Source organism: Bos mutus, chromosome 6 (genome assembly GCF_027580195.1).
Source record: "Bos mutus isolate GX-2022 chromosome 6, NWIPB_WYAK_1.1, whole genome shotgun sequence".
Taxonomy (NCBI): Eukaryota; Metazoa; Chordata; class Mammalia; order Artiodactyla; family Bovidae; genus Bos; species Bos mutus.
Window position 1 is genome coordinate 17,070,571 of NC_091622.1, and position 121,896 is coordinate 17,192,466.

General features: G+C 41.7%; 1 protein-coding gene across 6 annotated transcripts; it reads left to right on the forward strand.

Moving 5' to 3' along the window:
* Positions 1-4,628: 4,628 nt before the first annotated feature.
* LEF1 (lymphoid enhancer binding factor 1) lies at positions 4,629-121,141 on the forward strand. 6 transcript variants are annotated; one of them, XM_005896241.3, is made up of 12 exons: positions 4,629-5,909; positions 8,271-8,337; positions 9,790-9,923; positions 82,699-82,831; positions 88,848-88,938; positions 90,553-90,636; positions 92,699-92,821; positions 93,832-93,994; positions 102,591-102,698; positions 107,789-107,837; positions 108,506-108,546; positions 120,510-121,141. In XM_005896241.3, exons 1-11 carry the CDS (start codon positions 5,697-5,699, stop codon positions 108,538-108,540), a joined length of 1,200 nt encoding a protein of 399 aa, XP_005896303.1. In that variant the 5' UTR covers positions 4,629-5,696; the 3' UTR covers positions 108,541-108,546; positions 120,510-121,141. The 6 variants fall into 6 exon arrangements, with proteins under 6 accessions (XP_005896303.1, XP_070228126.1, XP_005896305.1 ...); XM_070372027.1 differs by lacking the exon at positions 4,629-5,909 and adding an exon at positions 6,781-7,126; XM_070372025.1 differs by lacking the exon at positions 108,506-108,546.
* Positions 121,142-121,896: the final 755 nt, after the last annotated feature.

Here is a 121,896-nt window from a genome sequence, read left to right on the forward strand (position 1 = left end):
CGGCCTTTCTGCGCGGCGGCTCCGCGCGCGTCCCCGGCCCGAGGGCGGGTGGACTGGGGACCCGGCGGCTGAGGGAGGGGCCGGAGGGCGGGCCGAGACAGGTCCTCACACCAAGTGAAAGACGCCTGAGAAAAGTTTTCAGAAAGGAGGGAAAAGACTTTCACGTCCAGCCCAGGAGGCGAGCCGTCCCGGCGGCCCAATTGTATTCCAGCTCCCACACCCGTGCCATCCCTTCCTGGGGATCCCCTTCCAGACTTTCATGCCGACTCCTTTGCGCCGGAGGCCGGGTCCCCGCGGGGGGTTGTCGAGGGTTCCGGACGCGAAGCCGAGCCGCGAGGGCGCGTGGCCGGCCTCTTCCCGGGCCTCCGCAGCTTCTCTGAGCTTATCGCGGGCTCCCCTTGTCCTAGTCCGCGAACACCCCGACTTGCCTCTTCTCGCTGCGCGTGGGCAGAGGGTCGGCCGGCCGAGCCCACAGGTCGTGGGGTGGGATGCGGCCCTCCCTCGCGGGCAGTGGGAGGACCCGGCCCGCACGATCCCAGGAGACGCCAACGGAGGACTCCAGGGGCGCGCGGGCTCCTGCAGCCGACGCCGCGGGGCTGCGTTAGGCTGCGGGCGCCCAAGAGCGTCGGCCCCGCGGGAGCCGGGCGTCCGCAGGCGGCCGGATTGGGGAAGGACGTTTTCACGGTCCCCAGAGTTCTCGGTTACCCCGGAGGGTGGGGGGAGGCTGAGGGGCTGAGTTTGCATTCGGAGGAGGCGAGAAGAGGCGGAAGAACCCCTGGGACACAAACTGCCATTTCCCGCCCCAGCTTTCCGAAAAGTCCGTTAAACTGAAGATGCCCACAGTTTTAGTCCCCTGGTGACGCCGGGGTGGGAAATGGAGGGGTGTTGGTGTTCCGTCCCTGGAATCACATTATTCGTTTTTCTAGTCCTTCACGCTCGCGTCTCTCTCTTCCAGCATCCTTTTCCGTACCCCCTCCTCCGGCCACCTCCTTCCTCTGGGATCCCACCAAAGTTGTCGCTGGGAGAGAGTCCAGGCCACACAAAGGGGGAGACCCGGAGCCCGGGCGGGGACTTAGGGCTGAGGAGGCGGAGAGGGCTCTGAAGGGCACCGCGCTTTTCTCTCTTCCCTGTAATTAAGTACTCATTGGCGTGTCTGCAGCTGACTTGACTTGGCAGCGACCCCTTCCCCCCACAGGTAGGAGGGGTCTCTGGTGTGGGTGGGGGTCAGTCTAGTCCCCCTGTCCGCACCCGCGGGGGGCTGGGCTGTATGCACCCTGCCGACTTCGAGAACCGTCTTTGCAGCCCCCCTCTCTCCCTGTTCCGGCGCAGGGTGGGCGCTTCGCCCCCCACGCACAGCGCGGGCGTCGGCGCCCGGCTTAGAAGGAAGTGTTGCTATAAAACAAGTCACAGTTCGCTCCCAATGTAAACCCCAACCAACCAAAGCCACCAAAAGGGGAAAAACCAACAGCAATCCAGTCCTTAGCAATTGTTTCACGGTCGGAATTAAATCACATCAAAACGCCCCCTGAAACCCACATCCTGAAGGAGTGAGCCTGCAACAGCTAACCTTCAGTCGTTCGCTCGAGTTCACACGAACAACCTGCCTCTACATCCGAGAGAAGGGGGCGGCGGTGTCTCTCGCTCGCAACACCCACCAGGTCCCGGACCTTGCGCCCCAAAAGGCGGCTGTGTATGTTACTAGCAGCCCCACACGAATTAGAAGAGACCTCTCCGCGACACAAATACCTTTGCCAGGAACTTCACTGAACCTGTAAAGGAGGGAAGGAACGCCTTCCCCGGGGTTGCCTCGCCCGTCCAGTGTCTCCCAGCTTTTCTCCCTGAAGAGACAGACTTCGCGTGGAAATGTCCATCTCCCTCCCAGACAAAGCTTTAAAAAAAAAAAAACTTGAATGAATGCTTTCTAGAAAAGCCCCTTTTAAATGCACCTTGTCAGAAGACTTGCAACAATGCTAAGGACAATCAGCGAACGAAACACCCCGCACGCCACGGGGAGGGAAAACAGTCACGCAAATAGAGTAAGACGCTGGGTGATTTCGTTAGAAACAGTGTTTCCAAAGGTGAGGTTTGCCGCAAAATGCAAAACGCAGCCACCTACCCTCAGCCCTTATAGCAAACAGTTCCCACTAGTTACTGTTCCCCCAATTCCCATCTTCTCGAGCTCTTAATCTCCAGGACACCTGGAGCTGAGCTCCAAATGACTCAGGGAGTCCAGATAATTAACATGAAGGAGTAAATGGGATTCGAATTAGTTGCGACACTTTAACGGGGAGGGGGGCAGATGTAGGAGCCGTCATTTAATCTCTTTGGCTTCCAGAAAATCCCCCCCACCCCCACCCCTTGACAGTCTGATGAAAAGGAATCTCTACTCTGGCTGTTTTGGTGAAACTGCATTTTCCAGTTCTTTTCCTGTCCGTCGAATTGGCGCATTTATGGGAGGACTTTTTACTTTGTTTTCCCATATTTCTTTTAGAACAGAGGGTATGTGTGCTCAGTCACTAAGTCGTGTCTGACTCTGAGACCCCATTGACTGTAGCCTTCCAGGCTCCTCTGTCCATGGGATTTCCCAGGCAAGAATACTGGAGTGAGTTGCCATTTCCTTCTCCAAAACAGAGGGAATAAATGTCTGACATAGCTACATGTTCACATCTCTGAGACATCACACTCACCGGTGCCTAGTGAAGTTGCATGTTACCAACCAAAAAGTAAAATTGGGTTTCCCCCCATCTTTTTAGTATTGCCTTACACATTGTAGAAAATATTCTTTAAGGCATAGCATTCTCACCTATTTGCAGAGGATTTAATGCTTTACTCTCTCTGGCTCCCATCACCAGCCCTTTAATGTTACCCTAACCTGAGACACAAGGAGTGGGACACGACTGAGCGACTGAACTGAACAGAACCTGAGACAGAAATTTTCCCTGTGACTACTGGCCATGCTCTATGAGACCAACTGAATGCTTTAAATGATAGTTTTAAAAATTGTTTCCTAGTGGATTCCCATCTCAAGTAATTACCAATAAGCGATATTTTGAGTGCTCGTTTAGAGCATTGTTAACATCTTTACTTATACGATGTCTAGCAGCATGCAATTTCTCCCTTACACAAAAGAAGAGGGATCTTTACATGCCTATTCCTATATAACAGAGCTAAAGTCTGATTCTGTAATGTTTTCCCCATTTTCAATTTAAGGGAGATGGAGACACATTTCTTCCTGTCTCTTGTTTACTGTTCTGAGGTTTTACAGATGGCTACTGTATTGGGTATAATAATTTTGCCTGGATTTTTAACTGAGGGAGTTTGAGAGCCAAGGAACAAAATGTGATGTTTTCAAACTTCAGCTTCGTTTATACTGTAACTTTCACAAAGCATCTCCTTAAAAGTCCTGTCCTTGTACAAAATGCATCAAAGAGACAGTGGAGGCTGGGAAATTTTTGAGGTTGAATTTGGATTTGCATCTTCAAGGGTCTCTTTGAGCCCAAAGTCTGAGGTGCCAGAGACTGCCTTGTCCTCCCTCCTTCTACCGGCTTCACTCTCCTGGGTCCTTTTGCCTCCCCCCCCCCCAACTTGGGTGGTTTTTTTCGTTCTTTATGAGGTTCCCACACATTGTGGCATGTATCTTCGAAAATACACGAGCGACCTAGTGTAACTGTGTGTGAGCATCCTATGGTGAGGATGTAATGAAAAAGATCTTGCTTAAAAAGCGATAATTACGATTCAGTCTTCGGTTTTTTCTTCCTCCTATTTTTCTCGTTAAGTCTGGAGGTTTTATTTTTGTTAGCATGTGTTCCCTTGTCCTTTTACATGTATTTAGGAAAGCCACAACTCTTTCTTGTTCTTCTTGCTTCCGTTCTCTCATTAGTTGAGCAATGTGTTATGTTTCCCCTTTCCCTTCTCTGTGTCCCCGATTCCCGCCTCATCCCCTCTGTCAGAGCATCTATCACTGTGGTGTCGATCACAGCTGCGGCGGCTTCTCTTTCATCTTCTTCCCACTGCCAGAGCAAGGGAGGGAGAGGGAGAGGCGGAAAAGAGGTGGGGGAGAGACTGGCGGAGGAAAGAGGAGGGTGGGTGGGAAGGGAACAAGAGAAGAGACACTTAGATGATGAAGTTAAACCGCTGGGGCAGAGTTTCTTGTCAATTTCACGCGGGCAAAGCGTGCCTTTCGTGGGTTACAAGAAACGCCGGGTCCTTCCATCCCTAGCCAAGTTGCCTGAATCTTCCCCCTAGGCGCGCGCGTACACACACACACACACACACACACACACACACCCCCCCCCCCCCCCCCCGCCCCAAACCTAGGACTCGTCCTACAGGCTCTGGGAAAAGAAAAATAAAAAAGTCCTCAATCACCACCTCCTTCTCGCCGTCCCCCTCCCCCCCGCCTTTCTCCCCCCCACCACCCCCACCCCAGCGGGCAGCCAAGGAAAGCTGGAGGCGGGGGAGGGGAAGGGGAGGAGAAGCGACGCAAGTGGGCAGCTTTTCAGCGCCGGCGAGGCGCGGGAGGAGGAGAGGCGGCGGGGAGGCGCAGCCGCTCACCTGCGGGGCAGGGCGCGGAGGAGGGACCAGGCTGTGCGCTCTGCGGCGGCGGAGGAGCTGGGACGCATCCGCAGCTCCGCACGCGGCCAAGCTCCAGGCGTCTCCCACCCCCTGGCCGGGGGAACCGGAGGGGTACAGCTCTTTGACAAGCGGCCCGGCGGAGGCGTGGAGAGCGGCGAGCAAAAGAGCGAGCGAGCCAGACTGAAGAAACTCGAGCCGGGAACAAAGAGGAGTCGGGTTGTGTGTGTGTGAGTGTGTGTGTGCCGGCTCCAGCTCCCGGCAGAATCTTTTGGGTCCGAGGTCCCTGCTGTGACGCCCAGAGACCCAGTAGTGCCCTCCACTGCCGACTCCCTGCGCTCGCCGGCACAAAGTTTATTGTTGGCAAACTTCTACTCTTTCTCTTCCCCTCCTCCTCCGCCCCCCACCTTCTCCTCCGGCAGATTGAATGCGCCTGGAGAAGGAAAACCGAAGCGAAAGGGAAGGAAATAAGAAGCTTTGAAACGGACATCTCCAACCCGGGTGGCTTTTTTTTTTTTTTTTTAGTCCTCCAGGAAGTGGACATTTCATTATCTTCTGATTCTCCTTACACCGTCTCTACTGGGGTAAACGGGGCCGTTTTGCCCAGCTCGCTCCTTCTCTCGGGAAACAAACTCCTGGACCGTCATCCAGGGAAGCTAAGGTGGAGAGATTTGCGAAGAGTCGCGCCGACAGACCCTCCCCTGCACTTTGGAGAGTCGAAATCTCCTCCAGAACCGGCGTCCTCCGCGCGCAGACCCCGGAGACGCCGGGGCCGTGGGGCGGCCGCCCTGACAGCCTAGCCTAGCGCGCGGCACAGACGCCCCCAGAGGCGCCGGCCGCGGCGGTCCTCGCCGCCCTGTGTTGTTCGGCCTCGGGGACGGGCGCCGGCGTCGGTCTCCGCCGAGTGGGAAGGCGCGGGCGGCCACCGGGGCTCGGGTGCCGCTGCAGCAGCTCCGGCCGCCGGCTGCCAGCCCAGCGCTCTCCAGCCCGGCTTCCGCCCTCTCTACTCCCTGACGCATCCTTCCAATTCTCCTTTTCCTCTCCCCCTTTTCGTTGATCCCTTCTCTTTTCTGCTGTTGCCTGGGGTGCTCCCCCCGCGGAGCGGAGATTACACAGTGGTCGGGATGCCCCAACTCTCCGGGGCAGGCGGCGGCGGTGGGGGGGACCCGGAACTCTGCGCCACGGACGAGATGATCCCCTTCAAGGACGAGGGCGATCCTCAGAAGGAGAAGATCTTCGCCGAGATCAGTCACCCTGAAGAGGAAGGTGACTTAGCCGACATCAAGTCTTCCTTGGTCAACGAATCCGAAATCATCCCGGCGAGCAACGGACACGAGGTGAGCCGGCCGCTGCCCCATCCCTGAGAGGCGTGCCGGGTCCCGGGGAAGAGCCGAGGGAGGAAGGGAGGGAAGGCGCCGGGCAGCCCGGGTCCCCGGTAGGTCTGCTGGGAGCGGGATGGGGGGTGGCTGGGCTTCTGGTCTGCGTTCTTCCTGTGTGTGGGGTGGAGGGGAGTGCAGGGAAGCGTCCAAGTGTATCAGTTTTGGCGTTCGGTGACTAAACCGTTGGTTTGCGGCCAGGAGAACCTGCGCTTAACCCACTGACGTTTCGCCTTCGGCCTTTTTGGTGGGGTTCAGAGGGTGCAGTGCATTAAGGCGAGGATGTCTGAACAGCGGTCCTGAGAAGTTCTCCCGTAGGACGGAAAACAAAGTGCACCCGCTATCTCTCGGTAGATGTCTCTGCAAAAGTGCGTACACCACCAAAGGCTTAGGTACAGACGAGCAGAGCCGCAGGGAGAGAGGAAGGGGTGGCGGGCCCAACCGCCGCCGAGCGGGGCTAGCGCTGGGCCGGCCCGCGGAGGGGGCGCGCGCCCGGGCGGCGGGGGCGGTGCGGAGCCGGGTCCTCTCCGCCGCCGCGCCTGCTGCCGGAGCCGTGGGCGCGCCGAGCTGAGCCACCCCAGGAGGGCTCTCTCACTACCGGCTGGTTTTCCCCATCCATCGCCACTTAAAGGGGAAAAAAAGCACGCTTATGTTTGGGCCCGAATCAGGCCTTAAATCTATGCAGAAGAAGGGCGAGTCAGAGAGAGGCAGCGGAAGCCAGGGCACCCACTCAGGGGAGGGTGGAAAGCGCTTATCTGATCTCTTGGCCCGCTGCGGGCGATAGCGTTGGTAACCCGAGTAGAGTAAATAGAGACACGTGGGTGCTGGCGAGAGCAAGCCGCGAGCGGGACCTCGCGGAAGGGCTATTTCAGGCCTCGCGGAGAGCTTCAGAGGTGGGGGAGGCGGATGGACCCTGATACCCGACACTCCACTGGCCACCGTTGTTCAACAACTGGAGACGCTTTGGAGGAAATCCGGTAGAAAAGTCCTGACACTCAAATGGTTTCACCAACGCTTTTTGCCTCCAAAGAAATCTGGAGGGTATATTCTTTTTCCTTAAATGGCATCCTTCTGCCCCCAAAAAGAAAGCCTGTGGTTTTGGGGGCGGAGACATTTTGTGTTTTAAACAGCAAGTTTAAGAGCACCTCAGAATTACCTTCTTTATCCCAATGGCAGGGGTGAGTAACGCGTTTTGGAAGGCCCAGGGCCTGGGTCCTAAGGAAAACATTGGGGTGTTGTCTCTCCCCTGAATCTTTCATCTCAACATGCCAACTTAGGGGGGAAACTGGGGTTGCCCAGAGCATACCTAATTCCACTTAAAAGATTTGTGACTGTGTATTGGGCGGGGAGAGGAGGTCACTGGGAGGACACATGTCCAAGGAACCAAATAGCCTCCGAAACACTTGAGGCCAAACTCGTATTTGTAGAATAGCCTTTTCAAATTTCTGCCCTTTTCCCTTGCCCTTCCTTTTTCTATAAATAAATTTTCCACCCACTTCACATTTTCTACATGTTTTTGCCTGGGGAGAAGGGAGCTGTGTTTGAAGCCCCAGAACTCAGGTATTAGGGCTCTGTTAATCTTTGCTGGTGATAAGTGGGCATGGGGCAGACCCAAGGAAGATGCTGAAGGGGTAATACCACCGATTTGCACGTGGTTGAATCTGGGTGGATGGTGGTTACCAGAACTGATATTAGCTGGGCTACCTTTTAGATGTCTGTAGCTCGACTCTCAAGTTTTCCTCCCTTTAACCACAGAATAGTTCACTTTTCTCTTGTAAGCTCGCACTGACAGCCATGGTAGCTTAGGAATAGGGGAGCTCCTGCTGTAATTGGTTTGGGACAATGGCCTAAGACCCCCACTTGGGAGTCATGGGCTTGTTTTTATTTAAAATGTCATTTTTGGTTGCAAAATGATATTTCAGCCTGCTTTTAATCATCTCTGACTGAAGTAAATAGTGGTTGAAGAAACTATCAAAATGATCAACCCCCATAACTGAAATTTCTATCATATTAGGTATCCACGTAGTCTTGATGTATTTTAGTAAACAGTGGTCAGAACAGCATGTGGATTGTTGACAGGTTCATTTCAGTTGTTATTGTCATTTGTAGTTTCTAGTACCGTAGAGGTAGTTCTCAGGAACACATTGAAAAGATTTCCCAGGACTCAGTCCTAGCCTGTCCTCTTAGATTAATAAAACAGGTAGATTGAGTTGCATCTAATCCCCCTTTTTTGAGTTACCAGTGGATATGCACTTATATCATCATTGTCACAAACTCTAAAGCAATTTTCTTTCTTTTGGGGGTGGGGATTTGTGCTGGTAGGTGGCCAGACAAGCACAAACCTCTCAGGAGTCCTACCATGACAAGGCCAGAGAACATCCTGATGATGGTAAGATGCTAATTCTACTTCTCCCAACTTTATTATTTAACATGTACAATTTGTGAATATTGGTACATTTGCTATTTTTATTTGCATCCAAAAAACTCGAAGCATATGTAATAAGATTGTGCCCATTGTTTGACCAAAATGGTAAAGAAAATCCAGAAAACTTATTGCTTACCTCTAATACATATTTCCGTAATTATAAAACTGAATGAGTTAAGGGCTTTTGAATTTCCTTTGGCTTCCAGATTCTTTATGGAAGAGAAATGTCTATAATGAGTATTTCTCTTTTCCTCATTTTCCCTAATATTCTAATTGTCATACATCTTTAGTATTTTTTTTTTCATGCATTTTTACAAACAGTGACAGTCTACACCGATTTATTTTCCAACAGGAATAGTTTCAAGTGGGTCTTCATTTGTTTGCAGTTTCTTGTTTTAGTGAGAAGCCAGGCACTATATGCACAGACTAAATACAGCTCACTAAAGAAGAATCTAATATGTAAAAATATAACACTTTAATCTTAAAATTAAGAACTATGCCTATGAAACATGATGGATTTTCTCCCCATTTCTGATTCTTGCTCAAAACTGTAAAAATCCTGCGTGTTTTTTTTTGAGACTTAAGGAGAACTCCCTGTGACTTTAAAAGAATCTGTGATCTCTAGGGTTCCCTTGTTGAACAGCCTGCATTTCTGTTCTCCTTTAATTACTTACAATTGGCCTGACCAGAATGAAGGGTTCGCACATACATGTCAGCCAGGGGAAGAAAGGAAGAGAACTATAATATCAAGCTTCCTTCTGAGCTACAAAGTAGATACACAGATAAAAGGGAAGAAATGTATACACTGAACACACACACGCAAACGCACTTTTCTTTGGCAGTGTGATATAAATGTAGCACATAAAATTAAGTCTCCTGGAGTTAATCCTTCATAAATTTGGGTAGTTTCCCATATGCTAGACACAACTTGCTCCGTCAGTAAAATCTAGAAAATTTCCAGAAATCCAGAAGTACAGGTAGAATTTTTTGTTTGCCTGTAAAGTGGAGTGTAACTTTAGGTGTATAAATATATATGTGTGTGTATAGCTGAATAGCCTAGTGTATTTATATTATAGCTTTGTAGGCCTTTTTTCATGTGTCTGTATTTCTTAGTCCAGTTTGTTAGTATTAGAGCAAATTAAGTTAGATGGATAACACTTATTTTTGTAAAAACACCAGTCAGTACTGGAAGTAAATTGAACCACATGTTTTTAAAACATCTGGTTCACTGCTAAGCCATTTAAGAGAGTAAATACTGTCAATATAAAATAGAGCATAATAACCCAGTTATAATATTTTGTAAACAATCTGTTATGTAAAGTCTAATTTATAGTAGAACTATTAACTTTTCAATGAAAAATACAGTGATATAAAAGGAAGTCAAAGCATCATTGATTGTTCTTTGCCTTCTCTTAGGAAAGCATCCAGATGGAGGTCTCTACAATAAGGGACCCTCTTACTCGAGTTATTCTGGATACATAATGATGCCAAATATGAATAATGACCCATACATGTCAAATGGATCTCTTTCTCCACCCATCCCAAGAACAGTGAGTAACATGCTGATGTTGCAAATTATTTTCAGAAGTGCAAATTAATTTGTATTTTTGGCAAAATGTTTGTTTTTTTAAACTTACTGGAAATGCTTTCATTATATATGACCAGCTGTTGCTAAATAAGACATGTTATAAGGAATGGCTGCCTTAAAATGGTGCTACTTTTTGATATTTTGACCTTCGGATATTAGCTTTTGGTTTATTGGTTAAGATGAATAAAAAAACAGATCATGAGCTATCATGATATCAAGTGAATTTAAATCAACAAACTCATGATTTTATGAGTATTATGCTTTCTACTCTGATGAGAGAGAGAAATTGATTTAATCTTTCAACTAACTAAGTGGTCTATGGCTTTCACTGCTGGTAAGCTATGTAGAATCAGAATTCCTTTGGCTCACTTGAAACTGAACATTGGGAATGTTACTTCAGCTTTTAAAACAGTGTCTCATTTTGTTGTGTTAGCTAATGTTTCTTTAAAATCAGTTTAGGTGTGGGGGAGCAATGAGCTATTTTTACTTTATTGTCAGTTGCTAAGAAGTATCGCTTGAAAATAACTCTTAATGAAAAAAAATTTTCTTTTAAGTGGTGGCTCAGTTAACTTTTAAGTTCTGAAAATGTGGAGGCATTAAAACTGCCTTATACATTACGGTTAACATGGAAACCTCAATTTATACAGTAAGAAAACATCCAAAGGGTAACTTGTGTGGTACCTGAGTGTGAAATGGAGTCCTCCCTGAGGTTCATCTCTTTGGAGGTAGTGGTGGATTTTTACTGATCCATCAATATGTTTACCTTCTTTCTGGCCTCACTCTCCCTGTGCTACCCAAAGCCCAATGAAAAACATGTATGTTTGGGTCTTGGGGATGATGTTTCAGTCTAACTGGCCTTCCTGCGAGTCAAATCTAGGATCATAAAATGGAACCTGTATCTTTGCCTTATTAGCCCAGTGCTTTCACCAAGTGAAAAGAAAAAAAAAAAAATCAGTGGAAGACATCTGGGGCAAGTACTGTCGTTGATATCTCAGTGGACAGAATCTGGGAACCATGAGATACTCCAAAGTAGAAAAGAGAAATATTTCCTAATCAGTCATGAACAAATAAAGAGTATTTGTGCTTATCTTGATTATCTGTGGCCCTCAGCTGTTGAAGAGATCGATCTAGGAAATATAACCACTTTTTGCGGGGCACTGTGATTTAAAAGTTATTTTTTCCCATGAATTTCAAAAAGATATTTGACCTCTTAAGTAGGGAATAAGATTTTTCCAATTTTCACATAGAAGCTAAAATGGAGATCTAGGAAATCTTATGATGGTTGTTATAGGAAATAGTGATTTCACATTTTAAAAGGCTTTTCAAATATTTAATGATAGAAATGTGTGTGCGGTACATATGAATCTCTTACCTAAAAAGTGAATGAACTAATAAAAGCAAACAGTTTTTAACATTTAGCGACCACCCATATAAATGCTTATGAGTTTTAAAATTTGTAGGAGACTTTGTTTCTGTTGAATTAAATATGCATACATATCAGATAATTTAAAGTTGGGCTATTTTTTTCTTGTTGATGTTTTGAAGGGGTGGGGGAAGGAGACTATATTTTAGATAAGAAATAACTGAAGATTTCTGCTGAAGCCTTTTTAGAATAACAAATAATCTTTCCAACAAATCAAACTATAGTCTCTGACTTGGTAACAATAGAAAATAGCCACTAAAATAATCTTACACTTTTAGGCTGTGAACACAGTTAATAAGTATTAAGTAATACTTATAAGTAATAAGTATGCTTAATAAGTATTTGTGGAATTTGTTCTTCAGCCAGTTCTTCTTTCAAGGCAATAATTTTTTAAAAGTCAATATAATAAAAATCTATTGTTATTTATATTGTTATTCCCAACAATATTGAAAATTAAGCTGCTCTTCCTCTTTAAACCAGCCTTTTCCCCTAGCCCCTCAGTATACTAATCATTTTAAATTGATAGAATGGAAAGTATTTATTGTTAGTGTATATATTAAAATTTTGAGGTCAGTGAATTGAACAGTCATTCATTGTTTAGGAAAGATTTGTGGCCAGAATAAATGTTGGTGGGGGTAGAGTGGAGGAAAGGGGTGTGGTTAGGAAACAGTTACCTTACCCTCCTATCTGCTGCTTTGCTTTTATTCTGTTCCATTTTAGAACACATTTATTTTAGGCACCTTTTCTTGCCAGTATTCTGCAGTTCGCCCAATTCCAGAAGCTTTGCAGTTTTAACCACAAGACTATGTTCAATTTTTCTCTTTTAGGGTCCAGCCGAAGTGGGTCGCAGTCTTTGGTTTTTAATGGGTAACAGCTGTTTTTAATGCTAAGTCCCAAAGCACTTTAACCGGAAGGCAACCCCTCCCCTTCACCCCAACCACACTTCTGCCTCTTGCTCTTTAACTCTGTTCTTAGCAGGACTGAGTGTTTGCCTAGCGGACATCCACAGTGATAGGTTTGTATCCAGGGTATCAGGAGCAGGGTGACCATTTGTGTTTGGACTTGGGGTGGGAGCTGTCCCTAGTCAGCCCTGCTGCTTGGATTTGCATTACAAACAACCCCTTGTTTACTGTATCTGCTGCCCTCAGGTGTTAGGATTAGAAAAACATGGAGGGGGGGTGGTGAGGGAAAACCCAACTGCCCCTTCCCCACACAGAATCTTCTGTTTGCTTGTAACCTTAGATAATCCAGAGAATACCAGCCAAGGCCAACTGGCATGCACAGGAGTGTTTCTGCTGGTAGCTCATTTTAACAATTCTATATGCATTTGCTCTTTTTAAGACAAACACTGACATATATTTGCTCACACAGCCCTTACTCATGACCTAAATATATAGAGTTACCTGCACAGAAGAACCACTTTTGCCATTCAAGCTTTTTTTTTCCCCCCATCTGAAGGAAAATTTTAATTGGCTAATTACATCCTTCCAGAACTGGAATTCTTAGAGGTGTGTCTGTACTAGAAATCTTGTGAATGGGTGTCTCATAGAATTTTAAATAGAAATTCTTGTTCAGATAAATGAGGCAGGCCTAGCAAGAAAGCACCTATAATAATAACATGTTTGGTGTCAGTGTGAGTTCTTAAAGCACAGTAAACCTTGGCTTGGGATGGTCATTTTCACTGAGTGTGAGAAGATGTAGCAGCTTCTTAAATATTTCAGAGCAGGGGCTCTGGAGAGTTTATTAAAAGCATACTCCCAAGACCTTCTTTCTCTGAGTCTCATTTATGAAAATCCTTGGAGGCCAATGGCGATGTCTTAAAAAGGACTACATAGTTGGTTGCCTCCTGTGCTGGGTCCTGGCCCTTGTGTGCCTGAAAGCCGTGAGACAGTGAGCTTGGCTGCCTTTACATAGTGAAAGTTCCCATTGGCTTCATGCACTGTGGTTATTCGTCTTAGGTGTCAAACTTCCATTTGTCCCTCAAGCAACCCAAATGTTTAACACCTCTGAAGAGAAACGACTGGGTTCTCTTCAGCTGCTCAGGGAAGGAACAGTAGCAGACTCAGTGCAGGAAGCAACAGCAAGCGTCGCTGCTCAGCTCACACCAACCGCAGCGACACCTGGTCAGGACAGTGTTGCTGACTGCATTGCTGGCTTCTTTGTGATCTTTCTCAGGATGGATTTTCAGGTGGGAAAGGAAGATGTCTGTGTTTGAATTTCATCATCTTTTCTTATTTTTAGTAGATTCATTTTTCTTATTTTTGCTCTTAAAATGCTTCAGGGTTCTTTTATAATTATTTTGAGCAGTTCACTTCTGTGGTATGGTTTTTACCTGGAGGGGGTCAACATTTTGACATCTAATGAGCAGAATTATTCCTCTTAGAACTTTGTCTTAACCTGCCCCCACCAGCCTCCGCCCATGTTTGTGTTTGCTTACAGTTAAAATTAGATTTTTGTCATCGTTCACATCTGGAATTAAGGAACTAAGTGAACATGTCTGATCACTAAGGCAACGCTTACCCATCTGTCTCTCACACTACTGCATAGCTTTGAAAACAATCACAGAAATAGTCATCGATAGGAAGACAATGAGTTATTAACAGTTCAGAGAGACTCTGGCTCTTATTTTCAGCAGAATTTTTAAGTGTCTTTTCACTTTCCTTGAGGAGCTACCTCATGTGACTTACCGATTAATGATTTAAAATTTTCTCCTATAAGTTGTCTACTTTTTGAAGCTAAGTACATGGAATTTTCCTCTTAAGTTCAGGAAAAGTTAAGTTTTAGAAAGTGTATTCTATCTCAGATTTGAATGTGATCTCAAGAGAATATGTGGGAAAGCTCCTCAGAGCCCCAAACTCTTCTGTTTGATTCATCTTAATTGTACTGCTACAGAGTAGGGAAAGGATCACAGTCAGAATAATTGGAAGTGATTGCCATTCCCCCTTCAGATAATTCAGGTATCTTATGACTGACTGGCATGCTAATTCAAGTGTCCCAGGTGCCGTGCTGACGTGACCTTTCAGGAGCTGATGTTGCCTTGCATGACTGGTGCGGCAGAAGTGTGATCGTTAGTCAGATAGGTTTTTTCGAAATGACCCTTGAAATTTCTTGTTCATTCATAAAGGCATGAGAACAACCTAGTTTCACTAAAACAAGACTATTAAGCCAACTTGCAGAAAATCTTGCTCTTTGAAGTTCCCCTCCCCCTGCCCACATGCAGGTCCTCAACTTGGTCTCATCAATCCCATTATTTTGATCCATTTCTTTCTTGCAGACAGACTTCTGTAATTCTAACAGGACAGAGTAAGGACCTCATAACTGGCTCTATCTGGACTTCAACTTGTTACCTCACATGTATTTTTCATAATACCAACTGAGAAATTTTTTACAACTTTTGAGTCTTGTTTTTAACTAATCCTGTTAGTTATTTAGGCAGAACTGTTTTTGGTGTATGTGACTGACATTTTTTTAAGCAATGGGATCATTCCATTCGTCTCTAACTCCCCTTGCTCCTCATTTACATATTATAGATAGGATTTTATAAAACTGGTTTCCCTTTGATTTCAAGATAAACTTGAAATTTAAAGAGAAAATATGCCAGCACTGTCCTTGGGCCAACAGAAAAGCACATATATTTGATTCTAAGGCAAAAGTAGAACTCAGCATTATGTAGGTGCTGCTGTTGTGGAACTGAATGTTTTTTTAAAGAAGATAGTCATTTCAAACTTGTATCTTAAAGTTATCACTTCAGTGATCATGCCACACTGATCCAGTATGTAGAAAGCTAATATTGTAGCATTTGAGAGACTTGGTAATGCTTTGTACTGTCCCAGCAGGTCCTTACTCAATTTTTTTTTTAAACTCTCAGCTTTATAACCAAAGATACACACTCAGACACTTCATTTAGGCCTCAATTCTTATGAAATTTTAGCTATATGTATGGTACCAGCCATTGGACTTTATTTAAATAATTTTTAAAATATATTTTAGATTGATGATCACTTTTTAAACATTAATTGTGACCTTGTGAAGTTCCTGTAGGAACTGTCGACTTTGCTGTAAAAGAAGGTGCTATAATTTAAAAAGAGGAGTGGCTCTAGCGTAGTTTTAATTTTCTTTTATTATTGTCAGATTCTGTATGAAATAGTTACCAAAACTGTTAAAAGCTGACATACAAAGGTATTTTTGTAAGTCCTTTTTTTTTAAAAAAAAAAATTCTGAACATTTTTGCAATAAAGCCTATCCAACTGCAAATGATAATTGATCAGTTAATCAGAGATTACTGATGAACTTTGAGATAGTTATGTGTTAGGAAAGCACAGAATAGACACTTCAGTAGATTTGCTGAATAAATAATGTACTAGAAAATTTTCATGTATGGTTTTCGGATATGTCCAAAGGATCTGTCTTTATTCAACCAAATCCTATATGAAAATCTGAAGGTGTCTACTAAATAATCCTTAGTGTTTTATTATATTACTTTTTTTGATTTGTTGCATCAGTGAAAAAAAAAAACACATTTAGACCATGTCTTTAATGAAGAAGTCAGAGTCATTGCTTGCAGAATGTCAAGTTTCCAAGTAATAGCTGAAAACAGTCAGCTGGAGAGCTCCCTGCTAGAGTGAAAAAGAATGGGACTGGGTCCTCATTTGAGGACTGATCCTGAGAAGTACTTATCTTTACTTAGGTCCTGGAAACCTAATTGAACAAGAAGAGATGATGGAAATGCTTTTTTTCAGAAGGGTACTTGAGACAGAAATGAAGTCATAATAAAAAGAAAACTATCTTCAATTATGTTGCAGTATCATATGGTTAATGCTTCTCAATTCATTTTTATTCTTTCCCAGATAGAAAGGATATTTCTTTTTTCAATAACACGTGACGTATTTTGAGACACTAAAAAATTCTGCGTGTATTTTCTAAATACGTGTAGTAGCATCAGTGCTGAGTTTTCTAGACCAGTATGTGTTGTAAATTGATTATATCCTTTGGCAATATGGAGAGCAAAATTTTTGAGTCTTTATTAGGTGGAGGTAGGCAGTCTCTTGTGAAGGCTGAGCCTGTGGAGGAGGAAAGTCCTGGGCAAGATGTCAGTAGATTTGGGGTGTAGTCCCATGTCCATCACTCTCCATGACTCTCCATCAAGAGCCTTGGGCCTCCGTCAGCCTTTGTTTCCCTGTTGATCTTGAGGCATATTAATGTCTGGCTTGCTTACCTTATGTGATTGACGTGCAATTCAGATGGCACAGACCCTGCGAAAGCACTCTTGTTTTCTAGCTAAGGAAGCAAAGCACAAGTCTCATCCCAGCCTGGTGGAATCCTGCCACAGAAGGTGCTTGACTGTATTTAGGAAGCTCCTGAGAAAGGGGAGAAATTGTTGTTTCTTACCGTGTCACTGTGCTGATCTGGAATCTGGATGACTGGGTAAAGGCCTTACAATAACCTTAAGAAAATATCTGTGTAAATAAAAGTTTTGGGGAGGCAGCTTTCTTCTCTTGGGCTCTTTTTTTCTCTCCTAGTTGTTAGGAGAGCACCATTTCTTCTACTAAGGGAATGAGATGCATGAGGGAACAGATTTCTAAATTAAAGATTTGTTAAAATTCTTATATCCTTCTGATATTTGGTATGAAATTGCCAGATGACTCTTAAGTCCTTGGATTGGGGTAATAATTGATTTTTATTTAGGAGATTTTTTTTCCTTCATCCTTTGAGAGCTGGGTTTCTTCTCCCCACTGCAAACAATCTATAGAGAAGAGATTTAAGAACCTCTTGTGAATGTAGAGGACGACAGGCGAGTTATTTTTCTTTCCCCTTGGAATTTTCTTCTGACTTAAGTCTTTCTTGCTTTCCTGGCACCTAAAAAAATCAGGTCCAAGGGGATAGGCTGGCCGGGCAGCAAGGAGAAATCAGTGCTTTTCTAGTCTCATTGGAAAATTCCAGCTTCCACCCTTTCAAGACTTTTCTTTTTCTCTCAGTAAAAGTCAATGAATGTTAAATATATATATCAATGTAGAGTTAGCGTTCTCCAATTTTAAACAGTATATATTCTACCTTGTAATAATTATGAACACACAGCATCTTGGCACTCTAGTTCATATGACTTGGACCCCGGAAAAAATGTATTGTGATCTTATCTCCAGTGTGTCAAACTTTGTCTTAGACTCCAAAACTTGGATTTTTTTTTTTTTTAAGTCTGAAAACCAGCAGTACCAAAGTAAAAATTTTTACCAAAGTAAAAAATGTTTACTGTTTACTATAACTGGGCTAACCAGCTAAGTAGCTGACAGGGTTAGGAAAAGAATCAAGTCTCCAAGATGTTGCTTGAATTGGTTTTTACTCAATTTTTTGGTATAAGTAAAAAGTTTAAAATTAAAACTCAAATTCTTTGGAAAGGGAGAACAATTAACTTTTTTTTTTTTTTTTTTAAAACTATTACCATGTGTCAGGTACTGAGCTAGGCAATTTATACAAATGAAAACTGGCTGGGTGTAGTAATCTCCATGCTAAAGATAACAGCCTATCCTCAGGGGCAGTAGGAACCTGCTTTGGTTTTAGTAAGCAATGGAATCATGGCTCTTCCCTTTTTAAGGTCTGAAGACTTGTTAATTGTCATTTAAAATAACCAACCATTACTGCCTTCTGGAACATAAAACACTGATTAAATGAATCATATGTTGATTAAAATATAAAACCCCAAATTATTACTTTGACGATTTTGTTGGCAGTTTCTTTTCAGTAATGCTTAGCTATTTTTTATGAAAATAAAAAGAAAATACTTTCATTTAAAAAAGCAGTACACTAGAAAACTCAGATGACCAAAAGGAATAAAAAATATGAAATTCCTAGGATCCTGCTGTCAGAGATGGTCATCAAAGCTCACCATGCAGCCTTTTAGACCTCTTCCTGTGCACGTTTAGAAATACATGTAAACATACATAAATATATATGTTATATACTCATGGCCATGGGAGCATAATATACCATTTTTTTCCTGTTTTCCCACCCGTATACAGTGGATATCTTTTTTACTCTTCTGTAACAACATTTTTAATGATGGCTAATGTATTGCCTAATTTATTTAATCTGTCCTTTGTTGGTAAAACATTTAGATATAGTATCACTTTTTTTACCTCTAAAGCAAGATTTGATGGAATGCATATTTTCTAAGTATATCTTAGCACACATTCTGTTTCTTTGAAATGAATTACTAGAAGTGGAATTGTAGAGTCAAAGGCAATACACCTTTTTAAGCGAGGGATGGGGGTAACCCAACAATGTGATTTAACCCTAAAAAATTTTGAAGTCAGTATTTAAAAGTATTATTAGATTACATTCACATTTGGTTATGGTTGATGTTTTGAGGCCCTCTTCCAGTCAAGAATCAGTCCAGCAGGAGACAAGGAGCTGGACAGATGGGGAGCAGAATATGAGCTTCATTATTAATCAGGCTGGAGAAAGTGGCCTGAAGCATGACACAAGTTTGGACTTCCTTTGACCTCCCCACGTGGAGCACCAGTAAGTCACAGACGTCCCCAGCAGGGGCAGGGAGTTTACGTCCAGTGGAGCTGGGGACAAGAGCAAACTCGTGTTGGGGCAAGCTGGCCCAAGAGAGAACAAAGGGTCAGTCTGTCCTTGCTCGGTTCTTCCTCCAAATCCCCAGATATGAGTCGCTCTCCATGGGGAAAGTGAATGAGGGCGCGGGAGAGACGGAGGCTACAGCTGCTGCCGAGGAGCAGAGGTTACTACTCGATGCGCCAAGCTTCAGAAGGAGGGGACAATGAGAGCGTGGTTGTCCCCTGAGTCACGATCACGGATCAGACCGATGGCCACGGCCAGTAGTGGTGACATACGTGCGTACGCACGATGGGAGCTGCAGCAGAGCACTGCTGCTGCAGTCAGAAAAATTGAGATCTCGGTGTCTGCTCCTGACCCGTGACCAGAAGATCTAGATCTCGGTGTCTGCTGCTTACTCTCTGAACCTTGGTTTCTTAACCTGTAACATAGGCTGCCACTTCTTCTACTGATCCTGACAAAAGTACAATATAGGGTACTCTGCATTAGTAATAGTGTTTATGGAAGGCAGAACAACTGCATCCGAGTTTACTAGTGTTCTTATTAAAAAAGCAAATCTGTAGGCCCCTCTGCAAATGTCCTGAACCAGAGGCTGCAGACGGGTCATTCGTGTACACTTTAACTCAGGTACTTCAGTGATTCTTACCTAAAGTAAGGTTTAGAAAAATAATGACCAGGTAGACTTTCAGTAATTTAACTGAGGTTCAGATATCCTCAGTGATTCATGCAAGGTCTTATACCTAGGCAGCAGTCAGGCGCTATGGCCCCAAAGCTCACTCACTACCACTCAGCCCTGTCCCTCACGGAGACCGCTGGCACTGTTCGTGGAGACCTCAGGGGGGTTGTATCCTTCCTCCACGGACCCACGTTCTTTAGCGTTCTTTTCAAAGCTTTCTGCAGTCTGAGCTCATCTGCCTTTCGAGCCTTGCCTCCTTACCCTGCAGCTTACAGTTAAGCTACATTTCCACACCCGCATCCTATTGCTTTCCCAAATTCCTGTCTTTGGGTTGTTATAGCTTGCTCTCCCTGGAATGCCCTGTTTTTTCTTCCTGCTGGCATAGTCTTGTTCATCCCTGAAGATCTGGGCTACACAGTATCTCCTCCAGAACGCTCCTCCTGACTTCACCACCAGGTAAGAGACTCTGCTCTCTCCTGGCTCCCACAGAACCTTCTTCAAACCTGTTATCACTGCTTACAATCGTTGTTGTCTCTGTGTCTGTCTGTCTCACTCACTGTTAGTTCCTTTAGATAGGGAGCTTCTCTTACTCATCTCTGTGCTCACAACCAGTTATACTACTTGGCATTAGAGCAAGTTACTCTGCAGATATTTGTGGAATATATAGAGCAAAACTTGTTAAAATGTATTAATGTAGAGCAGTAACAGCAGATATCAATCTATATTTAAATGGAGAGCCTTTAACAAAATACAGACTAATACAGAATCACAAACCTGAAATTGAGCTTAGAAATGATCTGAACATGAAGTATATAGTCCATGGACTAGACATTAGCTGTTAGTTTTGAGTCTTGAGTAAGTGCCAGGACCTGTTCTGAGCACTTAATGTATATTAGATGATTTAGTCTTCACAGGAACCCTGTGATATCCTGAATAGCCCTATTTTACAGATGAGGAGATTGAGGCATAGGGATCATACAGGTGGTTAAAGGACTGCTGTAAAACTAGACCAAAAAATGCTCGGTCAGATAAAGTAGGTAATTTGGCAGGATCACACAGCTAGTAAGTAGTGGTCCCATGCTTGGATCAGACTTTGACCCTCACTGCAGGGTGCTTTGGAGAAGGAAATGGCAACCCACTCCAGTGTTCTTGCCTGGAGAATCCCAGAGATGGAGGGGCCTGGTGGACTTCGTCTATGGGGTCGCACAGAGTCGGACACGACTGAAGCGACTTAGCAGCAGCAGCAGCAGGGTGTTTTCTGCAACTTCAGCTATCACTGCCGTCACTGGCACTCAGAAGATGCTAAATGATTGTTGAATCCATGTATTTCTCATCAGGAAGATGTTAAAGATTTTTAACGTATTTGTGGTTCAGTAGCTTAGTTGTGTCCAATTCTTTGTGACCCTGTGGACTGTAGCATGCCAGGCTTTCCTATCCTTCACCATCTCCCAGAGCTTGTTCAAACTCATGTACATTGGGTCAGTGATGCCATCCAACCATCTCATCCTCTGTCATCCCCTTCTCCTCCTACCTTCTAGCTTTCCCAGCATCAGATTTTCCCCATGAGTCGACTCTTCCATCGGGTGGCCAAAGTATTGGAACTTCAGCATCAGTCCTTCTGATGAATATTCAGGGTTGATTTCCTTTAGGATTGACTGGTTTGATCTCCTTGCTGTCCAAGGAACTCTTCAACAGTCTTCTCCAGCACCACAGTTTGAAGGCATCAATTCTTTGGCACTCAGCCCTTTTTATTGTCCAGCTCTCACATTCTACATGACTACTGGAAAAACTATAGCTTTCACTATACGGACCTTTGTAGGCAGAATAATGTCTCTGCTTTTTAATGTGCTGTCTAGGTTTGTCATTGCTTTTTTTTCAAGGAGTAAGCATCTTTTAATTCCATGGTGGCAGTCACCATCTGCAGTGATTTTGGAGCCCAGGAAAACAAAGTCTCTTACTGTTTCCATTATTTCCCTATCTATTTGCCATGAAGTTATGGGGCTGGATGCCATGATCTTAGTTTTCTGAATGTTGAGTTTTAAGCCAGCTTTTTCATCTCCTCTTTCACCTTCATCAAGAGACTCTTTAATTCCTCTTCGCTTTCTACCATAAGGCTGGTGTCATCTGCATATATGAGGTTATCGATATTTCTCCCGGTAATCTTGATTCCCGCTTGTGCTTCATCCAGCCCGGCATTTCATATGATGTACTCTGCATAGAAGTTAAATAAGCAGGGTGGCAATATACAGCCTTGATTACTCCTTTCCCAATTTTGATGTCCATTGTCCCATGTCAGGTTCTAACTGTTGTTTCTTGATCTGCATACAGGTTTCTCAGGAGGCAGGTAAGGTAGTCTGGTATTCCCATATCTTTAAGAATTTTCCACAGTTTGTTGTGATCTACACAGTCAAAGGCTTTAGAGTAGTCAATGAAGCAGAAGTAGATGTTTTTCTGGAATTCTCTAGCTTTTTCTATTATCCAGTGGATGTTGGCAATTTGATATCTGGTTCCTCTGCCTTTTCTAAATCCAGCTTGAACATCTGGAAGTTCTTGATTCATGTACTGTTGAAGCCTAGCTTGGAGGATTTTGAGCATTACCTTGCTAGCATGTGAAATGAGTGCAATTGTGCAGTAGTTTGAGCATTCTTTGGCATTTCCCTTCTTTGGGATTGGAATGAAAACTGACCTTTTCCAGTCCTGTGCCCACGATGATTTTTCCAGATTTGCTGCATATTGCAGCGCTTTAACCTGTAGAGGGTTTGTGAACAGAAAAAATGTATGAAATTATAAATGTCTTTAACATTGTTTTTGGTAGTAATAACTATGGTGCTAGTAAAAAGTGCTAGAGTTTAAGGCAACAAGTTAGATGCAGTGAAGAGAGGAGAAACTGGAGGAGATACAAAACAGATGGAGAAAGTTCTAGCCTGATGATGGAGGGGCAGTGTTAGTGGAAACAATAAATTTAGAAAGAGGAGCAAGTTTTAGGACAGACGTACATGAGTTTGACTTAAGGACTATTTTATGTTTTCTATGTTAAGAAAACAAAAAATTAACCCATATCTGCAACCCAGCATTTTACATTATGGACATCATTTTGGTCTATAATTTATCTAAGTCAGCAATGCCTCACAAGTATCACTTCACTTCCCTCTAATGCTGCCTGAACCTTGTGTAGAAGCCTCTGTGTGATAAAAAATAGAAGTGCATACTGACCACAGGTGAGGGAGGAATAGTATTAATATACTACTGTATAATATCTAATGAATTCACTTTACTTGCATTTTTCTTATTAAATACTCACTATATCACTGTGGAAGGAACACTACCAGTTTTCCCGTCTTTTCATTCAAGATAGTGACACACACAGAGGTTTCATTGTTCACTGTAGTCTCAGAGTTTAGTAAGTGGTAGAACTTGGATTCAAAGCCACATAGCCCTGATTTAGAAGCTGGGACCCATTTTATAAACTAGTTCCTCCCTCTAAAGAATAATCCTGAGTTAGTGTCAATAAATTATATTGAAGATTAAAAGCGTCTGTTATGTTTGTGCTTTATTAAACAATGTAAGTGGTTTGGCTCTAGTGGTGGCTTAAATAAGTTCTCAGAATACTTGAAAATTGTCTTCTGGTTTATTCAACACATAATCATGTAATTGCTCAATGTGTTCTTGAAAAGTCCCAGGAAATATTTGTTTCTGGGGTGTATCAGCCACATTTTGATAAATGCTTAATTTTTATGGGAATTCCTATTGCTTAATTCTAGGGTCCCAGTGTCCACATATCTTAAGGACTCAATAGATTAATCAAATAGCAGTGTGGCCAGAGGTTTTTGTCATTTTTGGAATCTCCTTGGTGAATGATGTTGCCACTTTATTCCATAAGAACTGAGTTTTATAGGCAAAAATCTGCTGCCAAAGAGTCTTCTTTGCACAATAAGCAATTAAAATGTGGTAGGTGCTTTGTTTCTAGGAGCTGTTTGTAGTGATTTTTGTGGTATCACGATATTAGGTTAAGTAAGAGAAATTAGCTTAGAATTAACTGGAATTGTGATCATTCCTGAGAAGTTATAACAGTGGGTTTCCTTAAAAAAAAAAAAAAGAAATCTTTTTTGGTAAGAAGATAATTATTAGAAACAATCTTCTTTCTCTCAAAAGAAAATGTCTCTGTTGTTGTTTTAAGGTAATATATATATTTTTAAAGTTAGGGGAAAATTCATTAAAGAACAGAAAAAAATGCAAGTGCCTTCTGTCACTTATATAATGGTTTCATTTATGTTTTCCTTAAAATTTTCTTTCTCCAACTCTACGTATAATACAAGTTTTTTTTAATAAGACGGCTCATAAGGTTACTGTTAAAATTTTTCATCAAAAATATGTTGTTGCTCATCTTCCCATATGAATAAGTAAAGATCTATATCATCATCTGTTGCCATGGCTGGATACTACCCAGGTATATGAGTATTTTAGTTTATTGATTTTATCCTCAATTATGGGTGCTTTTTGTTTTTCTTATTTTAAACAATGCTAAAATGAAAGCTTGTTAAAAATACATATTTATAATCTATTTTTATAAGTTATACAGAATTAAATAGATTATAGAAATAAGTCTATTTAAATAGACTTCAGATAAATGTGTTTTTTGTATTTATGTTTATCTGAATCACTGGATCATATCTTTCTTGATTTATGCAAGCTTTTTATATATAAATATATATATATGGCTCAGCAGGTAAAGAATCTGCCTGCAGTGCAGGAGACAGAGGAGACATGGGTTCAGATCCCTGGGTCAAGAAGTTCCCCTGGAGAAGGAAATGGTGACCACTCCGTTATTCTTGTCTGAAAAATCCCATGGACAGAGAAGTCTGGTGGGCTATAGGCCGGTGGGTCGCAAAAAGTCAGACGTAACTAAGCAAATAACACGTGTTTATATATAAAGCATATTAACCATTTTGATAACAAGAAAATGCTTTCCAGCACTAGCTTGGCTCATTTCATGTAATTTATTTCAGAAGGAAGACCCTCTTTTGACTCTTGTAGGATGGTACAGTAACCAGAGAAAACATGTTATTTCCTTTCACTATCAGAAGAAGTTACCTGTTGTAGCAGTCTCTGAATTAGCCCTCAAGTCTAGGGTTAAACGAGTTTCCTGGTAGGATGAAGACAAACACCAAAGAATGTTTATTTGAGGAATGATTTCTCATTCATCTCATAAATATTCACTGAAGGTACTTATTTTGAAAGTCATTGTGCTGAGCCCTATTGTTAGTATATGACAGCAGTTTCTGAAGACAGTAGTTTTTGTATGTGCCAGCCTTTCTTGACTTGCGGACCATCTGAAATATGATAGAGAGTATTTGATTTACTTGTTTTAAAGTGGTTATGGAGATAGTTCTGTTTGGGTTGGGCCAGGAAAGTTGCTTTAATAAACACTTTTTTAAATTAAAAGGTTATGCATAGTAAGTAGTCTAAGACTTACTTAAGAAATCAATAATTTATAGAGCATTTTGTTTTATTTATATTTAATGTAAAATAAGTTAGGACATCCATCATAAAGCATTTTAAATTGGCAAGTTTATCAACATGGCTGCCAAGTTAACTGATGGTTGGTAAGAAGAAAGGCTAGGAGTCAGATCTCCTCTGTGTAGTTCTTGGTACTGTGTCTCTTTCATTAGCACCATCACCAGGAACCTTTACATTGACTCTGCTTACTCTCTAACCACATTTTAAAGAGTTATTTTTGGACTTAACCACAATTAGAATTAGGGAAACAGGATCTCAGGAAGGTAGACAAGTTTACATTTGCTTATATCACGTAGGGCTGAGAACACATGCCCTGGATCTTGAATGCCTGAATCCAAATCCAGGATCAGCTACTTGGCGCTGTCCAGTGGGCAAATTACTTTTACCTCTCTGTTTCCATTTCTTTACTTACAGTTTGAAGATTTTCCTAATAGTTGGAAACACAGCAGGAAACTATTGCCTTGAAAATGATGTTAGTTATCACAGATAGGAAATATTTGGTCAAAATCCATGGCAGGGAATCACTACCTGCTAGGAATAGGTATCAGGATAGATCTGTGAATTAAAGGCCTGGGCATGTTTGTTTTCATGTCTTCCATACTATTTATTAAATAATTCTAAACTAAAACCACATGTAATAATGTAAGTTCTTATTAACTAGATTTTTGAGGCAGTCTCATGTATCTAATTGGGGAAATTAGAGATTAAAACTTTCAAAAGGAAATGTTTGCTCCCAAGATGGAAAGAGCAAGAAAAATGTGACATTTAGCCTACAACTGAGAAACTGGTTCATAATTCAGGGACATGTGAGGTGTGTATGTAATGTTTATTCAGAAACTATTCAGATAACCAATAAATTCAGTAATGTGTATGCAATGAGAAATTTGAAAATAGTTGGCTACTTGTGGAAAAATAAATTTTAAAAGGCTTTTAGTTTTTTCTTTAAGTTCTGTTGCTAATTTCATGGGAACTGGGTGGGAGTAGTATTGACAAGAAGTTAGGCAAGGCATTTACTGGCTATTGGTCTTTGAAGGAGCTCCTAACACTTTGGACTCTTGGTTTTCTTGTCTAGAAGTGGTAACAAGTGGGGATGGCATGGACTGAGCGAGGCACAGTCACATCCATGTGCTTTCTTTGTCTGAAAGCCCCTGGGCTTCTGGGTGCCAGACCCCTGAGCTCCATCATATTTGCATCTCTCTCTTGCATTGCTTTATCAATATTGAAACCATCAGAACTGACATTAGTGCTTTGGCAAAGGAGTTTTTCTGCTCTAGGAGTACAGTAAGGTCTGATGGTATGAGAATTGGGGAGAACTGACCCAGGACTGCTTTTGCCTGGCTCTGGGAAGGCATCCTGTTGTCCATTAGTAAGTTCTGGGGGCACCTGCAGTGCAGACTAACCATACAAATGAGATCTGGGCATCTAGTTTGGATGGTTCCATGCAGTTGAGTTGCTGATTGTTAAAGGTCTGCCTTCAGAGAACCAACTCATACCTCTTTCTGCTTTTCCTTTTTTCACAGCCCAGTATATTCCTAGAATTCCTTGCCCACAGTTATCACCCAGACACTGCACTTCACAAGCAAGCATCTTGTCATTTTAAAGTCACAGTTTAGCCCTGTGGACAAGGATTAAGCCACATAGCACTTTGACGCAGGGAGAACATGTCTGGGAGGGTTTTATCCTCTACCTTTTTTTTTTTTTTAATTGGGAAGGAGGAATTTACTCATGTATTTAGCATTTATTCAATGATTATATATTCTAAATAGCTTTACTGAGATGTAATTCACGTGCAGTACAATTCAGCCATTTGAGGGGTACAGTTAATGGTTTTTAACATGTTCACAGATGTGTGTGACCATCACCACAGTCAGTTTTAGAGCATTCTCATCACCACGGAAAGTAATCCCACACCCTTCAGCTGTCACACCCATCTCCCTATTCCCTTACCCCACCACCCCAGGTCTGAGCAACCAGTTAATCTTGTTTTTTTTGTCTCAATAGATTTCTCTGTTTGGGACATTTTATAAGAATGGAATCGTAATAGGCAGTCCTTTGTCACTTGCTCCTTTGATTTAGCAGAGTATTTTTAAGGTTCATTCATGTTGTAGCATGTTATCACTACTTCATTCCTTTTACCCTCTGGCTCTTCATGGCTGAATCTCACCTTACAGAGGTTGGATACTTTCCCTGACACAGGTATGAGCATCGGTACAGAGAGAAGATGAATTAGGTTAGTCTGTCTGGGGAAGGGGAAAAGGTAAAGTCAGTTGATATTACAGATATATATAAATATAATATATATATAAATATAAATCAGATACATATATATAAATCAGTGATGAGAGAATATTTTTGATTGCAGTTCCCAATCAGTTAAAACATTTGACCACTGTAATTATTTATGAATTACCTACATAAATTACACATTTATCTAATAACTCAGAGTATACACTTAGGGTACTGTTTATAGTCATTGATGGAAGCTGCAGATTCTTCTTTCAAATAAAATAATCTCTAGTTATTTTGGTTAGCTTCTTGTTAGATCTCATCATAGATTTTAGCACTAAGGCAGGCTCTTAAAGAGTTGTTACTAGAAGTCAGGTAACTGTCAGCTTTGCCATTTTCTTGAGTCTCGTGCTTTTGTTATTAGCATCTTCAGTGCACTTGGTACTCTTGCCCATCTGACATACAGAGCAAATGCAGGCCTTTTCTGAGATGGTCTGTATATTAAAAATATTTTGTAAAGCTTAAATGTTTTATTATAAATGTGAGTGTCGATATTGTGATGTTTTCTTCCTGCACCTCAGTGGCTGATGCTGTGTGCTCTTCCTGTGCTACATTGTAGCCCACTGTTCTAGACTGGTGGGAAAAGTAAAGGGAAGCTATATTCCTGTTTGAGCCAATGAGATATTTCTGACAAGCTGGCTGCTGTGTTTCCTGTGAAGGTTTTTTTTATGAGACAGGCACATTCTGCACACATGTGAAAAAAAAAAAAAAAAAAAGTCTTCCTCTTTTTGGCCTGTTAGGGAGGTTCTTTTCTGTGTAGGTCACGTGCAGATGGTTCAGAATCCCCTGGGCTTTCTGCACCCTGGGTTGGGGGCTGAGGCTGTGTGCAACTCTGCCGTAGCCCTGCTAAGTTACCTCACTGGTGGTTGTGCTTTGTGCCAACGGTGCAGGATCTCCTGCTTGTCCCTGTGGCCCTGCCCTCTAGCAGCAGCCCTGTGGGAATCCTGCTGCCTTCCCAGAGATTAGATGTCTGTGCTGGGCTGTTTGCTATTTTAAACCAAAAATGTACAGTGTGTGCAAGTGATGAAACTGCTTGAAAAGAAAGCCCTCTGCTGTCTGAGACAGTCCTCAGTCATCCTGAGCACATTGGAAACCGGGCAGCATCCAAACCTTGACATATTGATGTGGCTCTCAATGGTAGATCTCTCTGCTAGTCCCCAGAGGACATGCTCGATAAGAAGCTGGTCATTTGACTTGGACAAGGCAGGGAGGCCGCTTGAAAGCATCTCTGGGTATAAGACTGTTTCTTCAAAACAAGTTTGTGACCAGCTTTGTTCTTCACTGAAGAAATATCCAAAGAAAATGGGCTTAAACTTTTGAAAGAATTTAGGTTGGAAGAATTACTTCAGAGGGAGGGATTAATAAACACTGGAATGGTTTATCAAAGGAAAAGCATAGAATCTGATTATTGAAAGGTTTTAAGAATAAATGTTTGTATGAAACGATTTAAATGCCTCACCTGGAGGGATCCAGACGGTGGGCTGTGCCTCTTCCTCCTGGGCCTCACCCACCTTGCCTCCCCCACTCTTCACCTCTGAGGCAGTTGTATTTTCTTTTCTGTCAGCAGCATGCAAACCCTCCAGGTCCTCCAAGAGATTATAGTCCTTCCTGAAGGGAAAAATAAATAGGCCAGCATATAGATTATGCTATATAACGAGTCTCCTGTGTATTATTATAGTGTTGCCACCCCAACTCTCAATTATGGCAATTTTTGCTGAGGGGCAGTCTTAGGAGTGTGTGAGCCCCCGGCTCCTGAGATTTCCTTGCTCTCAGTGTGTCTCTGCTTAGCCACGGAGGTGTTGCTCTGAAGGCTGCTGGCTGAGCAAATCGTGCTAGCTCATCTCACATCCTGTTCAGGTGACTGAAATTCTGAAATTCAAGATTTCTCTGAAGAGAGCCTTGAAGAATATTGGACTCACTAGAAAAAGTCTAGGAAACGTAGGCTGCTCGGTCGTGAGCAAGGTCCTGGGTTCAGTTAGCCGGCAGTGACTGTCCCTCAGGTATGAATGAGAAGCGGGGGATGCTTCCAGTGGCTATTCGGCTTGATCGTTTGCTGGAGAAGGCCAATCATAAAGAAGCATAAAAGAAATGCTTTTTCTTGGTAATTGGAAATTAGACTGGGGCCTTGGGGTCTAGAAAATGTGATAAGCTTATTAGGAATGCAACATAGAAAAAATAACTGGAACTTACGTCTGGCAATTTCTGAAAATGGTAAAATTCAGGAAAGATAGCATTTTTCCAAGAGAAAAAGGTCTGTATTTTGAAATGTCATTATTCGTGTTTTCTTGCTGAACTTCGTTGTTGCAATTCTAAGTTGATTTAGTTTGTACCCCTTTCCCAAGCACAAAACCAAACAAAAAATAAACTCCAAATAAAACAAGCATCAAAACTGTAACCCAGTAAACTGAGGTAGAATTTTCCAGTTCAACAAAGTTTGATACAATTTTTTCAGAGAAGATTTACAGTTGGGGACCTTACAGCCATGCCTGTTGATTCAAAATCCTGTCAAACACACAGAGGCAGCTTTTGTTCATCAATTACTTGGTGTTTCAGAACTGAGAAATATCGTACAGAATGAAAGGACACAGTTATTTGATGATCATTTCTTCAGTGTCAGTGTGTTTTAGAACTTCACAGACTTGAAAAAGCAAAAAACTCATGGTTCATGACTAATAGCTACATAAACTATATTAAATCTTTTTGAGAAGGGGGCTTTAATAAAGGAGATGAATTCATTTTTGTAAGGTTTGTAAAAGTTCTGCTTTTCCATTTTCTCTATCCTAAAGTCTCATCCTGTATTACGTTTGGAGCTTCTTTATAGATATAAATGGGGGCAGATATTTTCAAAAGCAGAAATTTAAGTATTGGAAGACAAGGGGGTTTTTTGGTAGCCAATGAGGAGAGATTACTGGACATGCATAACACTGTGTGTAACTCTGGAGATATAGTATAATGATTTATAGTTGAGTTGCTTGTTTTCTGTGTTGATTTTAAATGTGGTAATGGATATTCCCACAGTGTGCTTAATAAGTTTCCAAAATGCCTTAGTTTAAAAAAAAAAATCAGAAATACCTTCACTCTTATTTGCCAGCATAAGAAAGCTTAGAATATTAGTGTTGATACGTTTTGGTTGCTATATCCTTAAGAATTTTTCTGCCGTTTGGTGGCTTCAGGTTTTGATTGAAATGTCAAGGTGTAATCATGGCAGACTAATGTGTGTTTTTGTATCTGGAGCCAGAACTGAAAAACTTCCTCTGACTTTCTGTTTTTCTTCTCTTAGTAGTAAAGAATTACGCATTTACAGTTTCCCAGATGAACGTGTAATTTATCACTGATGCAAATTTTAGCTCTCCTGGATATAAACGGGAGTGGGGAGGAGGCAGTTCTTAAGCTGCAAGGTTCACCTTGCTTGCATCAGGTGTCTGCAAAGTCTTTAGACCCAATGCACGTTAGGGTCCCTTTCCCAATTGGAATCACTTACCCCATCATTTTCATTTTACTCTTTAGGCTGGAAGAAGTGTGTATTTAGCCATCAGTTCATTTTGTGTGGTCTGAGTTATAAAAATGCCCCTGCTGGTTTTTCCATATGAAAAACATGTTTTTCATTTGTGGAAACTTATATAAATTTTTTTTTTTTTGGGCTGGGCTTTCTTTTGTGCTGCTTTAAATTAAAAGCAAATGTACTTCCCTCCCCTTCATTCTTGATTCCCCACCCCCATCTTTGCATGTTCCAATTACAGAGTTGTGAAAATAAGTCATCTTTCGGCTTTTGTTACTTTAAAACAGCTCTCGGTGATGTCAGAGTCAATACTAAAAGCATTAAGAATGCTGGCAGACTGCAATGCAGCTGCAATCCAACATGGTGCTGGAAATGGGGTTGAGAGCATAAAGGCTTTCCATATTCCCAGGGCGCACAACTGCTTGCGGCCTTGGCTTTGATCTCTTCAAAGGCTGCTGCCTCCTCCTAGATGGAGAGACTTGGCTGCCACTCGCTTGCATTGAAAAAAGGCAGAGGTCTCTATTCAGGCAGAAATCAATCACTGTGCAGAAACAATTATGTGTAATTCAACCATCATGAAAACAGGACGAGATTACGGGTTTGTTACCTGAGTGACTGTGTGGAGACAGGGAGCAGAGAACACTGGAGTCCTGCTGACATGCCACATCTCTATGACAATTACAGACATATGAATGATGTGGCAGGCGGGGGAGGCACGATGACAAATGCTGGTCACGCTGTCCAGCAGAGCAGAAAATGAGGTTACAATTGGGAGATAATGTTTGCATATGTAACCATATTTTAGCAAGCCGAACAACTTCAGGGAACAGACCCTCAGAAACTCTTGTGGGTATTTATATGAATGTATACTGGCATGTGAATGTGATATTAGCTGAATTAAGACAAAAGTCATCCTAATAATTTGAGAATTAGGCTGGAAAAGAGAAAGTAAACTTTGGGTTATTACATTTGCTAATTTGGAATTTATACTGCTGACACCAAACTCTGAAAACACAACTAAGTTCCTAACCTAGTATATGTGAGCCTGACTTTAAACATGTTCTAGTTTGAGGAACATTTTTGTTTTGAATTTGGTAATCTGCCTCAAAAAAAGCCTTTTGTTTTTTTCGTCTTAATTTAAACCCTTTGGGAAAATGATTTTGTCAGTTGTTCTGTCTTCCCTTGTTTTCACATGTTATTTTTCTAAAGCAGGCTTCTGAAATGTGTTGGAAGTTTCCTTTCATTGTGAGTAAAAACAGGGCCTTTTTTCTAGGTAGGAAATAGCTTTCTGCTTTAAGTAGAAGTATATTTAATCTCAGAGCCCTGACATGCAAAGCTGTCGAGGCATTTATTTTTATTTTAACTTGCTCTTGTCACCTAACAAAAGCTTAGGACTAACTTCACACTTTGCCAGCTAGCCCAGCTAAAGGGCGGGAAAAGGCAAAAAATAAGACGAAAACCTAGATGGCTGATTATAAAACGGTATTGCTGCTGCTCAGCTTGCTACCCAGGCCTGGGTTTACCTTTCATGCTGCTCCAGCTTAGACATCAGAGGCGTGAGAGCTGCTTTGAGTTACAGATCTTCAAACAATAAGTCAAAACAAAAAATCAATCCCCTCTGGTCCCTGGGTGCAGTTATCAAAAGATAAAAGAGAAAAATAAAGTTATGCTAAAGCAGATAGAGGAAAGGAGTAGATATGCCAAGGAAACTCAGAGGACAAGTGCAGAGTTGAAGTGGGCCTCGTGTGAGCCAACATCAATGAATTTTTATCTTATCAAAAAGTTTTAGGGTTGCCAGTTCTTTTCAAACTGGATCCAGTCTGCTTGCTCCAGGGCTGCCTGGAGCATTGGCTTTTATATGGTTGTTTCCCACCCTCTCCCCCTTTAAATATAACCACATAGGAATTAGACTGCTTTTCACTCAAGGTATAAAACTTGCCACAGACTTCAACAGCAAATTAGGGGTTTCAATAATCCCTTGATATTTTGAATATAAATTGAGAAGGTTTTTTTTTTTTTTAATGTTTATTGAAAGCTGTAGATTTACATGAAAAGTAAGGCAGATCTCTACAGTGTGTATTCTTTCTTCAAGCCAAATTACTAAGGAGAGCTGGAAAGCCCCCATGAATTCTTTTTGAGGTAAGAAATCTGTGTTTTCCCTCTGTTTTTTGTGGGTAATGTCAGATATTTTTGGAGATTAACTTTAACTATCTTTCTGAAGCCATTTGGCCAGCATTTTGATATATGAGCCAGTACGTATTTTTATGAACCCAAGTTAGAGTCTAAAAGGCTTATATTTTTAGGTATTATAGAAAACTGAACCTATTTGCTCACCAATTTTATAGCTGTAAACATTTCTGAAACCAGTTCCTTCATTAACTTCCCTAAAGGTCTTTAATAAATGGCAGCTCAGATTCTCTTTTTACCTTCCCCTTGGCTTCCCTTTACTTCCTCAGTGATAGTGCCCCTGAGCTTCTGCCCAGGGAGCCACCAGGCTCAGCGCCTTAACCACTGTAGAGCCTGACCTGTCCCTTGCAGGGCAGTAAGTCTCTATATCTCAAGAGAGAAAAAGATAGTTTGGCTTTATAGAACTGGATGCCCTGCTATTTAAAGAAACATGTTCTATATATAAACTGTAATCACTTGAGTACAATCATCATAGCTTTCATTTGCATAGTTCAGATGACTCACTGTTGTGAAAATTAAATAAACTCAAATGGAAAACAGCCACACACTGCGGGTTGCAACTTTTATTTCCTAGTATAGAGTTAATGAGCAGAAAAATGGCAGAGCCATTTCCACACATCTAAGGCTTACAATTTTCTTGAACTATTTAATGAATGTACTTTATTATAAACGTTGAAACTAGCGAGTATGTGCTGTAGGCCCTGAGAGGAAAAAGTGAAGTTTCTTTTTAGTCTCTTATAATTAAGCTATCGTCGAGAATTGCAGTCTATATTTTTAGGCCTTTGTCCTCTGACTCTCCTTCAGGCTAGATTTGGCTTACATTTCTACTCTAGTCTCTCTCTTCCATTTCCTATCCTTAATCCCATCTTGTCATCCTTCCAGACTACTTAGCAGATGTTGTTGTAAGTGTCTTCACGTTTACATGCGAGGAAAGAAAGAAGACTGGAGGAAAATGGGTCAGGATGTATGTACATGCAACGCATGCGTACTGTGCTCTAGCAAAGTCTGGTCTGTCCCAGCTGGGAGAACCTCTAAATTCCTGACATCCCAGCCCTAAATACTGAGCTCAGAGCTTTTACTCTCACACTGGCAGTAGCAGCTCCAAGGGATTAGGAGGGGCAAGGGTGTAGGGGTGGACTGTACCCGCTAATCTCCAGCGATATCCTCAGCCTCCCCAGATAAACACCTATGCTAAGTAAAAGCATTCTTCAAGCTAGAACCTCTCATCCCTTCTTCCAACTAGATTGCTGTCCCTAAGCCCCTTTTATGTAGAAATGTACATGCTAGGTAAATTGTCAGGCATCTTCCCCTGTGTGTGTGTATACACACACATACAAATACATGTACATGTAGTGCAGTGTTTCAAGCTGATGAGTTAGATTGCCTGCACTTGAATCCCAGCTCCACCATATCATGGTTGAGACCTTAAGCAAGCTACTTGAAATGTTTTAGCCCTTCTTTTCCTTATCTGTATAATGGGAGTAATAGTAGTAACTGCTGTGGGGACTCTGTAAAGGTAATGCAGATGCAAAGCATTGGTGACATTTAGGTACTATGTTAGTGGTTCTTGAGTTCCTCACTCAGTCAAAACATTCTTTGCAGTTTGCTGCTCATTGTTGAGATGTTTTTATCATTTATGCACTTTTGATATTTGAATTTCTTTATGACCTACTCCCAGAGTAGACCCCCGGCTGTGGAGGGAAGTGTGGAGTCCAGCATGTTTCATCTAAGCTTGAATGTCTATTGAAGATGCAATAATGAGGGGTTTTGTTGTAATGATCCTAAGAACTGCATAATCATGGGAGAAAATATATGGTTAATATTTTGTTTAACTCTTAGGTTTCATAATTTGGAGTTGAGGAAACAATCGTAATTCACATTTTCCTAGCCTTTTTAGTATACTAAAGGAAATAGCTTATCTCTTTCAAAGGAAAAAAATTTAACCACATGAATGTTATATTTTCACATCCTATATTTGTTAGTTGGATATATTCCATAGGATGGTGTTAAGTTCTTCTACAGAGTCTATGCATATAGCATTCACTTGCATTTAGAGTGGTGAAAAGGAGAGCCATATTCAAATATTTTGAGATACAAGTGAAAAATGGGTTAAAGATGTAAAGTTTATAATATTTAGGGATTTGGTGGATGAAACAAATAGGATTCCGGTGACTGGATGACTGTAAATCCTCCCGGCTACAAGCAGAGTCTGGGCAGCACAGAAACGACTATCTGTCCTTCCTCCGTTCAGCCTGCTCCTTGCCTGCCGGCACTCGCGGCCTCCCACCATCAAGCCAGCCATCATCACGAGGCTTCACCTTCCTCCTTTCAGGTCTTTGAGGGCAGCTTTATCACAGACAAACTCCAGAATTTTAAATCTCAGTTGCAGTGTGAAGATACCCATATGATATTTAAAACATTACTTGGACACTCTGTTTTAATAGGAAATCTCCATTTTCGGTGATTTGTGTTGTTTTCGTAAAAACCATTGAAGTTAACTTATGTAACAATTTGACTCCTTTTAGCTTCAAAATTCTGTGCTGTTAGAAGAATAATGATTCAGGAGAAGGGCACCAAAGTGTATTTTAATTAATGTTAATTAACATAAGTTTTAAAATATTTGAAATAAAACCTCTGAAATTTTGACAAGTCAAACAAACTTAGTGTGTGAGTAAATAGCTTTATCCTTAGCAGAAAGGAACAATCTCTCAATTTTTTTTCCAATTTGTTTGAGGTATAATTGACAAATTAAAATTGTATATACTAAAGGTGTACAAAAGATGTTTTAGTCAACTCAGAATTTTAAAGGAACACTCAGAGCTCTTAATTGCATTCATTTAATTTTCAGTGATTATGTACTTATGTAGTGACTTCACAAAAGTTATTGGCCAGTATCTCCTGTTTTACTCTTGGCTATTCGGAGTTAGAACATTCTTTCAAAATCTTACAAGCATAGCAGGGTAAACAATCACAAACATTTATGCTTTTGAAAGAAAACTACAAATCTTACTGGAGGGCACATGACCCTAAATGATTTTATATGACTGCTTCAGGCTTGCTAAGAATTAAAAAGCGAGTTTTGTGAAACATGTAAATCTTGCCTCTAGCTTTGCTGTTATAAGACTTCTAAAAGGCAGACTTTTGCATTTGACCCTGTGTGTTGCTTTCCAGATTTGAGTGGGTTTTCCAGAGTTGGAATGTTACTATGCAACATAGGCACCTAAAGTTTAAAAAAAATAAATAAAAAAGGAAGTTAAGGAGATGTGCGTTATTTCATTAGAAGTATTGAACTGGCAGTTTAGCATACGTATTTCTATCGAGATTAATGCTTTGATTTTGGAATATTTGGTTGAATAGCCAGTGCAACTGAAGTATTGAAAGTTTGGGGGGATATATATAGTAGAAGGACGAAGCAGACATAATAGAAAGATAATTTATAAATTGTAGAAAATGCTCAGTCCACATGACGTTGAAATTTAAAAGGTAAGAGTTCTTCAAAGAGCTTGGGCACATAGTGTTTTCCTGTGCGTCTTAGAAAAGATAAACTATGCCTTATAATTTTAGAGTTTTTAATGCCATCTTCTGGAAATCATTTTGCATTTAAATTCAGAGGTGTTTCTTTTTTTCTTGTCTGCCGTGTTTTGTTCTGTTTTCCTACCTGAATTTTAACCTTTGAAAGATTTGCTTTTCACTCCACATCATCACCTTCCTATGAGTGGCTACTGCTTTCAGGTAAAATGAGACGGGTTTTTGTTCAGTTGGCCTATTAGTCTAATAACTTAGTAATTGATTTTCTTTATGAATGGTAAGGAGGAAGTCAACCTAAGGAATTTTAAAAGGATGTACTTAATCGCACATACCATTTGATGTACATTTGGGTAGCGGGGTGGAGGGCAGTGATGAAGCCAAAAAGAAGAGATTTTTTTGGAGCCAGCCTGTGGTGTGAGTGGGAGGCTCCAAGTGGGGTTAGCCCCTGAAGGATTCAGAGTGGATAATTACCTACACTATAGGGCTTGAGGAGGCCTACAAGTCTCTGCTTGCCTAAAAATCTCTCCCCTGCTGGCAGCCCATTGAAGTGTCACTCAGCTGACCTACTTGCTCCCAATTCCCACTGTTAGAGGTTCTTTACAGACAAAGCAGGGGTGCTGCTGCCTCAGGCCCCTAATCTGTGCCTTAACCCAGACGCCGGGGATGGGGGCACCTTAGAGGTAGGATGGTCTAACGTTCTGGCTGGTAGACGAGTTTTATGCCTCTCCCCCGGTGAGGCCAGCCCTCTGCAAGAGTAACTCCATCATCTCTCACTATCCCGCCATCTCTCACCCCCACAGGGAGAGGCACCTACCTTTTAGGGCCATCACTGAAGATAAATGAAATCACTCTTGCGTGTGTATTTGAGACCACTGTCATTTGCCTTCCTCTCACTCTTTTCCCCATTTTCAGGCTGAACATTCTCTGTTCCTCTAAGCCTCTGCTTTTAGAACTATTGCTGTTCTGGCCCCCCTCCTTGTTACATGCTTTGTTCTGGTTCAATAAAGGCTTGAGGTTTTAATGCCTCAGTGCTTCAGATTGGGTCTGACCACTGCAGCATAGAGCTGGTATGTGGGGTTCTTCATTCTAGGCATTAGAGTTCTATTAATGCAGCCATTAATTTGGAAAACTCAGCAGTAGCCACAGGATTAGAAAAGTTTTCATTACAGTCCCAAAGAAAGGCAATGCCAAAGAATGTTCAAACTACTGTACAATTGTACTCATTTCACATGCTAGCAATACTCAAAATCCTTCAAGCTAGGCTTCAGCAGTACGTGAACCAAGAACTTCCAGATGTACAAACTGAATTTAGAAGGGGCAGAAGGACCAGAGATCAAATTGCCAACATCTGTGGGATCATAGAAAAAGCAAGAGAATTCCAGGAAAATAATCTACTTCTGTGTCATTGGCTATGCTAAAACCTTTTAACTGTGTGGATCACAACAAACTGTAGAAAATTCTTAAAGAGGTGGAAATACTAGACCACCTCAACTGCCTCCTGAGAAACCTGAATGCCGTCAAGAAGCAACAGAACTGGCATGGAACAACGGACTGGTTCAGAACTGGGAAAGGAATACATCAAGGCTGTATGTTGTCACCCTGCTTATTTAACTTATATTCATAGTACATTATGCAAAATTCTGGGCCAGATGAATCAAAAGCTGGAATCACGCTGGTAGAAATATCAGCAACCTCAAATATGCAAATGATACCACTCTAATGGCCGAAAGCAAAGAGGAACTGAAGAGCCTCTTGATGAGGGTGAAAGAGGAGAGTGAAAAAGTTGGCTTGAAACTCAGCATTCAAAAAACTTAAGTTCATGGCATCTAGTCCCATCACTTCATGGCAAATAGATGGGGGAAAAGTGGAAACAGTGACAGATTTTATTTTCTTGGGCTCCAAAATCACTGCAGATGGTGATTGCACCCTTGGAATTAAAAGACACTTGCTCCTTGGAAGAAAAGCTGTGACAAACCTTTACAGCAATATTAAAAAGCAGAGACATCACTTTACCAACAAAGTTCCGTATAGTGAAAGCTATGGTTTTTCCAGTAGTCATGTACGTATATAAGAGTTGGCCCATAAAGAAGGCTGAGCACTGAAGAATTGATGATTTTGAACTGTGATGCTGGGGAAGACTCTTGAAGAGTCCCCTAGGCAGCAGGGAGATCAAACCAGTCAATCCTAAAGGAAATCAACCCTGAAATATTCACTGGAAGGACTAATGCTGAAGCTCCAATAGTTTGGCCACCTGTTGCAAAGAGCCAGCTCATTGGAAAAACCCTGATGCTGGAAAAGATTGAAAGCAGGAAGGGAAGAGGGCGACAGAGAATGAGATGGTTGGGTGACATCACCCATTCAATGGATGTGAGTTTGAGCAAACTCTGGGAGATAGTGAAGGACAGGGAAGCCTGATGTGCTGCAGTCCCTGGACATGACTTAGCAACTGAACAGTGAACAGCAATGCAACCATAGGTTTTAGTCATTTCTTGACATCTGGACTCAAAGTTAATTTGGGGCAACTAAAATTACTCTCTTCTTCCAACATGTTGGTATAGGGACCCATCATATTAATCCATATTAAAGCCTCTCTTTTCAGTGTTACTTAGTCATTTCTAGCCGTTCGGGGTCATTTTGGATACAGTGATAGTGTTTTTTACATTTGCTATTTTCTTGTCCTATTGGAATTTGAAAGGCAAGCATCTTCTTTTTCTTTAAGTCATTGATTAAAATTGTGTATGGAGACAGGGCTAAGAACAGACATACCAAGCCATCCATCAGTACCCTTTGGGTATTTTGGAAGGATCTTGCTTGGACTTAGGAATCAGGTAAGAATCCTAGTTTTAGTTTTGGCTTGCTGTGTGACCTTGAGCAGTTAACTTCTCAAGATGTTAATTTCCTTATATGTAAAGTGATGATACCACTTGATAGAACAGTTGTGAAGACTGGAGATCATGTATGTCAACTATCAAACACAGCGCTTGGCACATAATAGTGGTCAGCAAAGATTAGTTCTCTTTTTTTCCTGTGCATTGGAATCATAAAGTTTTTCTTTTTAATTAATTTAATTGGAGGCTAATTACTTTACAATACTGTGGTGGTTTTTGCCATACATTGACATGAATCAGCCACGGGTGTACATGTGTCCCCCATCCTGAACCCTCCCCACACCTCCCTTCTCATCCGATCCCTCTGGGTTGTCCCAGTGCACCAGCTTTGAGTGCCCTGCTTCATGCATCGAACCTGGGCTGGTCATCTGTTTCACATATGGTAATATACGTGTTTCAATGCTGTTCTCTCAGATCATCCCACTGTCACCTTATCCCACAGAGTCCAAAAGTCTGTTCTTTATATCTGTGTCTCTTTTGCTAGCTTGCATATAGGGTTGTTGTTAACATCTTTCTAAATTCCATATATATGCGTTAATATACTGTATTGATATTTTTCTTTCCGACTTACTTCACTCTGTATAATAGGCTCCAGGTTTATCTGCCTCAAATGTGTTCTTTTTTAAATAGCTGAGTAATACTCCAGTGTGTATATGTACCACAGCTTTCTTATCCATTCATCTGCTGATGGACATCTGGTTGCTTCCATGTCCTGGCTATTATAAACAGTCCTGCGATGAACATTGGAGTACACGTGTCTCTTTCAATTCTGGTTTCCTCCGTGTTTCCTGGTCAGCAGTGGGATTGATGGGTTGTATGGCAGTTCTATTTCCAGTTTTTTAAGGAATCTCCACACTGTTCTCCATAGTGGCTGTACTAGTTTGCATTCCCACCAACAGTGTTAGAGGGTTCCCTTTTCTCCACACCCTCTCCAGCATTTATTTGTAGACTTTTTGATGCCAGCCATTCTGACTGGCGTGAGATGGTACCTCATTGTGGTTTTGATTTGCATTTCTCTGAGAATGAGTGATGCTGAGCATCTTTTCATGTTTGTTAGCCATCTGTAAATCTTCTTTGGAGAAATGTCTGTTTAGTTCTTCGGCCCATTTTTTGATTGGGTCTTTTTCTTCCCCTGGTATTGAGCTGCATGAACTGCTTGTTTATATTTTGAAGGTTAATTCTTCAGTTATTTCATTTGCTATTATTTTCTTCCATTCTGAAGGCTGTCTTTTCACCTTGCTTATAGTTTCCTTCATTGTGCAAAAGCTTTTAAGTTTAATTAGGTCCCATTTGTTTATTTTTGCTTTTATTTCCATTCCTCTGGGAGGTGGGTCATAGAGGATCTTGCTGTGATTTGTGTCAGAGTGTTCTGCCTCTATTTTCCTCTAGGAGTTTTATAGTTTCTGGTCTTAATTTAGATCTTTAATCCATTTTGAGTTTATTTTTGTGTATGGTGTTAGAAAGTGTTCTTGTTTCATTCTTTTACAGGCGGTTGATCAGTTTTCCCAGCATCACTTGTTAAAGAGATTGTCTTTTCTCTGTATATTCTTTTCTTATGTCTTTTCTCTTGTATATTTTTGCCTCCTTTGTCAAAGGTAAGATGTTCATAGGTGTGGATTTATCTCTGGGCTTTCTATTTTGTTCCATTGATCTATATTTCTGTCTTTGTGCCAGTACCACACTGTCTTGATGACTATAGCTTTGTAGTATAGTCTGAAGTCAGGCAGGTTGATTCCTCCAGTTCCTTTCTTCTTTCTCAAGATTGCTTTGGCTATGGAATCATAAAGTTTAATCCTCCATCCTTATGTCTTGGATTAACTGATTCATTGTCTCCCCATCAGTTTCACAAGTCTTCTCTTTTCTAGGATTGAGGGCTGCTTTTGACTGTTCCTCTGGTGCTCTGTATTACTGCACATTTGAACCTTAAATAAAGAACTTTGGATGAGTGGGTGACTTGTTACCTAGGCCTCTTTCATTACACTGGATTAATTTATCAGTTGATAATTTGGAAGAAAGGTGGCATAGGAGGAGATACAGTGGGTAGGAAGGAGCGGTGTGATAGCAGTCTTCAGGTAGTTGAGGAATATGGAAAAGGAAGTAGACTTACCTTGTGTAATTATAAAGGACAAAATTATACAAGTCCACAGTCCTTTATTCATAAATTTGGAATTGAAAAATACCTACAAATTGAGTGTTTTGGTAAATTTGGTAAATCTGACTGTTAATTGATATGAAGTTATTTATAATCTTTATTCTACTGAGTGTGAATATTCATATGCCTCACTGCACAAATAAAAACATGTTTGATTATAGAGCATTGCCCTGGACCCCACTGAGGACGTACATGATATGTAGTGTGTGTCCCATTTTACTTTTCTAAAATCAGAAAAATTGAGTTATAAAACATATGATCCCAAGGGTTTTAGATAGATTGTGGACCTGTACCAAAGGGTAAATAGAAATTTTAGAAGAATACCAGTCTAGCTTAGGGAAGACTTTCTCATATACTTGGCAGTAAACTGGGATTATTTTCCAGCATGATGACATCTCTAGCACTGAGGTCATTCATGGCAGCAGTGGGGAGGGGCTGTGCAACCATGTCTTAAAAATGTTGTCAAGGGAGTTTTATGAGTAGGAAACTGGACCTATAAAGTCTTCCAACCCTGCATGCCAGAGTGCCAGCACCTAATGACAGAGAAGCTCATAATTGCTTTACATTTATTACTTATGTCTCATGATTACTCAGAATGTGATAGTCATTGTAAAGTTTAAATTCTAAATAAAAGTTATATGATAAACTACTGTTTCATGACGTTGATCTGACCCAGACGTTCTCACAGTGGGGTCTGGGGATCAGCAGCATCACCATCCCCTGGGAGTTTCTTAGAAAAAAGCAAATTTCCATTCCCGTCTCAGGTCTGCTGAGAACTCTATAATAAGATGGGGTCCCGAACCCCATGTTTTATTAAGCCCTCCAGGTGATTCTGGTGCATGCTAATTCAGTAGGCAGCACTGAATTGCCATGACAAAAACACCTGGGGGGCCCATGGTGCCTGCAGTCTAGGCCCAGGTTATTCTCTGGGGAGTAGCTATTTCAAAGGGGCTATAAATGAAACTCAAATACAGAAGGGAGAGTATGGGGGGAGTAAAGGAATTGTAACTGGGACACGGAGAAGAGGCTCATTGGGAAGAGTGTGCTTTTAGGACAGGTAGGACTTTGGGGTACAGATGGGCTAGTATTCCTGGCTCGGAGGAAGGAACAGTTATCTGCCCACTGGGAAAGCAGTTGTCTCTAGATTGTCAGTGGGGATATAGCACTGACAAGAGAGAACCAAGGCAATATATGAGCCAGAATACTATACTACATGTTTCACATGCTTTTGGATGTGAAATCAATGTTGGACCCAAGTGCCTTAACATAATTATCCATGTTAAATTTCATCTTGCTCAAATAGGCATGTCAGTTGAGTCCTGCAATATTTTGGATTCCTGACTTTCTCAACCCCATTGCCTAATTAGATCCTCATCCAGGTAATCAATAGAAACTTTGAACTTGTATTTGCAATCTCCCTCCAAGTTGACCTAAATCCTAACATTGTGTTAGTTGCACTTGCCGAACTACAAAGAAATAGTCTTGATTTCTTGTGTGATTTGCAAAAAAAAAAAAAAATCCCTTTGTTTAATCAGCGTACCCTAAACAACACACCACTAAACGTTTTACTGAGAACTTTTTACATTTTAAGCTTTTTATTATAAAATATGCTTTACACTATATGGTCAGCTGCCCAAGGGCAGAATTTTGTCTGATTTTCAGCCTGTCAGAAACTCTGAATTTTTATTTTATGTTCTCAAAGAGCCCATGCCTCACAAAAGCCATACTACTGACAAATAGCATGAATTGGCTTGTGCCAGAAAGCTACGGAAAATAGGGGCTCACGAGTAGGTTTTCCATAACCTCCTCTTAGATCATTCAGGCAGTTTGTGGAGACTGACTTTGATATTGTTGCTCAAGAGTTGACAGTGCTTCCAGATGCCTTTCTTTTGGCTGAAATTATGTCTAGTGATATATGGAAGTGTGTTTTTGTGATGCCTCTTGCATAATCATGTAGGCATTGCCTACGTACTTTTGAGTGGTTTAAGTTAGAAAAAACTTTCTATACAGCACCTTCCACCACCATGTAATAGTTTCATCCTGTTTAACACACAAAAATGTGTACCTTACTCATTTTTTTTTCTTTGTTGGTTAAGGACGAGCCTAAGCTCCAGGAAGCAACTTGGGAAGTAGGGAAGAGAACATGTTATTTTCACTTCATAGCAAATTAACTAGAAAGCCTTTTGATGAGCTGTAAACAGTTAATAATGTAATCATAGGCTAATAACACTGCATCATAGGACTGTCAACATAGAGAGCCTTCTTGTGCCTTTAAGGATCTCATCAACGTTATCCAGGTAGATAGTTATCTGTCAAGCTCTTAATGGCTTCTTTTAAAGAGAATCATATAAGCGTTCTTAATCATTGGTTCTGGTCACCTGTGTTACAGGCTGTCATTCCTCTTTTTTTAAACTAAATTCCAGCTGCTGATCTAAAAGTTCTTGTATGAAGGGAGGGATTTGAAGGGCTATTTCAACTCATCCTGGAATGCAAAGAGAAGTGAAGGAAGTATTTTAAAGTGATCTTGGTAGTGATGATGTTATGGAAAAAAGAAATGAAAAATAGAGTCACTATTGACTACCTCAGTGACTATTCACTTTGAATAGCACTGCTACCCATTACATGGTTTAAGAGGACAGTGTTTCTTTCCTAAGTTGTTACCATTTATTATTGGTACTTCAGTCAGGCTAAGAAAATTGTTCAAAGAATACACAAGGTGATTCCTAGGATTATACCCTAGTAATATTGATATCGGGGCTTCCCAGGTGGCTCAGAAGATAAAGAGTCTTCCTGCAATGCAGATCCCCGGGTTCAATCCCTGGGTTGGGAATATCCCCTGGAGAAGGAACTGGCAACCCACTCCCGTATTGTTGCCTGGAGAATCCCATGGACAGTGGAGCCTGGTGGCTAGAGTCCCTGGGGTCACAAAGAGTCAGACACGAATGAACAACAACAATATTGATATAACGTTCTTTATCTAGGATATTTGCAACTAGCTTTTGATAATATAAGATAAAATAGTGTATTTCTAACTTCATTAAAAAAATTCAGATACCAAGATATGACCCTGAATTAACTGGAAACATTTTGTTGTCGGATAGACTTATGAAGAGTGAGAAGAACTGCCAAAGATAGCTTTGTCATTTGTTTTTTAAATGAAATACCCAGGGCAGGATTTTTGTTCTATATCTGAAATTTCCTCGGAATCTGAGAAGAGTTATTTCACTTGGGTTGTTCTCTCTTCTTCTGCCTCTCCTTTATCCTTGAATGACCATGTTTTTGAGAACAAAGCATTCAACATTCATGCAGTCTATACATGGTTTGAGTTTCTAACCTACTCCTTACCAAAAACAAAAAAAAATTATGACTCTGAAGCTTAGAGAAACTATGATTCAGAGATACTCTTTCCTCCAAAATTATAATTTTCTTTGGAATTCCAGTGTTCTTATAATGCTGGAGGCAAAGGGAACGTTCTAACTGACCACTGGTTCTTGGGAATGGAAAGATTTAGTATTCTTCTGTCCCTGGTGAGCTGGTTGGAACTGACCAAAGTTATATAAAGGTCAGAAAGACTGTTCAGTGGCCCAAATCCTGCAGGGTGTTCAGGGAAACTGGATTTTCTGTATTCCTTTCTTCTGCCCTTGAGAGCAGCAGGTTTGATGATGTCAGGAATTGGAGAAAGGACAGAAACAGAAGATGGGACAGAGAGAGTGGTGAAGATGGTGCCCAGCGGATGCTCTTTGGGGTTTTCCCTGGCCTTCTTTTCTGAAGTAAAAGTGATGCCTGTGATTTCGTAGTGTGGGAAGGTTTCATTTACTTTATCTGTGATATTTATTTGATTGCTACAAACAACCATTTATGATAGATGTTTTTTTATGCGTTCTTTTCCTCTTTTATTTTTAATATATCTTAAAGCAACAGCAAAGGAAATCAAATGAACTGATTCATACATAGCCTTACTATCCTAATAAATAGCTCTTTCATTATTTATGATCTTTTCTATTTTCTAGTCCTTGCCCACATACACAAAAGTATTTTTTTTTGACATTTTTGTGATCATATCTGTTTAGATGTTTATCCCTGATGGCTCAGACAGTAAAGAATCTGCCTGCAATGCAAAGGCTGGGGTTCAATCCCCCGGTTAGGAAAATTCCCTGGAGAGGGGGAAACTACCCACTCCAGTATTCTTGCCTGGAGAATCCCATGGACAGAGGAGCCTGGCCAGCTATGGTCCATGGGGTTGCAAAGAGTCGGACATGACTGAGTGACTAATGTACACACACACAGCCTTTCAATAAGAACGGGTGTTATATATTTAAAACTGTATAGTTATTTTCTAGTTAAAAATATTTCACAATTTAGAAAAGGACAGTTTAAAGTCAACTTTAAAATAAGTTATTTTAGACAATTTATGGTTACTAAAGGGGATGAATTAGGAATACAGAATCAAACTACTATACATAAAATAGATGAGCTATAAGGATTTGTTGTATAACAGAGAATTATGCTCAGTATCTTTTAATAACCCATGATGGAATATAATCTGCAAAAGAACAGAATCTTTATGCTATACACCTAAAGCTGACATTATATTGTAAATCAGCTATACTTCAATTAAAAAGATAGGTAATGTCTTTCCAAAGGCCAAAAAATGTTCCAACTCCTTACTTTCAGTCACATCAATTTATCCTTAAAGAAAAATACATCCTCTTTTTTTTCCCTTGATATTTGAATCCTACCTTGCTTTTCTATGAGTGACAGATTTCTTGTCAAGCTTTTGTGATTACAGTTTTTTTTCCCATGACAATGAAATAATTTTGCTTATATTGTTAATATTGACGTTTAGGAGCTCTTGTTCCAGTTTTATCTTCTTTGTCGTTTTTATTGAACCTCTAACTTGTCTTTGAAGGGCAAAACTAAAGATCTTTGTGAAAGTCCTGACTGCTGGACTCTCCATTAGTAAGAGGTCCTTTTGTGGGAACTCCACAACCGTTGAATATTGTCACTTTTATACTGAGGTTTGCATGTATATTTCTTTCTGAGACTACTGCCCCTCTTGAGAACTGTATGTAATTCACTTGCTGTTTTTCCCCCAACAGTCATATTTTATGAAAACATACTCTGCATGTGTTACATTAGCAGACCTTCAGTATCTGGAGAGAGAAAGAAATAGGACTTGTGGGATTGAAATGTCTAGCCCTGGACCCTGCAGAGGAGATTCGGGGCCATGGTCTAAAGCGCCAGAAAAGGGGATGCAAGGACAGGCACCCAGCCTTGACCTCATTCTCTCTGCCTGGCCTCAAACATTTGAAATTTTAAATTTCCATTTTCCACTGTTCATCCTTTACTGTCTTGACAAGTTATACTCCATACATCCATAAGCTGTCTGTGACTTCCTTTTTCCCTCTATGTATTTATATTCCTAAAATCTCTGATTCCTTACAGTGGCAGAAATACTCCAGTACATTTTCTGCTTAAATGAGACGTGGCTACAATACATGCTCTGTTCTAGTACGTGAAGTATACTGTAAGACCAGTTCGGGAGACTGCTCCTTGTCCCTGAGGTAGATTGGTGGGTGGTTTTCAGTTGCATGGAGAAGAAACCAGAAAATGTATGCCAGTACAATGGCAATTGTAAATAATGAACCTCTGTGCTGGCTTCTCTCTACCCTGACTTCTCCATCCCTCTTCAGCCCCTCTCTCTGGAGGTTCACAAGATTTGACCTCAGCAATTTATATAGCCAGCTTCCTGTGGTCAGCATTTCCTTAGGTATACAACTTTATAAATGAAGTAGGTAGTTTTTAGATGTCTTTCATTCCCTTACTAGTCCCCCAGATTTGGAGGACTCTGAAATAACCTCAGGAGCCCTGCTGAAATGTAATCCAGAGAATCAACCTGTCAAATGGGAAGTGTCCAAAGTGCAGTGGCGGGTCTAACCCAGGTTTCCATTTGTTATTCTTTCTGCTAAAGTGCCCCCTCCCACACAGGGAAAACTCCTACCAGCTCACACATCATCTCTCCTCAGGGGCCCTTCTTGGGCCCTAGTTGGCCTTAATCACTCCTGTAGAATTTTTTTTTTTTTTTTTTTAATTCATGCCTCACAGCATTGTACACGTTGTATTGAAAGTTGTTAGTTTACATCTCCTTGCTTCCTCTTGTTAGATAGACTGTGCACAGATTCTTCAGGACAGGGGCCACCTTTATATGATTAGCCTCTAAAATAGAGCCACATGTACACAAATCAGCAAATGATGAAGTAAATGAATGGCACTGTCCATCTCATTTTTTGCCCCTAAGTATAAAAATTAAGGAGATGAATATGTTCAGAAACTGTTAAATTACAGTTTCGATTACTTCCGTTGTCATTTATCCTAACTTCTGCACGAGACAAAAGCAAAGACAAATTCTGTCTGGAAGCCCTACCTTTAAAATAGGTCTCAAAGAATTTCCATAAATAAACAAAAGAAATAGGCACTAAGAGTAAAGAAAGAAAAGCATAACACACAATAAAACATGGCACCATAGTTAGTAGATTCAGTGGAATCAGACACCACGGTCTTTAAATCAGCATTATTATATGTATTATCCAGTATGGTGGTAGTCCTTACATCTATGTGACTCTTTTTTTTTTTTTTTTTAATTTCCCTGGGCTGTCAGATCCAAGGTTGCGCTCACGTGGCTCGTGCCCAGCCCCACCTGTCGCATCTATGTGACTCTTGAGCACTTAACTGAGAAACTGAATTTTTAATTTAATGTAGGTAGCCATATAGTTAGTGACTTCTATAATATATGGAACAGTACAGCTTTAGAAAATAGTATTATACGCTTAGTTTAATATGTTTAAGAAATTAAAAAGGAATTGAAAAACATGAGCAAAGATCAGGAGACTGTAGAAATATGATGACAGCTCTGAAAAAGAAACAGTTTTTAGAAAGGAAAAAGTTGAATGTTTAAAGCTGAAAATTAAAATGGATGAGTTTAAGAGCAGATTGGACTTAGCTGAAGGGAGAATTAATGAAATGGAAGAGAAATTTAAAGAGATTTTCCAGAATACATAGGAAGAGACCAAAAAAAAGGAAAATTATGAAAGTTAATGTAGAAGTTATTACATGTAAAGGCCACCCCGGAATAAGCTGATAGAATATGATAATATCAGACAAAGGATGATAAATTCTAAACTATCATGCTTTTAATAATATAACTCCAAAATCTATAAAGAAAAAATTGATAGAAACACAGGGAAATATGGACAAATCTACCTTTCAATAAAGGATTTCAACATATCTCAATAATTGATAAAATCACCAGATGTTCCTCCTCCTCAAAATAATTAAACTATAAAATATTTGAACAACACAATTAACAAACTTGACTGAATTATGTGGGTTGTTGTATCCAGCTGCTTTGTGATATACAATAATAGGCCAGGAATCATTTCAAAGGGTTAGTTGTCATACAGCTGTATTCTTTCACCAAAAAGTTATTGGGTTGGCCAAAATGCTCATTTGCATTTCTCCATAATGGTGTGACAGGAAAACCTGAATGAACTTTTTGGCCAATCCAATATTAATTTAGAAGAAAACTAGAAAAACTTTCTAGTCTTCTATCGATAAGGAGAACTCTTCCAAATGCCTCAAAGGTCAAAGAAGATACTTAGGACTGAATGGTAATTAAAAGTTGGCATATGAAAACCAGTAACATGCAGCCAAAGAGATTCTTAGAAGTTTATAGCCTTAAATGCTCCTAACAGCAAAACAAGAAAGAGTAAATAAAGGTGTGGTAATATGTGATGAATCAAAGAGAATGACTGAGACGTGAGGAGTGATTGCAGCACAGTGCAGGTGAGGGGATAACCTCCATTTGCCACTAGCGGTCATTCATGACTCTGTGAGAGATTAGTCTTTCAAAATCTTGACTGGAAGATGTTGTCCAGGTTACTGGGAACAGCTGGTCCAGAGGGTGAGAAAAGGAAAGTGTTTACTCTGTAATACTCAAAATACTAGGACATGCTTCGTTTGTGCTTTGGTATCTCTATTTGTTCACTCAGAGCAAAAATGAAACCAACTTAGTTGAGTGGATTTGTATTAGCAGGTTTGGTAGATAGGTTCTCAAAGTTTAGTCTCTGAACCCCTGGGTCCCTGAGACACATTTGAGGGAGTCTATGAGAATGAGATCAGAATAGTTTTCATGATAATATTGTCCTTTTTTTTTTTTCTTTTTTGCTGCTTCACTTAACTGTTAACATTTGCACACCAGTGTTATGAAAGTAACAATGAATAAGACTGGTGGCAGCACAGATCAAGGCAGTAGCACACCAACTCTATTGATAGTGATTATATTCTTTACTATAATGAATTCAGTTAAAAAATGTTGGTGTCCCTTGATAAATTAGTAAAAGTTATTTTATTATTAATAAAATAATACTTGTTTTCTTTTCTCAAGAGAATGCCTGTGTGATTTTTTACTTTACAGAATGATTAATGATCAAATATGGCTATTTAGACTTGACTTTTGGTAGACTTTTTATCAGAACTAAGTGAAGTGAGCCTGTCACTTTCTAAGGAAAATATACATTTATTACCAATAATAAAATTCAGACTTTCAAGAAAAAATTAGAATTTTGAAAGTCTTGTATCCTTCTCCATAAGCTTGAAGCCTGAATCCATAGAGACTTTTCTAATGAGATCATTAGTGATATTGAAAAATGTGATTTTGATATTGTATAATGAAATATGTTAATATGTGGAAGATCTGCAATAACAAAGTAAACCAATGTTCTCAAAATGATCAGTACTTACCATACATAGATGAAAAATCTATTCAATGTGCAAGATAGACTAATGGATTTTCATTTGACAGAGTAGGGAAAGTTCACTCATATGGTTTCGAATTTCATTTTGCAGCTAACCCTTAAGTGAAACCATCATTTGTCCAATGTAGTATAATACCTACATTAGCCTACAAGTATAAGAAGAATATTCAAAATTATCTAAAAAGGCTATTAAAATAATTCTGTTTTCACTACACATCTGTGTGAGGCCAGGTTTTCTACGTTTATTTTAATCAAAACAAGATACCATCATGCATTTTATGCTGAAGCAGATATGAAAATGCAGCTGTTTCCTATTAAGCCATATGTTAAAAGGATTTTCGAAAAGGTAAAACACTAGCACTTATTTTCCATACTAATATTATTTAAAGTCACATGTAATAAATTCATTGCTGTTGTTTTTATAAACAAGTAAATACTTTTAATTTCTGTAGGGTAATTATTAATAGATATAATCTATATAAACAAAAGCCCTTTGAGGTCCTCAATAATTTTTAAGAGTAGAAGTCTCCTGAAACAAGAAAATTTGAGAACTGCTAGTTTAGTAAGTCAGACTTTTAAGCCCTTTCATGGGAAAGACTGTATGCTACCAAAAGCATAGGTACATACTTGGGGTTTTTTTGTTTTTTGTTTTTTTAATGCTATTAAGTTACCTTACTTAATAATATTAGGTTATGTACCACACCATTCAGAATAATCCCAAATAGGCCACACTGGCAAGATGTAAGACATTTTATTGAATGCTTTGAGCTTTTCTTTTTTTTTTTGTATGTTTAAGTGTGGGTAATTTTTCTTATCATTTTATACATGACTGTAGTTTAAATAACATTTTGAAGCCTGTAAATCTGAACCCTATCATATATTTGAAGTAGACTTGGAAATTTCTTAAGTGAAAATTTATGATGAGAATCCATCATGTCCTTTTCTAATTAAAATAAAATTTCAATGTGTTGATTCAAAGATCAAAAATAGAATGATCTTTTCTAAATGAAAGTAGAAAAGAAAATGTTCTCATTTAATAAAAACAAAGGATTTAGAACCCAAAGACTTGCTCTTTTCCTCAGTATGTGATTTTTGGTAACCTGATGTTTGCGCTTTCATCCTGAATGTGGGTGTTGGCCTTCACCTCTACAGATGGGGCGCTGATCACTACCTTTTCTCTTGGCCTCTCAGAATTCCACAGGCACAATCAGGAGATGGGAGTGAGAAAGAGGAAACAGTCATTTTACCGTGTTACTCATATGATATTCCAGAAAGTGAAAAAATTAATTAAGACTAGGAAGCCCAGCTTCCTGCAGAATTTGCATCTATAATCTACATAGTTGATCTGGTGAGAAGGCAAAAGAAATTGAGTAAAGTCCTCCTTTTTAAATTTTATTTTTATGTTTCTTTCCTTAGTGTGAGTTACTTGAGTGTATTTGGTCACAAAGCATGCACAGCGAAGGGCAGCTCCCTCAGAAGGATGCAGAGCTGTCATCTACACACACCAAAATACATGTTTGGAAAAAAATAGTTATAAAGTTTTTGCTGCAACCAACAAGAAGCTCAAGAACAGAGTTGACCAGAACAACCAGTGTATGTGAAACAAAACCCAGAGAACAGGTTGGGTGAACGTTGTGTTACAGTGTCTCATTAAAGTAAATGAGTCAAGATTGATCTAATTAACTGACACAGATTCAGCACATTTACCCACTAAAGCAGGCAGCAGTGGCCATCTCCTGCCACAGCGTTTGCTTAAGTTACTCACGATGAGTCATTCTGCGAAGAGACTCTGCCTTTAAAAAAATAAAATAAGTAAACAAACTATTTGAAATCTTTGTCTTGTACCTGATAATCATCTAAAAGAACAGGGTAATTCTGTACTTGGGAGAGTCCCTGGCCTGAGGCCTTTCCAATCCTGAAGTGGCCTAGGAGGAAATTAGAAGAAATGTGTTTGTATTTGCCGTTCATAGGAGACACCGTTTTATCAACCTCACCTTCCTTGCTAGTTCATCTATAGCATTGTAGTTGGTATCACATTTAGCCTAAACTTCACAGTCGAGCTGTTCAGAGCCAGTATATGAAAAATATGGAGGTTGACTGCCAACAGATCTGTTGAGTATTCTTATGTCATTGTTTAACCAATGAAGAAATGTGGATTTGAAAAATGATGATGAGAGAGATGAATAAGCTCATCTTTGAAACAAACAGTGCAGCAGAAATAATCATCGCTCCTCCCATATGCTTGGAGGGAGCCTGTCCAGTGGTGTCAGATATGAATCTCACTCCTACCTCTATCGTGTACCAGCTCTGGAATCTTAGGGAACTCATTTCGCCTTTCCGAGACTCACCATTCCCCTCTCCTAAAATGGGGATAATTATAGCAATCTCAAAGGGCTGTCATTGGGATTAAACATTTGTTTAGCACAGTACTTGGTGCAGAGTTAATGCTCCAAATGGTAGTAATAGTAATTGTCACTGTTATCTTTGCTAATATTAAGTTGTATTTCCCAAGTACTAATTAAGTCCTGTTATCTTCTAGAGCCTTGGTTCTCTTATCTCTACAATGTGGGGTTGGTGGGTGAGCTCCAAGGAACTCTTCCCGCTGGACATTCTGAGCCTGGTTTAGGAGGTTGGCAAGCTGCCCAGTGGAGGGTCCATGACACTCCCAGCATCCTTGCCTCCTCTTCCTCCCCACCCCCACCCCCCAGCAGCCCTGGCCAGTGAGCTCCCAGCGGGAGGCTGCTAGATCAAAGCCCTGGGAAAGGTCAGGCATTCCTGGCACAGCGACACTCAGCTGGCTAATAGCTGCCCTTCCCTGGTCTGTCCCTGGTCTGGTCCTGCCGAGCACCAACCCCTACAAACAGAGGCTTTTCTGGAAGCTGCTTTCTGAGTACTGGGGCCCACCTGAGCTGGGGAGAAACTTAAGGGAGAATTCTTGTGTGGAGGTCACCATCAAAAAGCTTTAACTATGCTTTTGCTTTCTTCTGGGATATATAAGATATATAAGGTGAGAATAGGATGGTGGAGGTCAAGTCTTGTCAAAGATGTTAATGAGTGGTTAATGATGGCACAAGAGGTGCCACCATTAAAAATGGTGTCCTAAAACATACTAAGGGATTCTGTTTACAATATACTGAGTAAAAGACTAGATTGCAAAACATCCATCACAGTCCTGGTTTTTACATGTATGTGTGTGAAACCAATAGAGAAAAGGGAGGGGAAGAGCTTTATCTCTGTGTCAAAGTGTTTTTCTGGGTGGCAGTGTCAGGTAGTTTTTATTTGACTTTTACTTGGATTTTCTAAATGTTTTACATACGCAGAGAATTCTAGTAAGGAGAAACAAAAGCTGTTCTTTTTTTTTTTTTAAAGAAAGAAACCAAATTGTCTTTCAGACGAAAAAGTTTTAACCTTTCAAAGAAAAGAGGATGTGTGCATGTGAATTGTGTGCAGCAAGGCCTGGAAGCGACCTGTTGCCACTCTGGGAGGCTTGTGAGCTTGAAGCTCTGACAGGAGCAGGCTCCTTTATGAGTGCACAGCGCGTGCCCAGCACTGTTCTCAGTGCTCTGGGTCTGTTACCTTCATGGAAGTTCTGTGTGTGTGTGTGTGTGTGTGTGTGTGTGTGTGTGTGTGTGTATGTAAGAGAGAATGCCATGGAGAGGTGAACTGGGGTGCTGTAGCCAAATGCAGTTAATAGTGGATGTAAAGGGCTCTCTGGATCCTTTTCTCTGACCTGTTGATTCTCTGTCTTGTTAGCTGAGTCCAGCCCATGTCCTCCCACTCTCTTTACTGGATCCCAGCCCTCACTGCACACAGCAACCTTGGTTTTCAGGGTCTACTGTTCATTTTACTTGAAGCTCAAAATCTTACGTGGGTGTGAGCACATCAATGAGTCTGTGGCTTCACTCAGAATTGAAACCACCATTTCTTTCCTTTTTGTCGTAATGGCTTCACTTCTGTCTACAAAAATAACTCTTCCATAACTGCTCCTCATGGACGGAGAGAAAGCAAGGTAACAAGGAAGGGGTACCCTTGGCCTGAGGGCTTCAACCCACAGACGTACCTGAGCCGTCTCTGTGTGTTACGGGCAGGCCTCTTAACTCTCTGGGCCTCAGTTTCCTCATTGGAAAAATTCAAGGACAGAATTGAATGAATTTCAAGGTCTCTCATGCCCAGGCCTGCTGCTTGGGGTAGTACAGTCCTGGGTGGCTCAGGGCCACGTTCACTGAGAAGGCGGATAGTCCCACTGATGAGGATAACCAATGTGTCACACAGGATGTGTGCCACTGACCATGGTCCCAACTGCCCTCTGTAAACCCTTTTCCAGGCACAGGGTGTTTTCCTTGCCCCTTTGGCTGCTGCTCACTGCTCTTCAGTGTCATCAGCTCATGGAGTCTGTCTGCTCGTATGCATCAGAATTGTCTTCAGTTTCCTAGAGAACATTTGTTTCCATATCACTTTGGGCTATTTCCCCCAATTGTATACCTTTTCACTTCTGTGCTTTTGGTGCTTTCCTCATTTTCACCTTTCTCCTTTAACCCAGGACCCTTGGAGTGGTTGTTGGGTGTTCAGTCACTCAGTCGTGTCTGATTCTTTGCCACTGCATCGACTGCAGCATGCCAGGCTTCCCTGTCCTTCACTATCTGCTGAAAGTCACTCAAACTCATGTCCATTGAGTCAGTGATGCCATCCAACCATGTCATCCTCTGTCACCTCCTTCTCCTCTTGCCCTCGATCTTTCCCAGCATCAGGGTCTTTTCCAATGAGTTGGCTCTTCATATCAGGTGGCCAAAGTATTGGAGCCTCAGCTTCAGCATCAGTCCTTCCAATGAATATTCAGAGTTGATTTCCTTAGGATTCCTTTAGGATCCTTTAGGTTTGATATCCTTGATGTCCAAAGGACTCTGAAGAGTCTTCTCCAGCCTCACAGTTTGAAAGCATCAATTCTTTGGCTTCAGTTAATTCTTAGAACGGTAGGGGTGATGAAAACTTGCTTTCTGAAAAACTGTTTTCTGGAACAGCCCAGTTTATATTTCTTATTTTCTTGCTTTATCGGCAACAGCTATGATGATGGTGATACCGCTGTTTGTATGGCTTTTTTTTTTTTGCAAAGTCTTTCATGTAGGCAAGCTTGGTCCTCCTCCCTGCTGTACTGATACATGGGCTATAGTCCACAGGGTCGTAAAGAGTCAGACATGACTGAAGGAACTTAGCACACAGTGTCCAGAGCTAAATCTTTTACAGCTAAAAGTAGAACAAGCCAACTTTCAACTCGAATCTGCCTTTTCTTTTATCCTAAACGGTGGTGACAGCAGTGGCCAAAGGGTAGAAATAGCCACATATGGCTTCATCCTCCCTTTTCTCTGTCAACACACACCCCTGCCGTGTGTTCGTGACCCCAACCTTCCCACACGGCGATTGCTGTTTTGCATCTGCCCTTCCTTCCTTTATAAAGAGTGCCAGGGAAATCTTGTTGAATTCTTCGAAGAGCAGATTTGTAGATGTCTTATGTTTTGATATTTTGACAGCGCAAGGTGCAGACTTGGGTAAGGTGCTTGTGATCTGCGGCAAAAACAGGATGTTTTAGGTGAGCCTGACTGTACAGGTGGTAGCTTGTGGCAGGGTGGGTGCTCCCTGACTTCAGTTCCCATTTCCCCCTCCACGCCCACAACAGTTCTCTGTGTGTGCAGATTAGTCATAGGACTTGTCAGGGGGCAAGTCACTCAGGAGGTGCTCCCCAGGGTCCCTGTCACACTTGGGGGCCGGATGGACCCCTCCCACCTGCCTCCTTTCTGCCTTCATTAGAAAGTTTCTGTCCTGTGTGCTCTCTCCCCTATTTCCAGATTGAAAGTTCCAGGTTGGTGGGCTTACTGGCTTAATGTACTTCTTCCTCTTTGGTCATGTGTGACACTAAACAAAGAGAATGGCTTCCACCAGTATCGTTAATTAAACACATGGCGTATTTTTCAGTTCAGTAACATCTCACCACAGCGCGTGGGCTCATGGCGATACCAGGCTTCCATTCCTGGGCTCCTCCCTTCGCAGTGTTGTTTCTACCGCACCAGTGCAGTTTCTGACAGTGGTGTTTTTGACTTTGCCTAACCCTGTACTTTGGGGATCTCTGGAGGATGTCTTAGGGATAGATAACACTTTATTGTGTGGAGTTAGACCCTGGCTTGATTCTACCGTTTCTGAGAGGGCTGTTTCTATAAAAGGGCTCAGGTGTAAAAGGAGGTGTGCATACTTAATCACATTCCTGTTAAGCCATTTGTGCTAGTTACGTTTGGTTACTGTGCAACAAATGTTGACTTATTTTTACGTTTTACCTATTTAACATATATGAATGTTTGTCAGTATTACGAGCTGGGAAGTGATCCAGAAATGTAACTGATAGTAGCTTACTTAATCCTTAACAGCCTGTGAACTAGGAGCTGATATCGTAGGTAAGAAGATGTACTGCCAATAGTCCAGCTTAAGCGTAGAGCCTGAATCCATCTGCCACTCTTTCATATGCCGCACCGTTCTTGTTCAGTCCTCCTCTCGCTCATCCTTTCCCAACTCTACCTCTTGTTAAGTGGAGGAGGTAAACGTCAGAATCAGGACTGGGAATCCATGTGGTAGCTGTAGAAGGGAATCTCTTTTTGTAGCCATCTCTTGTTTTTCCCTCCTGTCTTCCCCTCAAGCAGGAGTTTGTAGGGACTCTCTAGAGTGGCCTGGTTGCTGAAAGGTGACTTAGCCAACTATGCAGTTCATTAACTGGATCCGCAGGTACACTCAGCAGGTGGTGCTTTCAAAAAATAGCTACAGGCCAGTATGCTGGGAATCAAGATAAAAACACAGCTCTTGTGAAGTCATCAAAGCGGTAGCTACATTCAGGAAAAAAAAACATTGGAAATGGAAAGAAAGTCAAGAGTTGAGTCCGCAGGGATGGGCATGCTTCATTTACCTTCGTAGGCGTCTGCTCAGATCATCAGCATGATTATCTTCTCTTCTTCCTTTGGTGACTCGTGTTCTTCCGTGTATCCTATGGAATACTGGGTGAGGGAATGGTAATGTGTTGATTCGCCCTATGTTGTGTTTAAAAAGAATTTAGAGGACTTCCCTAGTGATCCAGTCGCTAAGACTCTGCACTCCCAATGCAGTGGACCTGGGTTAGATCCCTGGTCAGGGAACTAGATCCCACATGCTACAACTGAGGCCCGGTGCAGCCAAGTAAATAAATAAACTTTTTTTTTTTTTAACTTAGAGGAAATTTCCCCAGATTTCAGGAAATTCAGCATAGAAAGAAGATTCATCTTTCTTCCAATTAATAAATGCTCAGTATGGACAAGTTCCAGAGGCCTTATGGTTGTAGGACCCATCCAAGTTTTCAAATAATGTTAAAGATTGCCTTGTCCTGTTGAACAGCTACTAAGGGCTATGAATTTTCTATACGTTTTTCTTAATTCTTTTCATAACACTAATATTTAATGTTAACATTAACACTAATTTTTAATGTTAACATTTCCATTTTTCAGTGGAGGAAACAGAGAGGTTAAGTATTTAGAAAAGGACTAGGAACAGGGCAAAGTCAAGATTTGAACCTAGATCTGCCAGCCTTGCACTACACCTCGAGGCCTGTGCAGAGTGCCCATGCAAAGTGAGGGGCAGAGATTAGCTCAGATGATTTCATGAGAGAAGTGGAGAGGGGAGCATTCGTAGGAGGGTGAAGAAATAAAGAACACTGATGTGTCTGTCTCCTTGAAAAATAACATCCTTTGGTTTTTTCTCTTTTTTTATTAAATGCCAGTAGCACAAGTGTCAGTCTCAAAGACAGCTATAATCATCCTATTAGCAACCGTCTAGGCACTATACACATGGCTGCATCACCAGCGGCAGATTGAAGCTATTACGTTGCACCAATAGTAAGTACCCATAGTGTATGATGCTTGTGAGAAATTCTGACCTCAGAGAAACAAGTATTAAACACTGAAATGTGTGAATTTTAGAAAGTGAAAACATGCCCCCATAAGGGAATGATTATAATACTTAGTGACCCCTATTGCTGTACTCAAAATAGCAGACAGAAAAATTTAACAATTACGTACTGTTTGGAGGATGTTAATTTTCTACCCAGAAAACTATTCAGCCAACATTACCACCTGCCTTTCTTCCCCATCTCCCCTCCCTACTGGAGGCTGCTCACCCTTGCTGAATATAAACAATTGAAGGGAAAAGCAGCTCTGATACAAATCCTCATTATTCTCTCTTTCACACCCTTCCCCCCCAGTAGACTTTAAAAGTGATAATTGCTTGAAATACTGGGAAAAAGTAATTTGTATTGGTAAAGCTCCAGTGAACTTCAAACAAATCTATGTTCTGTAACGGTGACTTGTTTTTAATTACGGGGCTGGGTATTTCCATGGACCTGCTGCTCCTGCCCCGCACCCTCATCCTGAGAGCTTGGGACTTGATGGAAAATGACTTGTCTGGATTTTTAAGAATCTATGTGTATACAGTGGGAGACCATAGTTTAGAACCTCTGTGAATGTCTTAGTGTTCAGGAGGCTGAATGTTTTGGCTTCTGTTGCATCTAATGCTCATTGGCCACTATTCCAGGTTCTTCACATACATCTATTTCTGTTCGACATTGACATAGTTACTTACCATGAGCCAGGAACTGTTCTAAGGGGCTTGCAGATACTAACACATGTACTCTTCATGCAGTCCTGCACCTGGGCTTAGGTGGCGCTAGTGGTAAAGAGCCCACCTGCCAGTGCAGGAGACATAAGAGACAGTAGTTCAGTCCCTGGGTCAGGAAGATCCCCTGGAGGAGGACATGGCAATCCACTCCAGTATTCTTGCCTGGAAAACCCCATGGACAGAGAAGCCTGGCGGGCCACAGTACACAGCGTCGCAAAGAGTTGGAAATGACTGAGTGACTTGGCACACACACACTCTTCATGTGGCCTTTTAGGGGTGCTCCTATTCTGGTTCCCACTTTCCATGTGAAGAAACTGGGCTCATGAAGATGGAGTGACTTGGCCAAAGATCATCCAGCTGTTAAGCGACAGATGTGACATTCAAACCCAGGCAGTCTGGTCCAAACTCCGCACTTCAGCCCCTTTGTATACTAGAAGACACCTTGTTTCTCTTCTTAGAGGCCTTTCTAGATGACAGCCTCCAGCAGGGGACCAGCATTTAGCTTTCATCTGCTAAATATTGAAACAAATTGAGCAATGAGGACATGCTCAGGCTAAAAAACACTACAGGGGAATAGTTGATGGCCATGCAGGGAGTGGATTTCTCTTCTTTCTTCCAATTTAATTAGTTCTTCCACACAGGTACTCACTCAGATATGCCCAAAGATCAAGTAGCTTCTAGCAGATGTAACAAATTATCTTTTGTCTGCCAACCTCCTTTGTTATCCAAACTACATCCTTAGGTAGAAATGGAAGTTTTTACACATCAAAGTTTGTATGCTAAGGTGGGGACAGGAGGGACCTATTGCATTTCATACTTGGTCTGGATCTGATCCTGTATTCCTGGTTGACAACGAGTGAAAAACACACAGAAGTCACCCTTAATTATTAGCAAGATCTTTACTCCAGATCCTTTTAATGTAATTAAGAGGTTTAATAGAGTTAGGAGTGTGAGGGAAGAGAGAGAGAAACTTCCAGCTCAACAGGAAGGACTTGTTTGCTTGTTTTCTGTTTATTTTCAAACCTAATATTTAACAGTTAATCCTAACCTCGTGCAAGTATACCTCATAAATAAGTTAAGAAGGTAGTGATTTGTACAAGTATTGCAGGTGATCCTGTTTACTTCATGGGACAGAAAGAACTGGTGGGATGAGGTGGGAGGTCTTTCCGGTCACTTGTTTCTCCTGACCATGTGACTGTTCGTATTCTGATGGAACTGTTCCCAGTGCCAAGGCCATGAGACATCTCCCGTGTTGTAATACACATTCAGTTACTGTACACATTCAGAAGGCAACTACCAATTGTTACGCATGCTGTTGCTTTAACTTGGGTAGGAAAAACGGAGCCCAGTAGAACATTACTGCAGCACCTCTTAACCAGATCAGGTTACAAGGAGAAAACGGTGTACTGTGAGTGAGTCAATCTGGAAGAAGTCGAAAGTAAGAAAGAGGTGCTATGACAAACTGATAGCAGATAAGATGATAAACTGAGACCTTTTCATTACCAGCATGATGTTATGGCTTGTTACACAACTCATCTCTTGCAAAGCACCTGAAGGCTGATGTGGAAAATCTGAGCTATTCCGAGAGGAAACCTCAAAGTTGAAGCACACTGTTATAAAGCCACAGAGCAAGGTTGAGGTCCCTTGCAGCTGTACACTTTCCAGAGTGATTGAATAGGTGATTGGGTCTCAGTCAATACTTCCATCTTTCTCTAGAATTCAGTGCCATTGAGTTTCACTTCATGGCTCTCTCTGTCTCCCCTACCCCTTCCCTTTGTAGCCAGCCTATCTGTGGATGTCTGGCTCTGAGTCGTCAGAGTTGTGCTTTCTGAGGATATCCTGGCTCCCAATATAAGACCTTCATGTGGTAACTGTCCTCATGGGTTTTGTGCCTGTATTAGGTTTTCTGAATCTTCTTCTTTCTCTTATCAATATAACAGGGGAGGTGGCAGTGGGAGGCAGCAAGGACGGGGGGAAAGAATGAAGTGGACTATTGAATTCTACACTCAGTTCAGTTCAGTCGCTCAGTTGTGTCTGACTCTTTGCAACCCCATGGACTGCAGCACACCAGGCTTCCCTGTCCATCACCAACTCCCAGAGCTTGCTCAAACTCATGTCCATCGAGTCCGTGATGCCATCCAACCATCTCATCCTCTGTTGTCCCCTTCTCCTCCTGCCTCCAATCTTTCTCAGCATCAGGGTATTTTCCAGTGAGTCAGTTCTTTGCATCAGGTGGCCAATGTATTGGGAGTTTCAGCTTTATCATCAGTCCTTCCAGTGAATATTCAGGACTGATTTCTTTTAGGATTGACTGGTTTGATCTCCTTGCAGTTCAAGGAACTCTCAAGAGTCTTCTCCAACACCACAGTTCAAAAACATCAATTCTTCGGTGCTCAGCTTTCTTTATGGTCCAACTCTCACATCCATACATGACTACTGGAAAAACCATAGCTGACTAGATGGACCTTTGTCAGCAAAGTAATGTCTCTGCTTTTTATTATGCTGTCTAGGTTGGTCATAACTTTTCTTCCAAGGAGCAAGTGTCTTTTAATTTCATGGCTGAAGTCACCATCTGCAGTGATTTTGGAGCCCCCCAAAAATAAAGTCTGTCACTGTTTCCTTTGTTTCCCCATCTATTTACCCTGAAGAATTCCATGACAGTCAAAGCATATAACACCCCAGTTTTTTTCTTTTCATGTGCTCAGTGTGTTTGTGTGAAGATCATCACTTTCTTGACAGAAATATAGGGGAAATTTTTGTTAAAAATCTACACCTGAAGCTGACTTCAGTGGCTCTCCAAAATAAAATTCATAATATACTGTTTCTTTTTTTATTTTTTAACATTTATTTGACTGCACCGGGTCTTAGTTGCAGCCTACGAGATTTTCATTGCCATTTGTGGGATCTTTAGTTGGCACGCTAACTCTTAGTTGCAGCAGGTGGGATCTAGTCCCCTGATCAGGGGTTGAACCCAGGCCCCTGATTTGGGCGTGCAGAGTTTAGCTACTGGACCACAGGGGAAGTCCCTGAAATTTCTTTTATACAGGAAAGCTCAAGTAACACTAAAATTTCACTTTGTTCTAAAACTGTTTTTCTTTGACTATAACGCTAATACATAACATTCTTAGTGGAAATTTTAGAGCAAACAGAAGAGCACCAGAGACAAGATTACCTCTCGTGCCACAAGTTAACCTTGAGGTTGACATTTCAGTGTATGTGTTTCCAGTCTTTTTTCTCTTCATAGATACTATGGGAACTTTCACTTTTCCCAGAACAAAGACTGCTAAATCTGTGGGACATTTCCTGAAAACCCCTTTCCCTGTCAGTGCCCATGAGCTCCGTCAGGTTTGCCTACAGAGGTCGCTGACCTCAGCCCCTCTTCCAGGCATGTGTTTGTATTCATGTGGGAATAAAAATGACACGGGGCATAAAGCAGACAGAGTGGACAGGTTAAAGGCCAGTCGGCCTTTTCACGAAGACCAGTGGCTGTTTGACCACAAGGGGCCTGTGAGGTGTGGGTTTTTTTTTTTTAATAGTTTCTGATCAGGCTCAAGTTGGACTCTGGCTGACACGCTGTCAGTGTCTGGCCTGCTGTCTGATTTCTACTCGTGCCTCTGTTATTCCCCATTTTTCAGCCTTCTCAGTCAGGTGGGTTTCTTCTCTGATCACTCAACAAAAGTTGAAAGCAAATATAAATATGTAAACTGCCATTCATTCTCAAGTGTTTTTGATGATCGTGTGATGTCGCTTTTTCTTATCTATTTTTCTACCATTTTCCAAGTGGGCTTGGGAAAATGATTACTACTTCTGCAACCGATCTTTGAAGCTCATCCACAGTAGAGGTAGCACTAAGGAGGTAGAGGATGGCCGGGGCCAGAGCCCAGATCCTGGGCCATGCGTGGGGTCTGGGGTCGGCTCTACCACTTTCTCGCCCAGTGACCTCATGAAAATCGCTTTGTTAATTTTGTTTCATTGAAGGACAACAAAGTGCATACCCACACTGGTACGTGAGCGTGTGGTCTTGTATAACAGGGGGAATGGCGCCGAGAGGCTGCGGGGGTGGGGGGAGGGGAGGGGTGAACCTGGTCAGTTGAACTTCATGGCAGTCAAAGGCCATGATACCCCATTTTGTTTCCCTCGGTGGACCTAAAATGTTCTCAGAAAGTGTGTGTGCTGACAGAGCCCAGTGTCATTCTTCATCCACCTGCCTCCCTCATCCTTGCCAACGAAGGCGTCCTCTCGATTCTCTGAGGCTTCTGTGTAGAAACCCGGAAGGCGGTTCTCCTGGCCTCTCCTCCCCTCACGCCGTACGCAGCCTGCCGTCAGGCGCAGCTCGCCGTCCTCTGCCTCCTCTGAGGCACTCCCGTTGTCACTGCCACCCCTCCATCCTGTCACCTCCTGCGAGACTCGCTCGTCTCCCCGCTGACCTAGCTGTGCTTTGAACACTCCGTGTGGTACTTACTCACGTATGGGTCTCGCCTCCAAGGTCCCTGAGAGCGGAGATGAGGTTTTCTTGTGTTTGGTCCGTTTGCCATCCTTCCTTGTCTGGCCCTGCACCTTAATATGGTAGGTGCTCAATTTAAAGTTTATTGAGTTGAGCAGAAGTGAACTGATTGAACTGTTTATTCCCTGAGCCAGATTTGGCTCACTCTCGAGCCTTTCTGGTGGATTTGGTGGCTTCGTGCTCTCGTAGGAGGAGCGAAGGATCTGAATCCCGGCTGTAGACAACCACGTCCCCAGCTTTCCCTGACTCGCTCTTCAAACAGAACCACGGAGGGTAGTCAAACTTGGAGCCCTTAGGCTTCTTCCAGCTCTCAAATCCCACTTTAATAAACTACTTTCCTCTTGATCACTTTGAAGTGGCAATTTTCCCCTCTCATATGACATAAAATGAATATTTCATCTCAAGCCCAGGAGTCACTCTGCACATATCCGGTGATGGGAGGCTATTGAGAGCGCTGACAGAGACTCCACATAGGAAGAGTGGGATCATTTCCATTGTTCTCTCGTAAACATTTGGCCAGATCCTCCAGAGAGAAATGAGAAGACTTAAAATTTTCATACATAATGGTTAAAAACCATTATTTGAACATTATTGAAGTTAATTTTGAAACCGCTTGGGATTGGGAAGATGGAGATATTTGAAGTGAAAACAGTTTTTAAAAATTAGAGTGTAGCCTTTAAACTTTTTATTACAACCCCAGTAGTCCTCTTAAGAGAGTGGATAATACATGGCAGTGGGTTATTTACACACTTGTAACTTTAAAACTCACTGCCTTTTTAAGTATAGTATAAAATATCTGCCGTAGTACTTAGAACTCCAGGTTGCACACACAGGCTTCCAGGTTTCTGCTGCCTATAAACCTGGCCTGCTGCTTGGGCCTGGAGATAGTTCCTGGAGGCTTTCCTTCCATGCCTGCCCTGATTCTGAGTCTAAAACGTATGCTCCCTTCAGCACCCATAAAGCATGCCTTCCTGTCTGCCTGGCAGCTGGGTGCAACCTGAGAAGTCCATGCCAGTTCCCTGGAGGCTTGCGCACACCCTAATCATCCTCTGGCAGGTTGGAGAATGCCTGGAAAAGTCTCCGGTTCCCTAGTGTCCTTTTGCAGTGGTGCCCACAGAGAGTCAGATTGATGCCTTCTATGGACCGATCCCAGAGAGAGGTCCCGGAAGGGCAGGGGCACAGCAGGACCCATAATAGCCCTCCTAATGGCTTGTAAGAAAGGCCCAGGAGTGTGTCTTTGAGGGAAATGGAGACTCACTCCTTGCTGTGTCCTCAATATGATTATCTAGGTGACATCTGTGTCCCTAAACACACAATGTGTCATGCTGTGGGCTGTGCTTTGGTTATGTATAATCCAAGTTTAGCCTTTTGAGATTGCCCTGTCATCATTGCATGTAAAATTACCAGGTTCAGAGATAGAATACACATACACAGTAAATATCACTGGTATTTGCCTTACATATGTAGTCAAATTAGCCTTCATTCAGTCCATATCAGTTATTGCACCTTTATTTTTTGAATTGAGGTATAATTCACATACCATAAAATTGCCTATTTAAATTGTACAGTTTAGTGGTTTTTAGGTATATTCTCTTAAGTTGTGGAACTGTTACACTGTTTAATTCCAGAACATTTCTATCACTTAAAAGGATCCTTACCTACCAGCAGTCATTTCTAATTTTTAACTCCCCTCAGCCCCTGACAACCACTTTCTTTCTGTCTCCATGGATTTACCTGTTCTCGACAATGCATAGAAACATGCTGGTTTATTTCACTTCATATGTAGTTCTTAAGGTTTAGCTATATTCTAGCATATATCAGAACTTCACTCTTTTTTCTAACTGCATAACATTCTATTGTATGGATGTTCCACAATTTGTTGATCCATTCATCAGTTGATGGACATTTGGAATCTTCTGCATTTTGGCCATTATGAATAATGCTGCTATGAATATTTGTGTACAATATTTATATGAACATATGCATTCAGTTCTCTTAGGTACAGTGGAATTGCTAAATCATATGGTAATTCCATATTTAACTTTTTGAGAAGTTGAAAAACTATTTTCTTACCTATTTCTTTGAAAGATTTTTAAAGGCCTAAATATCACCCAGTTAAAACATTTTTAAGGGAAGTAGGAGTTAAACAAGTTAATATATATTGTTAGAGGAAATGTAACTGAACTAGGAATAAGCCGAGTAGGAAAATGTTAGGTTGTGTTAAATACAAGAAAGCATATTATTTACAATGATTTATGTTATCTCTACATTAAACTGGCTTAAATAGGGTTGATGGAGAAAATGAATTTTCATGGATTTTTTTAATAGACATAGTCAAAGTCTGGTGAAATGAAGCTTAATTATTTTCAAGAATTAGCAGTAATAATCAAGGTTGAGAAGGTATCCTGAGCATTGCTAATTAACTGAAACACTTGAGAGCCTGAGGAAATGACCCTTGTTAACATAAACTGAAAGTTAAAGGGAAGGTGAAAAAGAGAGGCACGTAGGTTCCCTAAAATGATGCTTTTTGTTTTATAGGCAGGAATTTTCTAAATAGAATGATAGCTTATATTCTTCCTTGACGTTCTGTTCATCAGCTTGGCTTGGGAAATTGCAAGGTTCATGGATAATGTATTGACTGATTATGCTATTCATTAGTATGTTGCATAACCATTCCTAAAACATAAACACAGATGATGATGGGGCGGACGTTGGGGGCGGAGAGTGGCAGGTTCTGTGTTGCTTTCTCATTTGGCTATTTGCTTGACATTTCTCACACCTGTGTCTCAGGCCCTGTGGCCTGTTCCAGGTCAATTTTTCCAACCTAATGAGAGAAGTTATTAACCACTGGATAATCAGAAAATGGGCTGCATCATGGTTAGATGAAAGAAAATAGGGTTTAGTCCTGCCTTTCTTATTGACTTTGTGGTGTTGGACTTCCCTGAGCTTTCTTATCCTTGTCTAAAAAATGGGGATATTAATAATACTTTTCTTCCAGGGTGATACCAAGATCCAAATGAGACAAGGAACGTGCAGACATCTTGTAAACTAATGTAAATTGGTTTTGTCATAGTTCAGTTCGGGCTTTTCCCCCCCAGGATATCAGCCTTTCCTTAGAGTGCTCATTCATAGCTAGACCAAACTGCCAGTGCTGCGTCCTCTTTGCAGTAAAGTACTTACAGGATACCTGGAATCTAGATTCCAGGGTTCCTCAGCGTTTGTTGTTTTGTAGGACCATCACTCTGTAGCCATATGACTAACAGCGCTTACAGGTACTGAATATCAGCTCAGACTGCCAGTGCAGACTCTGGGCTGGCCTTCTGGTGCATGTGTTCCTAGGTCAGGAGGCCACTATCTCCCTGCCCAGTGACAGGGGACTGCCACTTCTTAAGTCAACTGGGTTTGTCTTTGAAGGTTAATGTAGTGGTGGAGAGTCCAGGTAGACTTGGGGTGCAGGAGTACACAGTGGTACCTGTGTTTGCTGCAGAAAGGGAGAGCCCTCAGTGGAATTTTGGCAGGATGACTCATCTCATCTGGAAGTTCTGTTTCTTAATCATAATTAGCACAATCTTACAGGTCCTTGGCCTGGGAAAAATTGGTTTAAAGACAATTAAAATGTTCCTGCCCTCTAATGTACATGTGTTTTACAAGCTTTATGAATGTTCCTTCAGATTACCAGTACACACTGCCAGCAAGCCCATGCCCAATCCGAAGTGTGACATTGAGCCATCTTCAAACTGAGTTTTTAAATGTTCAGGTAAATAAGTCATCTCTGATCATACACAGTACTTTCTTTGCTTCTTAACATTCTTCTTCCTTTCTCCTGTTTACCCCTAGAAGAAACAGAACTTCAAAATATAAAACTATTGAAATTCAAAGCTTTAGAACCCTTGGGATCACAGAATCAGTGGTTCTGGAGACAGCATTGAAGATACTCAGGCCCACACTTTTATCATTTGTTGATGGCAAGAATCCAACCCTCAGACTCAAAAACATTAAGCTGTTGCACCTGATTCCTGTCTGCCCACCCCTCACATGTGTTCACCTCTCTTGCTACCTCTTGTGTTGTGAATCATCTTTGGTCTGTCTTGGCCCCTCAGTATATATATTTGCACTTTCTGTGTTATCAGGTCAATCACTAACTTCAAACATCAGTAAAATATTGGCATTCAGATGGAGTAGGTGACATGTGCTAAATTGAAATATTTATAAATTGAAATATTCTTCATGTGTTTAGATGGACCATATTGTAGTATATTTGCATCAGAGAAAAAACATTCTTAAAAAAGTTATCTTTTTTTAATACATTTTTTAATGTATTTATTCTTGGCTGTGCCAGGTCTTTGTTGCTGTTGGGCTTTTCTCTAGTTGCGGCGAGTGGGGGCTGCTCTATTGCTGTGCACAGTCCTTTCATTTAGGTGGCTTCTGTTGTTGCAGAGCATGGGCTCTGGGGTGAATGGGCTTCAGTAGTTGCAGTACATGGGCTCAGTTGTGGCTAGTGGGCTCTGGAGCGCAAGTGCGCTCAGTATTTAACAAACCAAAGCTTTGTTAAAGCAAAAAGTAGAGTGTCTTAAGAATATTCCTTGATTAACCCTTAAATTATTTTTGCTCCTTTATACTTCTCCTTAAAACTCATAATTGCTTTCCAGTATCCCTAAGTTGATTCTCAATTCTCTACAGAGAATTTATGTCCTACTTCTTGAATGAATGTGCTGTAAAGACAGCAGCCTCTCATCTCCCTCTTCATTAGTATTTAGCCCAATACCAGGTTCTGTGCAGTTGACCCGGATAGTTGCACTTTGAGATACTGCCCTCATGCTGGAAGCTGCATTTGTTAATGCACATATGACATAGTTTCAATTATTTGCTTTTCTGTGTAAAATTCATTTGTTATGGATAACTTTGAAAAATAATTACATTAGGTATTTTATACATTTTTGGGCTACGTGAACTATTTCCATTAGAAGAGGGAAGAAGATGCCCACAGATCTTCTACAGATCTCCTCACTCCTGTCTCCTGACTCGCCCAGTGCTGTTTAGGCCCAGGGGTGGGGAACCAGGCAGAAGTAATCGATGACCAGTGGCCACGTGTTCACAGGGCCTGGGGACATGGATCAGGTCACCTTTGATCATATAAAATGATAATCTTTGGAATTTCTTATTCTGAAATGGTTTCAGACAAAGGTAAGGATATGTTTCTGTTACTTGCAAAGAGAAATAAGGAGAGAAAAGTCTGTTTCACCTGGCGATTTAGGAAGGGATTCAGTGTTTGCCAGTGGTGTGCCGTTTCGTGTTTAACAACCCGCTTGCGGGGAAGTGGCACTGACTTTTCACATTTGCCAATTTTCATGGTATAAATAATCCCACCATGGCCAATTTCAAGCTACCAACATAGTATTAACAGGTTCTCAAAATTCCTGAAAATGTAGCAGTCAGCTCTAGAGAGCTAGGAGAAGCCAGCTGCAACACACTGCTGTAAATTAACAGTCACCTAGGTTGCTGTTGGGAGAGGTTGTAGGTCAGGCATTCAGTATCTGCCTTCAGTTCATCAGCACGTTTTCCAAAAAAAGATGCAAACTAATTTCATAAAGGACATTTACTATTCAAATAGATGCTACAAAATGTAGTTTATCTTTGATTTTATATTCACGGGAGTATCCTTTTTCAACAACAGAGAATAGTTATTGTCATCTCTGCTACTCTACTTTTCCACTGGCTGTAGGATATTTTTATTCATAATACATAAGTAGAACTGAATTTTTAGAGTCTTTACATTTTGCTTCCTCTTTTTTATACCATTGAGACAAATATTTTCAAGGAAAGTTTGCTATTCTAGTTTGACTTATTTGGGGAGTTTTAGATGAATCAAAATGTGGCGAATTACATAACAAAATCCTCTTAATGTAATCTACTTCTTTTGTCACTCAGGTTTTATGCCTCAGTTTCAACTCATTTCAAGATTTTGTCTTCAAATCCAAAACAAAAGGTTCTTTTTCCTTGACTCATATAAGTATATCCTATAAATAGTGATGTCTATAGCATAATTTTCACTCAAGATAAATTCTAGTGGTTTTTTTTTCAGACAATATACTCTGATGTGAGATGAGAAAGATGGTTACCTATCAAAGACTGAGTTAATCATTAACTCTGAAAATGTGTATTAGGTGTTTTTTAAAACAATCTGTGCTGACAAGTTGAAGAAGTTATATATAACTGCTGTGCAAATCACCATTTATTCAAAAGGCTCACTGACCTATAAAACACAGATATTCTTCCTTTTGTGCTATATAATATGAAATGCTATAGTTTTATATTATGTCATCTAAATATTTGGTTTTAAGCTTACTGACTTGGCCCTCAGTATGAGATATTAGAACCTAATGTTTGATTGCCAGCTCTGCCATGAAACTTTTCTGATTTTCAGTTTCCTTATCCATAAGTTTCCTTTTCTATAAAAGGAACTTTTGTTAACAAACATGCCCTTTTTTGTTTATTTGTCTTAAGTCACATTGGAGTACAGTAGGGAAAGGTGCATTCTTACCTACAGATTTTGAAACTATGAAGCAGAGCTGCCTGTTAGAAATATAATGTAAATCCGTAACTGTAAGTCATACATGTAATTTTAAATTTTCTAGTAGCCCCATCAGAAAGGTAGAGAACTTGTAAAATTAATTTTAGTAATAACTTTAACATAGTATAACCAAAATGTTATTTCAATATATAATCAATATGAAAAGTTACTGAGATATTCTACATTCTTTTTTCCACAGTAAATGTGTGAAATCCAGTGTTTTATAATGATAGCACATCTACATTTGGACTAGCTACATTTCAAGCCCTCAGAAGCTGGTGACCACTGGCTACCATGTTGGACAGCATGGCTGCGTAGAATAACTTCATAAAGCTTATCTTGGAGCATAAATGTGACATTCATACATTCATAGAAAATGAGTTGCTTTTCCTAATAAGCTTTAGCTTTCAATTCAAGTTATATAGTTAGTAGCCAAACCCTAAATAATTTGTAGTTTTTCCTTTGATTTCTGAAAGACTCTTCAGCAAATTCTATAGAAAAATGAGGATTCCCTCAGACTTAAATATTTTAAGCTGGAACTATTTTACACATATGGTACTTACTGAAATCAGACCACTTGATGGGACAAAATTGGCTCATAAGCCTTCTTACTACTGTGTGTAAATGCTTCAAACCTGATCTTAAAACAAAAGTCAATTTTATTTAAACTAAAATAAAGCAAATGCTTTTCATAGTTATTTTACATGTCAAGGATCCCTTTTCAGTATGAAAATACCAGGTTTAAGCCTGTTGGCCCTTGCTGCTATGGAATTTTGTACCATCCATTTGCAGCCTGAGCACAGGTAAGCTCATCTGCCCTCCTGGGTAGCTGTGGGACTTCCCTGCCCTCAACGCCACGCAGTGTCCCCAGTTCCTCCTCCCCCGAGGAGATCTCGAGTCGCTCAGCGTCATGGCCTGGACCTTCTGAGTGCCGTGGGGAAATCTTCCAGCCCCCTGAAACTGCATAATAGATCCTTCTGTGTTGACAGTGGGAACTTACCTTCCCTTTACATATGCTTTCCCTAGGGCAGTGGGTGGAGAGTCTCTAACCAGCCTGTGCTCAGACCAGCCCCAGAAAACCTGCTGGAGTCCGTTGAGAATGGATGGCTGGTGAGGTTAGAGGAGAACTTGCAGGGGTCCACTTGCCCCAAAGCAGTGTCCACTCTGTGGTTTCGGAGCTCCTGGAGTTGCCTCAGTGCGCCCTGTCCCGTTGCCTGTCGTCGTCACGCAGCCTTGTCACAGTGACAGAGGAGACACCGCCTGCCGCTCCTGCCCCACGCACTCCGTGGCAGACACAACGCCCTTGCCCTGCTTCTCAACCTGCCCTCACTGACGCGGTTGCATTCCATTATTTCCCAGTGACCTACACAAACACCACTTTGAACAAGCTGAGTAAACTCCAGCTTAGTAATAAGAATAGGTTTTTATGCAGTGATTGCTGAAGCGCTTCTCTCCAGCTTAGTAATTAGAATAGATTTTTATGCAGTGATTGCTGAAGCGCTTCTCTCTTAGAACAGTGTTTAATCTCGGGTCCACGGACTGCTCCGTTCCCTCTCCGCCCCTGCGCACACTGAAACCTCCCGCCCTAGTCCATTGCTGTTTTTGTATAAAAGCTTCCCTCACATCACAACGTCTGTGATCCAGAAAATGTTACAAACCATTGGAATCTCACTCTACCCATGACCTTCCTCTGTAAAATGTTACGTACACATGTGCAACCCATAGCACCCAAGCTTCTCCAGCCAAGCGCCCAGGCAGGTTCCTCCTCCTCATTCTGCCTCCTTGGAATCTAGTGACCCTTCCTTTCTCCTGTGCCTCATAGCTGTATTCAATTTCTGAATTAGCCACCGTCAGGCCTTGCTCATAATATTTTACCACTAACACAGTAAATCTCAAACCTGTTTGTTTTGGTTTTTGGTTTATCTTGAATGACTCTAGTTCTTCCTCTTATACTTTTCAAAGAGCAGTCTTTAACATGAAAAGTGAAGGCAGTGTTCAGAGGATTAGGGGTGTGGTGAAGGTGTTGTGAAATCAAATAATAGGATGTTGCAACTTTACATAATTATAAGCCATTTTCCCTTTTACTCTGATCTTTTCTCAGCTTTACCCCAGTCCATCTATTTATAGACTCCAGTTACTGAAAAGTAGGTCTCTTTTAGGCTTCCCGAATGAGTTATTGCCCTTTGTTGCCATTCTTTTCAGCAGTTCACAGTGATCAGTTCATCTGTTTGGGGTAGAATAGATCTGTATTTAATATGGAGATCCCAAGTATAAAAGTATCACTCATAGGCTGCAGAATACAGGAGACACTCAGTGAACATCCCTTCTCTTGTCTTTTTCACCCAAGCATCCAAGTTTTAACCTATAGCTGTGATGTATTTCCCTTCTACCATGTTTATTTTCTATAGAATTTAGTGCATTACTGCTGCTGCTGCTGCTGCGTCGCTTCAGTCGTGTCTGACTCTGTGCGACCCCATAGAGGGCAGCCCACCAGGCTCCCCCGTCCCTGGGATTCTCCAGGCAAGAACACTGCTGTGGGCTGCCATTTCCTTCTCCAGTGCATGAAAGTGAAAAGTGAAAGTGAAGTCGCTCAGTCGTGTCTGACTCTTCATGTTACTAGTGATTAATAAATGGTATGGGAGTTATCTGACTCTTTATTCACCCTAAAGGGTCAGATAATTAAGCCAAAAACTTTAGGTTAGACAGAACCTTGTGATAAAAGAGTTGCACTTAAATATAAAATAATGATTTCTCTAAAAAATTTTCTTAAAAGGCAAATAATTGGCCAGAATCTTGTATGTTGGTTGTTATCATTCTCTTCAAAATAAATCTGTCCAGAGCCCCAACTCTGTTTAGTTCTTGCTCGTTTCTGATCCTTAAGCCATGACCCGTTGTTAATGTGGAACTTCCCTTGCACATAGCTCTCCCTGATTCCCCTGACGCTGAGAGAAGGCAAGTGGGAGATGCGAGAATCTTCTCTTAACCCTCCCCTCTGAGCCACCACCGCTGTCCGCTCTTGTGTGTGAGTAACACACTGTTGATGACATAGTCCCCAGGTTAAAAAAAGTAAAAAGGAGAGGAGGAAAACACAAAACTAAATCTCAGAACTTTCCAGTGTAACCAGAATAACTGTAACACCAGATAATAACATTTGTAATGGTACTTCATTTTTATCTGCTGAAAATCAGTCAGTGATAACATTTTGCAAACGGAGAGAAAAATGAGAAAGTGAAGTGGTTTTATCTGATGACATCAGGTCTTGCAGCATCCTGAGCTGATCAGAGCCATCCTCCATCCGCTCTGTCACTCTCACTGTTGGCTTTAGGAGAGAGTGGCTATGGGGGAGCCCTGACATAGTCACGGGAGCCCTTAGAAAGTGGGTTTTTCCAGTGGTTGTAGAAGAGGAAGTCAGTGTACGGGCTGCTTGACAGGGAATATGAGTCGGCCCATCTGACAAGCAGAAGGGACATGGGACCACCACAAGGAACAGAATTCTCCTAGCAGCAGGAGAGAGCTTGCAGAGCCTCCAGACAGAAACTCGGTCGACACCTGTGACACCCTGAGCCGAGTGCCTGGTGACACCATACCGGATTGGTCCCCGTGGTATCTGTGATTTAAACCCCCACAGTACATTGTGATGTGTTAAGCTGCTGAGAAATTTGCAGTAACTTTAGGCAGCAATAGAAAACATGAGGATCAATCCCTGTTTTTAATTTAAGGGTGTGAATTCTTTCTTAAACAGACTTCTTAGTGTTGAAAGCCTCATTTGGAGTTTAAGTCACAAGAAGTAGGTATTGAATGTCTCCACTTCACCAGGACCTCTGCTCGATGCTCGGGATGAGTTACCAAGACCCGCCCTCTATCTAGTGAGAGGAGACAAGAGCTAGCAATACAGTGTGGCGAGCGCCCGGCACCCTGTCCTGGAGCTGCAAGCACGGAGCCGGTGGGAACCAAGTGTACCCGAGGAAGGGGACGAGGGCTTCTGACAGCAAAGGGCACAAGCTTGTATTCCCAGCCAGTGTGTATCAAGGATTCCTTTGAAGAAAATAATTCAAGTTGAAAGAACGAACATAAGTTTAGGGTTTTATATTGAGTTAAAAGAGTTGAAGGAGTGTGAAAAGTTTTAATGTCATTTTAAAAGATGTGGTGTATATTATGTTTGATTGTTTGCTTTTAAAATTTCTCTTGTAGATTTATAACACCAGCAAATAGAAAGAAAAAAAATGATAACTTAGTACATCATGAAAGCACTTTACCTTTGTACCTCATTAATCGATTTCTTTCTGAGCTTAACTTACCAAATATGGTACTTTTCACCTTGTTAGCTCAGATCATCCACAACCAACAACTCTCTCTGTACTGTTACTTTACCGTAGGCCACGGTTCTCAACGTGTGATCTGTGGCCCCCAGGACTCCTTGAGATAGGAGGTCCCGAGGGCAGAACTGCTCTCATGGTAACAGCAACACATTCATCTTTTCTCCTGTGTTGGCACTTGCATCAATGGCCCGGGAGCAACAGTGGGTAAAACGATTGATGCTTTGGCACCAAATGATACTAATAGTCATTGAATTCTACATCACAACACCCTCCTAGAGGAAAAAATGCCAGAGTCATTTAGTAATATCCTTGATGAAGCAGTAAAAAAAAAAAAACATCTTGACCCTTTGACTGCATGACTGGCAGACAAACTGTGGTTCTTTGGACTCTGGCACCTGGCAGATACTTTCTCACAAACGAGCAAGGTAAGTCTCTCTCCTCAGTGAAAACAGTTGATAGCATTTGTTGCCAGTGATAAAATTTGAGCTTTCAAGCAAAAATTAAAATATGAGAAAACGTGTAGCCACTCCTTGTGGTGGTGATTTAGTCACTAAGTCCTGTCCGACTCTTGTGACCCCGTGGACTGTAGCCCGCCAGGCTCCTCTGTCCATGGGATTCTCCAGGCAAGAATACTAGAGTGGGTTGCTGTTTCCTTTTCCAGGGGATCTTCCCGACCCAGGGATTGAACCCCAGTCTCCTGCATTGCAGGCAGGTTCTTTGCCAACTGAGCTACGAGGGAAGCCCATAGGCTTGATAATCAAATCCTTCAAGCTTTTCTGATGAGTGATGATATTAATGAATGTGATTTTTATATTGTATAACAAAATATGTCAACTCAGTGAACACTATTTTCCATATACCCAATGCAAAATGATACATGGATATATTCAAAGTACTCGATAGAACAATCAATTTTAATATAAGAGTAGGAAAAGTGTATTGATAAGGTTTTTGATTCTACATTGCAACTAGCTTTTGAGAAACTACCACTTGTTGAGTTTTGGTTTAGTATCAAAGAAGAATATCCACAGTTATCTGAAGAAATCATTACAATAATCCTTCCCTTTCAACAATGTATCTTTGAGGTCAGATTTTCTTCTTATACTTCAGTCAAGATAACATATCAAAATGGAGATCTGAATGTAAAAGCAGATATAAGAATCCAGTTGTCAAGAAAACAAAAAAAGAATCCAGTTATCTTCTATTAAACCAGTTGCAGAAGGGAGAGTTTGAGGGGTGATTCACATGAAAGAAAGCACAGTTCTAAATTCTAAAATGTGCTGTGTATTAGAGATGAGTGGTTTGAATTTTGAGGAGCAGAGTATTCATTTTTTGGCCCTCTTTCCCCCTTCCTCTTTCCTTTATCCATTCCACAAATATTTGTTGAACATATATTCCGGGACTTGACAGGTGTTTTATTTGCATTGTTCAGTAAGCCTCACCTTCATCTTGTGAGGTATGATTCCACCCATTTTACACGTGGGAATACTGAGATTCTGAAAAGCTACATGAAGTACCTAAGTAAGCATAGCGCCTGAGTGGCATTTGAATGTTGGGGATTTGAACTCTGCCTCCAGTTCCCGTGTACTTGAATATTCAACTGTATTATTGCTCATTGCATGCACTTGGCAACAAGAGGATGCCAGCACTGGGACACAGGCTGTGGACTTCAGGGTCACCAACTTGGGTTCAAATCCTGTCTCTGCTACTTAACATCCTGTGATCTTGTATGAACTGCTTACCCTCTCAGAACCTTGGTTTTCTTCTCTGTGAAACATAAATCACAACACCTGACTTAGGGGTACCTTCTGGATTAAGTGAGGAAACATATGGAAATCGTCACCATATAGGGAAGTGGGAACATGGAGGGCCCTCCACACCGTTTGATTTTAGCAGCGGTTCCAGTGCTCTGCTTGGAGTCCTGCTGGTGACATCAGCCTTCTCCAAGTGGCCCATGGTCCTTTCCAGACTCTTCATCACAGTAGGGCCCAGGGCAGGCCACACTCAGCTGGCAGGGTGGTTTGGAGCAGCAGTGGAGAGAGGGGCTGAGTGGTGAGTAGTGTGGGGCGGGACGAGCAGGACGTGAGTGCCTGACCGTGCCAGCACAAGTTCTGTCCCCTCTGATTATGAAGTAGCTGTGCCCAGAAGGACTCTGCCTCCTCATCTATAAATGCACTCGCCCACCTCTGTGGGTGAGTGCCACAGATGCAAAGGCACGGCTATAAGGAAGGCGCTTCCTGGGTGTCCAGTACACGTTAATTCCTTTCCCTACAACATGTTCCTTCATTTCTTTGGGAGAATATTCCAGATGTCCAATAGAAACCATTCCTTTGCCTCCAGAATTGGGCTCATGGAATATTTGTCCTTTGTGAACGTTAAGAGTTTTTCCAGTTCCTGCTCAGGAAGTCTGCAAAGTCCTGGAGCTCATCATTATCTGGAGGGGGGAGAAGGGGGGCAGGGGCGGGGAACGGCTGCATCACAACCAGTCATGGTCTTAGATGTGACAGTCACATCAGATCTGAGTCAGGTGTTTACTGTGGTGGAGCTTAGGAAAGTTTTCCAGGTTACTTTAGAGTTCTCATTAACACAAAAATTATTGTATCCTTTTGGGGTATATTAAATCTGTTCTTTGTGAGAAGGCTTGAGAAGCTCAGATTTCTCAGACAGGGAAGGGAAAGCACGATACAAAATAATTTGGCTACTATTTCACAAACACCAGACTTCTTCAGAGTTTAATACAAAGTAAAGTGCCACCATAACAATTCAGGCCAGGTGAAATTCCTCATCATAATAAGTTGGTGGAGTGTTAAAATTCCCCTGGCTTCAGTTGATCAAACGTACAGCCAATTGAAATGGAACTCAAGACCCTCACACACATCCTGTTCCTGCATGGTGAGTTTAGTGGAAATCTGGTTACATGAAAAATGGGGACTGCTCCCTGGCCAGCAGGTTTCTCCCCGAATCCCTCCACTTACCAGCAGGCCCATGGCCTGAGCCAGGAGGAAGCTGAACCATTTTTTAGTCCTTCCCAGAACCGCATCCTCAGAGGCTGCCAGCAGGTACGACAGCCCAAGTTACTGCCAGCTGCGAGTGGGTCATTTCTGGGAATGCTGCTGTGGGGGTGGCTCTCAGGGTCCCTAAGTGGCACCCACTTGGTGTCCACAGGAGGTGTGGGTTTTATTGGCTATGATGTCAGAGCCGTCTTTACCTGCAGGGACCAGCCTGGGTGGCAACCAAGCTGGCTTTCTCGGAGTGTTTTCCAACCCCGGACAGAAAGGTGGCGGTTGAGCGGGTGCAGCTCTGACCGCTCCGGCTGAGGTGCCTCTTTGTCTGACGTGATTCCTGTGCCGGGGACGGAGACCACACGCTCATTTCACGGATGTCATGTACTGTCAGCTGTGGTCCACTCTGCATCCAAGATTTTATGAACTGGGCACTTGAGGGAGGCCACGTGGTGTACTGGTAATGAACATGGTCTCTAGAGCCAGGCGTCCTGCATCTGAACCTGGCTTTGCCACTGGCCGGCTCTGGGCCTCTGGGAAAGTTACTTACCTTCTCTGTACTTCATTTTCCTCCTCCGGAAGAGGCAGATAATGGCGTCTATAAAGTACTGTACTTGGCTAAGTGTGATTTGCTGTAATTATTGTGTGCTACATGGGTAGGGTGGTCTGATGGTAGGTTTTCCAGTTTGGAAAAGTACTGTGGGCTTCCTCCTGTGTGGGTGCTGACTATAGACAGGAGAGTTGTCTTCTCAAATCCATCCTTGATATTTTGTACCCACCACCCCGCCCTTGCTTCCAGTACCTGCTCATTCCATCTTTTACCTTTGCTCCCTGCCGGGGATGTGTAGCTGGAATCAGTAGATGAAAGTCTGTGGCCTGACTTGGCCATATGCTGCTATGTGAGCTTAGACAAGGTACTGAACCCCCTCTGAGCAGGCATGGAGGATTTGGGACAACTTGAGGCTGCCAGGTATCTTGTACAGGTGGAGTAATTGTGCATTCTGTTTTCCCGAGATGATCGAGGAAGGAACACTTGTTGGGACTATCTGGTGGTTCTCTGGAAGCTAAGACTTACCTGATTGTCCCTTTGAATGAAAAAGAATCCGCGCCCCCCATACAGGGAGACGTGTGCTGGGAAAAGCACAGGGCAGGGTGGGGAAGGATCCAGAACACTGGGGTCCACTGGTGCTGTTCCGGCTGCGCAGGACCCAGCAGAGTACCAGCCAAAAAAGATGGAGTTTCCCTCCTGCTTGGTCTCGTGGTACTGAGTGCAGTAGGGGTTTCTGTTCCCGCTGTCTTCGCAGTGACCCTGTATTCCTGGAGTTGTGCAGCGAGCAGAGCCGTCTTATTTTAAGTGCTGACAGTAGCCACGACGTGAATACCCATCCCTGTTGACCTCTGATTCTCAGCTTCCTGTCTTGGCAAATAAAAATCTTGGCCCAAATGAACTTGTGATTTCTTTCAGCTTTAATATGATACAAAGGGATACAGATACACACTCCCTATTCTTATCACCTGGTTCTTCTTCATAGTGCTTGATGCAGTCTTTTTAGATTTTGCTTTGGGTTTTTTGTTCTGTTTTTTACATACTTCTTTTGTGTCTCCAACACCTGCATCCCCATTTTGAGGCACCTAGAAAGGATGCTGCCATGTACAAGGACAGCAGCACCAGATCTCATCTGGCACATTTTAGGTGTTAACGAATATACGCGTATGCCCACATAGACACCTGTAACCAGGCATTATAATATAGTTTCATAAATTTGTCTGTAGAAACTGAGCGGTCAATTATTCTTTCTTTCCTCACTTACTCTCCTCCCCAGTATACAGCACATTGTTATTTGAAGATTCAAAGACTAGAATTAAGAATGGTTATATAGGGAGTTTGGGATTGGCATGTGTACACTGCTGTATTTAAAATGCATAATCAACAAGGACCTACTGTATAGCACAGGGAACTCTGCTCAGTATTATGTAATGACCTAAATGGGAAAAGAATTTGTAAAAGAACAGATACATGTATATGTGTAACTGAATCACTTTGCTGCACACCTGAAACTGAGACATTACTCATCAACTATGCTCCAATATAAAATTTAAAAATTAAAAAAAAAAAAACCCAAGGGCAGATGGGGAATCAATGGTTATATTTTCTGTCTTAAAACTTGCACAAAGTAGCGGTGCCCAGGTTCTCACCTTGTGTGAGCAGGTAGTATCAAGGGACAGTAACTCCTGACGTCAGAGGAAGCCCACAGTTCAGGGCTGAGGACACTTGACTGGGAAGGTGCTGTGCCGAGCGTCTGTGGTGTCGGTTGGATCCTTTTATATACACAGCGGAGGTGGTCAGCAGGAGGCAGACTCTAAACCTTAGAATTGTGCTCGCTCATATTATTGAGATTTCATATTGCTTTTATTATTTGGCCACAAAAATGGACATAATCCTTGTTGGCTTTAACACACCTACTAGTACTGCTTTCGCTATACATCTTGCAAAGTATAAGACAAGGCCAGAGCTTAAATTAAAATCCTCAGCTTCTTATCTCCTTCCCACAGGAAAGCAAATCTGTGTTGAAAACCGTAAAATTAAGAGGAGAGCAAGGATAGCATAATTTAGCAAAAATTCATGGCACCAGATTCTGAGCTATATGACTGGAGGGATAGGTCAGACATTAAGAAGATGCTGCCTGCTAATGCAAGTTCCTTAAGGTGGTGCTCTGAAAATAAGAAAGGCACGTAAAATGTGCGTGTGTGTATAATATATATATATATATTTGCAGAAGATTTCTGTAATGCTTTACTCCTTTTAACTACCCTAAGAAAATATCTTTGTAGATCATTTAAATTATGCTTCTTATGAGACTTCTGAAAGGGAACTCGAAACAGTTATTCTCAAGTAGAGTTGAAATGCATTCATTTTAGCATTTGAGTGTTGAGATTTTTGCTTCCATATTTAAAGGGGTTTATAATAATAACATCCTTACACCCACCCACCCCCACTTCCTCTAGCACTCTAAATTCCTTATATTTGAGAAGCTCATTCTGTGTACTTGGCACCCTGTATCATTAACACTTGAAAAGCATGGAAACTTTTTTTTTTAACCTTTTACACATTTATATGCATAGATGTCTGTGCAGAGGTGTGTAGAGAAAGGCGTGTGGCTTTGATAATGGTGCTCTACTTAATAAACGCCAAGGGCTATAGGAGCTGTGCGAGCTCTGCTGTTAGAGGGGAGCTGGTAATTATAAAATAGGGGGAAATCTAGCAAGGAGAGCATATCATTGTCTAAAAAAGTGTGATTTTCCCCCCCTCGCTTTTTTTTAGTTCATAAGTTTCTTTGGGTGGAGGTTGTAATGATAGGGTGTAAAGAATTACTAACCATAGAGAGAATTAAGAGTTACTAGGATAATTACTCCTGATTTTCCTGAGGATGGTTCTTTCTGTTGGAACCACGTACTTCTTATACCTAATTTGTAAAACAACAACAACAACAAAAAGTGACAGAATCAGTGTATGGAGTGGGTGCAGCCATCACACGCAGGTGTGTCATGGGTTCTCAGCCATTCAGATTTGTCCCTACGCTTTAAGCAGTTTACACTGTGCATTTTTCAGGGACTTACACAAAAGATGTTAATAATACATTCTTTTCTGGAGAAAGTGATTTCACATGTATTTTAGTCTGTAGAATAGTAACAGCCTATTTAAACTAGCATGGTGAAGGCATGTTTGAACTAGTGATTTAGAGAATATTTAGAATTCATTAGAGTTCCTTTTAAATTCATGAGTTACTTATTATTATATTTCTAAATAGATATTTTTCTGAGACAGCCTAAATTAGGAGATGAGTTTAAAATCAGAAACATATTGTGCATATAATTGTATTGAATTGTGTGTGGGGGGTAGTTTCTTTTAAAACAGTCCTCTAATTAGGTTAAACTGCCTGAGTCTTGTTTGTATTACTGATTTGCTTAGTAAGCACTTTATTGAGGGGGCAGTATGCATGGGAGATTCAGCTTTAACCAAACAACAGAATTCCAGATTTCAAATTGAATTCCAAATGAATAACCTGAGCCTTTAATAAGTGTTGCTATTATGTAGTCTTAGAATTTCAAATTAAATAGTATAATTTATTTTTAAACAAATAAGAGACATAAATATGTTAAATATAAATGTCAACAATTTGAAGTGTTCTTATAAGCTATACTTCACATTATGCAGTTAAACCCAAGATTAGAAACTCCGTTTTATCTGTTAATACTTTTGGAACCTAGAGGAACTGAAGATGAGCTAAGCAGCTCTAAGGCATAATAAATGATGGTCATGTTTGATTGGCGAAACTATAGAACATGAAAAAATGGTATAATTTGGTTCTTAAGGATGTACAATTCTGTTTGTGTGCGCATGCTCAGTCGTGTCCAACTCTTTGCAACCCCATGGACCCGCCAGACTCCTCTGTCTGTGGGATTCTTCAGGCAAGAATACTGGGGCTGGTTACCATTTCCTCCTCTAGGGGATCTTCTCAACCCAGGGATCGAACCCACATCTCTTGTATCTCCTGCATTGGCAGGCGGGTTCTTCACTAGCTGAGCCAGATTTACTGCTCTACAACTCTAGGATTATGAATTTTATAAACTAAGATGATGTCATTACAGCAAATTTATATATATGAGGTTGTTTAAAAAGTTGCCTTTCAAGTTGGAGTATTTATTCATTTATCTAGTCATAATGTTTATTGAATGCCCATTTTATGCCAAACATATGTAATGAATAGAGTTACTAAAACATTCATAACTTTTGCTCCAGAAACTGTTTGTTGACTTTAAGCTAAGGAGATAATCCAAAAGGGGTGTAAATATGTATGTATAGAAAATTGATGTCATGGAATAATAGTGACCAATCTAAATCTCCAAAGGGGCCTTGGTTAAATAACTGATCGTTTTCTTGGTGGGATATTCATGTACTCAAGGCGTATTTAACATGAGAAAATCCTGAAAATCTTAAGTGGGTAGAGCAGATGATTTCAGTTGTTTAGGTCTGGAGATAATTCTTGGTTGACTTTTGAGGAGAGAGGAGACAGGAGCTGGGAGTCTGTCTTAACTGTTGTCCTTGTGGTTACTTTGCAGTCAAATAAAGTGCCCGTGGTGCAGCCATCCCACGCGGTCCATCCTCTCACCCCTCTCATCACGTACAGCGACGAGCACTTTTCTCCAGGATCACACCCGTCACACATCCCATCAGATGTCAACTCCAAACAAGGTGAGAGCCTTGCCGCCCAGGCCTCTTTGGAGAAGGAAGAGCCTCGTCTCACCAGTCTGAGTGAGCTCACCGGTGCCTCTGCTCATGTCGTAACACGTGTGTAGGAGATAAGAGTAATGTATTTGATAGCAATTTTTAAATAAGTATACAAGAATTTGTTGTTGGCCTTTTCTTTTTCGGGATTAAAAAAAAAATAGTGAAGGGTCATTTTCACCGTGACAGCTCTGAAGATCTATGATCACAATATAAACCGATATGTTGTGAAAATATATTACAAATTCAGTCCTCAGCGCCTCCTACCATATTCATTTATTTCAGCATGTACTACGTGTTGATGATAGTACTGAAAAAAAAAAGTTAGAAAAGGGACAAAGTAGGAGGTGTTTTTCTTCAAATGTTATACTTTTGAGGCTTGTGATTTCCTTTGGTTTCAGTAATATCCCTGTTGTGTTTTCTTTTCTTTTGGTTGTTTCTCAACAAAAATTATATTTAAAGTACAAAGGGTTTCCCAGGTGGCGCTCGTGGTAAAGAATCCACCCGCCAATGCAGGAGACCTAAGAGACACAGGTTTGATCCCTGGGTCAGGAAGATCCCCTGGAGGAGGGCATGGCAACCCACTCCAGTATTCTTGCCTGGAGAATCCCATGGACAGAGGAGCCTGGCGGCTACAGTCCATAGGGTCACAAAGAGTCGGACACGGCTGAAACGACTTAACACACACACACATAAAGTGCAAAACCATTTCTGTCTAAAGTCAAAACAGACTAAGTGTTGGTCGCTCAGCTGTGTCCAACTCTTCGTTACACCATGGACTATAGCCCACCAGACCCCTCTGTCCATAGGATTTTCCAGGCAGAAATACTAGAGTGGGTCTGCATTCAAAGCAACATGAACCTTATTTTGCTTCTCTACACTGTTACCAAGTTCTGCTTCTGTATCGTTTACAGAGAAACATACACCATAAGAAGTCTCAAAAATCAAAATGCCTGTTTGTAACCTGAGGCGTGAGGGTTGGTTTGGTTGTCGGACGGACACAAAGCACAGGTTCTCGCAGCCTCCTGGTCCCAGCATCCTCCGGAAGACCTTGAGAGAGGGGCAGTGTGTTCACAGGGGAGCCCTTGCTCTCTTCATGCACATACATACTTGGACCTCAGCAGAATCTTGAGGTGTTCAAAATGAAAGATCCTGTAAAGCCATGTGAAGGCAGAGAATGTAAAGGGTAAAGGGGTCAAACATGCCTTCTCCAGCACTTCTCCCTTTTGTCCAGCCCTATCTTGGATGGATCGTGAACAACAGTATTTAGTAAATGTGTTAAAATAACAGTGAAGTTCAGAGGTTGAGTGTTTTTCTCACCTTTCTGAACACTTTTAGGTTAAATATATATCATCTTCACTTCCCACCTTTATTAAAAAGATGACTCTTTGACAATTTAGTAGGACTTTGCTTGCTTGGAGCCCCAGTAGATCTTCTTAGAGAAGGCAAGAATCATTGTGGCGGATGTTTCTGGGTTTGTCTCTGTTTTATTCTCATTTCCAGCCCTTTCTCTCCCGTACTTCCTTTTGTAAAGGACCTCCAAATAATCAGAAACAACAGAGGCAGATCTGTGAATATGTAGTGAGAAAGGAAACTTAAGACAAGTGTCTTAGGAAGAAAGCTGAGTTTGAGAGGAAAGCTCGAGAATGTGACCTTGGGTGTGGCAAGTTTGAGGTCCCTTTGGGATGTCTGAAGGGAAATGTGCAGGTCACAGCCCCAGCGCAGGGCCTAAGCTGGAGATGCATGTCTGGGGACCATAAAGATGCGGATGACAGTTAAAGATAGGTGTAAAAGCCCCAGACAAGCTATTATCAAAAAGAATCCAAGAGTATGTTTTATTTAGTTTTAAACTATTTCTTTACATAACAATTACATAGTATTTACCTTATCCCAGTCCCCGTTCAGAGCACTTTGAAATGAACTTACTTAAAAGAAAAACATTATAAAAAATTTTAAAAGAGTAACACACGATAGTTCAGTAGTTTTTCTCTCACAAATTCTAGGAGAGTTTAGTTTTTAAAACAAATTTTTCTAACTGGCTACCAATTACAATTGCATTTTCTCTTCTGTTTCCATATCTTACTGCTACCCTACCTTGTTTAACCTTAATAATTGTAATTTATCATTACTCCTCAAACCTTTTCTTTTAAACAAACTTTTCAGAACTAGAGAAGGGACTGGGGGCATGACCAGAAACTGCTTGCAATTTCTTTGAAATATTTTGTGCTAAAAATCTGTGATTTTTGCATTCTACTCTATGATACTGTTTGCTTTTGTTGTAATATAAAAATCCTGTTTTTAATTACTTTTTTGTCATAGACTTAATGTATCCCATCACTATGTAGGTAGGGGGATATAAAACCTTGGTTTAAGAATCAATTTACATGATCTTGAGTTTGTATCATTCCACTTGGGTACAATCATCACCAAAAAATAAGTATGAGGGAGAAAAGTCTAACACTTACTGGGTCTCTTGGCTTTACTCTTCTCTCCCCTGCCTGCCTTTTGGTTCTATCATGTACAGCTGGTTACAGCATGGTGGTACTAAGCTGCTGATTTCAAAGTTCCTGGGAGGCTGGTTAGCTTTATCCCCTGAAATAAAAAAAAAAGAAACTCATGTTCATACTCTAACTCTAGTTGGGCTTATTCAATAAATACAAACAGTTTGTCAGCAGAACACATTCTTATTTTTAAGAAAATAGCTTTAGGTTAATTTCCTGTTAGGAATCACACTAGTTTTTACGCACGTGTGTTAGGGTAGGGTGGTGGGTGCAGGTGTAGGTGTAAGAAGAAGAAAGGAAGCTAATATCCATCATTTTGTTCCTCTCATTGTGTCTGATAAAAATGTTAAGAGGAAGAGCTTTTAGGAAATCCTGGGTTTATGTACCTGTTTATGTACTTGTGCCCTTGTAAATAACAGCAAACATGCAACACAGCACTTACCAGGCACTTTTCTTTATTATATATGAATGCATGTACTTCTCAGAACAACCTCTATTTCGTTTTTATTCTGATTCTGCAGAATAATAATTAAACAACTTCCTCAAGAGCATACAGTTAGTGAGTGGCAGAACTACTGTATCATGCAGTCTGAGAGCAGAATCATTTTAGCTGTATTTATAAAAGTTAAAAACATTTAAGGATGTATTGCATATAGCCTCCAGCATATATGCCGTGCTTAATCACTCAGTGGTTTCCATCTCTTTGTGACCCCATGGACCATAGCTCTCCAGACTCCTCTGTCCATGGGGATTCTCCAGGTAAGAATACTGAAATGGGTTGCCATGCCCTCCTCCAGGGGACCTTCCCAACCCAGGTTTCCCCCATTGCAGGCAGATTCTTTACCATCTGAGCCACCAGGGGATCCCATATTATAAGTGCTCAATAAATACTCGTTAAATAAATGCTGTGTGGCACAGGAGTTGGTAGAGAGGCACACACTTTTAGGAATCTTTGGAAACGGGATCTTAAGACAACAGTGAGCTATTTAGAAAACACAGATCCACTTTCTTCTGCTCGTGTAATGACCTAAGCCATACCGTGTGTGTGCGTGCAAATGGCTTATAGTACTGACCCGGCGTGGGTAATGTGTCCTTTTGTTTCACTTGTTCGTTTGTTTAGTCACTCAGAATTGTATTCAGAGCCTCCTCTGGGAGACAGCCATGGTTTGATACACAGATAAGGGAAAAAATGTTCTCTTTTTTCCCAGCAGTGTATAAGCTCATACAGGAAATCATTTGCACAAACTCACCGTAAAACATAATGAAGAACATCTTAAGTACCACGTTAAAAGTACAAATAAAATGTTGTAGATTCTAAGAAGAAAGACTTCTCACAGCAGTAAGAGAGAATAGTTCATGAGAGAAAGTTATCTGAAATATGAGTAGCATTTTAATAGAAACAGTCAAATTAAATACCCAGCATAGGAACTAGCATGTAGCAGGTGCTAAGTAAATGGCAGTTCCCTTGTTTGTTTTTAAGCAGTAAAATCAAATCCAAATACGAAAAAAAATTGTGTTTTTTCTTCTGTCAAGTTATTCCTACACCAGATCACAAATGCACTGTTGTCAGTGTGCTTAAAAACACAGATAGTGTGGAGAGCATGTTTCAAGCTCCTCTGCTCAGAGACATGTGACTGAAAGCAGTTTGTTTCTCTGCATCCCAGAGATAAGATCCCAGGACAAGTCATATTTTTTAGGCACCTAAACAGTCACTTCATCTCCCTAACAAAGGGGTTAAAGTAGACCATTCACACAGTTCAGCCTCTAATTATGATTTCCAAGTTCAAGTTTCCACAAAGTTCCCAATGTTCTTCTGTGTTGGTCAGGTTTTTCTTTTCAAGACTGAGCAACCCCCCTGCAGAACGAGAGCTGTGGAGAATCTGGAGATGAGGGAGGCAGCAAGTTGGAGAGACTGCCCTATGATTCTGCTATGTGCCCCCTGGTGCCCCTGCCTCCCCAGGCCCAAGTTAAAACAAATCCCAAGGGCTCCTCTTGTGATCAAAAGAAGCAGTATTGACAGCTTTTTTATAAAGGGAGTTTATGGTAACTCTGCTAAAGTGAACTCCCAGCTTCCATAAAAACAGTTGCCAGGGGCTCTGCTTCAGTGAGAGAGAGTAGATCCACAGAACTGCCTTAGGTCCTATTGTATGCAATGCTTTTGGTGCATTGATGATATAAAGGAATTAAAAAAAATACTCATTAAATTTGAAAGTGATAAGAGATGAAAAAAGAAGATTTTAGACTCCTTTTAGAAACAGCAAAACCTGAGATGATCTCATGTAAACTCCGTCAAAAGAGATTAAAGACCTTTCTCCTTCCTAGCTACTTCTTCTAAGAGTTAAAGAATAGTTTGTCCTAACTTCAAAGTCAAATTAACATCAACTTTGAAGACAACACTTCTTAACCCATTCCCATATGCTCAAGGCCTTCAATATCTTTTAATATCCAATTGAAATTCACAGACATTTTGAGTAGTAAAAAAGCAGAATACATAAAGAACATCTGTATACTCACCTGATTTTGCATATGAGGCAATATAATTATAGCCACTGAATGTATATTCGGGTTGTTAAACCTGGGGATATATGTTTATACAGGATAATGCTCTTTTAAAGCCAGATTAACTGTGTAAAGAAACTCCTGTGGCTGTCTTCTGTTCAGAATCACTTCCCCCCAGATATGAACATAACGTTTTGTTTTGCTTTTTTACGTATTCACCGTACCCCTTCTTTCCAGTACTCAAGGTAAGATGTAGACAGAGATGTCAAATGGGACTAGGATTAGGCGTGTTCTCTGGGTGGTTTCACAGCAGCAGGGTAGTGTGCTCCAGGGAATGTGAGCTTGAGAAACAGTGTGGCACACTCGTTGTCTGTGGAGTACAGCTGATCCAGACTGGCCTGACCTCAGAGCCCAGGGGACTCAACCCAGTGAAGAGCCCCGGTTGGAGCTGCAGTGCCAGAGATCAGATGAATCATATCACGTGCGACCATTATGGGGCTGCAGATTATTTCCAATTAATCTTTGATCCTCTGAGGTATCACATTTCCCAAATCTATGTGCCCATAAGGGAGCCAGTGAAGATCTGAAACGAGCGATTTACCTAATCCTTGAACACCATGGCAGGCCTTCTGCTTATGAAGTGCTGTCATTCTACACAAAAACAGTTGTCTACCATTTTCCTGACCAGTGTGAAATGATGAGCACAAGCTTAAGTAGTTTTACAGTCTCGTTTTGATGCCGTTTTACTCACAGTATATTTACTGTTTTAGGAGCCCCTCAAGAGGTACCACCTTCAGACGTGTTTTCTCAGATGCTGAAATCTTGAGTAAAGATAACAAACTGACTTCTGTTAAATCAGAAAAATAAATATTGTCTCATTCTCCACCTTAAGTTCTAATGACATAATGCATTTTCTTGCCTTTCTATTTCTCTCAGAAATCGAATGTCCTGTGAATCTTCCTCTCCATTGTTCTTTTTAATAGGCATGTCCAGACATCCTCCAGCTCCCGAGATCCCTACGTTTTATCCCCTGTCTCCGGGTGGTGTTGGACAGATTACCCCACCTCTTGGCTGGTAAGATCCTTCTTGCAACCTGCAGCCAGGCATCTGAACGTATATCTTCTACTCCCCGTTTATGGAAATTAGCTTTATGAATAATAACACTTGTGGAGTTGAAGAAACTTCAACACATGAGGTGCTAACTGTATTTCATTTCAATTTAAAAGATTAAAAGACATACAGACTTTGAAATGGACTGAGTCCGTTTGCTAATATGTGTAGAAAATGACTGTGTAGCATTCGCTTTGAAGCTTATAGTTTTATGGATTCAGTTTGTGGCTCTGGGCATTTACTATGCCTGTACAAAGTGTTCACTGTGGTCTTTCTTTTCTAGTTCTTTATGAACAACTTATATTTTTGAAGCACAACCTTAGATATATTGAATATCGATCTTTGCTTATAAATGGGCAGATGATGTAAATGGCAAATAACTGTACAAATGCAAAAGCATCTTTTGAACTTTAATAAAGTAAGCACCAGTTTGAGTTCAGAGGAGTGAAAAACAGACAAATGGACTTTATCCTTTCAGAATCCAAATGTTCCCTATTTTGTTGTTTCTGAAAGATCCATACCACTGTTTTCAGGTTTTTTATAATTATAAAGGTAAAGAAAAAGAAATGTATTTAGGGAAGAAACAATCACTTCATACAGTGGAGCCTATTTTTATCATTTTATTGTTAGTTAGCACATAGCTTTCCCTGCCCTCACTCCCATTCCTCTCGCCCCACTGCTCACTCCATGGACAAAGGGCTGCACCTTCAGCAAACATTTTCTCTCCTTTCCTTCCTGTCTCTGTGTCCTTACAGACCCCTGGAGAAAGCCCCAGTCTCCCTCCCTCACATCCTGACATTATCTCTTCTTCATAAGGAGGGCTTATCCTGTCATGGATATTCCAGCTTTCTCTCTTCTCTTTAGCATTAACTCTCGCAGTCAATAACTCTGTTTGAATTTAATTGATTATGCAAACACTTCCAAACCTACATCAATTATTCTGTCTGAACTTAGCTACTTAAGGGCAATAATCCTGGGCTGAGTTCCATCAGTGGCATCTGGAAATAAAGACTGTGTAAATGAAAAATGTGACATGTAGGAAAAACAGAGGGAGAGATGGAATTCTCAGAGCAGAGAGAAAATAACTCCAATGAATTGATCTTTTATTTCTTGCCTGCAGCATGGGTGTAAGGGTGGGAGGTGGGGTGCAGGGTTTTCAAAAATGTGTTCATTTTTATATAAACTTTTATTTCCTCCTTTCTTCCCTTCCCTGAAGTTCTCAAAGATTCTGATAAAGAATCCATTATCCTAAAAAGAATAGTTCACCATTCTCAGCTTCTGTTATATTCAGTAAGAGCTGTTTACACACCTACTTTGTTCAAAGCATCAGTGGGGCTGGAGAGGGGCAGGGGCAGGAAGCGAGTCATCCATGGACTGCAGTGGGAGAGTTCCTTCAAGGCACTAGTGATGCTTTGGGTGGGCGGAGGGTGAGGAAGGGAGGCAGTTGGGTGACTGAAGCAGTACCCCCTTCGTAACACGCCCCAGATTCTGGTTGAGGGCCTCCCTTCATCAAACTCTGGTTGCTGGTTGGTAACTCGTGTTTTGTCATTGATGGGTTCCTCTCTTCTGTGACCTCAGGCAAGGTCAGCCTGTGTATCCCATCACGGGAGGCTTCAGGCAGCCCTACCCATCCTCACTGTCAGTCGACACTTCCATGTCCAGGTAGGTGGAGGTGGAACCGGGCGCGCCAGGACAGGCTGCTCTTGCGCGCTTGCGTCTCGTGCGCCTCTGCTTGCCTCTCGGCCCAGCGGGTGCACAGCTCAGCCCGCGTCTGTCTGCGCAGGGTGCCTGGCTCCCACACTAGGCGTCCTGGGGAGGCCCGGTAGGAGCCAGACTCCACGCCCCACAGCACCAGCCACACCCGTCAGGCAGACGGACCCAGCCCCGCTGGAGACCGTACCTCCTAAAGACTGCACCGCCCCCCGACGGCGGGAGGAGAAACGTCCCCAGAGGGGACATCCTAGGAAGAGCTTGTTCAGTTCCAAACATGCTGGGGGTGGGTCAGCGGGAGAATTTAGACTGGCTTTTTTTTTTTTTTTCTGTGGGGAAGGGTGTCTCAGTTTCATGTGACGGTGTCTGAAAAGGCCCAGATAGTCTAGAGCCTTCCTGGCCCGGGGCCGTGAGAAGAGAAGGAACGGGGCCTCCGGGCTATCAGGCCGTCCGGGCTGTGTGTCCTCGTGTGTGAATCAGGCCCCGTGTGGACGTAGTGGTGTGAAGGTCCGCGAGCTCTGCTGTGCCACACCGCTCTGTGTAACGCTTTTGCCTCTGGAAAGGACAGCTTTTGTGCCTTGTGCTTGATGTACACACATTTGTGGTGTATCATCTGTGTGTTCAATGTGGCTTTTTCAAGGGAGCTAGCATTAACATGCTGGAAGTCAAACTGTTGGGTTAGTAACTGGTTGTGAATCTTAACTTTTTTACCTATGTATGAAATTTGCAGTTTTCTGTGGTGAATTTCAGCTTTTTCAAAAATCATTTTATGCAGTAAATTGTACACCTAACTGGTTGAGAGGGAATGAAATTAATATCCTTCCTCCAAAATATATTTTATACATATATTTTAACATTGTAAAAAAAATTGTGTGATGATAGGATTTTCTCATAGGCAAATAACCAACATCACATATTTTTGCAAATGGTCCATTTTGCAAAGCATCATGATTTGATTGAATGTTTGTATTTTTCCCATGCCTCCTTAATTTTTAAAGATTTGTTTCTGAAATATTACATATCCAAGCAGAGTCCCTTCTTTCCTTCCCAGAAGAAGGAATTAACTGTACAGACGGTGATGAAAGACCTGAGAATGTTTTTTGTTGAACTACATGTTTACTTTAAAACAGTTTGAAAGCAGAAGTTTCTAAAGCATATCCAAATTTATCAAAGAGCTTGTTGAAAGTACTGTCTTTGTTTTATTTTTCTTGCATGGCAGTTTCCCTCCTTTGTGTTGGATGGTGGTGGATATTTTGAGATTTTTTTTTTAATGCTCTATAAGCATACTCTGGGAAAAAGCCTTTATTTGAGCTTGTGTATCATTTTTACCTTGAAGCAGAACTGTATCCTTCCCTTTAATTAAATTCTTCCCCTTAATTTTGTTATCAATTTTCCATGAGGCTAGATCTCTCAGACACTACCTTCTTTATGTGTAGAAAATTATTTGGAATGATGCTGATGGCAACCTTATTAAATTAGAGACTGAACAAATCTTCCTGTCCCTTGTCTTCTCAGTTGCTCTCTCCTGATGTTAGGGAAAAAGCCAACAGGAGAAGACTTAATATGAAGGTCCACTCAGGGATGTAGACAGAGATTTTAAAATATGATGTCTTTAGATTTTAAAACCATCTTAAAAAGCTAAATCTTCATAAAATATTGTATTTCCAATAATTATTCTTACTGAAATTCTTCTCTGAAAACTGCTTTGCAAGAAAAGTGACTTTTTTTTTTTTTTTTAACTCCTATTGCCTAGAGCCCTCCCAGGAAAAATGCCAGATTCCACCATTAGCTTGAAAAAAAAAAAAATCTGTTAGGTGGTGTGTAATTATAAATATTTTCCACCTGAATACAGAAAGGAAAGAAATTAATCATCAGCCTGCTCTTATAGTTAATATGTCTGTGTGTGAAGATGTGTTTTTACTCTCAGCCAATAGCAGTTAGTGAGTTGTTTCAAAATTCCAACCAGCTCTTGCTACAGCAGTACATTTTGTTTTCTCATCTTTCCTTCTTTCAGGTTTTCTCATCATATGATTCCTGGTCCTCCCGGTCCCCACACAACTGGCATCCCTCATCCAGCCATTGTAACGCCTCAGGTCAAACAGGAACACCCCCACACTGACAGCGACCTAATGCACGTGTAAGTCGCCTCTCTCTGCACCTGTGAACACCTTATGGTACCAAGGACTTAAACCCCACAGTTTCTCCTTTGCTGTTGCCGAATTGTACCCCTGTCTGTTATCCTGAAAGTCAGTGTAGCTCCGCCTTGAAAGCTCTGCCCCTGAGGACACCGAGCAGCTTGATTCTCAGTGCTCTGATTTGGTTCTGAGATGGAAAAGGAGCACGAATCTCAAAAGATGAAGGGAAACTCACTAAAGAGCAGAGATCTTCAGAGCGGAGAGACTGAAGAAATGGAGCTGTTCAGCCATTTAGTGCAAGGCTTTAATTGGGTTCCCACTCTTGGGGAGCCTGAGAGTGAAGTAGATTGGGGGGTTCAGTGCATTTCCTTCTAGAAATACAGTCACCCTGCATCTGCATCAGGGCTTTGGAAGCACTGAATTGAAAGGAAGGGGGCAAACCAAAACCCAGGATTTCCTATCGGACCAGGGTTGTTGCAGGCTCTTACAGCACAGCTGAATTCTCCCAAAAGATTAGTAATTAATTGAATTTCTTAGTCTAGAGTTTGTACTGTAACAGAAGGATGTGGTAGCAGGGAGCATGTGAACATTGTCCATAACACCCCTGCAAGTACAGGCAAATCCAGCATGCATTTGTCTGGGGGAGAGAGTCTAAGGTTTCATTAGCTTCTCAGAGGAGCGCTGACCCACCGAAGTTAAGAACGCCAGTTCTAGAGGAGGACTGACTTCCTGCACTGTATGTTCAGCTTTTCCTAAGGTGACCAGGGAGCATCTAAAATCTAGATGCAGCATCTGCACAAGCCCATATAGGTAAGCTTTCGCAAACCAAAGGATCCTTATGTATCAGCAGTAGATGAGTCACTCATTTAAGTAGACAGTGTCCTGGGGGCTTATAGAGAGCCCAGAGGGTGGTCCCAGCCTGAGGTGGACTCATGAAATAAGCGGATGCTCTGCTCCTCTCCTCCCGTCTCTTCCTGATTTGTCTAACCCCTTCCCCACTCCCAACTTTTAGGAAGCCTCAGCATGAACAGAGAAAGGAGCAGGAGCCAAAAAGACCTCACATTAAAAAGCCTCTGAATGCTTTTATGTTATACATGAAAGAAATGAGAGCGAATGTCGTAGCTGAGTGTACTCTAAAGGAAAGTGCAGCTATCAACCAGATTCTAGGCAGAAGGGTAAGTAGTGGGATGGTATGTAAATGTTTATGGTAACCATGGAACTGGTTCATTAACAGCTGCCCAAATGCACTTACACATCAGGTAGTCATAGAATCATCTGTATAGTCACCAGTCACTCGGGGAGTAACAGAGAGAGCATAACAACCTTTAGGAGGAATGACATAATGCATTGTATCAACAACTGAGATTGTATCTGGCACTTGGAACATTTCCTGTAAATGATAACTATTTTCCTATTATCATACGTTAAATGAGTATATCTTGAGTGTCTTTTATGTGCCAGGCAGTGTAGTAGGCATTACATAATATTTGCTGAGTAAAATAGATGTAGTCCTTGCCTTCACAGATCTTGAAGTTTTGTGACAGGATACTGATATGAAATAATTCCCTATTATATATATAATTAAAATTGTGATAAATACTGTTAATATGAAGAGCAAGAATCAGAGAATAATGGAGGTGGGGTGGGGCTGGGGAATGGCCCCCTGAGAAAGTAGTTGAGAGATGAGTGGGGGTTAACCCCTGATGAAGGGGGTGAGGTGGACTCTCCCCACATGAAGCAGTGTGTGTGCGTGTGTGTGTGCGTGTGTGTGTGTGTGCGCGCGTGTGTGTGTGCAGACTCTGAAGCAAGAAAGCAGCGAGCTACAGCAAGGCCTGTGGGGCCAGCCACATTTCTGGATAAACCCTGGCAGTCAGCAGTGGCTGCTCCTTCCAAGACGTAAGCAGATCATTCTACCTTAAAGCTTTACATAGAAGAATTGGTGTGGGCCGGAGAAGTCTTAATTCTAGAAGCATTGTTCTCTGATTCTCCAGGTGTACATGGGCCAGGTTTCTCGATCGCCCTCCTTTGCTGTTGATGTTGTTGCTTTCACCCATGCAGAGGTATTTTTCTGAGCACCTGTCATGTCCCAGGCACTAGACTTATAACTAGAACAGATGCTCTTAGATTTCTTTGTCCAGCCACCAGCCCAGAGACGAGTCAGTCCTTCCCAGTACTTTTCTCAGGGTTGAAATGGGTTTAGTTGGGTATCTGAAGGGTGGTGGAGAAAATTGGAATTTTTCTCATTGAAATTGCATTTTACTATAATTACATTGAAGTTTTAGAAATGCTTCAGCTTAACTTGTATGATGCTCTTCATATACGTGTGGTGACTTCTTAAAATATGACCTTGTGTATTTGTTTTTGCAAACTCTCAAGAAATTCATGGTTTGCAAATGAACATTCAGGAGAAGGAAGGTCTTGACAACCTTTGTGGGACTTAAAGTCATGTTTTAGCTGTTGCTGATGAACGTTTTCATCATGTTTGTTAAAAACCTCATACATTTCAGCATCCATGACAGAAAACATTAGGAGATTTCCAGTCCATGTGAGGAAAGCAGATGGCGGAGAGCAGGCGTTGTTGAATTATAGATTCCTCTTGGATGGCATAAAAACGCAGCTATTTCCAATCTTCAAGACACCAGGGTTTCGGGGGTAGGATGTGGTGGCAGATTATAGCTCTTTTGGTGCCCTGTGTACAATACTCTATCTCCCTGTGGATTCTTAAACACTTAATAACAATAATTACAATGATTTTCAAAGCCAGATCATAGCAGATGAGTGATTCCCATCATTTTTTTTTCCCCCTGAACCTTCAAAAGAAGAAATTAGAGGAAAAGAAGGGTTCCTTTTTTAGCTTGTGTAAAATCTTATTCCCCCCAACCCCAAGTTAAAGGTCCATGGTCCTCCAGTGGGAATTATTTTCCTGCTCAAGAGAGTTAAGGATATGATATGGATGTATGCTTCCTATTTTTAATGTGCATTTCCAACAGTTGCTACTTTGTCAGCTCCCTTAACAATCCCCAGATCAGAGCATGTGTCCTAAAGGATGGTTCTCATTTAGGGTCTCTCTCTGTCTTTGATTTGGACACCTGTTTCTATTTATAGGCCTCTGAGATCTTTGATTAAGATCAGGTTTTCTATCCTTTCATAACTCCCCTCTGGCAGGATAGTTCTTGCTAGTTCTTTAAAGTTCCTAGCTTTAAAATCATGAAGTTTTACACTAGGATAATTAGAATTCTTAATAGTGGAATTGAAATTCATGCTGGAACATTTTCTCTTTTGATTTTTACTCACCTTTATCTCTAACATAGAAATGTTCATTCATATGAATGATTCAGTTTTCTTCTTCATATTATAAATAATAACATAAATATTATTTTATGGTTTTTCTTTTCAGACCTTCTAGACTATTAAAGGAAGTCCATTTATTGCATATTTAGTGTCAGAATTTCTAAATCTTGGACCTGTGTTAAGTTTCTTCAAATGGGTACTTTCCCAACAACTTGATGAATCTTTCAGTAAGCAAAAGAGATGGAAAAACGTTTTTAGTCAATATGTTTCAGAAATGCCTGTTGATATCGTCTTTCTAGCTTGCATCAGACTTTACTTTTGTTTTCAATGTAAAACTTTAATATCATAATTTTACTGAACTGTTTTACTCTAGTAAATGATGCTTCGTTTGTGAATTGCATTTGTGAATTGTAAATCCCTAGGAACTAAAAGCAGTTGGAAAGGCAGGTAAGCAGTTTAGTTTGTGGCCTGTTTTTTCACTTTGAATTTTGCTCAGTTTTGTTAGCTGGGGTCTTGTCAACCTAAGTTTCCTGCCAGAACTGAAAAATTCCTGCTTGTTTAACAGGTTGTTTGGGCAGAAGACCCAACCTCCATATGTATTTTGGGAGATAAGTTTTATTTACAAGTTCAGATAAAATATATCTCTATACTGACATATTGCAGTAGCATGAGAGATTATTGATCAAATGAATGAACAAATTTACAAAGTAAGACTTATCTTTTTTTCTTCTTAGTCTTCTTTTTGTTCCTTTTTGATAATGCTTTGCCTCTTGCCAATCATGTTAGCACCAGAACTATCTAAATACTAATGATGAGTCTTTTTTTTTTAAGGTAGGCTGATCTCTTGCACTGTGCCTGGTGTGGCTTTTTCTCCCCGTGAAGGGCTCTAGGTCAGAACCTCAGGTTTAGAAAAGTGGCTTCCCTTGTGGCTCAGCTGGTAAAGAATCTGCCTGCAATGCGGGAGACCTGGGTTCGATCCCTGGGTTGGGAAGATCCCCTGGAGAAGGGAATGGCTACCCACTCCAGTATTCTGGCCTGGAGAATTCCATGGACTGTGTAGTCCATGGGGTCATAGAGAGTTGGACACAATTGAGTGACTTAAACTTTCTTTCACTTTCAGTGGACAGAGGCAGTGTGACTTCTCCTGCCTCAGCTTCCACTGCTCCCCAAACATGCCTTTTTAGGCTCAACTTGACTAATTGTGATTACTCTGCTGGTACAAAGAATTGTGTCTCAGGTAACTTCTTTCAGGTTTTGTATTTTTTCTGTCACCTCCCCATCTCCCTTCCCTCCCTCCCCCACCTTTTTTTTTTTAAAGAAAAGTATATTATTTGATTTGCCTGTAGGCTCAGGCCAAGTCCACTGAGTGTCATGGTTCTTAACTTTACACTCTGCACTTTAAAGCAATTAAATCATTGTCCTATCAACTTAGAGGCTCTGGCCGTCAAGGGGCGGTTTGAAGGAAGTGGAATCCGTTGCCCTGCCTGTGGGTCCCACCACCTCTGGGCCGGAGGCTGGAGGGGAGGCCAGGATGAGGCCACACGTGCTTTGGTGCTGTGCTCTCTTTGAGGTGAGGTCCCCTCCTGCCAGGGGCAAGGGCAGCAATTGTTTGTGTCCTTGAGGAGGCAGGTCCCCATTGTGCTGTAGGTCCTGTGTCCTGACCACTGGACCATGGTCCTCAAGCACAGCCTCTTCTTGCTCACCGGCCTCTCTCCCTCACTTCTCCTTCCCTTCTCCAGTCCAGTCATACCTTTCTGTCCATAATTAAAACAAGAGAGTAATTAAAATAAATATGCACAGTAGACATGAATGAGAAAGAACCACCCAGCCTTTAACAGGAAGTGAAATGGAAGCAGTACACCCTAGAATTGGGAGCGCTGGAGTGGAAGCGGGACTCATCCAGAGTGTGTGCAGGCGTGAGTGGTGTGGGCTCTGGCCCATGCCTCCTACAGCCACTGCCCCTGTGCCATCACCTCTGGCCAGTGGGTCCCCCAGAGTGCAGCCAGTTCTCTGGGAGTTGCTGACAACAGACCCTGGCATTTGGGAAGTAGGAAGACGTACTAGGAGACTGCTCACAGGGGGCCTGGAGTAAGTTTTATGTAAACACACACAAAGTGTCAGTGTTGTTGTTCAGTCATGCAGTCGTGTCCGACTCTTTGCAACCCCATGGACTACAGCACGCCAGGCCTCCCTGTCCCTCACCATCTCCCAGAGTTTGTGATGTCATCCATCCATCTCATCCTCTGACATCCTCTTCTCCTTCTGCCCTCGATCTTTCTCAGCATCAGGGACTTCTTCAGTGAGTCAGCTCTTCACATCAGATAACCAAAATAGTGGAGCTTCAGCTTCAGCATCTGTCCTTCCAGTGAATATTCTGGGTTGATTTCCCCTCAGATTGACTGCTTTGATCTCCTTGCTGTCCAAGGGATTCTCAGGAGTCTTCTCCAGCACCACAGTTCAAAGGCATCAATTCTTTGACATTCTGTCTTCTTTTTGCTTCTTAGAAGAAATGTAGTAGCCCTCATAATCAACAAGAGTCTGAAATGCAATTCATGGATGCAATCTCAAAAACAACAGAATGATCTCTGTTTGTTTCCAAGGCAAACCAGTCAATATCACAGTAATCCAAGTCTATGCCCCAACCAGTAATGCTGAAGAAGCTGAATTTGAATGGTTCTATGAAGACCTATAAGACCTTCTAGAAATAACACCCCAAAGAGATGTCTTTTTCATTATAGGGAACTGGAATGCAAAAGTAGGAGATCAAGAGATACCTGGAATAATAGGCAAAATTGCCCTTAGAGTACAGAATGAAGCAGAGCAATGGCTAACAGAGTTTTGCCAAGAGAACACACTGGTTATAGCAAACACCCTCTTCCAACAACACAAGAGAAGACTCTACACATGGACATCAGCAGATGATCAATCAATCAGATTGATTATGTTCTTTGCAGCCAAAGATGGAGAAGCTCTATACAGTCAGCAGAAACAAGACCGGGAGCTGACTGTGGCTTAGATCATGAACTCCTTATTGCCAAATTCAGACTTAAATTGAAGAAAGTAGGGAAAACTACTAGACCATTCAGGTATGACCTAAATCAAATCCCTTATGATTATACAGTGGAAGTGAGAAATAGATTAAAGGGATTAGATCTGATAGAGTGCCTGAAGAACTATGGACAGAGGTTCATGACATTGTACAGGAGGCAGTGATGAAGACCATCCCCAAGAAAAAGAAATGCAAAAAGGCAAAATGGTTGTCTGAGGAGGCCTTACAAATAGCTGAGAAAAGAAGAGAAGCTAAAGGCAAAGGAGAAAAGGAAAGATACACCCATTTGAATGCAGAGTAAGCCTTCCTCAGTGATCAGTGCAAAGCAATAGAGGAAAACGATAGAATGGAAAGACTAAAGATCTCTTCAAGAAAATTAGAGATAACAAGGAAACACTTCATGCAAAGATGGGCTCAGTAAAGGACAGAAATGGTATGGACCTAACACAAGCAGAAGATATTAAGAGGTGGCAAGAATACACAAAAGAACTGTACAAAATATATTTTCATGACCCAGATAACCACAATGGTGTGATCACTCACCTAGAGCCAGTCATCCTGGAACGCGAAGTCAAGTGGGCCTTAAGGAAGCATCAGTACAAACAAAGCTAGTGGAGGTGATGGAATTCCAATTAAGCTATTTCCAATCCTGAAAGATGATGTTGTGAAAGTGCTGCACTCAATATGCCAGCAAATGTGCAAAACTCAGCAGTGGCCACAGGACTGGAAAAGGCCGGTTTTCATTCCAGTCCCAAAGAAAGGCAGTGCCAAAGGGTGTTCAAACTACCGCACAATTGCACTCATCTCACATGCTAGCAAAGTAATGCTCAAAATTCTACAAGCCAGGCTTCAACAGTACATGAGCCATGAACTTCCATGATGTTGAAGCTGGATTTAGAAAAGGCAGAGGAACCAGAGATAAAATTGCCAACATCCATTGGATTATCAAAAAAGCAAGGAGTTCCAGAAAAACATCTGCTTTATTAACTACGCCAAAGCCTTTGACTGTGTGGATCACAACAAACTGTGGAAAATTCTGAAAGAGATAGGAATACCAGACCACCTGACCTTCCTCCTGAGAAATCTGTATGCAGGTCAAGAAGCAACAGTTAGAACTGGACATGGAACAACAGACTGGTTCCAAATAGGGAAAGGAGTACATCAAGGCTGTATATTGTCACCCTGCTTATTTAATTTATATGCAGAGAACATCCTGAGAAACGCTGGGCTGGATGAAGCAAAAGCTGGAATCCATAAGATTGCCAAGAGAAATACAAATAGCCTCAGATACACAGATGACACCACCCTTATGGCAGAAAGTGAAGAAAAACTAAAGACCCTCTTGATGAAAGTGAAAGAGGAGAGTGAGAAAGTTGGCTTAAAGTTCAACATTCAGAAAACTAAGATCATGGCATCTGGTCCCATCACTTCATGGCAAATGGATGGGGAAAACAGTGGAAACAGTGGAGAGACTTTGGTTTTTTGGACTCCAAAATCACTGCAGATGGTGACTGTAGACATGAAATTAAAAGACACTTGCTCCTTGGAAGAAAAGCTATGACCAACCTAGACTAGACAGCATATTAAAAAGCGGAGACATTACTTTGCCAACAAAGATCTGTCTAATCAAAGCCATGGTTTATCCAGTAGTCATGTATGGATGTGAGAATTGAACTCTACAGAAAGCTGAACACTGAAGAATTGATCCTTTTGAACTGTGGTGTTGAAGAAGACTCTTGAGAATCCCTTGGACTGCAAGGAGATCCAACCAGTCAATCCTAAAGGAAATCAATCAGCTCTGAATATTCATTGGAAAGACTGACGCTGAAGCTAAAACTCCAATACTTTGGCTACCTGATGAGAAGAACTGACCTACTGGAAAAGACCCTGATGCTGGGAAAGACTGAAGGCAGGAGAAGGGGATGACAGAGGATGAGATGGTTGGATGGCATCACCGACTTGATGGACATGAATTTGAGCAAGCTCCGAGAGTTGGTGATGCACAGGGAAGCCTGGGTTGCTGCAGTCCATGGGGTCACAAATAGTCGGACACAACTGAGCACCTGAACTGCCTTCTTTATAGTCCAGCTCTCACAACCATTTTTGACCATTGGAAAGACCACAGCCTTGACTGTATGAACTTGGTTGGCAGAGTAATGTCTCTGCTTTTCAACACCCTGTCTAGGTTTGTCATCGCTTTCCTGCCAAGAAGCCATCGTCTTCTGATTTCATGACTGCAGTCACTGTCCGCAGTGATTTTTGGAGACCTAGATGAGGAAAGCTATTTCTACCTTTTCCCCTTCTATTTGCCACACAGCTGGATGCTATGATCTTAGTTTTTTTAATATTTAGTTTTAAGCTAGCTCTTTGACTCTACTCCTTCACCTTCATCAAGAGGCTCTTGGTTTCTCTTCACTTTCTGCCATTAGAGTGGTATCATCTGCATATCTGAGGTTGTTGATATTTCTCCTGCCTATCTTGATTCCAGCTTGTAACTCATCCAGCCCAGCATTTCTCATGATGTGCTTGGTGTATGGTTTAAACAAACAGGGTGACAGCAGACATCCCTGCTGTACTCCTTTTTCTATCTTGAACCAGTCAGTTATTCCATACAGGATTCAGGCTGCTTAAAATCCCAAACAGTGCCTTGCAGTTTTGCTCTGTATGATCTATAGATACCTGTTACCTAAAGGGAAATGGAAAATTTGCAAGGTGTCAAGTACTACATTCTCCAAATTAGATCCTACAGTCTGAAAGTGTAGAAGTCAAAATGAATTGAGGCCATGCTCCTTGTTTTCCATCAGAAGACCAAAACACACAGTGTGCATGGTGATTATACAGTGTTACCTGTGTTCTCCCTGTGGACAATTAGTGTTTCTATAAGTGTGAGGGGAGGCTGAAGAGACTGAGACAGACTGACTTTTGATGTCTTGCTTTATAGACAGGATCATATGATGAAGGTTTCAGATTCCTCATATGACAGAGTGGGAGAGTGTGCATGTGAGGTGAGGAGATATCTATGTGGAAAAGACCTGTGGAAATTTTGCATTAATAAATAGCACTTGGACTCAATGGCAGAATATGCCACAAACTATGAAAAAGGGGTAAGTTGGGTGTTGAAGCTTACTGGTGAATATTCCCTTTAACTGGCCCTGGAGAAGAGAAAGGCTGGGCAAGAGGCCACTTCATTTTGGATACTTGGACAGGTTTCATGTAATGTGAGAGCAGGACAGGAAAACAAAAGTTGGAATCTCGTTGCAGCCACCAAACTCCAGATGGATTTCTGCAACACGTGGTCTTCTGCCATTTAAAAATCAAAGTTTACATTCTTAACATTTTCATTCTCCACTGTCTGAAATATGAAATATATAATACTATTGCTGTTTTGCTTTTACTTGATTTTTTTCCCCTCCTTCCCCTTTGTTTTTCAGTGGCATGCCCTCTCTCGTGAAGAGCAGGCTAAATATTATGAATTAGCGCGGAAGGAAAGACAGCTACATATGCAGCTCTATCCAGGCTGGTCTGCAAGAGACAATTATGTAAGCGCCTTCTGCACACCGACGGCTCTCTCTTCTCGCTCGTTCTCTCCCTGTGTTGCTCTCCTAAGGGAAATGTGTTGTAGAGTGGAACTAATGCTGGCATTGTTTTCTGTTTTTGAAAGTTAATGAACTTTGTAATAAAGACTTCATGGTTATATTTCATTTTGAAAACTGCGCTGTCATAATTTTTTGGCTATATGCTAATGACATTTTTTAAGTAAGATTTTTTAATCAGAAAAATCCTAATCATTAAAATGTTGGTGAAAAGATTGTTTTTAAAGCCCGCAGTCTCATCATGTAAATAATGATGAGATTATTATTATTAATAACTAGTTAACTATCTTCCAGTATATTTTCTGTGCATATTTTTCCATTTTTACTTGGATGTGTGTTTGAGGGAGGGTAGGTGGGTTTGTATATACATACACTTTTGTGCCATGCTACTTGCTCTTATATACAATACGCGTTTTTTCTGTTATGACATAGTGTTTCTATGTATCAGTTTTAATAGGTATACAATATACATTGAGTGAATGTCACAATTAACCATTTTTCCCTGATTTTTAGATATGTTATTTTTTTTTAATAAGTGGAAATAATCCTGCGATGAACTGTGCATAATAACAGGGTTTTTTTCCCTGTATTTAGGACTTATTTTTATAGGATAGATTCAAAGTAGTGAAATTGTTGAGTACAGATTATAAAGGCTTTTGATATATATTAGATTTCTTTCCAAAAAGGATTATGTTATTTTACACTTATTATAGTGTATTCATGTGACTGTTTTGCCACAGACTAATTAGAGCTAGGTAAAAATCCACTTTTTTGTTTCATATTAACATACCCTGATGTCCATTATATATTTTATTTAGATGGAGTAGGTATTATCATAATTTTCAGTTCAGTTCAGTTGCTCAGTCGTGTCCGACTCTTTGCGACCCCATGAATCGCAGCACTCCAGGCCTCCCTGTCCATCACCAACTCCCAGAGTTCACCCAAACTCATGTCCATCGAGTCAGTGATGCCATCCAGCCATCTCATCCTCTGTCGTCCCCTTCTCCTCCCTCCCCCAGTCCCTCCCAGCATCAGAGTCTTTTCCAATGAGTCAAGTCTTCGCATGAGGTGGCCAAAGTATTGGAGTTTCAGCTTTAGCATCAGTCCTTCCAAAGAACACCCAGGACTGATTTCCTTTAGAATGGACTGGTTGGATCTCCTTGCAGTAAGCACCTCATTTTTATTTCCAGTTGTTTTATTACTTTATAGTTTGAACATCTTGTTCTTGTCTTGATACGACAAAAACTACTTCTGAGAAAGAATATTGTAAGTGATATCAGTTGTATCCTATTTTATAGAGGGGAATGTTTTTGGTCACTTAAGCTCTTAATTTAAAAATTTGAAGATCATTTTCATGTTTCTTGTGAGGCTTGCATTCAAAGTGCCAGCTAGGACAGTCTTCTTATTAGATGTAGTTGTCCTTTTTAAGAATGGTGAATCCATGAATCAACATGTAGATTACCGTGTGGCCATTGCTGTGCATGATCCTGTGGGGCCACAAGTATGAGGTCATACATCCCGTATAATGAGGCACAGAGACTTTGGGGACACAGTCTCCTTTAACATGTTGGAAGAAAAAGTCCCTACTGGTCAGGATTTGGAGCCTCCTCATTGGATACAAGTCTGACATAGGAAGTAAGAGTCCTGCTATTTGTGACTTGGGAGCAGCAGCTTCATCGACTCTTCTGGATTGTGTCTTGGTTGTTTTAGTAACTGCTGCATGCCAATTGTCAAGAACTGTCTTAAATGCTTTGTGTGTTGTTTTCTAGTCCTTAGGATAATCCTGTGACATAAACAGTATTGTTACATTTTACAGATGAGGGAAATTGAAGAGTCAAGAGGTTAGGTAACTTGTCTGGGGCTATGTAGTGGCTAAGGAACAGCCAAGTCCCCCAGACTGCACAGTCTATGCCATTTCCCTCCCCCAGACAGACCAGCTTGGTCTTCCAGGGCCTCCTTAGGAAGACAGCTTTAGTTGAAGAGTTTCCTCTCAGAACTGGGCTTCTGTTCTCTGGACTGTATTTTCTGGATAGAGCCTCTGTGATGCCCTTTAAGTGGGAAGATCAATCCCCCACCTAAACGGTTTCAGTCCTAAAGTATACTCCTTTAACCCTGTCCTGGGTCTCTTCTGGATGTGGTTGGCCTGTAGGGAAGAATGGTCTTCCTTCTTTGACCCCCTAGGAGAGCTTTGCTGTGCTGAGAATTTACATAGATTAAGTGTTGCATGTTGAATGTCTTTTTTTTCGTTTTATGTTATTGAAGTATAGTTGATTTACAGTGTTCATTTCTGTTGTACAGCAAAGTGATTCAGTTATCTGTGTGTGTGTATATATATATACACACACTTTTTAATATTATTTTCCATTATGGTTTACCACAGGATACTGAATAGAGTTCCCTGTTCTGTACAATAGGAACTGGTTGTTTATCCATCCTCTATGTAATAGTTTGCATCTGTCCCAAACACCCAATCCTTTCCTTCCCCACCCCACCCACCTTGGCAACCAAAGGTTCCGTATGTCTGTGAGTTTATTTCTGTGTCAAAAATGTGTTCATCTGTGTTGTACTTTAGATTCTACATACAGGTGATATCATGTCTTTGAATGAAGTTTCTGATCCTTAAAGAGTGAGTTGCCACTTATAAAAAGAGATAAAAGAAACATATGTTATTTTTCTCTCTCTACCCTCCTCTCCATGTGGAGAGATGGGAAGTAGTTTTTAAGGAAGACCAGTGTAATGTGAATTTTCCTTTAAAGATTTTCCTTGGCACAACTTTTAAAGGAAGTTGTTTGCACAGTTTGACTTTTAGGATCTCTTTGAATGAAGGGGAACCCCAGCTTTGTAACTTAAAATTTTTATAATAATCAAAATAAGCCTGTTAATTACTAAGGCAAACAGAAGTCAATCAAGTGGTATCAATTTAGCTAAAGATATTACGGAGTATTCTTAGAAGTACAAGAATACAGTCTAAATAAGATATATGCCCTGTAACTTAGCTTTTCATTGTCAGAATGCTATCCTAATGCTCACTGAGATCATATTAAATATATATCTCAATATTTAATATTAGAATGCCCTAAGGCATCACAGATTGTAAAGCTTCAATTTGTTTTTATAACTTTCATTTTTATAACTGGCTTTCATAAATCAACAGTGAACATATATTGTTAGGTGTATTGTTATATTTGTATTATTGGAGCTTCTAAATGTAGTGCTTAAAACCCCAGTACTATTTATGATTTTCATGAAAAGTTTATTTACTACACATGAAATTTTGTTTGTTTTTGTGTATTCTAACACAAATATATCCAAACTCCTTAATTTTGTCTACCATAAAGGTAAGTTCTCTTGAAGCACAGGTGTATTCCTAGAATATAGTACAGGTGATTTCACAAAAGCAACATTAGTCTGACATGTCAGGCCACAGTTGCCTGTTCTAAGCACGTGCTAGGCATGTGCTGGGTGGCAGAGACGAGCGGAGGTTCAGGCAGTGCTAACAGCCCTGTGATCAGCGGCCCAGGGACACAGCTCATCATGGCCCCTGTGAGGAGTCAGGCTATGGTGGGAAGCTCTCAGAGAAGAGTCCTAAATGACACTGGAGATGAATCTTAAAAGGGTGAATGGGAGCTTGGAGGAGGAGGAGGTGAGGAAGAAAGCTCCGTGTACGTGAAACTACCTTATTGCGCCTTCTGAAAACCATGTCATCGCATCTGAAAGGGAGACAGTAGATGCCTATGAGGAGCATGTGCTTCCTCTGTCCGCTCCCCTCTCCCTGGAGTACCTTAATCATCTTAAAGACGACTCCACTATTTTTGGTATGCCATTTCCCAAGGCTACTAATATCTGTTGTTTGCCTTAGTTTTTAAGAGGACAGTTTCAGTCAACTTTCCCAAGATCAGGTCATGTGACACGGAAAAAAACTATCTTGAGGTGCATAAAAATACATACTTTTATATATGTATACAATATACTCAATATAATCTTATGGTTTTATTTTTTGTGAATGTGATTATTACAGCAGACAGAGAAACTGGATGTGATATGTGTTCTGTTATACTTATTTGAAAAGACCATCCTAATCTAGGTTGGCCATTTACTATTCATATAAGTGGAATACATACTGTGTCTATGCCTTGTTACAGTTATTTTTGAGGGGAAAGTAATTATGAAGGAAAACAGAAAATTAAACCAGGATAAATAGACCTAAAATGCAAATATGTGATTAAGATGATTTTGAAATGTATTTTAAATTGCAGGCATATTCATGTTATTATGTCTTTTGGGAAGCAAGGTCTTCAGCTGCCATAAATAAGTCTCTACAATTACCTTTTGAGTTTTCTCAGGTTCTGTCTTACCCTCCTACTGCTGTCTCGGTTATGTCGTGTCTGTGCCACAGGGGCTGAAGATCCTGTTAACATAGTGGATTTTTAATTACATGGTCGAATTCATAGTAAGGAAGATTTATCATCACCTCTACCAGAAGTGGATTCTAAGTGCGATGGTTAGCAATAAAAGGAGTACCGGAGTACCTCCTTATGTGGGCTTTCCTTGAGTGGGAGGTGGTGTCTGTGGCCACAGCCCTTGTTGTTGTTTAGCTGCTAAGTCGTGTCTGGCTCTCTGCTACCCCGTGGACTGTAGCTGCCAGGTTCCTCTGTCCATGGGACTTCCCAGGCAAGAATCCTGGAGTGGGTCTTCATTTCCTTCTCCAGGGGATCTTCCCGACCCACGGACTGAACCTGCATCTTCTGCGTTGGCAGGTGGATTCTTTACCCCTGAGCCACCAGGGAAGCCCACCACAGCCCTGGGACATCATTAGCCTGTGTGTGTGTGGTCACTTACAATATTAAATGTGAAGCCAAAAAGACAAAGGTCACAGATCAGAATTGTTCTCTTGCTCTCGGTTTCTAGGTACAGATGGTAAAGAAAGAGATATTGAGGTGTCTTAGCTCTCAGTTGACTGCCTGCCTGTCCTTTTGTATCACGTGCGTCCATGTGCTCACAGTGCAGTCTGTGACAGTGTGCCTGTCTTCTTCCAGGGTAAGAAAAAGAAGAGGAAGAGAGAGAAGCTACAGGAATCCACATCAGGTAGGCCCCGTGTGACTTCCCAGCCCGCTCTGCTTCTGAGGAACACCTTTAAAGCAGTCTGCATCTTTCTATACACTGCTTTATTTTTCAATTATACTGTGATTCCTAAACTCGGCTTTTCTTCCTGAAATTCTTTTAAAATGTTTGCAAGACCTTTCTTTTAAATGTGACTATGTGAAGGTACCTCTAAAAAGCTCCCCCAAACCCTGTTACCGGGAATCCTCGTTGTTAACTGTGATTGTTTTCTTTTTTCCTTAGTTTTGTTTTTGCTTTTGTTGTGTGTCTTCTCTTTGCTTTAACACTCCTGTTCTTCTAGTTGCATAATTCCTCACATTACAGTTTTTTATGATGACCCTGTGATATGCCACCTTGTATCCCCTGGAGAATCTTTTCTATGGTTTGGGGTTATTTAAAAATATAAAACATGATGCTAGGGTTTATCTTTCCTGTACAATAATTCAAGGCATCAATCAGTGAGGTCCTATTTATTTCCCCTTTTCTTTCATTAAAGATAAGGCCTCTACTTGTACTGCACAAATAAAAAATGGCTGGTATAAGAACCATAAAAAATAAAGCAAAGAGGTCCACATTATATTGTAGCTACTACGTATTTGGAATGTACAAAAACCTCTTCAATAAAAATTTGTTAAAGACACAATTTTCTGCAGGTACAGGTCCAAGAATGACAGCTGCCTACATCTGAAACATGGTAAGAACGACTCTCTGGTCCTACTGACGTTATTTATAAACAGAGGCACTTGCTTGTGAATCTTCTTGCTTATACTGATGCCGTTCAGCATTGCTCCTTTAAAGAGGAAAGACCACCAAAATCCAAGCAGTGCTTTAAAACATCTGATGGTTTTTATACCGGCTATAGACTTGCAATATAGTATGTGTCTCTCTTCTTCCCTTTTTTGCCCCTTTAATCTTTCTCCATTCCCTTTCCCCTAACTCTTGTCAAACATTCCTTACTAACCAGTGGCAATCTGCCTGCTTAAAAGACAAATAACAAAACCCAGCAAAATGCCATCTTACTCTGCAAACCGGGGGCTGTGCTGGAGGAACTCAGGCCCACACTGGCCCAGGACTTGGAAGGTTTTGCTCTGTAGAGACTTTTTCTCAGTTGGGATGATATATAGAGGCTTACAAGTTATGTATTTATTTCTAGGGAGAAAGAGGCTTCATTTTTTTCTATTATTTAAATATATGGCTCGAGGACTTATTAACCATATTGTACTATCAAGTTCGTTACTGGTAACCATTGCTAGATCTCGCTTTCATCTTTATATCTAAATTTATTTCATTCCTGCTTATTGTAGTTATTTGATTTTTGACCATGTGACCAGCATCCCTGGTGGAAACCCGGCTTTGTAAACTGCCTCATTCTTTGCTACGCTTCGATTTCATGGCGTGTCTGTGAATTCTCAGTTCTTCTCAAAGGCGCTCCCTTTGATTCTCTTCTCTCTCGGAACCCGCATCCAGTCCCTTCAACTTGGTCTTTGGGGTCTGTCTTGAGTCTTTCCTCTCACACTCAGCAGTCCACAGCCTCAGCTCAGGTGCTCTAACTTTCCATCTGGGTTACTGTACTAGCCTTTGGATAACTGTCCTGCTGCCAGACTTCATTTCTGCCAGTTCTTTGTGTTGCTCTCAGAGGGATTTGCTGAAACACAAATGAATGGTCCACTTCCCTGCTTGAAAAGGGCCAGTGCCTCCCCCTCTGAAGGACACAGTGTAGACCACGTTAGCGCTGGCCTGCATCTACCCTCTGCTCGAGGTTCCATGCTCTGCCTCTCCTCACCTCCAGCCATGCGTCCTGTGCTCCATACAAGCAAAATCATCTGCGTCCCCAGACAGATGGAGGTTGCTGCACATGCTGTCCCTGTGCTCGGAAAGCCCATTTCCTCTGCCTGAGTGTGGTGTTTCTCAGGAGAAGAGCATTAGCTTGTGGGTCATTTAGTTCTTGACTAGAACCAGATGACCACTTAAACTTTTAGAACTTAATTTTGGTGCTAAAATTTCAATGGGCTTTCCTAGGAAAGCCTGCAGAGATTTTGGTACCAAATAGATATGAATTTTACATCCACTGTTTGCCCAGCTTGAGGTTCTTAATCTTCATTTCCCTCCACTCTAAAATGGGAACAGTAAGCGCCACCCCTTAGGGTTCTTTGCTTATCATCAGTGGCCTCCCTTCGTCCCTCCATCCCACACCAAGACCCAACTCAGCTGTCCTCTTCTCTGTGAGCCTTTCTTCATCTTTATTCAGAGTCCCAGAGTTCTTCACAATTTCATCATTGTTTTATGATATCAAAAGTCTTATAAAGTAGTAGTTAGTGGCAGGCTTTTCTCCAGGTATAAAGATCAGACCTTCATACAGGTGACCAAACAGGTATCAGCAAAATAATGTCACAGTTGATGTTCATATTTAATTTAGCTTAATAGCTATTACTGAGGACCTCTTCTGAGCTGGCCTTGTAGCTGGGTTACCAGGAGCACAGGCCCAGTCCCCGGGTACTTAGGGCATCATAGTTTAGAAATAGTTCTAGTAGTAAACACATATGCTTTTGTACCTTTTTTGTCGCATTTTATTTTTTGAAGACTATTGTCCTTTTAATTACTGAACACCTGGGTATGGACAGCAGCCCCTTTAATGCTTGGTTCTAAATGGAAAACCCTCATAAGCACAACATGCTAAGGACTGATAATGGTCTGATTTACTCTGTCCTCTGTTTGCACCACCATCTTTAATGCTGTTTCTATTCAAAAATCATGCAGAAATGTGTTTCTATACTTCAGACTTTAATATTTGGTTTTGTGTCCTTTATGATTATATAGTATTTTAGATTCCAAGATTAGCTAAATGCCTTTTTGTCCTAGAATGTACCCCAAATATCTCCTTTTTAAAAAATAATGTTACAGTGATCATTATGCTTCCTTGTCACTTTTGTGTTTGCTTTTTTTTTTTTTTTTGAGGTCAAGGTGTCCCCTCTGCCCTGCTCCTGAAAAGCACAACAAAGCTTACCTTCCCCCAGCCCCAAGAGAAAAATTCTTGGCTCTTGTCAGCTGGGCTGCACTTAATCAGAGTCTTGAGTGTTCCTCTCCCCTCTCGGTGCTGGATCAGTCATGCAGCCTTTGAAGTCCTGTCCTCCACACTATCCTATTTTAGAGAACTGCGCTGCCAGTCATTTGATAAGAGTTACTAAGCAGAGAGGAGGTCAGATTTGCATTCATAAAGATTTCAGCAAATTAGGAATGATACTACCCCTACTGTTTCCCCACCCCTTTCTTTGTTTTAAGAATTCAGAAACTTCTATGGGTAGCAGTTGACTTGTTTAGTTACTATCCAGCATTTATTGGGCACTTTATAAATGCCAGTTAGCTCTGTAATACCTAGAAATACACACCATTGAACGAGGCTCCGGAGGTCCCTGCTCTGTACTGCTTACATTGCTGGCAGGGCAACTGATTAAAAACAGAAACATGGAAGTGCTGTAACACAAGTAAAGCGGAGTGACGGAGGGTCGGCTTTGGAATGATGATGATAAAGGGCCTTCTGAGGAGGTGACACTCAGTAATAACCGATTATTTTCCATGGAGGGTATTCTGTGTATTGTTCTAAACGGAAGACCAGGGCAACAGAGCATCCCGCTGTTAGAAAGAGCTTAGACTGGGAGTGAGGCCACCCAGGCTCTCACATTAGCCCTCTCTGTGCCATGTGATGACCTGGGGCACTAGGTTTAAGTCAGGAGCCTCCGGTCCCTCAGCAGAAGGCAGAAGTGAAAGAGGACTATTTCCTGGCCTCTAAGCTCCCAGCTGCCTCCAGTTCCAGCTTTTCCTGGTTTGCTTTGTGCTTCCGCGGGCTGCCCTGCCTCCCAAGTGTTAGTAAAGGGACTCGAAGTCTCTTTTCTGTTTACTAATCTGTCCTCATTCTAGGTCTGGGTGGAGCGGCTCTGTAGAACTAATAAGGCGCCTGTATGATCTTGAAAACAACTTGTGCACGGTGTGCTTGCTCTTCAGTCCTGTGCAGGTCACCTCCCCCCACCCCCGGAATGAGCGACAGATGCACTGCCTCTCGTTCGAGGCTTCGCTTCCCTACTGATGCCGCCACGTGGCCTCTTGTCTGCCAGACTTCAGTCCCACTTGTGCTGGCTCCACCTTAGAGAGGAGCCCAAGACAGATGGAGTCTTTGGTTAGGCTCGATCCTGCCCACAGTGTGTGTGAGGTCTCTTAGGGCTTGCTCTCAGCTCTGAAGGGAAATCCTGGAGTCAGGCTGTCCCTGCAGGAAGGCAAAGTTGATGGAACGCAGTGCCCAGACGGGGAAGATGCTGTGACTCCCAACGTGAAGAGATTTTTGAGAGGGTTTCTCTCTGTACAATGAATTTACCATTACCCTACTCTCCTTAAAAGAAATTCCCATTAAATTAGATCACTGAGCTTAGAAGTCTGTGATGTAGCTCAAATGGTAGGGAGCTCTCATTACTCTGAACTAGCATGGGATATGGTGGATTATAGGGAAAAGACTCCTCTGTGAACAAAAGCCGTCTGAGAACTTGTCTCTACTCCTTAAAAGACACGAGCTTCATTTAATGCTTTCACTTTGTCGGTGGGAAATGCCATTGGAGTTGCTTCATACACCCAGCTGTGTCCCCATCTGCCTATGTGTTTCAACTTTTGTGCATTATATAAAAATAGTCATTCTGGTGAAATCAAGTTGAAACAAAGAAATTAGCATTAACCCAGTCTCAACATCTTGTAGCCAACTTTAGGAATAATTAGAATTAGGATCTACAAAAGACATTCCTCCAAATCGGAGGTGATTTCCAAGCTGTGGGATCTTTGAAGAAATCCAAATTCATCCTTAGCTTTTTTTAAACTGACTCTTCACTTGTGGGAATGCCGGGAGCCCAGGGCCCCAGGCAGTGAGACTGCACACACACTCCCGTGAAGGCCAATGTCCTAAACGCCAACTGTTTGTTCACTTGGTGAACATCCAGTGAGGTCTACTTGAGCAAATCAAGAACTGCTTTAGGCAGTGGGGTGACTTGCTAAATGAACCCTGCCCATTCCCAGAGGAACTCTCTGTTTAAGAGGATACAGACGTATAAATGAATAATTACAAAATAATATGCGCACGGTAGAGAGGAAGCATATACAGCACACTGTGTTAAAGAGAACCAGAAGTGTTAACACACAAATCAGACGAGATCAAGGAAGGCTTCCTGGAGTAGGAAGTCACGCTTGAGCTGTCCAGTCATGGAAGAATTCCTGGGTTTGAAAGAACAATGATCAAGTTGTGAGTTTCCAGTATTCTGGTACATGTTAGATTTGAAATACGTAACATCTCAAGGTTGTCAGAAGTCAAAGATGAGCATCAAGTACTTGCCTTTCTTCCTGACTTAAGATTCATGAGGAATTGAAGCAGCAAAGAATTAAAAATTTTTGAAAAGGTGGAGAAGATTATTATTCTCCATTTACTAACTTAAAAAACATTACTGATTGGTTTACTAATATTTACTTTAGCAAAACATATAAAAAGTCCATTATCTTAAAATTATATAGATTGAAATTATGATATTTCAGTGTATTTCCTTTGATCATATAACACCAAAAGGCTAGTTTAAAAACAAGCTACCTTTAAAAAAAAAAAAAGTTAAGCACACCAAGAGATACAGACAGGCACCCATATACAGACACACTACACTATGATTTTGGCCTTGGAATAATCTTTACCTTATACACTTGCTAAACTGAGAATTTAAAATATTTTTTCCTAAATGAAAACTTTAGCCTTTATTTTCCTGGGCCAACAGGTGTGTGGGAGAAGTAATTTCTAGTATAGTAGACAGCACAATAGTTAATTGTGCAGTGCTTGGATTTATATCTTTTAAAAATTTTTTCTAGCTTTCCATTTGATTGGACTGGAGTCCTCCTCAGAACTGACTGAAGGTCTTCCAGGAGACTTGCCTGAAGCCTGAGACTTGGCTGTGTGCTCCTAAGAGTCAGGGAGAGGTCTAAATATTTTCAGGAGTCTCCTTGAAAAAAACATTTACTTCATACAGTTTTTGAAGCTCACCCTAGTGAATTTGACACTTTTGCTTAATCTTTGCCCTGAACTCTGTTCCCCGAGGACAGATGTAGTCACCCACATTAACTATCAGTGAGCCTCTGGTTCCCAGATTGGCTGGTCAAGTTAGAAAGCAAAGCCAACTGTTTACAGACTAGTAAAACTGGAAATACCTAGGAAACAGGAAGGCTTGTCCAAAGTCTCAAAGTAGAAATGAAGGCTTTGATAATGAGAAAGTGAAAAAACCAGGGGTGTGTTGGCGTTGGAATAATCAAGAGGGGGGCAGGCAGATGGCCACCTCGGTGCACTATGCACCGGGGGCTGAGCTGTTAGTCTAGCGCACGTGGTGATTTATCTCGGCGGCTGTACGCTGGTGAAGGAACAGGCAGAGGATCATGCTTACAGTGAAAGCTCTGAAAATCTCTGCAGTGCCACAGTGTCCTTCCCATCAGTTCTGTGCCGCTCTTGAATGGTCAGAAGAGCTAAAATCAGGTTTAAGTTGCCTTGGGAAACAAATAGGAAACTGACCCCTTGGCTAGCAGGAGTGATCACGTGCCATTAAAAAATGATAGTAGAGAGAAGAACAAGGCTCTTACAACCCTCGAGACACATGGTCTTCAGTATTGTCCATGGAAACCTGTGAAATTAAGATCCAAGCACTTAAGAATAGTTCACAGAATAAAATATTTTGGACAAATTTGGTATAACAGTTTCCTCACTGAGTTGTCTGAAACAGAATTTTCCTTCTGGATAATGGAGTTTGCTAGCGAACTCTAGGTTTACCTGTTTAAGTATCAAAACATGTATTTTTTAACTCTTGTGAGTACTGCTCTTTGTTCAGCAGAGTACATGTTATTTAAATGTTTTTTAATACCTCATGCCATTATTCTGTAATGTACTGTATGGTATATGGCAACAAGGAATTGATGGTATCTGACACTTGTAAATGACCCCAAATAATAGGGGATTTCTAAAGATCTGCTCTTTTGAATTTACTGTCTTCTCATTCTGACTAGGGACCGTACCTCTCCCTGACAGTAGTAAATATGTTCCTTCAGATCCATTTTGTGGATTTGGGAACCAGAAAACAAAGCTTATTTGAATAATATATACATTAAATAGAGTCTGAGTTGGCGTATGGAAGGTGCTCTTATTAGGAAGGGTAAATGTGCCTTTTTTTTTTTTTTTTTTGCATGAATCTTTTGTTACTGCAGTGAGAGCTTAAGGCCCTTCCACTTCCTCAGCTGTGCTCTGTGGGTCTGAAGCTGCCAGGTCTTAGATCCGAGGAGTGAGTCTAATAATCTGAGGTGATCCTGCCTTAGCAAAGTCACTCTTTTTTTTTTTTGACAGAATGAGGGGGAAGAAATGAAAGCATTTCAGTCAAACAGTAGTGCCAACTTTTTTGTTTAAGTCCTAAGTCAAATCTAACTTGAAGTTTTCTAAATTTTTAGATATATCCTCTGTAAATATAACAACAAAATTTTTGCTGCCCTTTGGTATTACTTTTCCCAGGTACCACTGCATTTCTGTAGACATTGTAGAAGATATTTTATAATACATTTGATAAGAGAGACTTTGCAGAATTCTCTATTCTTAATTTTCCACCAGAAATTCTGTGAATAATACAACAGTTGCTTTTACCCCCAAACGTGCCACATGGGGTCGGAACAACAAAAACGGAACTAACACTGCTGGACGGCGCGCGTTCCGTCCTGGATGCGCTAACAGAAGCCTCTACGCCCCGCTTTGTGGCAGTCCTGTATGGGGAGGGGTCTTGGCGCTGTGTGAGGGGTGAGAAGATGTCAGTAACTTGCCTAGGGCCGTGCGGCCGGCGTGCAGCGGTGTCAGGCTCAGACCTAGCTCTGTTTCTCTTTAGCTCACGTCTCCACCCACCACAGTAACCAGTACTCAACTGCACCGTTCAGATGCTAGGCATGTAATCTGTCATGGGTGATGATCTCCTTTCACCCCCCTCAGCGTACATTATGAGGTGTAATGATGGACTATCGCTATTTCTATTTTACAGGTGAGGAGACTGAGGTTTTTACATAACTTGCTGAGGATAACTCAGGTGATGTGATAGAGGCTGGGGTTCACCCAGCCCAGGACTGAGTATTCTCAGAGCTCGTGCTCAGAACCCGTAACGCATTGTCACCTCCCTAGTATACTTAAGACTCACAGACTCCTACACATACAGAAATGACAGTGGAAAGAAAAAAGAGCCCGCGCTAGTTCTATTGCCTCACTTTTAGAAGGTGAAGTTAGCATCTTTAGTGTAGGAGAACTTGTAGAGAGAAAAGGTGAATTGGATAAAGAATTTAGAAATGGGTATGAGTCTCCATAGATACTGTCCTCCTGAAGCACTTTGATATACAGAAGTAAAATGGATTTTGAGGCTCTCTTATTCAAAACTTTCCTCAAGAATATTTCTGCAGTGTTTCCCGTGGAGATAAGGGTCTAGGGTGGGATCTGTGAGGCCCCGCCAACCAATGTGATGTACTTCCTCACAAGGGAGAGGCAAAGGGCTGATGAGAAGAGAAGCCAGTAGCTGCAGATGGAAATAAGAAAGTCCCCTAGAGCAGTTTATTAATAGTTACAGGCCTGCCTCAGAGTCATCTTAACATTGCCAAAATCTGCTTGCCCGGATAATGATTCACTCTGAATGACCACAAGGGAAGAAACCACACAGATGCAGTGACCTTGCCTTGGTCTATATGACCTGCGTCCAAGCCCAAGGCCAGTGACCCCTCATGGCCCTGACCTCTCCCTCCTTCCTCCACGTTGTGGAATCATCTTGCATCAGAGCTTATAGCTGGGGACTGGGGGCCGGCTAGCTTGATGCTGGGACTTAAGGACTAACTCCACTGTAGAAAGAAGAGACAGCACCAACCTTCCCAGCCACACATTATCGTTCTTTTTCTCAAATCCTGGGTAATCCTTTCAAAGACCTGAACCTGCCTTCTGTAGATACTTTAAATCTTAGAGATTTAATTTCCCAGTTAATTTCCCATGCTCTTTGTCCTCCATCCTGCTCTGAGAGCAGGTCATCTTGGGGTGGACAGTGGTCTAGATGTAGACCGCCACCACCTCCACTGTCATAACAGTGCTGTTGACTGGCTCATGGGTATGGCAGGCGGACAGGCGAGAAGCAAAGGAATGATAATTCCGCTCTGCAGTACGGTGGAAAGAAATTGGGTTGAAGGCTCAGAAGCTAATTCTGCCCCCTATGGTGACCTTAGCCAAGGCCTTTCGCCTCACACAGCCCGGTCCTTCTCTGCAGATGGGCCGAAGTCAGCGGAGCCGTCACGGTTGCATGACGCCGTGTCTGTCCCAGCGCCTGGTGCCGCCGGGCTCAGCCCACACTGTCCCTTCCTCCTCACCAGCTCCTGTGACCTACGGGGAACCAGGAGCCCCAGCGAATCTCTAGGGGTCCCTCAGACCAGTCACTGATGAGCAAATGCCTCCATCCCCTCTAGAAGGACAGGGCAGACCAGCTCTGCCATGCTCGCTCTCTGCTCTAGAAGTCTGCTGTGTAAACACATGCAGAGGGGCACCCGCCCCAAGAGAGCAGGCTTGTGTCGGTTTGCCCAGAGGTGAGGCGGGAAAACTTGGCCGTGCCCAGGGGGTGTGTGGTGTGCTGCGGAGAGGCAGGCGCTCTTTACAAAGTCTCTGCTCCTGTTCACCTTTCACAGACTCATCTCTGATGCTCTCTCCTCAAACTTCACATCATAACTAAAAACGTTTTAAAGTTCCTGCTCCTTGCTAGTAACATTTGGGAGGGGAAGGATCTCTTATTCCAACCACCTTTGTGTGTTCCTCACTGTTTCTGTACGAGGAGGTGCTGTTACATGACAAGGCATCTCTCAGTGTGTTGTGCCCATGTGGCAGCATCTGACCGGGTGGGTCCTCATCACGTGTCAGGCCTCCTCTTCTCCACCTTGGCCCTGCTGATGGGCTTGGTTCCTTGCCCCTTCTGCTGGAGGACAGACTTGGGGGAGGGCTGGGCCACAGAACCCCAAGGATAAGGGGGGACAAAGCACTTGGCTTCCAATAGAGGCTGATGTTTGCACTTAAGAAGACATCTCCCCTTTCCCTTTCTTCACATCTTTTGAGCCAAGGTCATCTCCCAGACACAGGTCCGTCTTGAAATTGAGATTTCCCTTTAGCACTTGGGCTCTTAATAAGCAACTCTGTCTGGGCTCCTGGTTCCATTTGGTTAGCAGGATATTCTGTCAAGACTGGAGTTCAGTCCAGGAGAGAGTGCTGGATTTCAGCTGGATGGTGGGGGGAGGGTGTTTTCTTGTGCCTCCTTCAGAGTCACTCAACAAATGGCCCACGTGGTGACTCCTCGCGGAGGGAGCCCAAGCCTGACATGTAAGATGGGGCTCCAAGCTCCCTTTGAAGCGGGCACAGTAATTGCAGCTTTGATTGCACCGACTCCGCTGCTGGGTTGGGCTGCACTGGGGCTTGCCTGGCCAGCCCAGCCTCAGCCACAGGCCCCCCAGTGAAGCCTTAGATGTGGAAGTCTCCAGTCTCCCAAGCCTCATGCCTGTGGTTTCTTGAAAAGAATCTTGATTTGACCTGTTTTATATATCTGTAAAGCAACACTGGAAGGCCCCCATTTTTCCCATTTGGGGTAAAACTGGTCTCCCCTGACAACCTTATATTTTAAAGGACCAACCAGATTCAAATAAGGTGTTCATTTGATAGACAGTCTCTTTACCACTTTATTTAAACACTAGTTACACTATTAGAGCATCCAAGGTGGGAAAGAGGCACTTTTTGATTGGAGTTGTACAGAGCGCCTCTGGAACCAGCTTTCCAGGAGGATCCTGTAAGAGGATACTGTGGTAATAAAATAATGGTGGGAATGTGTGACACTACAGAAAGAACTGGCTTTTTTAGGAAATGGACCTGGCTCCGGGAGTCAGGGGTGCCCAAGCACCCTGTGCCTAGGAATCTGTGGGCAGTGCCTCCACCCCTTCCTTGCCCAGGCTCTGCCCATCTCCTTGGAAAGCCAGGCCCTTTGCAGCACTTCCATCCTCCTGTGTGAAGCATCTGTACTCTGCTTAAACTTTTAAAAACCACAGAGCTGTAGCATGGTTTTCCTGTCAATTGGACAAAGGGCAGTCTTGCAGGAGAGGAATTGAAACTGTCACTGAAGACCTCGCTGTGTTGAAGGCAGCATTCTGTGGCTGCTTTCCTCCCCTCGTGCTTCCACTTGCCTACTCACTAGCCACCAGATAAACATCTCTTCACAGTTGTGATGACGCGTCATCTTGAGGGACAGCACTGGTGGTGGTGGCCGTAATCATAACGCTGACACGTAGCTGGTCAGAGCCCTAAACGCAGGGACTCACTGTGCTCCGCGCGTCCCTCCAGGGTACTGGCCGCGCCCATCCTCACCACAGCCCACGGCACCGCTCCTCCCAGCCCCTGGGCTCGGACCACTCTTCTCTGAACAGCACCATGTGGATTGGAACTCACCATCCTGAGTTTAGTTTCTCATTATTAAACTATTTCAAAGTTTCCTTTTACTTCTCCTCCAAGGTTTCTTTCTACTCAAAAAGCATAAAGGAATGCACTCCACTATTTAGAATTAATTTTTTTTTTCAAGGAAATGTTTGCTAATGAAAGGACGTTGCAGCACAGACAGTTGAGATTCGTCTGAGCTGCCAGGGGACCAGGTGGGGGAGGTGACCTCCCTGCAGCTGGACGAGGCTGTCTCCCCAATTGCAAAGGAGGGGCATTGGATGTGCTCCACAGAGGAGCTGAACTTGGGGGTGCTTTTGCTTTCCTTTCGTCTCTGATTCTGTTGCAATGTTTTATTTGTAATCACTCTTTGGGTCTAAGATTATTAAAACTTTTGGGATTTAGGGATTATCCTTTCTGAATGCTCTTGTCATTAGCAACATCTTTAAATACTTGTTCAGTGTACATCCCAAGCATAATATTAGAGATCCTAGTTGTTATAAAGGGAAAAAAAAATACTGAGAATTGAAGCCTGAATATTGGAGAAGCTTATGCTCCTCAGACTGAATATGAGCGGACAGAAGACATCCCGGCCGCACGGCTGCTTGTTGTGGGAATGTGGGGCACTCACTCACTTGAGTGTGCTTTAGTATCCTGTCAGGGTCGCAAGGAGTGTGGCACAACTGAAGTGACTTAGCACATACGCACGTGTGCAGAGTCCTACAACAGCTCCCCACAGTGGACTGAAAAGACCAAACACTTTAGAATGACAGACCCTCCCGAGCTGGCCGTGGCCCGCCATTACGGTTCATGTTTGGCCATTCTCTTCTGACGTTTTTCAGAGTTATTTTTAAGAACCGTGATCCAAAGTATTATGCGTATTTCCCATCATAACTCTGTACATATATATACATTACATGGAACCAAGGTAAACACTTGAGTAAAGTACACTTATTCTCTAACGTAATCTCAGGATTTAGGGCTACCTTAGGGCAATCTGTCTTAGCTATCACCAGATCAACAAAGAGGATTAATTAAATGCAGAGCTCTTAAGACGTGCTGTATGCAGCTGAGGTTCAAAATCCGTAAAGGTCTGTGGCAAATGCGCATTAACAACATTTTATTTGTTCCTTCTCGAGGTGGAAAACGAAGCTCATTCCCAACGTGCAAAGCCAAGGCAGCGACCCCGGGACCTCTCCTGGAGATGGAAGCTTGTTGAAAACCCAGTCTCCACGGCTTGCCCAGTCGACCCCAAAGGAGAAATGACACCAACTTCACCCTGAGGTCACTGCTAGAGACGCTGATCCATAAAGACAATCACTGCCAACCCCCTTTCATCTACTGCAAGAGCCAAGTTCCACAGTAAAGCATATAAGGTTTTTTTAAAAGAAAAAGCACGAGAATGCTAGCAGGCCCTGGGTCAGCTGAGCAGCTTTCCTCCCCACTCCGCTGTGCACTTCCCAGAGCGTCCTGCATCCGTATCTGTAACCTTCTGGCAAGGACAGTAACCTGGCTGCTTCCGCCTGCCCCAAGCACCTGAGCACTGGGAGCAGCTGCAGCAGAGCCTCCAGCGTCCCCACAGGAATGTGGGGAAGAGTTCCCTCTGTTTCCGGCTTCGTGTTTCTTCTTCTCCTCAAGCTTTTATTTAACAGTGCAAAAGGATCTGTCTTGTTTGCTTCTTTTTTTAAACTTGAATTTTTTTAAATTGACACTTCTTTTATTTTTCTTGTATATTTTGCTAGCTATGAGCTTTTTAAGTAAAATTCAAAGATCTGGAACTGTTTGAAATAAAAACGAAATGAAAAGAAGCCTCCTCCTTTTGAGAGAGATCTCGTCTGCTGAGTGGCTTCTTGTGAATTACCTGTAACAATAGTGGCCTCTCTGTCTTTGTAAGGTGTCTGATAGAGCTAAATAAACCTAACAGCCAGTCCACTCTGTGGGCAGCAGTTGGCAGTCCTCTTTATTTTTCTTATGATCTCTTTTTTTTTAATGGTAACCTTAACAGATACTTTCAGCAGACCAGTTTGCAGTGAATTTTCATTTCTTTCCTTCTCACCCCCTTGTTGTAAAAAGCCCAGCACTTGAATTGTTATTACTTTAAATGTTCTGTATTTGTATCTGTTTTTATTAGCCAATTAGTGGGATTTATGCCAGTTGTTAAAACGAGCATTGATATGTACCCATTTTTTTTTTTTTTTAATAACAAGGCACAGCCTTTGCCCCAAACTGTCAATCTAACGTTTGTCATTCCAGTTTGAGTTAACGTGCTGAGCATTTTTTAAAAGACGCTTTGTAATAAAACATTTAAAAAGTTTTTTTTAAAGAGTGAAATTCCTGATGCTCTACAGTTGGTTATGGTGACCTGCATCCACAGGCCAGGCCAGGGCTGGGACGGAAGGCCTGCCGGCCAGCCTCCGTGAGCAGGCCCATGGCCGCCCCCTCCGCGGGCCATGAGTCCTCAGAGGCCCTGCGTGCGCGGCCTGGACCACCGCCGCCGCCACGCGCAGGGCTCGGGGTGAGTCAGGG

What these genes read in the sequence shown, in the direction of transcription:
- LEF1 (XM_070372025.1), top strand. Translation starts at nt 5,697, where the DNA reads ATGCCCCAACTCTCCGGGGCAGGCGGCGGCGGTGGGGGGGACCCGGAA. An exon ending in AGATGTCAACTCCAAACAAG is followed by an intron (nt 82,832 to 88,847) that starts GTGAGAGCCTTG and finishes TCTTTTTAATAG; the next exon opens with GCATGTCCAGACATCCTCCA. An exon ending in GGTCTGCAAGAGACAATTAT is followed by an intron (nt 102,699 to 107,788) that starts GTAAGCGCCTTC and finishes GTCTTCTTCCAG; the next exon opens with GGTAAGAAAAAGAAGAGGAA.